The sequence below is a fragment of the Pholis gunnellus genome, assembly GCF_910591455.1.
Source record: "Pholis gunnellus genome assembly, chromosome: 3".
NCBI classification, from domain to species: Eukaryota; Metazoa; Chordata; class Actinopteri; order Perciformes; family Pholidae; genus Pholis; species Pholis gunnellus.
Window position 1 is genome coordinate 27,368,954 of NC_136529.1, and position 117,815 is coordinate 27,486,768.

Below are 117,815 nucleotides of genomic sequence, written 5' to 3' on the forward strand. Positions count from 1 at the left end.
ACTTCATCCTGCATCAAACACTCAAACCCATTTCTTTTCTATCAACATCCCAGTGTTCATTTTCTGGCAGCTGTGACAGCGACGCTGGTATTTCTTTTCACCTTGTGATGAGTCTTAAATGTGGTCCTGGAGACTCCGACTGGAGCAGCAACTTGATTTGAGTGATTTTTATCACCGCGACACACACACATGCTCCTCGGCTCCTTGTGTGTCCAGTGGGTTCGTTTTTTGGTGCTCTCGCCTGCCGCAGCTTCGATTTCCCTTCAGGGAAAGTGCTTTTTGCACCGTGAAGCTCTGGTGGAATCCCCAGAGTGTTTCTCTCACAGCGTGACTCGATACCGGACCATCATCCACCCCAGTGACCTCGAAAAGGAATGACTGCAGTAAAATGGAGGAAAGTTCTCCTAATAAAGGAAACACAAGCGAGCCACGTAAAGTTCCTGTGGAGTGGCCCAGATTAAACACTTTCTACACACGTCTTTTAATTTTCTCCAAAGTCTTGAAATATTTTACTGCAACTGATTATCAAATACCTTCATATTTTTATGGAGACTTTGCAAACACTTCCAAACCATGCATTGAATGGCCGGGAATGTTCTCAGTTATGCTGTCTCTCTAAGTGACACACACACACATAATGACGTCAGTGTGTCAGTCTCGCTGTGTCTCTGGGGTTCATCCAGGATGAGACAGAAGGCTGCGCAGCCAGAGGTAAAGACCTCCACTGAGCTCTCACAGCGAGTGTGTGTTTGCAGTGTGTGTCACCGACAACGAATGTGTGTGAGAGACCGACCCGATCTCATGGGAAGGCGTGATAGAAATAGCACGACGTTTCTGATATTTCCGTGTGTCGTTAGTACACATTTTAGGCTTTACGCGTCATTTAATGCCACGCCGTTGGTTATGTAACAAAAGTACCTAAACAAAGTCATACAAAAAAAAATACATACGGAAACAACATGACACGTCACTACAGAAGAAAACCCAACAACAATTTAGGACACCGGTGTTGAACGACGGTCCAAAGGCTGGAAGTCCTGTGTCTGTTTCACTCTCACATGTCATACTGCATCACTTGTTGAGTGCAGCGTATTCACAAGGATGCGTTTACACTGCAGTCAGTAAAGACTACACGGTGAACAAATGACACGCAAAACGAGAGAAAGGCGTTCTTACTGCACGCAAATTACTTGTAAACTGTTGTTTTGTTCATACTCCATTTGGTAAGAGCGGGCTGGTGAGACAAAATCATTGATTTATGCTCCTCTCTCTCTGTGACATCATGCTTTTCTGTGTGTGTGTGTGTGTGTGTGTGTGTGTGTGTGTGTGTGTGTGTGTGTGTGTGTGTTTGTGTGTGTGTGTGTGCAGATTTATGGAGGGGACAGATTCAGGTGTTATGTAACCACGTCATGATGGATCACCAGGTAGGCCTGTACTGTGTGTGTGTGTGTGTATTTACCTGTCATGTTAAGCTCAGTCAGGGCAGATCTTCTTACACACACACACACACGTGTGCACACATTTCTCCTCCATTGCATCCTAAAGCCCAGTGATTTTCATTAAAAAAATCTCAGAATTCTTCAACATTGACTTCTGATGTTTAGAACAAAGAAGAATTGAGATTTTAAAGGAGATATAGATTGTGAAAATTACCATATGCAGCATGGACTGTATATAAAGAGTGGACGTAGCCGCGTCGTGACGTCACCCATCAAATGACATTTTAAAAGAACTAACAATTGTTAGTAACATCATTGCATTCACGTAGAGGGAAATGCATCTCCCCTTTGTCATAGTGTCTTGAAATGTAACTCAGAACTATTTCTAATAACCTAAAACCAGAAGCACCAGATGAAACGTCCTCCCTCTCAAGGCCTACAACTCAAACTGGTCCTCACAAAGTGACTACTTCACATTAAACATAGTGATGTGTATCATTGATGGTATTTTAAAACATCGTTGACCGTACTCCTGAAGCATGAACTTCTCCGTTATATAATCATGATCACAACCTTTAACACACACAGAAATGAGAGCAAACAAACCAGAAAGAGAAAAGAGAGAATGTGACTGAGCTGTGGAGAAACTGTAAATTGTGTTATCAGTGTGTGTGCGCGTGTGTGTGTGTGTGTGTGTAATGGTGGGAGGTGAGCGGCTTTGCACCAGCATGTGATGTGTGCAGCTGTTTGTCTGTGTGTGTGTGTGTGTGTGTGTGTGTGTGTGTGTCCCGGTGGTCGTGCAAATATGGAGGTGACATTGATTTGTCTTTGAGGATGAGGCGGCGCTTCATTCCTCAAACGTCGTCCTCCTCTTTTCACACCTTCCTCACCTCCTCCTCCTCTCCTCCCTTCATCTCACATTATTGTTGATCTCCAACCAAACTCCTCTTCTTCTTCCTCGGGCCTTCCATCTTCCTCCTTCCCTCTCCATTGGTCTCCTCTCTCCTCCTCATCCGTCTCCTGTCAGTCTCTCTCTCTCTCTCTCCATCTTTATGTCTTCTCATCTCTGATTGCGATGAAGAGGAACGTGTTTAATCTCCCTAAAACACCAGGTGAGTAATTCGTCCTAACAAAGCAGCTCTTCCTCAGTGTGACGTGTTTCCTGCTGGAGCAGCAGATGGAGGCGGGACGTCTCAGCAGCAGGAGTGTAAATCACTTGTTTCAGTTGAACGGAGGAAGGCGTTTTTATTTCAGACAAAGAGCTGAGATTGTTGCGTAATTGTTGCATTTAAGAAATGGGTCTGTTATAGGTGGTGATGATGCTCATGTAGTTTTCGATAATTAAACCGTATGTTAAGCCTCTTTAATACTCGCCTGCAAATATTCTGCATCACATGGTTTCATACCGGCAGCGATGCAAATTTGCAAAACTTTTTTCAATAAAGGCCTTTTCTGAACATGTTGTGCAGGTAGAAGACCAACTAGCTGCATCCTGTGACCCAGAGCTTCGTCTGCCAGGCTGTCTGAGGATTAATTAAAATAATAATGCCAGATTAAAACAAAAAAAAAAGGTAATGCAAAGAAGCCAAATGGCAGAAGCGGTTCCTGTTGTTTCCCTTTTCTGTATTTTGACGTGATAAACGACATGTTGGAGCATCGACCCGTCAAACAGCAGAGAATGAAGTCAACGTGGGATTCACTGATGACGATGTGGCGTGGGGTCGTTTTACGTTAATAGGAATAAGCATGGCTGCATGTACACGGGAATATTAGTGGAATATTCATTTTGATTCATCAGGCATGGAGATTATTAGGAATATTGTCTTTTTCTGAGTAAGGGCAGAAACTGGAATACGTGGTGCATTTAAACATAGTCACTGATACTGAAGTCTTCGTCCTGCAGCAGAAAGCCAGTCAGAGCCTTTTGACCAAGAAATCTGTGTCCTCCACTAGAGATCTACCTCAAGTCTCACTAATCTCCAACCCTGGATTAACTAAACCAGGATTTTGGTTTACATGACGTTTAAGAAATCAGAATAAAAAAACGACCGTAACTTGAACTGCATGTACTGACTGAAAGACTAAACTCACTGAAACTAAACTGGAACGTAGGTTATTTAGACCAATAACACACAAATAAATCAAGAATCCGTCACATATATTTGTGTCACTTGCATGTCAACAGTTGAAGAACGCACCTTTAAATACCGACAGCATTTCTCTGTCTCTTTGTTTGGCCCTTCCTCTCTCTGACCCAGAAACTGGACGTATGAATCGGCCTCTCAGCGTTTCTAATGTGTTTTGCAAACGCTGGACCAACACACACACACACACACCGTATATGTCATAGCATGTGTGTGTGTGTGTGTGTGTGTGTATAGTTAATGGACCTGGTCTCTCTCTGTGCTGCAGACTGAATCCCAATCACATGTTGGGAAAGTCCCAAGAGAGCACAGGTTCAATTCCTCATTCCAGCATTTCATCTGCTGCATCACTCACTCTGAGAGTGTGTGTGTGTGTGTGTGTGTGTGTGTGTGTGTGTGTGTGTGTGTGTGTGTGTGTGTGTGTGTGTGTGTGTGTGTGTGAGTGTGTGTGTGTGAGTGTGTGTGAGTGTGTGTGTGTGTGTGTGTGTGTGTGTGTGTGTGTGAGTGTGTGTGTGTGTGTGTGTGTGTGTGTGTGTGTGTGTGTGTGAGTGTGTGTGTGTGTTACAAAGTAAATAATGATTTTGTGGCCATGTGACTGAGTATGTGTTTGGGGGGGGGGGGGGGGGGGGGTGAAGAGCAAACAGGAAGAAAACAGTGAAGAGCGAAATGAGTGAAGAACAGAAATCGACTGAATTTAAAGCTGCAACGTTTTCTGTCCGATAGAGAAAAGACAATAACAGAAACAATGGACTGACTCGCCCCTAAAGAGCATCAGTCTGTGTTCAATAGCAGCTGGTGAAAAAAAAGGAAATACAAATTTAGACCAATAAAATCAGCTTTTTCCTTCCGTAAATCTAATAATCTGGAAAGCACTTTGTGTTGAAGCTTGAAAAGTGTTCACAAATAAACCTGAACCTGACTAAGTGGTTTTGTTGGCTAAACCTACCAGAGACGTACAGCGCGTCTCTCCGTCACTCCTCCACAGTCCAGATATGGTCACGTCTGTTCATCGGTGGCAAATAAACAACAACGCGGCCACTGACGTAATCCAAGATGGCGACGGCAAAATCGCCGAACTCGAGGCTTCATAACATCAGTCCACAAACCGATGAGTGACGTCACGATGACCTTTATACCCAGTCTGTGGTTAGAAACTCACTCAGCTGAATGTTTCATCTGTGTTTTCAAATGTTTCCCTCTGCACTTTACAGTTACTATTTATCTTCAATGTATTTACTTTTGTCGCGTTATATTAACCCTGTTCATAATACAAATAGTATTTTTTAAGTTCTTATTAAGTTTTAAATGTTGTCTGCGTGGGATCAATACAGTTCGTCTCATCGTGAATGTGTAAACATGTTTGTTGTGGAAAGTGAAATTGCTTCATCACCTCTTTCAAAATGAAACGTGTGTTTCAATGTTAAACGTCTGTGTTGTGTTTTGCAGGTACATGTTGTACAAACACAAATAAAAGTTTGTTCATCTGTTTTCCCAAAATGTCAACGAACGACATTAGCCGAGAGCGGCTGGTTCCCTCTGAATGACTGATGCCGTCACCAGTCGTTGCCACTGGGTGCTGCTCAGCCGGGCTCCCACACAAAACACACAAAACACACAAACACACAAAACACACAAAACACACACGCACAGGAGCTGGACAAAATACTTCATCCGTAACATCGTTCCAGTACTGAGTTCTCAAACTCTTAAGAGACGTAAATGTTGGATTCGCTTTGTTCTTTATGTGACAAACACCAGACTGCAAACATGTGAAGCGGTTATAACAATATTGAGCTGAATACTTTCATTCTCCAGGTCATAATAACATGAGTCGGGCTGTTCTCATCCAGCGTTTGTGGTATTTCGAGATCTTTTCCTAAACCTGACTAAGTAGTTTCCTGTGCAGATGGAACTTTATTTTGAAAGGACTGTACGTTCTTAAGATGCTGTATAAACATGGTATGAGGATACATTGCATGAGTTGGTAGACTTTTGCTGTACTGTGGAAACACACACACACATAGCATCAACCCAATCGTCATAATAACCTAAAACACGTACGGATTTCATTAGATATCAGCATTACGTAACAGCAAAACTACTTGAAAACCTGATCAATTCAAAAGGTGGATGTATTTAGAGGTTTGGACCCAGGCGTACCGAGACGACATCAAACTGAAGACATAACCACGTCACAGTTATAATGAGAGAGACTCGTGCAAAATCTGTTTTTCTACAACTTCTCCGTGCTCTTATATATTAAAAGGGAGTGAATCAAGGTCTTCTTTGAAATTGTTTCTTTATTGAAAATGTGTTATTTACTCCGTATTGTGTGAAGTTTTTGTCTTTTCCTTTTTATTGAACTCTGTCCAGATGATACTGCGTCCTCTTAACTGGGACAGTCGAGCCTAATTTAGCCTCCAATAAAATGTCCTCAATGGACCGTTAAACTCGTGCTTTCAGTCTGAGGTCATCTGCTCCTCAAAATGGACCAACATGACGCCCGGGTTGCCTCAGCACACACGTCGTATACACGTGTCGTCACCGTGCTGTACGGCTGTTTGTGTGTGAGAGAAATATTCAAAGAGACAAAAAAAAATAGTGTGAGGTCTCTCTTTTCAGCCTGCAGGGAGAAGGAAGAGACGCATGCACACAGATGGAGAGTGTTTGTTTGCGTGAGCTGCCAGAAGCCTTTTTTTTGTGTTGGCAGACATGACACACCAACAGAGCTCAGTGCTACAAATTCAACCTGGTGTACAACAGCCAGCGTGACGGTGATGGAGAGACTCTGCAGCTGACGGTACCTGAGGCCGCAGGTCGTCGTGGTCACGTGAAGGAAGTGCGGCTTCACGGTACTCACAGGTTCGGTTATGACAAATGCTAACATGCTAATGCGAAGCAGGTACAATGTTTACTATGTCCGTGAGCTTAGTTTAGCGTGTTGGCGGGCCAACATTTGCTAATCAGTAGAGGAGCAACGGATCGTAAAACTCACGGTTCGGACCGGATCAAAAGAAAAAATGGAGCAAATATAACTTTTAGAGATCCATGATCGTGTTTATTTTGCCTCCGATACTAATTAGCGATCATTGATGATCCATATTAACAGATACAGATCCCTTTGTTGTCTGTTTACAGCAGCTGGTCTACAAGGATCCAGACTAGTATTTTTGCCACCGGTCCCAAAAGACATCTCAACCTCTCTGAAGTCAGTAAACCTTCAAAAATGATATATGTTTACTTTCACTTTGTTGTAGTCATCACAGTTTTTTTTCATAAAAAACACAATTTAAATGATAAGGAAATAATAGATTGTATTGTTACGGATTAAAACAAATCGTGTCATTAGTAGTTTTAATCTAGTGTAAACAGCTCATAATTCATCTCTAATGTCTATTTATGTTGTTCTGAAAACATCTCCTTCAAGCAACTTGATTTATTCAAATGTGTCACCAAAACAACATTTTACGAGATTACATGTGAACCTCGTCGAGAGGAAAAGTCACCAATTAGGATTCATCTTCTGGGGAACATGAGTGTTTGTTCCAGATTTCACAGCAATCTATCCAAACTTTGGAGACATATTTTAGTCTGGAACCTGGAGAGTTTCAATTAAACACATGTACTCATTCACGCGATGTATTCTTGTATCATTCTGACCCGTTTATAGAAACACAGAGCATGTAGTCGAGTCTTCGGGAGCCTAATAGTGCGTCAAGCAGCCACGCTGGTGCTCTGGTACATTGTCTCGTTCTGATCCCTCAGCTGGCAAAGGATCAGAACAGATTTACACTCCTGAACACAGCAAACACCGACTGGATCCACAACACTGACAAAGAGTCACTTATAATAAATATACTTATAATACAAAGAGACGGCTCTCACCGGGAATACCGACAGACTGCAGCGCTGACGTTCATTCAAAGCAAACTACAAACACATTTCAAGAAGCATTTCAATATATGAACCCTCCGTGGTACTCTGTAACAGAGTACAGGTACAGGCAGGTGTGTGTGTGTGTGTGTGTGTGTGTGTGTATGTGTGTGTGTGTGTGTGTCTGTCCTCTTGTTCACTTAATGAGTGTACTGTACTGCAGGTACCAAGGGACAGCAGGTCCTGTACGGGGCAGAGGGAACATACCATCCTGTCAAGGACACAGATGCTGCCAAACTGTTCCAGTTACTGTGTCACACACACACACACACACACACACACATATCCTCATCCGTTTTTGTACGATATCTTGAAAAGTTATTTTTTATATTTTTCATGTGTTTTCCTACGAAGCCCCCTTATTCAGGCAACACAAATACTTGGTTTGGGTTCAAATACGTACATACAGAAGTGACGTAACTGAAGTTAACTGAAGTTAACTGAAGTTAACGCTTGTCAACGTTGACTCCTTGTTGGTGAAAGGTCTGGTGATCTTGGACCCACCCATCCACCCCCTCTTCCTCCTTAAGCAGGATTTTGGCGAGTGATCGCACCACTAAATCGACGTCACACACGTCCAACATTTTCTCACCACACGGACATGGACGGGCAGAGCTAACGGAGAGATATGACGAGCGTTGAGAATGCCGGTTTGCCGCGAGGAGTCCAATAACATCCACGCATTCTCTCGTCACCACTTCACGTCAGCTAATGTCCGCTGAAAGTGTAACCGTGGCTTGATGCAGACATTGTACCTTTTTACACTACACACACACACACATATGCACACACACTTTCTGAATGAGAGGGCGCAGAGCTAAAGTTGGTCTGAACATGGCACAAAGATAATTTAAAGTGTGGTAATTGGTTGGTGTATTATGTGTAGAATATGTATTGAATATTTGTTTTCACAGCGATAGCCATTCACAGCATGTGAACCCTGTAATTACCCTTCTATGTGGTCTTTTTTCATTGTTAGTGGCGGACTCCGCCATTTCCCATGCAGGATTCAAATGACTTAAAATAGCACGAGGGATTCACAGAAAAACGTCTCAGCGTGTAATCCAGCGTTACAGTTTTTATCAGCCTCAGTGTTTACTCTCTGGATCACCAGAGAACATGAGCAGCTCTCTCTCTCTCTCTCTCTCATCAGATATGGAAATGACACGGGATCAGAGTGATGATGAAAAGACGGCAGAAATGTAAAGCAGGAGCCGATAACAAGATCACACACAGGCAAGATCAAAGATTTGAGAGGTAATGAGAGCGAGAGAGAGCGAGAGGGACGGGTTATTGGAGGAGGAAGGGGAGATTGATGGAGTGGAGGTAAATAAGAGACCTGGGACACTAGGGGGGGGGGGGGGGTTGTCTGCAGGCTGCCCCAAAGCTTGTTTTGTTTTTTTGCTGCATTGTAAAGTGAGTCAAATCCACCAAATCCACTGCAGGTCCTCCAAAGTAAGCCCTCTAGAACGCCCCATAATATTAGGTTAGAGGACCTTTGTTGTCAAGGTAACAACAATAACCACATGGTCCCAGTGAACCAGGAGACGGAGCGTCGTTACTTTCTTTATTGTAATGTGTTTTTCAGTGAAACCGATATATTGAGCGTTGTATAGTTTACAAGAGGGATTTAAATACAATTCTTTCCATTTGATTGGCGCACACACACACACACACACACACACACCTCCCTCACCAGATTAAAAGGAGGAAGAAGGAGATATGAAAGGCCGAGAGCCTCCAGACTTGATTTTAAAGTCCTTTCTCTTGCGTACAGAGCTCTGAACGGCTCAGGACCGGCCTCCATCACAGTCTCCCTGTTGCTCTATGTTCCTCCAAGAACCCTGAGATCCTCCACTGCTGAGTTTCTACTTCCTCAAAAGCCCTCGAAAAAAGGAATATTGGAGATGCAGCTTTCTTCACTTATATGCTCCCAAACTGTGCAGCAGCCTAAACCCCAAAACATTAGAGAAGCAGCCACTGTTGACATGTTTAAGCATCACTTAAAAACACATCTATTTCACCACTTTATGTGCGTTCCACTGTCTCACATCTGTCTTTCAAACGTTTTTTTATGTATTTAAACAATTTTATGTCAAAATATTTATTTATTTTTTGTCTTTTTAAATGTGAAATGTTATTCATCTGTTTACATTTTTTAATGTGTCTGTATAAAACGTGTTCACTGACATCTAACCGAGCGTCTCTTCCCTCTCTCTCCATATTGCTGCTGGCCGCTTCGATCCACACGGTGAAGTGTGTTTTTATATGACCGGTGCAGCGAGTCGCCTCAAATTCTCATTTGATTGGATGATTTTTTTTTTTAAACGACGCGGACTGCAGGATGAGTCATCAAACATTGAAACCGTTTCACGGAAGACAAAAGACAGGGATTTGATGTAAAGTGATGCAGATATTTTGACAAATATTTCATACATATTTTATTTTCTCTGACTTTTCTTTTTGTTTAAGTCGTTTCAGGCCTTTTAAATGTTATTGAAATTGGAGATTCTGAGAAGATCCCTCTCCTCTACCGTACAGACAGAATAACACACTCTTCTGTGCACGTTTGATTTCTGTGCGATGATTTCTTTTTATTGTAGTCGATTTTACTCTTATCACAATTGACACTCGGGGGTGAAGTGAGGAAAGGTTGAGAGGACGAATAAGAAATAATAAACAGAGGAGAGAAAGCGGAGAAAGACCCGGAACGACGTGTGTTTGTGTCTGATTGTGAGCAACATTACTGTGATCTAGTGTCCCTAACACTACATAAATCTGCTGTATTGGATTCAGCTAAATGTATTTCCCTCCACACACACACACACACACACACACACACACACACACACACACACACACACAGAAGGGCTGCAGGCTCGGTCTGTATGAAGCATGAAGTGTGCCGGTTGGGCAGCAGATGACTGATGATCCCTGGGAGCTTACGGAGGCTCAGACTCTCACTGTGTTGTGATGTGAATTTCAGGTAATGAATGAGAGCTGACGGAGGAGCTCTGAGGACATCGCGTCGTCATAACCACACGTTGTCATTCTGCTGGTTCTTTATGGCTGTTTCCATCATTTCCCCTCCAATAGACAGACGTATGCAAGTGGATTAAGCACAACTGGCTTTATGTGTTTCAAAGTTCATTGTGTTTGGATCCCGGCCACAGCCGTGTATATAAGAAGTGGACGTAGTCATCGTGACGTCATCCGTTGGTTTGTGGGCGGCCGTTTTGAAGCCTCGAGTTCGCAGATTTTGCCGTCGCCATCTTGGATTACTGCCATCGTCATGTTGTTGTTTTTTGCAACCAATGAACGCAAGTGACCATATTTGGACTGACGTAGAGACGCCGTATACGTCTCTGTCAATCACAGTAAGCCCCGCCCTAAATCATCCCCTGCTTTATGGTCTGTTTGACTCTAAATGGACCATCATTTACTAAATGAACATCATGCTGTATTGAAGAAGACTTGAAACTAGAGATTGAGACCATAAACTCATGTTTACAATGTTTACTGAGGTAATAAATCAAGAGAGAAGTAGAGTCATTTTCTCATAGACTTCTATGCAACCAGTCTTCTTTTTTTAAGACACTTCCGCTTTGGCTTCACCGTTCTGGGCTACTTTAGGAACATGGTGGTGCAACGTGGCGGACTATGTGAAGAGGACCGGGCCCCTATTGTGGTGGTAAATAAAGCCCAAAGTCAGCGTTTGTCTTTCTGTCGGTTAAATTCAAGCTTCTGCAGCGGGACTCACGGCCCAGTCAAATGAATGAGATGCACCAATGAGTAAATATGAAGGACTCATTCTAAGACGACCAAAACGCAACGATTCCTAGTTTCAGGGGATTTTTCACTTATTAGTCTTAAATATTGTATTCCATTTCTGTACAGTACATTGTGAGTACAGTACAATGGCATAACACAAAATCAATAATGAGAAGTTGGATTTACATTCACTGGTTCAACATTGCAATGGGGGGGAAAAAAACAAATGCCTTTTACGTTCCTTTCTTTTCCTCTAAAACACTCAAAGACAGAGACATAACCCTGCAGAGATAAAACACACAGTCATGAAACATTACCCACAATCTAGCAGGCAATCCAAAAAGACGTTTGCATCACCGATGCAGCCGTGAAGCTGAACGCAGCTCTTACGGAACATGTGTTTGATTTTCGGTACAGTATATCATCGCTGCACATTTTCCTTTGTTTGAGCTTTACCTGCACTACGGCCGTCTTCTCCAATGTGCTCTTTATGGCAGATGTAAATGTCACACACACACGCTGCTCCGTGACAGAATTGATAAACATTGGTATTCTGCTGTTATGCAATGCCTGACCGCTCCACAGTTATATTTATGACACTGTGCAAACAGTGGAAAGAGACACACAAGCAGCAAGTCCTGCAAAACATGCCACAAACCCAGCTTCACACCCAAAATTAACTGAACATGAAGTACAATTGAATAAGTGTATCTGCTGTGGTCGTATTAAAGGTTCATACATACAGTACATATATCTCTAGTGGTTTCTAGTGATGCAGATATTTTAGCAGGTTTTGGGAAGTTAATTGAGGAGATTTCTGCCTCCATCCCATTACAGTGGAGGTAAGCGGAATCATGTTTGTCCTCACAGGATAGAAAATGTACATTAAATGTTTCAACAGCAACAACTGTCCCTGTTTGTCTGGATAATCCACAGAATGTGATCGCAGCTGTTTTCATGTTCTGCCACAAACAAAAAATCCCATTAACCTCCATTCTGTAGGTAGAACTAAAAAGAGTTTGATTGAATCAGAAAAACAGACATGAATGAACCTCAGTAGAGCATTTATTGTGAAAACTGAGCTGTGAACTGAACCCAGGATGAAGATGAATCCCTTCTGCCCCTGAATCAGCAAACTTTACTTTCAATGTCAAACTACTGTCACATAATCCTTCTTATAGTTGGGAAAAGAGATTTTACATTTTTTTTTTAGCACTGAGCTTATTGCTTGCATTGAAGACCGCGTCATTGTTGCATTGTTGTATTTCTAGGCTTGGGTCCATGTTTACTTCCTGCCAGCATTCACATACACTGCAACAGGAGACAAACTGGGACCCACATTGGAAGGTTCATGTATGTTTAAGTTTACGACGCATTCAATTTAGAATATTTTCACTGCTTTACATTGACAGACAAACTAACCAAGAGAGGCAGCGGTAGACCAGCAACTCTTGTGTTCTGCGAGGGAAAATTACTGCTTTTTTCAAAAGAGTCTGGTTTTTGAAGAGACTGTGGATAAAACGGCTTCAGTTCCCCGTCAGAAAAGGCTGTTTGACAGCAAGATAAAGCTGTGAAATTATTCAAAATAATGTACACTTAAACTGAGAATGATTGTTTAAGGTGCAGTACATTGTACCTGTACCTCATACACCCCCACTGAAAATAAATCCCCCAAAAAAAAAAGGGCTTTAAATGTCAGCGTTTCTTATATACATTTTTAAATATCTGCTCCACAGATGAAGATCCTCCCCGGGGGGGTGAAACAATGCAGGTGGCTCCGGCTGCACACCATAAATAGCTCGCAGGCCGTCGTCATTTGTTGGTGTGACATTTTCATCGTAAAGGTTAGATGTTCGCAGGATGCATTCCTCTCATAGCTGAGGCCTGTCGCGCGCCGCTGTTCTGTGTCATCGCCCGCAGTCACGCTTGTTATTTCAACGTGATTTGTGAGATCTGATTCTTACGGTCAGACTTTGTGAAATCACACCTCAAGTCTGTCCACACTTGGCCTGGAAATAGAGCTCATGTGGCTGCTGTGGTGTTATGGCTGGGAGTCCTCAAGACAATGCACAGTTTGGATCGGACCATTTTTGGCTTTGCAGCCCTGTTCTGTCGGAGTGTGAGTTGATGAGAAACGTGTCAGAAGAAAATGTTTTTCTCTCTGTGGCCTTGATTTTCACTGCAACATATAATATACCCCGCTTTATGGTCCGAAAGCGGGGCATGGTCAATGTTTACTGAGGTAATAAATCAATAGAGATGTAGAGTCACTTCGGCGCTGGCTTCACATTTCAGACCGCCTGGAGATCACCAAACTCAGTAGGATTCATCCTCCTTCTGTATAAAATCGAAATCTATAAATATTAGAGTCTTTGTCGGACAGACAGACCAGCAGAACAACCGCATCTGCTACTATCATCACAAAAAAAAAATAACACAGAGCGAATCAACACCTGTCTAACACAAGGACCGCAATATACTTACTATATTCAACCATGCAATAAAATCAAGAAAGGGCTGCAGTCTGGGGAAGTGCTGTGTAGATATTCTGATCATGAGGTATTTCTAATTTTGGACAACCAGCTCTGTCCCATAAAAACTCTTTCTGCCTGCAGGCAGCTCCTTTTCAGAGATGGCCTGCTAACGGTGAGTGTCTCAAAAAGGAGTTTGCGTGTCCTAACAAAGACTTGAAGATTTGGGATTTAAGTTGAAAACTGGTTTCTGATTATGATCTTATCTTGTTTGAGAAGTGAAGGAGGACATGAAAAGAAGCACTGATCAAAATCAGTCCATCTGCATGTAGGCTACTACAAAATAAACCGTGTTGGTGTTTGCAAAAGTAAGATAATGGTTCAATTTAGGCACAGAAAATAACTTCAGGTTTGGTTAATTTGAGGCAAATAAAGCTCTGTATCATATTAAATGTTGGGCGTTGGACATATTACGTTATTATGTTCAAACAGCTGTGGACAGGACGCCGACGCAAACCAATCATTGTACAATTGACACTCAATTACAGTTGGTGTTGATGTGTTGTTCGCCAGGAGTTCCACGCCATTGGGCTGTCCTTGTATTTCTTTAAACACTAATTAGATTACAGCGGGTAACAGCGGAGGACCTCGATCAACCTGCTCTCAAAACATGAATCCATATCATCTTCTTTTTGTTGGCAAACCAGCTAGAGGTGCATACGACTGGATTGTGGAACGAAACTGGAGCAATTGGTGCATGTTATGCCTACAGCGTAATCAAAATGTTCCCATGTGCTTTGATTGGCTAGTTTCTGGCTCGTACTTCTGTGCTGTAGTTGGATTATCTGGCAACGGCAATGTGCTTTCCTATGCAGTGACAAGGGTGTAGACTGGTAAAATGAGTCTTTGATGTGAATGAAAGTTGTTTGGAAACACTCATTTAGTGGCTGGCTGTTTAGCGAGCTAGCTTAATTCCACCATGCTTTGATGCTAAACTAGTTACAGAAAATTAGCCGAACAAAGATGTCCCTCATCTGGTATTAGCGATGTGCTTTCCTACGCTGTGACAAGTGTGGATGAATCATTAAGTTGTAAAATGTTACTTATTTAGCGGCTTGCTAGCTATGTAGCTAGCTTAATTCCACCATGCTTTAATGCTACACTGGTTACACAAAATGAGCCTAACACTAAGTTGTCACTCATTTTGCAATAGCAATGTGCTTTCTTCTGCTGTGACAATTAAGTGTGGATGAATAATTAAGTTGTAAAATTGTACTTATTAAGCGGCTGGCTAGTTAGCTAGCTAGCTTGCTAATTCCCCTTTCATGCTACACTGCTTACAGAAATTGAGCGCACATGGGAGAGGTTTAGGAAAAGATCATGGTGTGAGTTCAAATGAACACATTTCCCATAAAATGAGCCGCAGAGCACAGTAAACCGGGAAAATTCTTGAGAAAATAAATAATGCATGTGCACAGTCTGCACGGTCGCAAATATTTGGCTGCTGGCGGACGTCCATTTGGGGTCTGCACGGATCACGTGAGCAAAGGGAGGAGGCGACTTTTACGTCACGAGGACCAATGCGGACCCTCGCGGACACTCAGATAAGGAAAGTATGAATTGGCCTTTTGGCATGTAGACTTTTGAATGCAGCATGTCAGTGAGGGTCCTCAGAAGTATAGAAGTGTTAATGTTTGTGCGTCCCAGACTGACAAACCTCAAGCCGTTGGCTCTTCCGTCTGATGTGCAGCAGTTAATTTCTTTTAAGGACATTTCAGCCTAGTTTAGAGAGAAAGTGGAGCACGGCCTCAGACAGACAGTTAATATAGAAACTAGAGCTCAGACTCACTATTATCACCTCTTCTCTCTCTTTCTGTGTCTCTTCATCCCACCAGGCCGATCAATTCTTAACCAACTCCTCCCTCTGTCCACACATGTGTCTTTAGAAACAACTAAAACCAACTACATTATATGTAACAAACATACTGAGAGGAAAAAAAGTATTGTGAAACCACTTGATATTCTACGATAAAATGTCCTTTACCGCCTTTTTCCATTCGTTGAAGAAGACAGCGGGTTACAATCCAAACGCCTGGAACCTCATAGGAACATGTTAGACATGCGACAAGGGGCCAGAGACAGATTACTAAGGGTTAAGCCACTGGTTTAATCTTTAACAAAGAGTGTATTTTAGAAACTCATCATATGTTCGTTTTTAATGCGATATCTAAAAGAAGCATAAAGTCGGAAAAAAATGGAAATACAAAAGTAAATGTACCGAAAAACAATAGAGCGCAGGCCTTGAATAAAAACAAAAGGGTTCCCTTGTTTCTTTTTCTCCTTAGATGCTTGTGTATGTTTTTTTCAGTAACTGTAATAAACTGTATTGAGCAAGAGATTCAAGTTAAGGTGAAAATGAAGGAACGAAGGAGACGGTCTCGCCACATCTTGCTTCCTGCACCTATAATGAAAATGAAAGATGTGTGATAGAAGAAGGCTTGTACGGCAATAAAATGAATAACAAAAATATTTCTGCTTTCAACAGGAACTTTTTGATGCAAAGCATTCGTGCATTTCATTTCATGAACATGAATTTTACATGGCCGGTACTTTTAGAGCTGTTTTAGCTCCATCTCTCTGTTATTACTGATTATTGATATCAGGCCAGGTTGCACACACACACACACACACACACACACACACACACACACACACACACACACACAGTCCCGCTCCTCCATCTGCTCCTCTCCAGGAGTTCATTGTGTTTTCCGCTGAGTCGACAGCTCTGTGTGCGGCCATGGGCTCGTCCCCGCAGATTTCCCAGAAGGCCGCTGGCACCGTCCTGAGATTAAGAAGCTCTACGCTGGGACCCGGCTGTCTCGAGGGACACGAGGACGACTCGCGCACAACCAGAACGATTATTGCTTTTCTTTCTTCTTCGCTCAGAGATGCACTGCACTCCTAACAAGAAGGATTACACGTCCGAACCATTAATAATAAATGAATAAATCTTTAGAACTCTTATCTCACGTTGTCTCTCCCCCAGTGTTTTGTGTGTCTTTATCTCAACGAGTTAATTACTTAAATTCTTCTTCATGCATTGATTATTCATAGCGTTTAGTTGTTCCGTCTGGAAACATTTTAAATGTCCACCATTGTTCTCCCAGGAGCACATCTTTATTTTTTTGACATTTCAGTATTTCCTGTTTCATTTTGTGTTACTTATCTCTCCTCTCGTTTCAGATCGCTCCACTTCCTGCCTTTGTGTGTTTTTCCCGCCACTGTGATGGTCTGCCCCGCCCCTAATTGAATCCACCTGTGTCTAATCGCCTTCACCTGCCCGTGTATTTAATCCCTGTGTTCCCCTCTCTCTGTGCCTCTGTATGCAATTTATATGTACAACACAGACCAGACAAAGTCCTTTTATTTGCAGTGATTCAATGTCTGCGCTTTGTAGCCTAAAGTCAGGTCGTCTCCAATACTCTTATTCAAGATAATGTCAATTCCCTCAACAGCAACAAGGCACTGAGGTTAAATATGTATGGATTCCGGCTCATATCGGTATCGGAGGAAAAAGAAAAAACGGTAATAATGTAAAAAACAATAATATAGACATCTGTATCAAGTTAACCAAACCATAAGGGAAAATATCAAGAGTATGGCAGCAACATTGGGACCAGGAGACAAATGGGGGAGACACCTCCATTCAAAACAAAGTGGGCAGTGTAAGATATAAGGGGAGGAAACGGGAGAGGAGAGGTATCCAAACAGTCTCTGTGAGCACTGCAATGGACATATTTCAGAAAGGTGGAAGAAAATGCAAAGACTAGGGAGGTGAGGAAGAGAGCTAAAGAATATACTGAGGTGGGGCTCAAGTAATCTTGGTAGAAAGTGATCTACCAACTTCCAGCAAATAACGGGACTGATGGGGAAAGATGACAAAAAATGCAACAAATAGGATGCAAGCTGCCGTTAAACATTACAGAGGAAGAAGAAGAAGAAGAAGTATCTGAGCCGGTTCGTCTTCGTCCTCTGTGTCAAGCGTTCCAGCGATGTCCTTGTGTTCCTGTTCCTGGTTTTTGTGATCTCTGCCTGATTTGTTTGCCCGATATTCTGACGGACCTCCTGCGTACTAAACCAGATTTGATAAGTAAAAGACTGGTTTCCAACACCTTATCAAAGGCAGCACAGACCAAATCCACTCCTTCTTCTTCTTACCTTTCACAATAAAAGCCCTAGACATATACACTGCCTAACTGTTTACCAGAGGGAACTCAAATTCACTCATTTTTCTAAAAGGAAACTCAATAAAATATATTACAGTCGCTCAGAATATACAACAGTTTACTTCAGACAGAAGCTGCTCTGGGTCAATAGGATCCTGATCATTTCTCTTCTGTCCTCCGCCTGCGGGAATCTATTCAAACCTCTTTATTGAAAAAGTGCTCTAACTGTCACAAGTATGTTTCCACATACAGGGAATTTGATGTGTTTGCATTGCTCTCAACGTACACAGAGAGACAGACATAACAGCTGGGAACAAGGACTAAAAGTAACAAATAGACGGGACAATTATGTACACACGTATGGAAATAGGTATAGAAAGTATTAAAACATTATATAGATATATATCAAAAAACAGCAATGAACAACAATAAAACATCAAATAAAAATAAAACACAACATCTATATACAAGTCAAATGTTCTGCAAGTTGTAAAATATACAAATATAACTACCAGTACACACACTGAGTGCACCTTTCTAGTCGTCGCCAGTTTTTTTTAAACTTGTCGGCAGATAAGAAAAGTGTTTTTCTGCATGTGGATAATTGACCACTTATGTCCGTCTGTTGACGGAAAACAGGAGCTCAGGCTGGACCAGTTAATGGAGTCTAAACCACTGTTCAAACACTTAGTCTATTCTATTATTTTGCTGCTATTGGAGTCCCAAAAAATATTCAAAGAAATCACTCGAAGCGGTCAGAGTTCGACGCAATAGTGTTTATTCTTTCAGTCCAACTGATTGCCCTGCTCTGAACCAGGCGGCAACCTTCGGTTCTGCTGAGTGAAGCCGGTGAGGAAGTGTCTTAAAACCTGCATTCTCTCTAATGTCCACCAGGGGGCGACTCCTCTGGTTGTATAGAAGTCTATGAGGAAATGACTCTACTTCTCTCTTGATTTATTACCTCAGTAAACATTGTAAACATGAGTTTATGGTCTCAATCTCTAGTTTCAAGTCTTCTTCAATACAGCATGATGTTCATTTAGTAAATGATGGTCCATTTAGAGTCAAACAGACCATAAAGCAGGGGATGCTCTAGGGCGGAGCTACACAGTGATTGACAGGTCTCTACCAGAGACGTATACGGTTTATATGTTAAATCCCTTAAATCATACTATATTTACATTAGCTTTGATGCTGATTTCATAAATGTCTGCTTACAACATTACTGTGACGAATTATACTCCAACACTGTCTCATTACATCTCTGTTATTTTGAGAAGAAACACGTCGCCACACGTTAATACACGCCGCCACCACAATCCCCTCCTGTGGGTTCCTTTAATATCCTGTCCTGTTTCTGTAGCCAGTCCCGAAATAAACAGGAACCTGCTGCTTTCTGGACTCAACCACCGTAGAAAAAAAGAAAGAAAGGAAGGAAAAACTGCACTTTTCTATTTGTTTTTGAACACACATACATATAATTCACACCTATAAATGCTATAGATTCTACGCACAAACAGAGGGTTTCATTATGCACATGGACCTACAGCATGCGCACAAGTACACACCTTGAGTCATCAAAGAAGCATCCAAAACACAACAGGAATAGCACTAATCCCCATTCTCCGAGCTCTATAAATAACTGTTCTGTTCTTGTTAATCTGAGGAAGCAAGCGGGAGCCATAAAAAAAATTAAAACACAAAAACAGGCCGCTCAAAGGACAGTTCCTGCCTCACTGGAGATCCTGCTCATTTCCTGCATCCCTTAAATGTTTTACGTCCGGACCAGGAGCACTCGGATAGAAGTACGCTGTGGCGTGCAAACACCTGAACAGGGTTTCTGATCCCTGAGACACATCCTCAACTCCAGCTCTGCAGCACATCAGTCAACACAACACACATGATGAAACATGACACGCTGATGATCCGCACACTTAAAATGAAAGTGAAGCGAACAGCGCTGCTGTGACGGCACGTTTGTATCTGGATTCACTTATTACAGTAATATCACTCCAAATACATACACACAGCAAAAGCAGCTGATTTAGGCTCTTTACTGTAAATGATGTGAGTACGATGGTAACCGTCTGGGAATAACGCGTGAACAAGAAGTTTTCCTGTTCTTCCAATTCTGCCAACGATGCATGAACGCAGCATTATTTAACGTATCCTAATGCAACTGTTCGCATGATATCTAGTTACTCCTCATTTATTGGTGCGTTTTCCTACGAAAGCCTGCAACACGTGTACATTTTCCACTTGTTACATGCATACGAAACTCAGTTTAGGCAACAAAACTACTCAGTTAGGTTTAGGAAACAAAAGAAGTAAGTTACGTTTAGGAAAAAGGTCATAGTTTGGGTGAAAATAACCACGGAAGTGCCGTTACTGCAGTTGGTAAGGTAAATGACAAAGACATCAACGTTGACTTCTCGTTTCACACGGAGAACGAAGATCGCTGTTTGTCGGACACATCCGCCACCTGTGTGCGCTTCAGCAGCCTTTATAGTTCCTCGTACATGATTACATGGATAACCTACGGAAAGAAATATTTGTGGAATGTCTACGAATTATAGCGCATCATTTCTTGTAATCTTTGCTACCAATGCTGGATGAGTCCAGCCTGCATGATTATAGCTTTATTGCACCATCTTCTTTTATTGTAACTTCCTCTGTTGGATGGGTCAAACAAACATGAGACTCTCACCCAGGAGACCGTTGTTCGTGTAGCTTTGTGACGTAACTTCTGTGCTTATTTCAACCCCAATCCTGATCTTTTCCTAATCTAACAATGTACTTTTGATGCGTAAGTAAACCTAAGAACTAAGTAAACCTACTTTGGAAGTTTATTTTGAAAAGAGACGAGTGGAGACTCTACATTTCCCGTGAACACAAAAGTTTATTTATTTTTTTAACTACACGTGTAATGTGCGGAAACCCAGAACTGCCGTTAGAGGGGGAACCTAGATTGTCAGAGTTTGAAGCTCAGAGCCGCTGACCAAGCTGCAGTATTTGAGGAGGAGGAGGAAGCATTTGAAGGAATGAGGAGTCAGCTGTTTTTTCTTCTCTCCAACACACACAGACACTGAACACACACACACACACACTTACATGGTGAAACACAGGCCTCTCATCTCTTCATCTCCCCGTGTCAGAGTGACTGATGGTGCGGACAAAAGAACGGGATGAGGAAGTGAAGCTGCTCTCTCCTGGGATTCTCCCCACATGCATTCATCCCGCAGCACAGAGACGGGGAACCGTTAACGAACACGTTCCCGCTCACACACCCGTCTACTGAAGTTAAACCTTATTAAACATCTGGATACTTTAACAAACTCGATGCAACGCGGCGTCACGCTGGATCTCATTCGTTTAAATTCCACAAACATTCAGGTTCCAGAAGAAGATACGTCGTGGAATCTTATATTTGCATGTAATATTGTTTGTGCATGTAATGGAGTAATAATATGAAAAATATAAGTTGTATATATGCAAATTAGATTTAATCTAATTAAGCTAATTTGCATACATTTCGAAAATAATATCTGAACATTGCATGAAGCCAGATTCTAAATTCTTTAATTGTGTTGACACATTAGAGTCAACATTTTACAGGTATTGGATGTTGAGGATCTGTTTGTATCGCTACATGAATCAGAAAATACTGTCAGCCATTCAAAAGAGAAAATCAATTCTTTGCTATTTCTTTGGAATAGAAATATCATAACTCGGGCTATGGTTGGTCTATGAACAAACCGCTCAGTAGAAACCTTCAGGATACAGAGAGGAGTGAACGTGTGGAGTTTGGTGTATGTACGAGCTGCTGAAGTGGAGATTTCTGGATCAGAGTCTGAGAAACAACTCATTTAGAGAAAACGTCCTTTAAAGAGACGTTTAGTTACATTACAGACACGTTGAAGCCACTACAGGAGAATAGGGTCAAAGAAATAACTGATAGATATCACCATGAAACTAAAGCAAATGAGGCATTATGTAATGCTGACTTTTGGTGAAGAACTCTACAGACACAAATAGAAAAAGTGGTAAAACACACTTAAATGTGTGTTTTGGATGCTTTGGGTTCCACTGCCTGGGATGTCTTCCCTTAATGAGTTGCAGTCTTGCTCTCTGTTGTCTTAATGTCTCATCTCTCTTCTTTCTCCTCCACTCGTCTCCCTGGTCCTGGTCCTGGTTCCTGATATTTTCCAAAGCTGTCTCCTTCGGACTATGTTGGGAAACTGTGACTCCATTGATTTTCAGTCGATCTTTTTTTTTCTCTGCTTGGAGCCGGACAGCAGGACCTGAGTTATAGGACTTCATAGCATATTGATTAAAAGTCCTTCAGATTGATTGAGGACTGCAGACAATGGACTCGGCTACTTCACCTGAAGAGTCGACCAATCCAGAGGCAGCCTGCAGCCTGCAGCTGTGCAGCGGTAAACCTCAGGATGATCACGTGTGTTTGTGCGATCTGTGTAAACTCTTTAACGCTGGAATATCGTTGATTACATAGAGTCTCATTATAAGATTAAATGAGTGCAGATAAACCACATGTGTCAGGGCTGAATTACAGAAAGAAGCATGTAAGTCTTGGCAATGTGGAGGAAAGTAATAACACAAAAGTACAAATATTGTTCCGATGTCGACATATATAGTGTATATAAAATATATGCAAAACTATATATTTTATCTGATTTAAATTGACATTCAATGTAATTAACTGTGACGAAAGTCATCAGACAAACAACACATTCTATTAGTTTTGAATTTTAACATACTTCCTGGATTAACATTAACTTCTGTCTGTGATATTAATTGAGACATTTTCATAGATAAAAGCAAGAAGGTGATTCGATAATCTCATTAATCTTAATGTTTGACTGAAAAGGGTTTGGGGGGGTTTAGAGGAGAAGATGATGATGTGTTGTAAACACAAATGTCATGTGTGTGTGTGTGTGTGTGTGTGTGTGTGTGTGTGTGTGTGTGTGTGTGTGTGTGTGTGTGTGTGTGTGCGCTTACATGGGTCAGCTCGTATATGTAACGATAAGATCTTCTATCCTAGTTGACTCTTGGCCAATCATAGAGGAGCATCGGCCAGCTCCAACCAGGGTCAGACAAATCTCCGTCTCTGCTCCGTAGACTCATCTCTGGTTTCTAGAAAAGTATTTATTAATTCTTTCCTGTGCCCGAGCTCCAGATGTGGCCCAGAGTCCTTGGCTTCCTCGTTGACCAGGCGGATGGAGCAGTTGTTGCTCAAACTGTTGATCAGTGATGGAGTCAGCTGTGGGTGATAGAATACAGGTCACACGTTTTACAGTCCTGCTGTTTCCTTTCTTTTCATATTCGGTGATGTCCTGCTGTTATCATGTCACTCCATGATTGAAGTATTGTGTGACGTGAAAAGAAAGAAAGTCAACCATAGCCGCCTTTATTTCAGGTATTTTAAGTAAAACAACACTAAACCTGGCAGCTCTTCATATTAAATGGTTGCTGACATAAAACTCTGCTTTAGAGTCGTAGATTACTGTAATTTCATGGTTCATTAAAAAGACATCAGACATGGAAATCCTATATTTCTTTAGCATATTTTCCTTCTGAAGCGCTGCACCACTCCGTGATTGTTTATAATTCAGTTTGACTTGTAGACAGAGATGTTAATGAGAGCAACAAAAAAGAGTCAAGTTATATTATGTGAACTCATACCTGCTAATAAAGCTGATTCTGACATGAATATTATCTGTTTTATAAAGTTTCAGAACGAAACTCTCTCATAGGCCGCTGGCTTGTCTCTCCAGAAGTTGAAATTAAAATGACGCACTTGGTACGAAGAAACGAAGAAGTTCTTTTTAAAAATAGACTATCGATTAAAACATTTCAGTCGGACCATCTTTTCCAAAATGGATGTGGAACATTTTAAGATGAAACAGGTCCTGCCGTCATGACGGTCTAAATTTATTCCACTTGTAGGTCACAGCAGACGGGCGAAGCTGTCGGAGAGATGACGACCGGAACACGTGTTCAGCGTCTGCAGGTTGTTTGACTAAAGCGTCAAACTAATGGAATGTGTTCTGATTCGTCATAATGTGAACAAACAGAGAGAGAAGCATGTAAACTTATAAAGTTATAAGTTTGCATGCGTTCACAGAGACGTAGGGAGGAATCAGTGCACAGTCGCTGCAGCAGATGTTAAATAATACATTAGTAAAGGAAAAGAAATAGAACACGAGCAATACAAAATAAATAATAATAATATTTGCAATCATCATTATTGTTCTCCTGTTAGAGGTCCTTTCTTTAAATTGAGAGTCTAGACGGGTTGTATCAATAAAAGTGTCCGGACTTGACTTGAGTTTTTCCTGTGACAGTTTTCCTTTATATAGTATTTATGTATTGAGTTGCAGCATGTCTTATTTGTTGTCTTATTTGTTGTCTTATTGTATCTTATTTTGATGAATTGTGCTTTTGTTGTAACTGCCTGATTGGACTCGTCTCATTGATACATTTGTAGTTTTAAAATGTCTAAAGGTTGACTTACCGCGCAAAGACATGTGGTCCTTGAAAACTAAGTTACTAAGGTGTTGCATAAATAAAGTAGTAGAAGAAGAAGAGTTTAAGATTACATGCATATATTTTTTTAGATTGAATGCTTAAGAGAATAGTTTTTTCTTACATTTATTTATAAGTTTCTCCTTTTTCTCTTTGTCTTTCCTTTTTGTTGTATTTGTTTTAATGTTGTGTTTTTTCCCCTTTAATGCTCCTTAACGGGCAAAAACAAAACTGTTGTATATTAATATTAGTCGTACGTGTATCTATAATTATAACTAGTCCTCATTCTGCCCTGTATCTGATAGACAGTTAAAATAACACAAAACTCTGAATAATATCAATGAACCAGTATTATTCAAGAGATAAATTGTATAATCTAAAATTAGTTACTGGAGCTGCACAGAGCAGTGAATCTACCAGCAGACTTCACCGCCATCTAGTGGCTGCTACAGGGAAGTACAGCACAATGCTGCTCTGATGACTTGTGAGCGTAAATACAAAATAAGTATAAATAAATAAAGTATTACACATGTAACTGTTTATCCCACATCATTATTTTTTACTTGCTTCTGTTTTGTTTTGTTCTTCGTGTCGTTCTCTGACTCAGATTTTAACGGTCTTTTTCCCCAATGATGTTCAGGAGTAAAGGCAGACGACTTTCCCAGCATGCACTGGGCAAGAGGCCGCAGCAGGAGCAGGTCACCAGAATGTACCATGACTTCAGTGTTTATATTTCACTCAAAGTTTACAAGCAATAATCCATGACGCAGTCGTCCCCATTTCAAGAATAGGAGCAGAGAGGAGAATAACATATTTTACTACCTGCTACCTTCTTAAATTCACACATGGGATTAATAGAAGAGTAATATTATTACAGCAGTTATTACAATTGTTTATACTGTTGCACTACATTCAGTAGAGTTAAAACAAATGTGCAAACTTTCAGGAAAACTGTTCTGCTGTGCGTCAAAGACAAGTTACTACGCCACATCAATGGTGGTTAATTACAATATTACACAATATGTATGTATACTTTTAAGGACTGCAAGTCTTTTAATCATTTTGTAATTATTTTATGTCTAATTGTAGTCGTTTTGCAACTTTTTTAAAGTGTTTTGGTTCTTTTTGATGTCTTTTTGTGTCTCTTTGTAGTCTTTTTGTGTATTTTTGTAGTTCCTCTGGTTGTCTTTGTAGTTGTTTGGCATATTTGTGTTGTCATTTTGCATCTCTTAGTCGCTTTGCGTCTCTTTATGTCATTTGGGGTCTCTGTAGTCGCTTTACATCTTTTTGTAGTAGTTTTGAATGGCTTTGTCGTTGTTCTACATGTCTTTGTAGTTGCTTTGCTTGTCATTGTAGTCACTTTGAATCGCTTTGTAGTTGTGTTGCATTTCTTTGTAGTCATTTTGAGTCTGTGTCTGGTCTTTTTGGCATCTCCTTGATGTCATTTTGGTTTTCTTAATGCCTTTGTCTCTTTTTAGTCACTTGAAGTCTTTTTTTTTTGTCTTTTCGCTACTCTTTATCGTTGTTTTGGGTCTCCTTCTGGTCTCTTTGCATCTCTTTGTAGTCTTATTGCATGTCTTTTGTAGTCTTATTGCATGTCTTTTGTAGTCATTTTACATGCCGCTGTAGACGTTTTTAATCTTTAGTTGTCGTCCTCAGCAAACAGGCTCAGTGGCCAGTTCAGTAATCCCTCCATGCACATCCAAACACAAATGTACAAATGTGAGTACAAACACTCACTGGCCTATACAGTGTTTACAGATCTATACTCACACACACACACACACACACACACACACACACACACTGAGCACAGCAAGAGCAAAAGGTTTTAAGCAATCAATCAGTTACAGTTACACTTCAACATTCTGCTATCAGTCAATAACCTCTGACGTCACTGGCTGATTTGATTCATTGATTGATTGACTGATTGTTCATTTCCTGGTCGCCTGCTGATGAACTAGCTGTCTAGCATTCATAACTTCATTCATTCTGCCGACAATATTCTTACAGTTTTGTATCTTTCTGTGTTGATTAATTATCTAACTGACCGAATGATTGCTGACAGATTGTCTGATTAGTTTGATGAATAAATGAACTTGGCTGCTCGTGTCAATGGGTTGATGGACTGAAGGAGCGTTTAACTGGCCAACTTTATTCCACTTCTGTTGAGTTTCATTAGAAGTTACTGAACTGCAGAAGACAGAGGAACTAAAAAGATAAGAACCTCCTGTACGCACTACTACCCGTTTAAATGACTAGCGTCACTGAGAGAGATGATGCTGCTGCTTAGACTCCAGTTTGCAGCAATCATTCATTTTGTTGTGCCTGAAAGGGTTGAGGAATTATGTCAGAAGCACTTTTATTATCTACTCCTTCGGTTTAACCTACTTTTTTATTATTATGATCTTTCTACAGACATCTGTCTTGGTGCAGACATTAACAGTTTCCAGACAATGAATCCCATAATGACTTGTCTCCCGACTTTACAGCAGGTGCACAATTTTATTCTCAAAGTGAAATACCCGGACAAATGTGGTAAAATGGGTACAAACAATGTTCGACAAAGAATTCTTTGACATCTTAGGCTGTGTCCTTATTGCCCAGATAACATGTCCCCCACGGAGCGACAAAGGAAGTAAACAACCCCCAAAATGCATCAGCTCCATGCAAAGATTACGGTTATGTGACTGTTGTTTTCAGTGACGATGCAAAGATTTGACGATTCACAATTGTCTGAACTCTCGATTCACCGCTCACTAAGAGCAACGGTTTTAAACTGAAATGACGAGGGGGGGGGGGGGGGGGATCGCTGGTCAGGTTTGGGGCAGAGAATCGAATTAAGTGACTTTGAACTCAGCATGCTTGTTGGTAACAGACGGGCTAGTTTGAGCATTTCAGAAGCGGCTGATCTACTGGGACTCTTCACACACAAGCCACCTTTCGTTGTGATCAAAGATAAAGATAAAATATCTAGTGAGTGGCGGGTTTCAAAGGTAAAATTGCCTCGTTGGTGGAGGTCAGAGGAGAATGGCCGGAGTGATAGAAAGGCAACAGAAACAAAAACAAATAAACATGAAAACAGAGGTTTGCAAAAGATCATTTCTATCGCACAAACCGAATTGGCACCAGCTCCCCCAAATTAGACAACAGAAGATTGGAAAAACATCGCCTGGTCTGATGAGTCTCGATTTCTGCAACATTCAGATGGAAGGGTCAGAATGTAAACAGTAAACAACATGAACGCATGGACCCATCCTGACTGGTATCAACAGTGTCGCTTTTCTGTTTTATTTCTTTTTTTTTGTTGATTTTACTAATTTATTTTACTAAATATATATATATAGATATATATGTCTATATATATATATTATTTGATTTATTTCTTAGTTTATTTTTATTGCATCAACTGTCAACTGTTCTGTTATTGTTATTATTGTCTTGCTTTTCTTTGTCTGTCAAAGCACTTTGTAAACTCTGTTTTTAAAGGTGCTGAATAAATAAAGTTATTATTATTTTTATTATAACAGTTCAGGCTGCTGTCTCATTGCACCACCAGGACGCAGCGCTACCGTATATCATCAAAGGGCGCCAGTAAAAGGAAAACAAATCGCTGTTCAAGAGTAAAACTAAAACGTTGTTGATGCTGTTGTAATATATTTCATGCCTCTGGCCAGCGTCGAACAATGAAAAATATATTGTGATAATTTTTTTTTTATTATTTAGCTTTTGTATCTGTTTAAATCTATTTTTTTAAATATGTTTTTATGATACAATTCACCAATAAATCGGAAAAATATGTGAAATATATATATATATATATATATATATATATATTTTAATTACGATTGTTAATGATGGGCTGCGTGTTTGAGGGTTTGACTAGAAAATAATAATTATAATAATAAAAATTTAAAAAACCCACACAACGCTGTGTCAGCTGACACGATGGTGAACTCGTGGAGACAGTTGCCACGGAGACCGGCGCACGTCATCCCGTAGCGGTTGGTTGCCATGGTCCTCTGTCTCTGACGTCAAAGCCCCTCGCAAGATGCTCAGGAAACCCCCTGGCTCGGTCGCCATGGATACCGGCGGGGGGAGGGGTGGGGTTTTAGAGGAAGCGGAAGTGTCAGAGCAAAGGCGGAAGTGGTACTGCCCTGAATACCCTGAGCAGCGAGCGGAGGACGGCTTGATAAACTCCCATCGTTTCAGAGAATAAAATCGGGATTTCCTTGTTCGCTTTAAAATGTGAGTTCACCTTAAATAATACTCGATTATTGTCTTGTATCACAGCATGAGGACACACTTTCTTTTGGGGGGGGTGTAACGGTAAAAAGCCCCAGTGGTTGGCCCCCCCATTCCTTTCCTTTCCTCTGCGGCGGAAGGTGCCTATTGTGGGTTTGGGCTGGGTTGCTAGATTTTTTTTTAGGCCGAGACTTTGTGGCTCAAAAGTAGCGAGAAATAACCCTTAAAAAACACCTGCCGAGAGGTCTCGCGTGCTCTTTGTGTTGTATAACGTGCTTTTAGATCGTTGATTTTTTTTTTTGAAGGCCCGCGACCACGCGACCGTGTAGGGAGGGAGAAGCAAGCGGCAAGTTTGGCCATTTTGACAGCTTAGCCGTCGAGAAGGCAGCGTTTCTTTTTTTTTTTTAGCAGCCAATGCTAAAGTATAGCCAGTACATTGCACGGTGGATAATGTAAAGCTATAGTACTGAGCTACTGACAACACCCAGAACAACCCGACGTATATCTTGGCCTCATTCTTCGCAGAAACAGAGTAATTTAATAACGTAATGTCTTTAGCTTAGCTCCGTTATGGCGTAGTGAGACGACATGGAAGCTAACACACCCTCCGTATTTCACCGGGAGTTTCCTCTCAAAATACTATTTAAATTAAAATGATCTTTTATATCACACAACCGACAGAGGACAGCGGGGAAATGGAAACACATGCCGTATTTAAATCATACAGCTATTTCAGCTCATAGCTCGGCACATTTAATGTATCGCTGTTCCGATTTGAACTGGGTCAGCTCCCGTTATCGAGCTAAGCTAACAGGTTAGCTAAAAAGCCAACGGCCGTGCTATATGACGTCCTGTTAGCATGCTAATGCTAGCGGTAATCTATCTCTCCATCTTAAAAATTCCGCAGGGGAATGCGACAAGGAGGGCGTAGTTTGATGGCAGGCCGACTATAACCGACACGACCGGAACATCTCACGGCCTGGTGGGCTTGTTTCTAAACGTGCTTGGGGGGGGCGGGGAACGTTCACCGTCTTATTTTATTTTTTTCGTGCTGACTGTTGAAGATGGTGTACCCCATTTTTGTTTCTCTCTCGGTGCGCATACGCCTGTTAACCTTTAGTAGTCAGCTAGCTATAACGTAAGATGGTAACGGTTGTAACGTTGGGTATATTGGTACCATGCCAGACGATGGTGGTGTGATGAAATGGCCACAATTGGATCAATTTTAACCGACGTGCGGTGGTTAATTACGCTTCTCTTAACCGTTACTTGTTAATAACCGCAATGAGTGGCGTTTTAGCTGAATGCTAACTCGGATTAGTTTCGGAGGCATAACACGGTTGTCGTAATGACAGCACTGTGCGAATGCCACAGACAGCCTCTGAAGATTCACTTCCTTTTCATCGATGCTGAAAAGAGCTTTCACCATTTGCACACTGGGCCCGCGTTCCTGTTGGCGCTTATTTAATTACCTGTCAACTTCATCTGTTCTTTTTCAGTAAAACCTCAGTGATTAACTCATTGGCCTCAATAAAAACCATGTCAATAAGACTAAAAGAATTTAGAGAATTAACCCTAAGAGATAAGAAAACCTGAAGAGGTATTTTAATTAAAACACGTATGTTTGTCAAGAGGAGTGAAATCCATTAAACCGTAGCCACCCTCACAATCATTCATCATAAAGGCTTTTTTCACGAGTGTGGGGTTGTTTATCTGGTTGTAAAGTTTTTAGCATGCAGCAACCTTTTTATAGTAAAAGTTAAACTCTGGCGGACTCACCTGAATCTTCCACGCTCCGAAGGTGTAATTGTCTAATTTAAATGTCCTGCTGACGGATAAAATCTGTTCTGTCAATAACAGAAACTGTCCACAATGTCGTTTATTTTCATTACTGACTAATCGCCTGATTATTGTCTTGATTTAATAGTCAGAGCCGTAAATGGCCTACAATTTCCCAGAACCCATGTTGATGTAGCAAAGGCTAAATATCCAGATATTATCATTTAAATCGTGTAAATGATGAAGTGGGGGGTCTTTTTTTCTTTTTCTGTGTGAAAAGTGACTTAAATGAGAAATCTGTTTTCAAAAAGTTGCTGAAATTTCTGCCAATTGTTTGACTGTTTAAAATGACATGAAGAGGTTCAACAAGGTAATTCTGAGCTCAGTTTATTTTAATATGTTTGTTAGACATAAAGTAAACGCCACCTTTCCCATAATACTTATTATAATTGGTTCGGGTATTTCAATTCAAAATCAAATGGTGTCTTGACTATTGATTTACATTATGATCATAATGACGTGGGTGTGTTTCTTTTCTTCTTAAAGCTGATGTGATGTGATGAAACCCCTCTCACTTTCAGATCAATGAAACTGACCAGTACAGAACTGTGTAGTTTAGCTGTTGACTTAATGAAAATCTGAAGGATTTCAGGGTTTCTTCCTAATCAGTGTCCTGGAAATGGGTATCTGAATGTATAATGATGCTATACGCTAATGCTACAACGCATTTTGTTTTTAGGTGAAAGAATGGAACCGCACTCAATATCCACAAATAATTGATTTCTTGAATCGGCACTGGAACTGATTACCCTGCAGACCACAGGAAGTGTATGAGAGAGGCAGCAGGATCTAACTTTATGAATAACTAAAAGATTTTAGTTTTGTTTGTCCGCTTCCATCTTTTCAGTCGGGTGTAAGGTCTGCGGTCATAAATGTCGATACTCTTCTAATCCGGCAATTTAAATAGCAGATGAATCAAGTTGCTTCATTATGTTGATCCCAAATTCATACAAAAAGCTTGTTCAGCGGTCCTGCTCATTGGTTGATCACAACACTGCCTCTGTTGCTACAACCAGAGATATCAAAGGGATACTATAGTATCACATTGACATAATATAGAGTAATGTTAAATATGAAGTGATTTTAGTTGGATTGATTTATTGATAATCATCAGTTGCTCAATGGCAAAAATAATTAAATTATATTTTCACCAATTGAAGAAAAGAAAAAACGCTTATCTGATGCCATGAATTAAATGTAATATAACATCAGAGCCACAGTTGAACCAGCTCTATTGAATGTCATGGTGAGAACACGGCTGCCATCTAGTGGTGCTGAGCTCGACTTCATGATGTGGATACAACCAGTTTGATCAATTTGTCATTATGTGATAATTTTTTCTTATAACATTATATACTCCCCCTAAATAACGTTTGGAGTGCAGAAGATCACATACGAAAAATATTTTTATAAAAAAAATAAATAAATAAAGCCTCGTTTATACCGAACATCTGCAAGAAGACTGTAAACGCAGAAACGAGTCAGAAGAAGGAACCGTGAAACTGAATGAAAAGTGGATCTTTTTGACAGTCGGACTGAAGCCGGGCGGTGGCATGTCATGCTGTGGGGGTAAAGACGTGAATGCAATAAAAAACATATCTCCAAGAGTAAAAGCTGCCGCAATGTTTTTTTAGAGAACTGCCTTGAAGAGGTTGAATACAGTATTTTCTCTTGAATTTTATATTTACTATCGCCAAAGCCAATGCACCTTCTGTTAACATTAGCTCATAGCCCACGGGTTGCTAAACGCTAACGTTAATTATTTCCCTCTGCCGATTTCAACACAGACTTGTCGTTCACTATGTAGCATCATATGAAAGAAAGGAATAATAAATCAAGCTTATAGATGACCTCTTTTGCCCTCCGTAGGGAAACCCTGTCCTCATTCCCTTCGAAAGGGAGGTCAGAAGTCAGGTAAGCTCCAACAAGGTGGTGTTTGAATAAATGTCCCTCTGGTGGAAGAAGGGTGGTCGCTGCTCTCAACTGGAAATATATCCAACTTGCTGTCATGCAGATGTGAGGGTACAGCTGTATTCTGGGGTTGGTGTATTAACATATTTACCTTCTTGTGTATCGGTTCATTCTTAAGCGGTTTTAAACGATGTGATGGGATGTACAGGTTAATCAACGCAGCCGGTTAAAGCCCACAGTGGAGAGTTTCTGGGTAGATGTCAGATGGAGGCTGTGGCCTACTTAGACCTACAGATTCATCCTGCGAGTAGAAAAAGCCCTCAGGGACGTGATAACTCGGGGAGCTTTTATTGAAAGGGTTTTTGACATTTAACGAGGCGCTCGAAGGTCTTTGCTTGCACATAGGGATGTCAGTTTTGGTTTAATTTTGCTTCCCGTTAATGGGTAACTAACTTGTGAATGTTTAAAATGGCATGAAATGCGTAGTTTTGGAGCATTTCAAAGTGCTACGTCTGATTGTAGTGTTTTTAAACTGTTTGCATCCCTACTGGATGGGTCCTAATATTCACATACATCTATATGGATGTTTGAGCTTCTAGCCCAATACTCCGGTTATTCCACACTAGTGGCCTCCATTTTCTCTTAATATATTCTCCATCTTCGGCATGCTCTACTTATAATCCTGGTCTCTCTGGTCTTGTCTTTGTATCGTTCTCGTCGCTTCTCTACTCTCTTGTCTCGTTCCAGCTGGTAACTGGTAGATCCTAAGTCCAAACACTGACTCTGGTCTTTCCTTCCCCCTCTTGTTCTTCTCCCCCTGCAGCCTAAAAAATGGATAAGAACGACCTGGTGCAGAAAGCCAAGCTGGCCGAGCAGGCCGAGCGCTACGACGACATGGCGGCTGCCATGAAGGCCGTGACGGAGCAGGGCCTGGAGCTCAGCAACGAGGAGCGCAACCTGCTGTCTGTCGCCTACAAGAACGTGGTACGACATCCATCCGATGGCTCACACCTTCTTTTTATTATTAATTCACACCAAATGTGTAGATGCTCACGGTGCAAGTGTGCAGTCGGCTAATGATTTGGTTCAATACAGAGCTCACGGTTCATGCTTTCTTAAGTTGATTAATTAATGTTTCACAGGTGTGTTTTCTCCATAGAACTGAGCTGAAGATTAAAACTGTCCTCGTCATAATAAAGACTGAATGTATAGACTTGAATGAATTAAGATAAAAGACGAGATGATCCTTTATTAGTCCCGCAGCAGCAGAGTGGATAATGCATTAGTATTTTTAGTAATGTTTGATAACGGTGTAGCGTTACCAGGGACCGGCGACTGGGAAGCATTAATGCAGATCTCCCGATCGTATATATTTTAACTGAATATCGGCCAACTTCATGAGCTGCTCCACTTGTGCCTGTAAGGAGGTGTTTCATTGAGCCCTGTCGCCAATAAGAAACACCTTATTGTGCATTTTAATGACTGTCAGCTGGGAGCATCTCCTGGCTCATCAATGGCCAGAGTCGTACTCTTTAGTATGTTCGGTTACAGGAGCCTTTTTTTAGTTTTTCATGAAGATTTTATCGTCTATTTATAAAAGCACAAATTATATAAGAGCAGCCTCAGGTTTTTGTCAGCACCGCTGCTCTATTTATCATCGAGGTTTGATTGAATACTGTGTCGATGCAGTCGTTCTCAGTACGTTTTATCTGTTGAGTTTGGAGAATAGCATACTATCGTACTAAATATGTATTCTTTCAGCTGTTTATGCCGTCGTGTGTGTGTGTGAGATTGTAAAGTTATTTTGTTGACGTTGTTTCCATCAGGTGGGGGCCCGCCGCTCATCCTGGCGCGTCATCTCCAGCATCGAGCAGAAGACGGAGGGGAACGAGAAGAAACAGCAGATGGCCCGAGAGTACCGTATGAAGATCGAGACTGAACTCCAAGAAATCTGCCAGGACGTGCTGGTACGAAGGGGGGGAGAAAGAGAGAGGGGGGGGGGCATCACACGTTTTAATTATGTCGCTTATAGCAGCTGTTAAGAGCTGTCAAACTGCTTTTTGTCTCACATTTCATTTCATTTTTAAAATCAAAACTTGCAAATGATGAAGGTAGCACAAAATATAAACCAGACTTTGGTGTTTCATTTTCACATTAAAGTGCTGTGAAAACAACATGGAATCCGATCCAGAACGTTTTAGGTGAAACATTCATGAGTTTGGAGGCTCGTCGGCACGAGACCGGATTTTACAGAAAGTTTTTTTTTTTATTTTCCGGTGCATTAGCTCTGATGTAAACGCTCTGATGTAAATGTTGTCGGGTGATGTCATAATGCATTGAAATGAATGAGGCTGCGGTTCACACCTTAATATTCATGGTGGAAAGACGAACCTAACTACTCTCTCATCAGGTATGACCCACTAGAAGTGTATGTTTGTGTTTTCTTTGTTCTTCTTCTTCTGCTGTGGTCGGGACGTTTCCGGGCGTCGGGGAAAGAGCCAATAGTGACCACGTGGAGGGTGTGAACCTCAGCCAGTGAGGATGTTCAGGTTGTCTGATACCGCTGCGTTACAAGCGTTACATCAACAGGCAAAAGGCCCACTTTAGTTCTGTCGGACAACGCGGCCGTATGTGACGAATGAGAGCTGGTTGTTACATCGCTGTGTCTTTACGGGCTTCGTTGCTCTGCTGTGTGCACAGTGCTGCTATCAGTGTGTTTTTATTTTGGTTCTTTGGAACGTAACGACTGTCAAACAATCAGAAAATAAGGTTTTATTTCTTTGTTCTCAGTCCCTCTCTTCTTGATGGACACACAAAGCCTCGAAATCTTCTTTTTTATAACGCAGTGCTGTTTTCGGTCCCAATGCCCAGTACCTCCAACTCTGGATTAGACGTTAGGGTTATTACATATTTATAAAAAAACGTTGTGTGTATATATAGTTTCTTAGTTTCTCATCGATCTGTCAGAGCAAAACCATGTTTTTCACCAGTGCAGTCCACCTTCACCACCGCCCCCTGAAACACTATTTGAATACTTGGATCTGAACAGAAACACAGAAGCAGGAAATAGTTTGTCTTCTCCTGGAGAAAAGGTTGTAAATTTAATCTCAGGAACCCAAATAGAGATTTAGGTAAATTGTCGTTTAAACACACTTCTTTCATGTGGTCACGCTTTCCTTAAAGTTTTAGTTCTTTTTAGGATTTGGTGACATCTAGTGTTGTTGTAGATTCACTCCTTTTTCCAAGACTGAGAACATCTCCTCTGTCCTTGGTAAGTTTGACTCTTTGATTCGATTGAAGCCTCTCTGACGACCCTCACACTGCCAGGTCCATACAAGGTCAGATCAGACTCAAATCTTCTTCTTGTCCTGCGTCTGAGCAGACGTCTAATAATATCCTCCACGGTCAGACTGGAAGCCTCTGCAGTGATGAGGCGCTGGAGGAATGAAGGGACGAGACACGGCGTCCTTACAGCAGCAGGATGCTCAGGAGGACCCAAATATAAATGTGTTCACCTTCATCTAGAAGATGTTACAAAGTGATGAGACAGGAAGCAGACGTGTTAGTTTCTCCAGAGAGAGAGAGAGGAAACGTAGGTCTGTTTTTATCAAGTTAACTGAGTGGCCACTGTAACAAGCTGGAGAAGAGATGGGAGTGGATCAGTTTGGCACGCGGGATGTCGTGATATTATTCAGGTTTTCGGGAGAATTCTCTGGAAGCGTCGCACGAAGGAGATGTTTTCACAACAACATAGATATTGAGAGATGATTTATGACCTGTTTACACTAACTCTAAGCTGCTTATAATGCATCATTAAAACTACCGGTGACGAGATTTCTTTCCACTGCCTCACACAAACAATTGGTTTTAGGCTGCAGTGCAAAGACGTGTGTTAGCGAAACCAGGTTTCTTTGTGCGTCTGTATAAGATAGTCTGCTGACCTGTTGCGTTTTTAATAAATACTTCTGTGTATAAACCCGTCCGGTGGTCTTTGTGTGTGTTTCAGAATCTGCTCGACAAATTCCTCATTGCCAATGCGTCTCAGGCGGAGAGCAAGGTGTTCTACCTCAAAATGAAAGGAGACTACTTCAGATACCTGTCGGAGGTGGCCTCTGGGGACTCAAAGAAGGGTGAGTGTGTTTTCATCACCCGGAGGTGGTCACGGTGTTGGTTCAGTGTCTTTCTGTTGGACAGCTTGTGCAGGGCGATGCTTGTTGACTCAGGGCTGGGGCACCTGGGGCATTTCTTTTAATTGCTCAAACAAAAGTCCGTTGCTGTTTGCGATGTAGCTCCGGGGTTAATATTCCTTCTTAATGAGACCATTAGACTGAAATATCTCAACCAACAACTTGACTGATGCGTGTGACATTTTGTACAGATGTTCATATCGTCTTCAGGATGAATTGTAGTAACTTTGGTGACTTTCCATCTCGCAGCATCGTCAGCCTCAGCTGTACTTTGTATTTAATGCTGAATTGGCAAACGTTACCACACTAATACAATAAATTAAGACACTGAACGTGGTAAACACACCTGCTAAACATGCTAGCTCATCATCAGCTGGCATTTAGCTCGAGTGCTGCTTACGTGACTCTGGACTTTTAGCCTCGTTTGCTGCCATCAAGAGGACGTTCACTGCAGGTTTATGTAACATGTGTCATAATAATGTTCATGGGTCACAGTGTGACTGAGCGGTGTGTTTTTGTGTTAAAGACACGGTGGAGAACTCTCAGCAGGCCTACCAGAACGCCTTCGACATCAGCAAGAAGGACATGCAGCCGACACACCCCATCCGGCTGGGCCTGGCCCTCAACTTCTCCGTCTTCTTCTACGAAATCCTCAACTCGCCCGAGCAGGCCTGCACTCTGGCCAAGCAGGTGGGTGCACAACGCTTTGTGTTCGTTCACGTTAGGAGCGCTAAATTTGAATCTTGTTGTTTTATGGTGTTACAATCAGACACGGCGCCGTTTCTTTTTGGCAGCTTGGGGCGACTTTTTTAAAATTGCTTTTTGAGTTTGTCTGCAACTCAAGAGCGAAAGCACCCAAAGGTTACCAGCATTTGTTATTGTGGTGACTTCTGCTGGATACCTGGAGCTTTATGGAGCTGGGTAGAAGACCGGTACCCTGAAAGTTACCCTTAAAGTGATATTGATACCAAAAGAGTACTTCATTTGATACCATGTGTTCGGCGATTTCGCCATCTTGGATTACGGCCGTCGCCGTGTTTTATTTCGCAACTAATGAACAGAAGTTCAAATATTTGGATCATTGGAAGACTGACGTAGTGGCGCCGTATAGTCTCTGGTAGCGGTAGAGACCTGTCAATCACAGTAAGCCCCGCCCTAAAGCATCCCCTGCTTTATGGTCTGTTTGACTCTAAATGGACCATCATTTACTAAATGTACATCATGCTGTATTGAAGAAGACTTGAAACTAGAGATTGAGACCATAAACTCATGTTTACAATGTTTACTGAGGTAATAAATCAAGAGAGTAGTCATTTTCTCATAGGCTTCTATACAACCAGAGGAGTCGCCCCCTGCTGGTCATTAGCGAGAATGCAGGTTTTAGACACTTCAGCATTGGCTTCACTCAACTGAACCGGAGGTTGTTTTCTGGTTACTTTACATGTTGAGAACACTGAGCAAACAAAGTGATTGAACTTATTAAACAAGACGAACCTAACCTTCATGTAAATGTGTCTTTAATAATCACTGACATCATTCTTTCTCCCCCGCCCGCCTGCAGGCTTTCGACGAGGCGATCGCCGAGCTCGACACCTTGAACGAGGACTCGTACAAAGACAGCACGCTGATCATGCAGCTATTAAGGGACAACCTCACTGTGAGTAACCACTGCTAACGCTGATCATCTCCTACAGTAGCAGAGAATATGAAGGATGTATTGATACGTGTAAATATACAGCCACGGTATATTTACACGTTAGGTTTCTTCTGTGCAGATGTGCTAGATGATAATAATAGAAAAACATGAAACGGTCCATAACAGTTAGCGGTAAAGTTCAACAGTCTTATTTCTACAACTATACAGAAACTGGAAAATGTTTTAAGCTACTGGAATGAAATAATAGTGAAGATGAGGTGTTAATAAGAGAAAGTAGCCGCAACAAAACCATCAGACAGCATCCGTTAGAGAGAAGAGTCTTTAGATACAGTGACGGTTCAACTCTTTTTGTGTTGAACCGTCTGAAACCAGGCACACCTGTCATTCAAACAGAACTATATACAGTTTAATGTTACATAAACTACAACATGATGAACTTTATATATTTAACAGCTGAACACGGTGGTGTGTAGCAAACAGGAGAGAAGTTGTGCATTTTCAGTGGCGGATTAATCCAAATTTGGTGTTTCGGTGCAGTGCTCTTTTACAGTGTAACCCCCCCCCCCCCCCCTTGAAATATTTTTCAGCCAAACAAACAACAACAACAACAACCTTGTAATTCAAAAAAAACTTTAATGCAACAAGTCAGACGAGCTTCTTTTTCACCTGTTTTAGACGCGATTTCTTTCTGCGTCAGTCGATAGTTTAAAGCCGTTAACGATTACATTTAAAATAGGTTTATTAAATGTAAAATGTGTTTTATCAAACTAACAATTTTATTAATTATTGAACTTGTTTTGTTATGGTAGAACTTTTTTAGGAACTTTGCATAACTTATGTTTTTTAAATGAACATTTATAAACTAATCTCAAGTACTCCCTGCAGTACTGCAAAGTACCACTAGGGGTAATGAATGAGATGCACTTGTCCGTAGGATGTATTCGTTGTTGGTTTGGGTCTTTTCAGAGGATTTGTTAATAACACAGATAATACTGAATCCTGCCTCAGTGAAGAGGAGTGATTTATTGTTGCTGTATTTAATATTTCTCTTTTTGTTCCTCAGCTGTGGACATCAGAAAACCAGGGCGACGAGGGCGAAACCGGCGACGGAGAGAACTAGAGCGCTTCACTGTTGACCTACGACCCCTCTCTTCCTCCTCCTCTCTCTCACTCTCTCTCTCTCTCTCCTCTTCTTCCTTCTCTTCGTACACATTACATCCCCCCCGTTCATCCCCCTTTTTCAAGCCCGACTCCCCTTCTGTATAACCAACAGCATGAATAGTACCCGACCTTCACAGACGGATCATAAAAGAAATGGAGAGGGGGGGGTGGGAGAAACTGCTCCATCACCCTAAAATCCCCCCCCCTGGTCATGGCACTCCAGGACTGACCAAACCCACGGGCCAGTCTAGACTTCTAGCACGCAGGGAGGGTTTTTATCCAAAATTATACAAATTAATTCATGTTTTTAATCTCCTCCATTCTTCCCTCTGTCCTCTTCCCTCTCTCCTAACTTCTCTCCTTAATGCCCCCCCCTCCTCCCTCGCTCTATTGAGTTAACGCACTTATATAGTTGTCTCCTCCTTCCCTCCCTTCCTCCCCTCCTTGCTCTAGTGAGTTAACGCTTAGTTGTCCATCCCTTCTCTTTTGGCTTTTTTCTTAGTGTTACTGGCAAATGGCTGGTTTTATTCCACTTTAAACGAAACAACAACAACAATTACATAAAAAAGGTTATTAAACTGTCCGTTTATTTTCAACAAACACTGTGATGCTTAGTTTTTCCTCCACCTTGCTCCTCGTTTTGATGGTAAAAGCACCCTGTACTCAGATGTGAGGGGGTGTGTTTCGAGCTGAGGTTTATACAGAAGGTCCTCCCACAAGGCCGTATTGTGACACTGACGGAGCGTTCGACCTGCTGTAGTCAAACACTCGCCTGTTGTTTGTGTTTTACTTTCTGAGGCCCAGAGTTTCATTCAACGCCAACTGATTTGAAAACGTAATAAAACAACAAAAATTCATACATTCCATCTAAATGTTTGAGAAGACGTCTCAAGACATCTACTGATCAACATCAGTGCTGCTGTCCCGAAACTCCTACGTGTTAATTTCCGCTTTTTTTCTTTTTTGTGTGTAACAAATCAAACTCTTCTTTCCGGTTTTTGAGAACTGTAAAATTCTAAAACATTTTTAGAGCTTAACTGTAAATCTGTCTTTTGGAAAAACAAAATGTTTTTTTGTCGATGTCGTCGTTAGTTAACACCTGTGCTTGCAATGAAAACCTTGAAGCCGTTGCAGTCAGCTGCTGTCCTCAACATTTATTCTTTTGGTACCCCCCCCCCCCCCCTCTTCTTCACCTCCCTAAAGTTTCCACTTATTGCTGAATGATCAACAACAACAAGTCACGCCGTCATTTATCACCTTGTAAATCTACACGTGAGCGTTGTTCACTCTGTGGATCGACACTTCCTGCTTCCTCATTTCCAAAATATAGTTAGACCAGTTTGTCTTCCTGTGATCTGACACAGTTCAGCTAACTGCCCTTCAAAATAAAAGGTGAGTTGGAAACGGAATCTATTTATTAAAGGAGTTAAAAGCCTTTACTTTATCTTTGTAACCAAATCCAACGAGGGCTTTTCTTTAGGTTTAACCAAGTTTACTTATTTAAATTGGTTAAACTGTAAAATAAGATTTTTTTTAAATGAGGAAGCGGTGTTCTTAAGTGTCTCCGGTACTTCGGGTCCACAACGTTTTCGTGCATGAAAGGAGCCGAATCTCCCCGGCAGCCGATCAACCAATCATCTGTTAGCGGAAGTGAGAATGTGTCGTTTGGATCTGAAGTTCATAAAACACGCGTTCGTGTCGAGGACTCATTTCTTTTTCCTTTTTTTTTGGGCTGCATTCACAAAAAGGAAAAAAAACAAAACAATCCGTCAGTTAAAGGTCCGTTTAAAAGCCCAAACGTTGGTCCCAGACGGTGAGAATCAGAGGGCCGGTCCACTCAGTGTCACAATAACCTTGTCACTCACCATCTCCACATTCCACTCTTTAGGTGTAGAGAAGTCATGTGTCTCAATGTTTTGTTTTGTTTCTTTTGCTGAGGACAAATGTTTTCATGCACTGAAGTTCAAAAGGTTAAAAAAAAAAAAAAAAAGACCCCCCCCCCCCCCCCGCTCTTTTTCTCGTTAGCTGAACAATAAAAGTTAGTTATTCTACGCTTTATAAGGAAACAAACTGATCCCATGCAGTAGTGAATGTGGCACCGAGCCTGTCTGTATATCTGGTATCTCAAATACTTTTGTTTTTACTGACCAGTATTATGCTTAAAATAAAAAAGGAAAAAAAAAAATAACTCCAAAAAACAACAAAAAATAAAGTTTGCTTCTGTGACGGTTTTATTGCTTAGCGCGCACGTGGTTGTGAACATTTAGATTTAGCATAAGAACACCAAAAAAATATATGACAAAATGACAAAAAAAAATAAAAAACCCTTCAACACCTCCCCCCACCCCCCCACCCCACCCTGGTTATTGAAGTAATACTAGATTTGTGTTTGTCTTTTAAAAAAAAAAATCCAACTCTAGTTTCACCTTTCATGTTATAAACAGGACAAAATGTAAAAGACAATTTAAAGTGAAATAAAGGTTTTATCAGTTCCGAATCAACCCTGTTCTGTTTATTATCACAACTAGTGACGCATGTTTTATACTTTTATCTCAAGTTTCATGTTTGAAGATGCAAAGCAAGTCGAAAGTCGTACACAAGGAATGTTTTGCTTTTAGGGTTTGTATGAGATGAGGAGCTGTGGGCGTACGTTGGACACCTACAATGTTAACTGAAGTCTTTGTCTTCAAAGTCACCGGACTCCATTGACAAAAACACACTCAGAACACGGGTGTTGCTGGTCGACCGCTGCCTCCATCAGTGTAGTTTGTGCAACTGTGCGACTTTGGTGTTTTTGGAACTAACCCTTTAAAACACCAAACTCAGGGACTGAGGCAGCGATCGACCAGCAACTCCCGTCTTCTGAGAGATTAAAATGAGTGTTTTTGTGACTTTTAAAAAAAATATGGAAGCGCTGGAATAGCATGACATTCAGTGGCTCCACGGACGTGTGTTGAGTTCAGGTTTCTCCTCAGAAATGCAAATATCCAGCAGATTAACAGCAGGCTGATCTTCTGGATGACAGCTGGTTTTTAAACTTATCTTGCAGCATTTGCATAAGACAGTTTTTTGTATGCAAATGCTGTAAGATGCTAACTTTTGTTCTCGTTTGGTTTCGCGCAGAAAGACAAAATGTCAGAATGGAAAGTGATTTAATCAACTCTCAAAGTAGAAAGCTCCAGAGAGAGAACATGACAGAAGATGGGATGGATGTAATGCAGCTGGAGACACAAACACAGTGATTAACTGTAGATTAACATGCGTCTGTGCGTGTCCTCTCCTTCAGGGTTTAGTTTAGTTTGACCTCCTTTTGTGTGAATCTGATCACAGTTCACTGCAACACAAAGGTGCATTAAATAAGTCATAGTATGTCATTAAGATAAGTGATGTCACTGTATACTTCAACCTTTTATGACGTACTATACTGTGACTTTATAATATACAACTTTTACGTTTTTATGACGATATACTATTACAATGTTACGGTAAGACTTTTAGACTATCAATGAGGTATTTTTTATATTTTAACGGTGTACTATGCTACAGTATGACTTCTTTCACATACACTAGTTTTACTGTGACTTTTTATGGCATGATATTCTGATTTCTTTTGATATACTGACAGTTTTAATGATGTACTATATCGACATCTTTAAGGCATTCAATTTTAGGATATACTGTACTTTGACTTTAACGTGTTGACACACTACACTCTTTCATTACACATAATGTGACATTTGACTGTTTTTAAGGCATACAATCCTGTGACTTCCTTCTGACGTACTCCATTATGACACTATCGACGACTTTTGACAACATCAGCGAGCCGGCTGCTCTTCCTCTGGCAGGATGAGGAGGCTCGTCCTGGACTCAGAGACTCTGCACCGTCCTCAGCGTCCTGAGCAGCTGCTGCTCCGCCTTAGATTGCGGTTATAACAAACACTAAACTGACATTTTTTATGGCATAATATACTCAACCTTTTTTTGTGAATTTATAATGATATAGTATAATTTAACTTTTTAATGAGATTTTGTCTAACATACTATTCCATGACTCTTTTTTACTAGGCATAAGATACTAAACTATGATCAGTTGATGCTATATTTAATGACATACTATACTATAACCTTTTTCATTCAATTTAAATGACATCTTATAATTGTACTTTTTTGTTTTTAATTAAGAGGAATTTAAAAATGTTTGCCTCTTAAAGCTTTTTTTCTTGTCTTTTTTTCTTGTCTTTTTTTCTGATAAAAACAAGAGAAAAAGTTATTTGACAATTCCTTCTCGTTCCTGAGGCTTCGGGGCTTCAGGCCGTAGGGGGGACATTAGGTCTGGACCAGTGGCTGGAGATGATTAGGGTTTCAGGTCTCAGACTGCGAGAGGTGCAGGTCTGAGGACATCTGGTGGATAGGTAGAGAAATGGCATTGAATTGGTAAATATTTGAGTATAAAATTGTTAAAAATATATTTTTCATACAATAATATTGGGCGTAGGCCGTACCTTTTATTATTGTCTAATATGAGTCTCCCTTCACTCTAAATCCGTTAGTCCAGTGATGTCATTAAAGAAACTAAAGAGAATCTTTTAATGTTACAATTACCATTTGTGGCCACAGGGGTCGCTGTTCATCAAAGGTTAAAGGCTTTAATCATTCACAAAGGGGTGCGTGTGTCGTGTTTCCTTGTGTTACACAATGTTATCTGATCCGCATCTCATTTCCATGGTGAGAAGCTGACCATCACAGCTCTGCTTCAGGCACAACAAAAGGTAAATGAAGATATTTCACTATTATCTTATCGTATCATTTCATTAAGAGGCTTCAGCAACGCAGCGTCTCTGCCGTCTGAACAAGGCACGAGTCAAAAACCTTTCCTCTTTTTGTTAGTGAAAGATCAGTTTGTTTCTGGTGGATTCTTTATTAAAACATCAAATGAACCATACTGAGGATCATTAGCAAACAAATTAGCGCAACTCTTTATTTTCATGTCCAAGGTTTCACTTTTGTTAAAAAATAACGACCTGCATTCGTGTCCAAGTGAGAGTTCAGGTCTTTACATGTGGGTTTAAATATGTCTTAAAGGAACAGTGTGTAACACTGAGTGGGATTTATTGGCAGAAATGTAATATAATATACATAACTATGTTTCATGAAGAATAGTTATGTTATATTTAGCTTAGAATGAGCCTCTAATATCTACATAGGGAGCGGGTCCTCCTCATGGAGTCCGCTATGTTTCTACAGGAGCCCAGAACGGTCAAACCAAACAGCCGTAAATGTTTTTATCAGGCGGCAACCTCCGGTTCTGACGAGTGAAGCCGATGCGGAAGTGTCGTAAACGTGTATTCTCTCTACCGACCAGCAGGGGGCGACTCCAGTAGCAAAAAGAAGTCTGTTTGTATAGAAGTCTATGAGAAAATGACTACTTCTCTCTTGATTTATTACCTCAGTAAAAAATTGTAAACATGAGTTTATGGTCTCAATCTCTAGTTTCATGTCTTCTTCAATACAGCATGATGTTCATTTAGTAAATGATGGTCCATTTAGAGTCAAACAGACCATAAAGCAGGGTAGAGGAACAAAATCCACCGAGCAAAAATATTTCAGCTGTGGCTCTTAGTCTCAAAAAGATGGAAATCAATGTAAAAGTTGGTAAATTAGGCTTTTTTTCTGGCAGGCGATGCTGACGACCCAGAGCCAGAACTGCTACCGGGAGCAGATCCAGAAGGAGATGTTGACCCGTTTGGCCTGGAAGAGCCGCTATGCTAACCTGTACCCGTCCTGCTGCAACCCCCCAAACAACAACGACAGCACAGAGCCGACACAGCTGCCCCGTCTGCCCGCTGACGGCCGGTGAGCTGCTTCATTAAACCGTCAGAAAGAGCTTTCATGTAAAACTGCAGCTCTGTTATCAATCAAAAAGCATTTCCAAGCTCTGTTTAAAACTCTGTTAAAGCATTCAAATGTAAATTGTAAATTGCATGGACTGCTGATGATCTCGTGTTTATGCTCCGCCCACCAGGGCAGTCCTGCCTCCCGTCAGCAGGACAACCGAGAAGCAGAGCGCCCTTCCTCCTGCTCCTGCTGCTCCTCCTCCTGTGGTCCCTCTGGAAGGAGACGGCCCTCTCAATGTGGCCCCTCTGATGAGGCCAGTTTCTCCTCAGACCAGACGTGCTCTCTACCAGGACTCCTCGCACCAGGTACGAATCCCTGTGACACTAAAACGGACATTATGTGTGATTTAAAATGTCTCTGTTGTTTTCATGAGAATAACAGGTTCCCAGCTGTCTTTACTGTTTAGGTTTTAATTACTTGCTCCATTGAATTGAAACTTTTTAAGTCCTAAATCTGTAACTATTATCGTTCTCTTGCAGGGTAAAGGGCGGAAGCTCTACCTGCAGAAACGTGGCCACGTGAGACCGGAGGAGAAGTTTGACTTTCCTCTGCTCTCGTCCTGGGAGTACGGCTGGAGGCTGGGTGAGTTAGAGCCGCCGTCTGCTTCACACCTGTCTGCTAGACCCCAAACCTGCAGCAATGGAGAACGGGCTGAAGGGTAACTTCGGCATTTTTAAACCTGGACCCTAACTTTTTGCTATCCTCCTTTCTTTTTTGTGTCTAAGTGCCTACTGGGGACAACAATGTTTCAACTAGGTCCAGTATTGCGCAACAACGATGCTAAACAATGTCCATTAAAAGTGCTTGTTTTTTGTCACTGCTCAGATTGTTGTTATAAGTGTCTGACAACATTATGGAAAACCCAACTGAGGAAAATTATGTTTGAAAAAAAAAAAAAGTTACCTTTCACTTTCTTTGTTGGAAATGTGAAATTCTGGATAAAATAATATGTCCAACTTTAAGTTTGTAAAAAAAAAAGTTCTGTTTTCATATTTCTCCACATTGTCACTTTGTTGTAAGGTTATTTTCTATACCTGGATCTACAGGTGACTACACGCTGGATTACAGGACTCCGTCCCGCGCCAAGTCGTCGGTGGTGAAGAACACCTTCTACGCCAGGAACGGCGTGTTCAGCAGCCCGTCAGCCACCGACAAGCGTGGCTGAAGTTCGGCCTCCAGGCACCAGGGGGCGCTCTTTAGTGAGAGTGTAGCTCAAGCAAACAGACGATTATGTTTGTTTTAAGACCCTGATTTTAATCCCAAATGTGCCACCAAAGTCATTTGGGGGGGTGTTATAAACTATATTTTAATCTTGGTAATCTGTAGTTATTTAACAGAATTCGTATTTAAACTCACGTTCTTTTATTTGTTTTTGCCAAGTCTTCTTTGTTTTTTTTGTATTTGGGAGATTTGATATTTACACAATAGTTTCTGACAACTCAAAGAGCAATGATTGGTTAGATGTTACACATTTTAAAGATATTATACTGTAATCTGTATGACTGGGTTAGAGGGTCTTTGTGTGAATGATGATCCTCTACTTCCTGTTTACATCCACACGGCTGTGAGGTTAAGTGTCCAACCCGATACTGTGTGATGGATAATTAATGAACACCTGGCCAGGTATCAGTCAGAAAGATGTCCACTTGATACCTCGGTGTTTTTCACCAGCGAGCCACTGGAGGAAGTGTTTACACACCAATATAAATATTTAGTACGTTAATTATTAAATATTTTGAAACAATCAGTAACTACATTATTCTTCAGCCAAGCAGTGTAGTTGTGTTCCTGTTGTAAGGATGTATTACTAAATAAAGTGTAAACTTATTTATTGAAATAAGCTCATATTTTCTGTTTTCTTTCTTTCTTTTGGTCCCAGATGTGTTTACACATAAGAGTGTTTTGACTTAAAGCTATAGAGCCAGGATTCATCACCGAATCTCATAAAAAAACCAAAATCCAACAACGTGTTCTCATTAGTCCGTCACTCAATACGTCCTGATTTATCAGAAACTGCTTACAAATATATAGTTCAATTTAAAAAAATAAAACTGAAAACCTCAGGAATTTCCTTAAACCGCTGATCACTGTCGTTTTTTTGTTGGGGACTATTTTCAGCAGCGGATTAATCCACATTACGTGCTCTAGTAAGTGTTTAATGCATAGACAGATCTAAAAATGTCTTTAAAAATGAAGCTAATAACTGTCTTTAACTTGCATTATCTCTGCTGACCAGCAGGGGGCGACTCAGTCCTCTTCAATACAGCATGATATTAATTTAGTAAACTGAAAAAAATGTTTTTTTCATTATTCAGTTGTGCTGAGAGCTCCACCCTATTGTGACACTTCTGGTTGCAAAACAACACAAAATGGCGACGGACGAAATGCCGGACTTAAGACTTCAAAATGTCCGTTCACAAACCAATAAATGACGTCACAGTGACTACGTTTACTTCTCATACACGGTCTATGGATGAGTCACCTAATTTCCTAAATTCACAAGGAAATTGTAATAAAAAAAAAAAACAGGGATTATAAAACACAAGGCATTCATATTTGGATTACAGATTGTACCTTAAAAATGCTCTAAAATCACAGAATAAAGCTGTTAAATTTATTCTACGGAAAAAACAAATAAAGAAACACCACTGACTGTCGGAAAGGTTGCTAAAATGGTATGTTTTGGAAAATCAGTAATGTAAAATACACACTTAGTAGTTCATGCATAAACGCTGATATAGTCCTTAAAGGCAGCACTATTGAGCCAATCTTTATTAATTCTGCTGAAGTGTGCACTGTTACAGAAAAGACATGTTTCATTTAGTTGCAGTCAATATCCCCCCCCCCCCCCCCCCCCCCCCCCCCCCCCGCCCCCCCATTAAAAGTCTGTGATGTCACCAACAATGATTGACTGGACCAGAAGGACGGGTGGATTTTATTGGATCTCTAGGTGGTCGGGAAGATCAGGAAGCCGGTGAAGGTGTGGCTGGTGCTGCCCTGGCTCGTCACGAGGTGGTTGTACCGGGTCGCCTGCAGCGAGACCGTGTCCCCGGCCTGCAGCTCCAGGACCTCCGAACCGGAGGTGACAAGGAAGCCCTCGGATGTGTCGCACAGCGTCAGGTCGCTGTCGCTGCCCTTCACCAGCTTCAGACACACCTGTGACGGTACAAATACACGGAGGAAGTACTCAGATCTGGACAAAAAAGTAAAAGTACATTTTCGCTTTAGCTTTCTAAATGTTACATCATTATTGTTAATATTCATGCTTTAAGGTGTGAGCAGTATTCTAATATTATAGCTGGTTGAAGTCGAGTTCATGTCAACTTTAAATGACTAAATCCGTCTCTTAAAGATAAAATGAAGCAAATCAAAAAATCTGAAAAGAAGAAGGAGACAGACAAACTAGAAAGACACCAACAGATGACTCACTCTGCTCTTTGCTGAAACGTGGTAACTGAAGAAATAGATCCCTCTGACGACGCACGTGAACGTCCCGTTCGTCAGCGATTGTCCTTTAAACTGTTCGTCCAGGTCCAAAATCTCACTGAGGGAAGATCAAAAGAATGTATACTATATCTGAATCTAAATGTTGTGACAGTTTTGTTTCATCACATTCTGATAAAACACACACAGTCCTGATGAAGCAGATTTGTTTTTGACTGTTATTCTTTTTTTTTAAATCCCAGAAATGTATTTTTTTCTTTGAAAAGTTGTTTATTTAGTGATGAACATTTTATACGTTAGAACAGAGTTCAGCAAAACTTTTTGATACAATGTGTCTGTTTTTAATTTTCTTGTTAATAATTGTGCCATATCAACATTATGGTAAACAAGTTTAATTATGACACCACACCAAAATTTGAAAATAAAGATAATTTAAATTTAAGCTGCCATCCTGATGAAAACATCCACATATTGAAATAATTAACCCAACCAACATTCCACCAATCCTGTTCATGAGAAATAAACGAGTAGTAGCCAATCAGAGGGGGAAACTAAACAATCAAACTACCGTAAATAACAAGTCAAGCAGCTGCCGATTGGCACCTTTGAAAGAGATAATTTGGCAGGCAGGAAAACCAGAACCAGGACTGAGCAGAGCAGACTGTCAGACCCTGCTGCAGTAAAATTAGTGGTTTTCTAAAGGGACTCTGGTGCTCAGAAACACTTCCACTTTAGTCCACACGATCCTTCGCCTGCTGCAGAGAAATACGTTTTAATGTTTTCCCTATTTTAGGGGCTTTAATGATGACTACAGGCTGCAAATAAAACCTGCCAAATCGTCTTGTTGCAACAGGAAATACATCACATCAAATACCTCTCATGCTCTGTGTCGTTAACCCTCCGCAGCACTGACCTGTTGAAGTTGATGGCGGTGTCCAAATCTGGTGCTTGTGGTATCTCCCGTTTGTAGGAGAAGAAGGATTTCTGCTGGTTGGACGGGTTGAAGGGTCTTCCCTTCTCCCCCAGACGGCCTGGAGAACCGAGAGGCCCAGGGAGACCCACGTCCCCCTTCAGCCCAGGCCGTCCTGGGGGGCCCTGCAGACCTGGCAACCCCTTCTTGCCCCCGACAGGCTGACCTGCCTCACCTGCTCATACAGACACACTTGTTACTGTGAACTGACACTAAGATGAAAGATGGGCGATTTCTTTTGAGTTGAATAAGAAAAGAAGGATTAGAAAAAATAAAATATAGAAAATACAACAAAATAATTGTATCACAACAACACAACAATGTTACCAACAAAGGCAGGAAAGAAGAAGACTGCTTGATGTAAACAATGCAGGTTTAAACATTTTAGGAAAGAAATCTGCTCTGCAAATGTTTTATGCGGCGCTAAATGCATCCAACATGTTTATTAGAGGTCAAGGATACACACAATGCATTTGGGTGAGTAAAACTTGTAAATATAACTTTGGCTTGTTTACAAGAAAACTTTGAGCTTCATATCTGTATATCCAGTCATGGCATATATGTGCCAGATTATTTAAGTTCATTTAAGCATCAGAAAACAGTACAAAATTAAAAGATCCTGTAAAAAAGTCATGTTTAAAAAGCTAATTACTGATTCCTTTGTCAATTTGGCAAAAATCATCATCAAATCATCTCCCAACAGATTCAAACTCAAAAGGCCAGTTTGTAGCATTTTTGGGGATCTATTAGCAGAAATGGATGAGTGTGAAAAGGAGTTCACTGAACCTGAGAAAACATGTTAAATAAACTTAACATACTAAGTTTCATCAACAACTGCTCAGTAACACTGACACATTAGTGAGATTCACATTAAAACGATGTAAAGAAAATCGTGAAAAGACCATTTAAAAAGTAACTGATATGTCCTTGTGTTCGGTGTGAGCTCACCAGGGTCCCCCTTCTCTCCCTTGGCACCGTTGTTGCCGTTGGGCCCATGGGTGCCGGGTATCCCAGGGATCCCTGGATTTCCCCCGTAGCAGGACTGTGTGACGGCTGGAGTGATGTGAACCAAGAGCAGAAACACTGCAGTACTGCAGCTCAGCCACCGGGGGGCCTGAGTCAACACACAGATACACACAAAATCCTGTTTTTGTTCCCAAAGAGGACCATAAACTTTAAACTCAAACCCCGAAGATGACATTACCTAAACACACAAGTCTTACACACCAACACTTGAAGAAACAGTCTGAATTATACACATTATATGTTGCTGTTGTTCCTCGTTGTATTGTTTTATATATATATATATATATATATATATATACACACACACGATACAATATACAATGTTGAAATCAAGATACAACATTAAGTTTCAGACAAATTAACGGCTGAAGAAAATAAATGTGTGCCTTTAAATTGAAGACATTTTGAAGCTTAGACAGACAAAAATCTAACAACAACTTAAACTTTATTATGTTTAAAGGTTAAACATGATGACCGTCCACTTCTTGTACCACCAATGCTGAATAAGAGATTTTCCTCTCTCGGTCTATATCCACATATTTCTTTCTTTGCCTGTTCTTTGGTTCTGTAGAACATTAAAAGTCTCACCATTTGCAGTCTTTCGTGTTGTGGTGGAGAGACACGCTGATGGAGAGCCGAGATGAAGAGCTGTTCAGCGACGGCAGCGGCTCAGTCTGGAAAGAAAACCACACAAAAACAAACAGGAAGTGAAACAGTTCAAGAGAGCATGCTGGTGTTCATAATAATGGTTTTAGGATACTGATCTACTGACTTGATACTCACTGAAACAAGTTACCTCCAGTTAGTGGTGGAATATATGAAAGCACAGATACTCACGTACTGCTTTTTTTAGATAAATATTTCACTTTTCACTGCAACACATTTATCTGACAGCTGGAGTTTGTAGTTATGTTTTGGCTTAATTTTTTACATACAAGGAATATGTTTTAAAACATTCCCAAAGACTGGGTCGGGTAGAATAAAAATAGTTTGGGTAACACTGTTACAAAATATGCATTGACTTAAATTAACAGTGTGATAAATGTGTTCAGATTTGCTCCACCATGACCAGTTATAACATTAAAATATAATCACACATTGATTTGTCTGTAAAAACAAACTTGTAATTGTATAATATATTACAGTATAGCATTCACAGGGGCCATTTCTTCTCTGCATTATGAGTACTTGTATTCATTCCCAAGTACATGTTGCTGATAATATTTACATACTTTTACTTAGTTACAGTTTGAAGCTTGGATCTAAGGAGTATTTCTCAGGAGTGGACTCACTCGGGTCACGTTACTTGGACTGCAGTCATAAATTTGATGACTTTGGACTTGACAAAATCAAAAAAGACATCACGTCACAGAGCGTCAGTTGGAAAAAAGTTGAAATTTAATTGAAATTGTACTTTAGTACAGTACTTGAGTTAATGTACTTAATTTCTTTCTTCATCTTTCTGTTCTAGTTTAGATGTTTTCTTTCTTTGTGTTTTTATTTTTATTAAGTTTCTCTTATGAGTTTCCTCTCTGTTGGTTTGGTGTCCTTTCCTTTAAATCTGTGATTATTTTATTGCATTCATCTGACTAAACAAATATCTCATCAGAGGAAGTGAAACATGGTAACAAGAAGTCAGGAAAAACTCCACCTGATAAAGAACTGATGATGAAGCATCTTTGAATGCTTCGGATTAAATTCCAAATTAACATTTTGTTCTGTTTTTCTCTGAACTTCCTCTTTGTTCTTGCTGTTTTCCTGGCAGTTTGTTCTCGTGGATGTCAGTATCTGTTCCACAAAATATTTAATTTCATCAACAGTATCTATAAACAAAGAGCTGATGTATATTTTTAATAATTCCATCCTGTGAAATTTGCCAGGTTGTCATTTTCGGTCTTCTCGGATCCTCTTTCCATTTTGACCAGGTTTTGTTTTTTTATTTCTGCAAGTTTGGAACGCAAAGCTTTTTTCTTGACGTTCTAGTTTTTGGGGAAATCCTGCAAATGTCTTACCATGATGACTTGTGCTTTGGGTTTATTCGCGCTGTTTGTATGAATCAATGTTGAAATACCTAATGAATCAACTATATTCAGGGTTAATCCTTCCGATTGGGCTAGATTTTTGATTCTATTGATGATTAATATTTGTTTCTGCCATTTGATTTACGATTGTAGTGAAACCAGTCCCGGTTTGAAAGTCTGAAGGCCTCTAATGGACAGGTAGAGACTAGAAAAGGATAGAATAACACAACTGAAGCAGACATTGTGACACAACTGTCTTCAAACTCATGAAGATGCAAAGTAGATCACAGTGTTACGATCAGACTGAAAAATTACATCACACATACAAAGTATTCTGGTGTTTATTTGTCTTTAATTGGTTCAAATTATCTGTTTACTGGCAGACAGAGAAAATAAAACCATTGCATCGTATATATTTTTAAGGGTGATAAATTAAGTAAATCATCTTATAATAATGCTCACATTAATGTAAGCTCTGCATTATGCCTATTAATGAACTTTAAAACCTGATCGTTTAAGGATCACATAAGAGTTTCTATTCACTTGCGAATGTGAAGCAAAAAATATTTCTTGAGGCTTAACTGGCAACATAAAACAGCAGTAATGTTGCTATTCTTGTACCAAAATGTACAGAAGTATAGTTATTAATCACTGGTAATTCTGGCTTTGTTGTAACAATGATTTTATTCAGCCTTGTTGAAAAGAGGTTTCAATCGCAATGAAGCTTTACCTGGATAGATAAGGGAAAATAAAATGTGAAATATGTATCTATTTTAAAAAAAAGATGACACACTTAGTGTGAAGGAAGGGAAGACTTTATTTAGCTTTTAGTTTCAGACTTGTTGCTGTAAAACAGTTTATTAAAAAGTGAGTAAAGAGGCTGTTTCGTGTCAGTGAGGTTGCACCAGGAAGCCAGAAAAGATGCTGTAACCTTCCGGTTTTCCTCTCATCCCTCTGTAGTCTTTGGTCTCCAGCCAAACCTCCTGATCCCTCGACAGGTAGACCGCCAGGCTGCCAGAAGTCACCTGGAATATGTTGAAATTCGTTTTAGGGAACATCTTTTTGCAGAGCACTGCCACTTTGAATTCACTTATTTGGTGGCACAATAATGTAACGTTTTTTATAATCGTACCTGTCTCCTGGTGCGGCGATGATCGCAGAACGCTGTCAGCTGCACTCCGTCCAGCTTCATCAGCACACACAGACGGTCATCTAACGAGGCGTGGTACACAAAGTAGTACGTTCCCGGGACCCGACACCTACAACACACAAATTTAATCAATTCACTAAAAGTGGATTCTTTTTTTTTCTTTCTTCGTAGCTGGTTGTGGAGCTTGATCACAGCTTTAAATCTGTTCAAGCAGAAATGTTTTATTATCTTTAGCTTGTTATGACTTTATGATGCTGCCCCTTAGGCAATCCTAAAAATAGGATTAGACAGAAGAAAATGTTGAAGGAATGCTACTTGGCTATTCGTATTTTCAAAGTAAACTTTGGTCTTCACAGCGAGTTTAGGTTTAGGCAGCTAGCATGGCTGTAGACTTGATTTCTTCTTGTTCTTGTACATTACAGTGACCTCATCCAAAATAACAAATACTCTGCCTTCAAAGTTAGTTTGATGAACATACAAATTCTGTAACGTATGATGAGAAAACTGGTGCTTTTTCTCACCTGAAGTGTCCTGTCTCGGTGTTGTAGTCATCGTTGATGTTGGTGATGACTTTGGTGAACCGAATGACGCTGGCTCTGTCCGGGTAGTTGTCGGTTCCTCTGGCCACGCTGAAGGCCGCCTGCTGCTGGACTCCAACAGTCCTGCAGCCACAGAAACAACAACACAGACTGATGCTCAGAGCTGGATTAAGCTGCTGGTGGATCCCCATTGAACCACTGTTGCCCCAACCTCCAGTTCTGATCAGTGAAGCCGATGCAGACGTGTTATAAATTTGCATTCTCCCTACTGTCCACCAGGGGGCGACTCCTCTGGTTATATAGAAGTCTATGAGAAAATGACTCTACTTCTCTCTTGATTTATTACCTCAGTAAACATTGTAAACATGAGTTTATGGTCTCAATCTCTAGTTTCAAGTCTTCTTCAATACAACATGAAGTTAATTTAGTAAATGACGTTGTGATTGACATGTCACAATCAGAGCCGTATACGGCGTCACTACGTCACTATTCCACAGTCCAAATATGGTAACTTCCATTCACTGGTTGCAAAAAGCCAAGATGGAGACGGCCAAAATGCCGAACTCGAGGCTTCAAAACATCAGTCCACAAACCAATGACTGAAGTCACGACGACTACGTCCACTTCTTATATACAGTCTGTGATTGCCTCACAACCTCATTAATTAAATGTTAAAAGTTACCGTAGATATGAAGGAGTCTTCTCTGTTTACATACCCTGGTTCTCCTGGTTCCCCTGGAGAACCACCAAACCCTGGCACCCCCGGTTCTCCCGATTCCCCGCTCTGTCCTCGTTTGCCATGAAACCCCATCGGCCCCGGCTCCCCCTTCTCCCCCTTCTGAGGGCCGAGGCCGCCGTGCCACACTGCTCCTGTTCACAGCAACAACATGCCAATCATTGAACATAACAACAAACCACTTCTAGGCATCCATGTTTGTTTGTTTTCCTCCACTGTATTCTGTAGTATGTGTAGAAACTTTAGAAAAATGGTCAGAAGACGTGTGCGTCGGTTACCTGTCTGTCCGTTGTCTCCTCTCTGTCCGTCACGACCGTCTCTGCCAGGTAACCCGGGAATACCTGAGGACGGAGAGACAGGTAAACAAACGAAAGAAAACAACAAGGTACAAATACACAATCATGGCATGTACCCACCCGGCATCCCGTGCATCCCTGTTGTCTGGCAGGTCTCTATGGCTAACAGCAGAGGTGTGGCCAACGAGAGCAAGGCACCGATCACGAGAAAACAATGACGGAGCATGATGACGAACCTGACCGGGAGACGAGGAGACGAGGTCAGGAAACAAGGAGATGGGAAGGAATTACGGGAAAAAAGAAGAGAGGGGATTAAAACCAGAGAAGAGCAGGGGTGGAGAATTCCGGACAGGAGAGAAGGAAAAGACTTGAGGAGACAAGGAGAACAAAAGGGAGGAAAGATGAAATGAGATGAGAAGGAGATTAAACAAGAGAAGGAGAGGTGACAGGGGGAGGAAAGAGGAGGGGAGAAGGAAAGTAAAGGTTAAAAGGAGAGAAAGGGGGAGAAAGGAAAAAGGAGAGTACAAGAGGAGAAATGACAGAAGATGGGGGAAGTGGGGAGACAAGATAGATAGAAAAAAAATAAAGGAGAGAAAAAAGGGTGGAGGGAGGATAGGATGATTGGACAGGAGGCAAAAGGAGAAGAAAAAGGAAATAGGATAAGGGGAGCGAAAACAAGGAGATGAGCCAAGGAAAAAACAGATAAGAAGACAAGAAAGGAAAGGAGAAGAGAGGAGGCGAGGAGATTAAGAGAAAGGTAAAGAATGAGATGAGAAGACAAGGACAGAAAACAGGGAGAATAAAGAGAGAAAATGAAAGAAGGAAGGAAGGAAAGAAGAGAATCAAAATTGTTTTCCAGGTTTTGTAAAGATAAATTATCAAAGAAATTCAACTTGCGTTTCATTTGATTTGTTTATGATTTCATGACTTATGGCATAATAACTGCACAGAAGACATATTGGGCTGTTTCCAAAGAGGTTCAGGACCTATTTATTGCAAAAGCATTGCCCCATAACTGCTTGAACAAACAGATTATGATGTTATTATTATTCTCTATTAAAATAGAAATATATGTAAAAGTATATTCACAACAATGATGTTAAAAAAAGAAGAATCATCAGATCCTCTTCTACAAATAAATGTCATTGACTTCAAACTGTAATCAACACAAAGTTGTGGATATATACTGTATATATATATATATATATATATATATATATATATATATAACTCACCTGACAGAAGATTTAAACTCACCTCAGTGATTTCAAAGCTAACCAACGTGAAGCATCGAGTCCTGCAGCAGCCGGAGCAGAAAGCCAACGACAAAACGTTCAGATTCAGCAGCTTCTACGCCGGAAATTCTCCTCAGAGCCTGTTTCATGTAGTTCTGCAATTTTTGGGAAGTTGTTGAGAGCCGGAGGGACGACCAAAAGAGAGAGAGAGAGAGCGATTGAAATGATGTTTCTGCATCACCATGAACACACACACTATCGTTTAATTTGACTAAATCACACACACACACACACACCGTCTTGTTTCCACAAATACTCACTAGAGCACCAAGTGTGGTTTAATCCTGTTAGAAAGACGTTTGATAAAAACTACAGTGACCAGCTGTTTTACGAAGTCACAGAGTCTTTTTTTATTTTTAAATGACCTTATATATTTGTGAGGTGTTTATAAAGACGTACGTTGTCTTCGGTAGAACCAGTACACTTGGGACTTAGAGCCACAGTATCGAAGTCAGAAAGACAAAACATTGTTGGTTTTGATGTGTTCCCAAAAATGTAGAATATGACTCATGAGCTGGTGAGCATGAGAACAAGAGGAAGTTCAACTGAGGGAGAGCCAAAGGGGCAAAAGTTTCCCAAAAAAGAAGAAGTGTGCGAAAAACAGAAATGTTTCACTTCATTAATCTTCAGAGGGGTCGTGTGAAACTTTTCTATGAGACGGGGTCAAACATAGAAGTACTGTATAGATCAAAGGAAAGCTTTCTACGGTCAGCTGTAATGTTTATGATGGAAAAGCATTTACATTGAGGATGTAACACACGTCAGTCCTTTTGATCTGGGTCCAGGATGTGGTTAGCCTAGCTTAGCACAAAGAATGGAAGCAGGGGGAAACTGCTAGCCTAGCTTTGTTAATCATCTGACCTGACTCTCGGTAGTCCATTTATCAGTGAGATTTCTAGAGCCAACATTTAAAACAGCTCTACGTTTTATGTGCTTAGACATTTGTTTAGAGACGTCACTGTATCTGTTGGCTGAGAGAGAAATTAATTATTTTACTAATTGAGTTTTGTCCATTTTGTCTATTTGTCTGGCATATATTTGTCTATTTTTGAATAATTTTGAACTACTTCAATCTCATCCAGCATTCATAGCAATAGCAACGAAAAATAATGCGCTGTAATTTGTAGATAACCCACGAAATGATTTCATATGTTTTCCACGTAATCATAAAGCCCACACAGGTAGGGCGGGAGCGGAGCGGGAATCATTCAGTCGAGTCAGTTGAAATATTTTTCACGTAACTTGCGTACTTCAGTAACTTGCAACCCAAATGAAAATCTGGAATGTGATATTAAGTCAATATGTGTATTTTGATTTTCTCATTTATGACAGTAAAAGAAAAACAAAATTAAGAAAAGGTTTTGGGAAACACTACCGATTTTGTCACGAACATTTTGAATGCAGGACTAATACTTGTAACAGACTATTTTCACTGCAGTATTGGTACTTTTACTTGAGTAAAATAGAGTCATTCTTGAGTCACTGGTTTTGAAACTATGATGACATTAAAACAACAGTGGGAAGACATTTAGGGTTTGGGGAACTTCAACAAAATCGATGGCTGTCGATGAAATCTGTGTGTAATGAAATGATAACTATCATACCTTTAATATAACCACACATAACCCACACTCAATAATACACTTTAATTTTGTTTTAGTTGCTCTTACAGTCAAGATTCAGAGGCGGTTTACATGAGTCAATATGAAGGAAACAGATGAACAAATCTAAAGTTACTAAAGATTCACAAACACTGATGTACATTATACGGTGTTATAGTGAATTTCTCCCTTTAAAAACAGCTTTTGAAAAATGTCAACTTCAATTTTTTGATGCTAAATTCTTAAAGGCAGTCTCAGGTTTTTTAGAAGAGCAGGAAGCCGCTGAAGATGATCCGTTTCTCGTTGCTGTCTTGTGCTTCAGCGTCTTTCTGCTGTTCCTTAAAGGACTCCAGCCAAACCTTCTGTCCGACCGTCAGCTGTAAGACCACGCCGCCCGACATCACCTGAAAAAAACAACACAGACAATTACATGACAAAACGCAGCAGTGGTGGAAGAAGTTCAATACAAAACGTTTTTAACTGGTTATGAAACTGTCTCAGTCTAAAACCTACCAGCGAGTTCAATTCCCGCTAAAATCCGACACATTCTCACAGTGGGTTTAAGCTTCAAACTTTGACGCTCTATGTATCACTTTTGCGTCAGTTTTGCACGTGTCAATATCTGGATGAAGCAGAGGGAGATTTTTTAGTATTAAAAAGAGTATTATTTGTTTTAAGTTATATTTTCGGGTTATATGTCTGATACTGGAGCAGGATCAGCAAAGAGAAAAGGAAAGAAGACGTGGTTTTACATCAATATATGAATTTACATTGGTGGCTAAAACAAAGCTAGCTAACGATTTAGCTAAGTTGAATGTAGCTAACGTTAGTTAAAAAGGTTTTCTGTGATTACGAGCGTGATGACCAACATGCACCAGGCTATCAACAGTAGTTTCTATAAATTTGAAAAGAAAAAACACTTTAGTAAATAAACCTATTTATGACCAAGTTGCTTTTTTTCAAAACAAAAGCATTTGATCAAGCCAGATCAAGATCTTTACGACACGACCGCTTTTGTCCACAGGGGGCGACAAAATCAACACAAAATGAAAGTTCCTTGTAGCTTCTTTAAGTTAAAGTAGAAATACTATAGTCTCAAAACTACAGCCGGTAGAGGGATATTTCTTGCTGTAATAATTCTGTCAAAATTACCTGATCGTTGTTCCTGTTGTAATCACAGAATCCCAGCTTGTCTGTCAGAACGTCACTCTTGATAGCCAGACACACACTGACCTGAAAAACACACAACACACAGAACAACTGAAATGCAGTTTGATAACGGAGCTTTCTGTAGGTGCAGATTATCAGCGGTGGAAAAAGAATTTAGATCCTTTAATTACTTAAAAAGCACTAATACCACACTGTGAAAGTACTCCATGCAAGTAAAAGCCCTGCATTCAGAACCCAACTTAAGTAAAAGTATGAAAAGTACTGAATGTTCCCTGTGTACGTTGCATTTTCTGCTGTAGATGTGTTTAATTTACTGTTGGCTAGTTTTGTCTACAATTAATCTAAAAAATGCATTCTCCAACTGATCCAAGAGGCTTTTTAAAGAGTTTATTTAGCGTAAGAAGTAGGAAAGAAGGCTTTTTACTCTCTATCTCTAACCCTCTATCATTCAGTTTATCAGAAAAATAATTTAATTTCAACTTTTCTTTTGTTGTCACTGGACAGGAAGGGTAAGAAACATTGTAATCTGAACGCAACTAAAGCTGTCAGACAAATGTAGTGGAGCAAAACAGTAAAATTTTCCCTGCTGAGATTTAGTGGAGTAGAAGTATAAAGATGCATAAAAGTAAGTACCTCGACTTTGTACCACATTCCTTGTGCAAAGGTATTGATTACATAAAAATAGCGTTTCTGATCTGTTACGTAGTTTAAAGCTTCAAAATGTGTTACCTTCGCCACAGAGTGGAAGGTGAAGTAATAAACGCCAGCTACTCTGCAGGTGAAGTGACCTGTGGCTGCGTTAAAGTCGTCTGGTGTGTTGACCACGGTTTTCTGGAAGGTTATTATCTGATACACACACACACACACACACACACACATAAAGAACAGTCAAAGATAAATAATGAGCTGATACAATCATAAAAATGTAAAGGAAATAAAGGTAAGATAGTATGATATGAGCAGTGAACAGTTACAAAGGAACTATTTCTTTGATGGTTCCCATGAAAACAGTTGACAATGAGCTCTGTGGATTATCCAGACTAACCGGGACACAATAACTAGAAAGACATCCTACTGTCAGCGGAAGAAGTACTTAGAGTTGTACTTGAGTAAAAGTGTAAAAATACTCTGTTACAAGTAAAAGTTATGCCTTCAACATCTTACTTAAGTAAAAGTCCAAAATGGAGAAGTACTCATCATGCAGATGATCTATCTCAGAATAATATATGTTCTAATATTGTATTATAATTATTGGTGCAATAATGCTTATTTTAAATTACATTATTTTATAGAGGTTATGATTTTACCAGAGGGATTGATAAAGCCTTATCTGTATCCTATAACAATACATCATAGTATATTTATTGATTATATTTTATATTACTAATCTGAATACAAAGGTATCAAATAAATGTAGTGGAGTCAAAAGTACAGTCCCTCTGAGATATAGTGGAGTAAAAGTATAAAGGAGCAGAAAATGGAAATACTTAATGTAAAATTGCTTAAATACTACACAGTTCTTGAGTAAATGTACTTAGTTACTTCCCAGCACTGCTTCTCTCTGCACAGACAAAAAACATTTCAACTGACAGTTTAGCCAATCTGAAAAATTAAACTGCAATGTTTTTTTCTTTTACTCTAGCAGACATCAAATAAAAAATTATTTGTAGACATTTTGCAGATTTTAAAACGTTCCGAAAGAGAGACAGACAGGTGTGATGGACGACGGACTGAACCTGGCCATAGCGAGGATAACTGTTATCAGTTCTGATCACTGAGAAGGCTGAACGACCCTGTTGAGGGGAGAGCTGTCCTCCTAAACCACACCCACACACACACACACACACACACACACACACACAGTCATATTTACGTGACTTTTGGGGACATTGCATTGACTTACATTCATTTCTTGGAGACTTACCCTTGCTGTATAACCCTTACCCTAACTTTAATCCAAGACTTCACCCTAAAAAGTAATGTATAAGCTACGGTAAGTCCCCGCAATGTTTTTGTTTTTTTATCATTGCAGTACCACAAGTGTCCACTGGGACAAATCGGCAGCATGACTGGAATTCTGCTTCAGTTTTTTTCTGCTATGATCCCCTCTAGAAATGAAGTTTTCCCATTTTGTGCAATTCTGGAGAGCTGGTTGTAATTGTTCTTGTTCAGTTGTCACCAAAATAATTTGTTGTGTACATTTTTATTCTGCCCAATATCTCAATGTCTTTCCTCACCCGTCAATACAGAGATTTCATTCTATTGACTTTTAAAATGTATTCTTAATCCTTAAATGCTACTATCTTAAAGTTCCAGCAAACTGAGATAACTCCCATTATGCCTTTTAATTTATTTAATCTGTGTATGATCTGTTTTATTCTTTGTCCTGTCAGATGTTTTTTTTTATTATACATGAGTTAGCATTTTGTATACTGTAAGCTGTCGGGTCAGGTCAGAAGTCGTGTCATTACCTTGGCCGATGCTCTTCCCCGCGGGGCCGGGGCGACCGGGCTCTCCAGGGTCACCTGCTGGTCCCAGATGTCCACGGTACCCTTTAGGACCCATGACCCCTTGAGGGCCTCGACTCCCCCCCTCCCCCCTCAGCCTCAGCAGGACGCCGACATCCACCGGACCGTTGTCCATCACAGCTGGAGACAAACAGGTGAAGGAATCTCTTTTAAATAATTTCTTAAAAATTATTTACACAGGCTTTAATGTGACGTCGTCTTTTTATTGCTTTTATTTTATTTTTGTTATTAATATTTTTATGGTATTGATTGGTAGTTTTATTAATTTGATAATTTATAATTTATGAATACTTGGTTAGATGTAGGAAAAGATCGTGAAATACTTAGTTAGGTTTAGGAAAAGATTGTGAAATACTGCTGTCTTTAACTGTCTAAAATGTAGATTGTATTTCAGTTTTCAGAATGATTAATTCCCCTGTTCTTTGCCTCAGTATAATTAAATGGGAAGATAAAGTTGCATAAAGCTGTCGGTTTGTTACCTGGCGCTCCTTTCTCTCCCTTCACTCCAGGAAATCCATCTCTACCCGGAGCTCCTGCCTCTCCAGCCCGGCCGTCCGTCCCTTTGCAGCTCACATCACATTGGCCGGTCGTCAGAAGCAAAGCCACGCCCACCAGAACCGCCATCCCATAATAACTCTCCATGGTCCAAAACCCAGGATTTAACAATGATGCTTAGAAGACGAAGAAGAAGAAGAAGGTGGTGGCAATGATGGACGACAAAACACAAGAGACGGATGATGAGAAGACACTTCACAAGAAGTTGAATTATTATCAGGGTTGTAGAAACATGTTTTTGATACAAAATATATTTCCAATATAATTAAATTGAATAGTGTAGAGAACTAAATAGACTCAATAGATAGTGTTCCCACGTTGATATTAGCTGAATATAATAACACTTAATAGATATAATATAAAAAACAATGGACACTTTCTGTTCTTTGTGCTGTCAGAGTGGGTCATTTCGTTATCTTTTGATAATAAAGTATTTTTTTTTTTTTTACATTTTTAGAAAGATTGTAGGGTCAGTTAAGTCAATTAATTGATAATGCATTTCTGGATATGTATTCATTATTAAAATGTGTAATTCTTTAATTTAATTGTCCCACAAGGGGAAATCGGAGGGAAGTGGTTTACAAAAAAAGACACAAAAAAGATCAGGATACAGAATTAATTCACACACATAATAAAAAGATAAAGGCGCAATATAAATAGGCAACACAATAGGCAACTACATTTTTACGAATTGAAATAATCCCATTAGTTTTCACATTATAGATGTTTTAATTTAGCTGCAAAGAGATAATCTGTCACAGTGATCGTTCAGTTAACTTTATCTTTACATTATGTCATGTTTACGTTGTGTTGTGTTGTTTTGCTGCTGTAAAGTTGTTGATACTGTCTTAATGTTGACAGAAAAGCATAAACACGTATTGAATGTTGGAAGACATTATTTTTACTCACCAGTCGACTTCTCTGTCTCACCAGCGGAGACGAGGAGCTGCGAGGAAAAGACGGGATTTCCTCTTTTGGTGAACAGATCAAGACTTCTTATTAGACTCGACACACACACACACACACACACGAATACATAAAACATCAGAAAGGAAATGAAACTTGCGAACTAACAGAAAGAAAGATTGATTGTTGAAAGTGGCTGGTTCATGATCTTGGGCCAATTTAACAAAGATATTTTAGACCCGTCTGTTGTGTAAAAGCAGGTTAAATTTGTTTAATGCAATTTAAAGTAATAATCTCAAAACTTTTTTTGTTAAATAAATGTCTGATGAGAGCCTTTACATTTGTGTAACAAGGAAAAATCTCAAGCGGCGACAGTGTTTGGATCTCTGGTCAGTGAGATCAATTAGCATTTATCTTACTTATTTAAACGTATGTGACGCAGACAGAGACGGCAGTAATCTGTTTAGATTACATTTGACTCGACTTTATTGTCCTTGCAGTTGAGTCGAGACAACAAAATGCAGTTAGGCTTCAACCAAAAGTGCTAAAAGCATCTGATGTTGCAACGTAAATTATAAATTGTGAGCGCCCTCATGTGGTTATATGATGCAATAATAGCAGACTGTTATTGTCCCCCATAGTGGATCAGCTTCTTTGACTTTATGACTTCATGGCTCAGTAACTGTTATCTGACTCGTGGTGAGACACCACAGGATCTCACTATCAGGAACTCAGTAACGAACACAAGAGAGATTGGATTTTCTTCAGTTCATGCAGATTTATTTGCATCACAAAGTATAGAAGTAAACCGAGCTGTCCGGAGCGAACTCACTTCACAATAGCATTGTTCATTACTTTATACCTCCATTCTACCCTCCCCCGTCCCCCTTCGGAGATGTCCTCTGAACTTTCACCTATCAAGTTACACTGTGTACCTTGGACAAGTCATAACAGAGGGTTTTTTGATTAGCCACAGTCTCCTTCCAGACTCGTCGTCTCCCTATTCCGCCTCTGGCCGCCCGTCACAGCGACCGGCTCCTTTTCTTCCCCTGCGTTAGAAATCTTGCCCTACTTGTTTATCTACGTCATCCCCCCTCTATCTCTCTTCACCCGGGCTCCAAGTCCGCTATACTAGACTCCCTGTCTCAGTGGCGTGAATAACATATGACAATGATACCGACCAATATCACAGGATGAATGTGAATATACATGGATACATTTCAAATTATGGATATGATTGATTTTACACAAATACATTTTTCTCCCACAAAATCAATATTTATCTACACGCAGCAATTCTGAGATACAATAAAAAAGTGTCTTCTGAATTTATGTTTTTCCAGTATTTCCATTTTCTGATTCTTTATACTTCTACTCAACTAAATTTCAGAGTGAAATATTATGCTTTTACACCACATTTATATGAGTGAAAACATATAAGTTATATAAAATAGACACATTGTTAAACCTTTTTGTAAAAAAAAACAGTATCTAGTTGGATTTACATTCATCAGCTTGATACAACTTCACTGGGAATTTTTGTGGCAAAACTGCTTTTAATCATGAGACTGCATCTCTGTGCATCATTTATAATCATCTCTAGAGCTTTTATTTTCTTAGATCTCGCCCTGTAATATCTTCAGTGGGAGTTTATTCCAAGTGTTAAAGTATGGAAACATCCTCTCAGTGAATCTGTGTGTGAAGGTGTGTATGTGTGTGTTAGTATCAGGATCAGTGAACGACAGCTTTTCTTTGTCCCAGTCCAGATGAACTCTGATCCTCTGGAGCTTCTTCTTCACTGAGAGAGCAGTTTGTGGATGTGACGGGGAGACTGCTGTGTATTTACCTTCATAAAACCCTATTCTACACAATCCAGACTTTATGCCTCCTTTCCTTTGGACAGATTCTGCTGCCACACCCACAAACCAGTCTGTGTTGTCCTGAACATCAACGTCCCAGCTGTGAGTCCCTGACTTAAACCCCTCAGAGCCCAGAACAATACAAAAACAGTCAAACCTCTCTGTGTTTTCAGGAAGCTTCTGTCTCTGTCCTGCTCTCACACTAGTCAGATCTTCAGACAGGATGAGTTCTGGATGAGCTGTGTTTGGATCCAGAATCACAGGAGTGTAGGAGACCATGTCCTTCATCTTGTTCCAGATGTTGAAGGCCAGGTTGCCCAGGTGTTTGGCCTCGTCTATCAGAGCTCCTGAGGGCAGCTGTGGATCCTCCAGCAGGGGGCGCTGCTGGACTCTTTCCACTGCAGCCTTGTAGTTGTTCAGGAATGAGACGTCTTCAGCTCTCAGCTCGTCCTCTGTGGCTCTGACTGTGTCTGAAAGAGCTGCTATCTCTCTGCTCAGAGCCTCCATCTTCTCCTTCATCATCTGACTCTTCTGCTCCTCTTCCTCCCTCAGTGCAGCCATCCTGGCCTCCTCTTCCTCCTCTAGAAACTGGTGAAGCTTCTTAAACTGCTCCTTAATCTGCCTCTCTGTGTGTCGGGCCTGGACCTTCATGTGTTCTGCTGTTTGATCACAGTTTCCTTTAACTTGTTCAAAGAGCTTCAGTTTCTCCTTTAAGAGCTTCAGGGAGTTCTGGATCTCCTCTTTGTGATCCTCTGCAGCTTCATCGATGGGTCTGAATGTGTGGTTTATGTGTGTTTTTGAATCTCTGCAGACGAGACACACCGGCTGCTGATGGTACAGACAGAAGAGTCTGAGTTTCTCAGAGTGCAGACTGCAGAGAGTCTCTGAAGCTCTCTGATCTCTCTCCAGTGAAAAAGACTCACAAAGATTCTTTAAAACCAGGTTACAAGGTGGATCAGTCCTCGATGATCGTCTCTTACATACCGGACATTCCTGTAGTAGTTTCTCTGCCCACCAGTTCTTCAGACAGTCTCTACAGAAGCTGTGGCTACACGACAGAACAACAGGATCTTTAAAGACGTCACTGCAGACAGAACAGCAGAGATCCTCCTCTGATCCGAGAGACATTTTTTCTCTGAGTGACGCTGGAAACACAGCAGGCAGAAAGCTAAACAGGAAGTCAGACAACCGGGGCTCCTTTGCCCTCTGCAAAAGCTCCTTGAAAGGTTACATTCAATCTGAGTTGTTTGTTAAAATTCACAGAACGTGAATGCAGTCAGCAGCAGGTTAAAGCTGCACTACTCACAAAAAAGTCCTGCTGCAGAGCTTTTTTTCTCGCTCAGGGGGAGTTGTGGGTCTGAAAGAGGAGAGGTTGTTATTGTCCGTGTCAGAGCGTGTCAGATCCTGGTCTGTCTGTTTCCTGGTTCATTTCAGTCGAGTTGGAGGTGGAGCTCTGTGTCTGACCGCTGGACCGTTATGTAATAAATATTTTAGTTATTTATTAATCAAGGACAGCAACACAACATAATCTCTTACTCCTTCTTATATTGTGCATCCAGTAAGCAATGAAAGAGTATTTATTTATCATCGCTTACCAAGTATTGTAGGTAAAACACCAACATTTAAAGCATGTCCATATCTAATTACATTAAATCACAGAAGCTGTGTCTGCGTGACAGCATCTTTTTAAACATGTCAATGCCATTTTCTCCTTCGATGAATCCAAACTGTCACACTGCATCATTGTCCACATACCTTTCGTGGGAAGAGCGCTAAGATAATACGACGAGTTGCGTCTTGCTGGCAGTCCGTGTCTCTGGTGTAAATGTAAAAACACACATGAAACCAAATACGTTTTTTTTTTGTTTTCCACTATCACAGGTCACGACAAGAAATTTGGTGTAAAACGATATCAAGTGTTCTGTACGGAAGTCTTCAGCCCGCACGGCATGGTTTCAAAACACAGAAAAACACATTAAATACAAAACAATACGGTACACAAAGGTGAGTCACTGAGGGGGAGTGAAGAAGAAATCAGTACTAATAGAAACCATGAATTGTGTAAATAGAGCATAAACCGGTCCTACTGTACTAACTCAGTAGAGCGCAGACCTCAGTATCATGGCAGCTCGTGAAATAGTCACAAAAATCCATCTGTTGGTTTCATACATGGACACAAGGCGTCTGATTTCCTGGTGTTGCTCAGGACTTTGAACCACAACACCAGTTTACCTAAACGTAGCTTTTCAAGTCCAATCCATGATGTTTGTTGGTTTTTTAAACCTAACTAAAGTGGTTTCGTTGCCTGAACCTAACTTTCTTTTTGTTGTATTGTGTGACAAAAAAAAAACAGACAATTTGTGTCGCTTGTATTATATTGGATTTCGTGATCGTAGGTTTCTCGTGGTGTACATAATGAGTCGATACGGAACAATTAGTTCTGTCACAACTCAGTCCGTCATGCCTGGTTTTGTTTTGTCTCTCCTGTCAGTTCACATCCAGTCCCTCCGGCCTCTGATTGATTCCCTTCACCTGCAGCCCTTTACCTCGTTAGTCCTTCTGTGTATTTACACCGGTGCAGCTGCTCTCGTTTTCTACTAGATTGTCTAGTGTTTTGGGGTTTTTTTGCCTTTAGCTTTAGAGCATTTACTTCTGTTATTCTTTCCTGACCTTTTGGAGGTTGGATTCCCTTCGCCTGCCCTCTTCTGATTTGTTTGCTGATTACCTGGTTTGACACTTTGCTCGTCTTTGGATTTGCAAACTTTGAGGTAAACCACTTCTACCTGAACCTGCGTTTGTGTGTTGTCTGCCTCTAGTTGTAACAAATTCATCTTTGGTATCTTTGAATCGACACAGTGACCACGTTCGTTAGTTGTTCCTGATGAATATTAATCAGTCAGCTCATTGTTCAGCGGTCTGACTTTACTATTTTATTTCACTCTCACTGCTTTCATATCAACAAAGCAGCATCTTGACTTTTTTTTTTTTTTTAGCAAACAAGCTAAAAAAAACAACACTTAGTCTGTTCTAATCCTTAGGAATAAAGTGGCATATTCAAAAGATACAGGAGTTAAAAAAAACTTTTTAATAGAAAGTACTTTTCAGTTTATTTAGTCAGAAAATAACTTAATTGGGTCAATTTTAAATCTGCCATACAAATACAGAATGTTGGCACTGGAGACGGATATTTCAAAAGAGAGCTGAAAGAGTGATATTTGATTTAAATTCATCTGGTGACACCAACGCAATCAATTATATTCTATTACGTGTTATTATTGGTTTAGGGGAGACACCTCTGGCAAAAATATAGTTTTTCATCCACTGATCTGACTAGTGGAAAGAAAATACACATTCAGGTGTTTATTTTACTACTTTTGTTTATTTGCGTCTGTAGATTTTCCTAAATTCACCAAATGTTACCATTAGATAACTCCTCATCTGCACATTTGTCATGTTTAAACATTTTAGAAAACCTTAATGTACGTAATTAACTTGACATGAGATCTATTTGATTTTTTTAAAAATGTTATCACGTTCCCCTGCAGTGTCTCCGCTTGAGAATAAACTTTATTGATCCCCGGGAGGAACTTAACCGTCTGTCAATCACCACCATGAAGTCATTTAAATTAGCCCCACCTTTTACCAGCTGTCACCAAAAGTCATGAACACATGAATCTAATATAAATACACAGCAAACCGGACAAGTAACCCTCTCACACGCACAGTGTATCATGCTGCAATTATGGTGATTATTTTGGTAAATATTAACCAAACGTGTGTTTTCTTTTGCTCTATATGGAGACGGCATACATTAAAATGAATGATGACAATGTGGTGCCGAGCCGCAGCTCATGAGCCAGACTCCTGGAGCTCAGTGGCTCGGTGACGGCATGCTCAGGCGTCTCCGTGTGTCGTTTATTTTTTATGTCTCGTCGTCTGAGAAATAGAACATAAAAACAATCGTAAAGCAAAGCACGTGTTTTTAATAACTGTGAGAACTCCCCAACTTAATCCCAGAGAGAAATCTGTCGCACAACTCTGTTTTGATTCAGTATTTTTCTTATTAAATGTGCGCTTTGACGACCTAAAACACCATTCAAGCATTTATTATATCACATTAGGTTTATGTGAATGTAGGGCCGCTACACAAACAGTAATATCGCACGTATCTCTGCTGAGCCACAAAGATGAGGCAAACGTCGTCTCACACACATTTTAGTGCATTTTACTTCTGGTTTCTTTTGTTTTTTTATAGATAATGAAGACCAGATGAAATCTTCTCTCTCTCACTCACTCACTCACACACGCACACATTTTTTTTTTTTTTTTTTTTTTTTACACACAACATGAAAACATCTGAAGGGCGGGACACTTGTTTTGTTTTCTCTCTTTCTCATTCCAGCTTCTGCTATTGGTTGGCTTTCAACCAATCACGTTGCCTGTGTTCACCTTATATGAAATGCTTTACCTCCTCTGCAGTGGCTTTAGATCGAAGAGCTTTTCACTGTGAAGTCCATGAGGTTTCCTTTCCTCTTGCTTCACTTTATTTAATCCTTATTATTATAAACAAATCGGATCTAAAAGGGTCACAGCAGAGTCTCCTCGTCCTGCAGGTGAGAAACAACTTGTTTTTGTTTTTTCTCTCACGCTCAGCTGAATACTTGAGAGGCTTTACACGTCATTTAGACAATGAAACATCTGTAGGCCGTAAATCAACAGGTAGCGCAGACGTGAGGAACCAGGAGTTCACTTTGTTTCATGTTTTCATTACTCAAACCCTTCAGTTAAACATGCTGAAACTACAATAGAACAACCGACTACGTAAAAGTAAAGTGACTGTAAACACAGACAAGCATAAGCAGTAAGCACACATTTACTAGAGTACTACTTGTGTACACATTTGAGGTACTTCTGCTTTACTTGAGCATTTGTCTAACCGCTTTAGTTACTTTTCAGATTACATTATTTCCTTCCTGTCCAGTAAAAAGTGAATGTTTGTGATAAACTGAAGGATGAAGTGTTTCCTTTTGTGTTGAGAAAATCCTCCGACTCCTTAAACTAAATAAACTCTTTAAAAAGCCTCTTGGATCAGCTGGAAGATGCGTCGTCTCAAAGCTGAAAACAGGCTGTTTCTCTTTTTAGAGATGCGTGGTTCTCACAGGAACATGTGACTATGATAAAGAATATGACGCATTACTGTAGAACGAATAGCCAACAGGATACAAAGGAGTTAACATGCAACATACACATTAATGCTGCAGTTATATTAAAACACTGACATGGGAACATTTTCCTGCACAATGAGTACGTATTCTTTTCATACTTAAAACTTCGTACTTTTACTTAAGGTTTTGAATTCAGGACTTGTAGTGGAGTATTTCTCACAGTGTGGTTTTAGTACTTTTACTGCAGTAAAGGAACTTGTGGGTTTTATAGTGAGAGCAGACAGGATGTCACCAGCAGGTAGAAACTTCAATTGCAACACCGATGTCTGATCGCAGTGTTTTCAAAGACGTCATCATGTGTTCTGAAGAAACCAAAGTGTGTGTGTGTGTGTGTGTGTGTGTGTGTGTGTGTGTGTGTGTGTGTGTGTGTGTGTGTGTGTGTGTGTGTGTGTGTGTGTGTGTGTGTGTGTGTGTGTGTGTGTGTGTGTGTGTGTGTTTGTGTTCCGCTCCACTGAGCGCCTGGCTGAATAACATGACAAGTTGTACAACCTCCACAACACTTTACAAAGGATTTAGAGGTTAAGCACCTGTCGAACCACAACGACCAGTTAAACTCTATTCTCATGTTCCTCTGCGGGAACAGTTGAATACGTACGATAACATGTCAGAGAATCATGTAAAATGCTTGTTTCCCGGAGCCTAAAGTGAAAAAACTGCAAATATTACCAGATACCTTTTTGGCTTAAATTATTAAATAGAATTTCCTTCTAATCGTTTTTAGCGTTTCTATATTAATGTTTCTCTTAATTTATCCATCTTCTGTTTGTTATTCTTAGTAGATCTGAAGAATAATCTTAAAGCTAATCCATTTATTACAGGACTTCCTTATAATGTAATCATGATAAAGAATAATTGAAACACAGCTGGTGATTTACAGTCATTTAATTGTATGAATCAGGTACCAATAAGATATTTACCAGTTCATAAAAGTACTTAAGCGTAGTTGCAGTTAATGAATTAATTAAGTGTATAAATCTTGGTAAAGTACTGTAAACCTCCTCTGAGCTCAGCTACAGTCGGTGTCTCCAGCTCCACATTCAGCCACGATGACTCGAACACAGTCGATGTCACAGCTGTTTAAAAACTAACCGGACAGCTGATAGTTTACTGCGTGCTGCCGGCTGTGTGTGTGATCTACTAAAAGAGCTTTGTCCTCTTTGACTGACAGCACTGATTACAAGTCAAAACCCTTAATTACATTACATTTATATCCCAATAACTTCCTGTGGTGAGACATTGTCCCCCGGCTGTTGTTGCGTAATGCTGTATGTGGACGTGCTGCTGCCTGGCTGGTGATGTTGTAAAACAAAGTCATTTTAATGAGTTTATTCTATTAAATGATTTATGTTGAAGGATTGATCTCTTCTATGAGGCAGCTATTTCATTCACTAACGCTGTTAACGTGGACTTTTTAGCAAAAAACTGATAACGTGAGATTTAAAAAGCTCCGCTACTACTAATGTATACATACAGTATGTTTATGTGGATGTTTTCTTTTATATCTATTGTTTTCATTCTATATGAATCTGTCATGTTCATGTTACAATTGCTTGTTTTGTCCAAAAGGAAACGCTCCTAAACTCAAATAAATATTCCACTTTAAGAGGCTGGAACTTAAAATAGTTTTGTCAGTGTTGCTTAAAAAATGATTTGAATAATCAAAATACATTTTCTGTCATCGTTCCAGCTCTACAGATGTTTCTCTTCTGTTTATTATTCTTTTCCTGGTAGAACAAATTTAAACCTAATCGGTTGTAGCCATAATAATAGTTGATAGTTGATAACCGTGTATTTTCATTGTATCTGACGTGTGTTTCAGTTAATACTTTACAATTTATGGATGTAATTAAATCAACATCATGTTTTTTTGTTTTCATGTTTTTTTTGTTACTTCCCTGAAGAAATAGATTAAAAACACACTGCTGTATGAAGTCAGACTTGTGAAACTTGGTCCCAACAGTATTTAATCTTTATAGCTTGTACTTATACTAAAAACAAGCCTTTTTTCTGTCTCTACAATGTGTATTTTGTTACCTGAACCTCAGCGAGTTGAATGAGTGAGACGCCAGTGACGCAGCTGCTATTAAAGCGCGTACACGCGCGCGCGCACACATGCAGAGTAATTCCACACATGCCTGTGCATGTTCAGAAACAAAGAGACAGAAGTGCCGATAACATCTCCCTTCTCTGTCTGTCTCGCTTTTTTTATGTTTTCTGTGCAGCAATCATGAAGATAGCATCGTTTAACATCCAGAAGTTTGGAAGGAACAAAGTGTCAGACCCAGATGTCCTCAATATCCTGATTAAGGTAACTATGACCAGTGTAAATACACACACAGAAACATTTTACAAACACAAGAAAGGACTTTCCACACGGTCACCTGTTACCTTCCCCCCCCCCCCCCCCCCCCCCCCCCCCAGGTCGTGTCTCGATACGACATCATTGTGATCCTGGAGGTGGTGGACATCAGTGGAGATTCTGTAAAAACCTTCCTGGATGCACTCAACAAGTGAGCACCAGCTTTCTTTCTGTATTTTTATTATTATTATATCAGACGGCAACAGTGCCTTAAACCTGCATTCTCTCCAATGACCAGCAGGGGGCGACTCCTCTGGTTGTATAGAAGTCTATGAGAAAATGACTCTACTTCTCTCTTGATTTATTACCTCAGTAAACATTGTAAACATGAGTTTATGGTCTCAATCTCTAGTTTCAAGTCTTCTTCAACACAGCATGATGTTCATTTAGTAAATGATGGTCCATTTAGAGTCACACAGACCATAAAGCAGGGGATGCTTTAGGGCGGGGCTACACGGTGATTGACTAATATGGTAACTTCCGTTTACTGGTTGCAAAAAGCCAAGATGGCGACGGCCAAAATGACGAACTCGAGGCTTCAAAACTGCAGTCCACAAACCAACAGGTGACGTCACAACAAGTACGTCCACTTCTTACAGTGTATATACAGGCTATGTATTAGATCTGGAAGTCATTTTCCTGTAACTTCTAGCAAACACGAATAAGAGTCGAGATCAACAGAGTCAAGTGGCTCAATGAGGCGGATGATTGGCAAAATGGCCAAAAAACTAATGTTAGGATGCTAACATTTTCACAATGACGATGCAGAACCAGTTTAGTGTGAAGCATTAAACACCAAGTACAGAGGCTGATGGGAATCTCATTATTTTTGGTCAAAAACCAAAGTATTGGTCAAATAAAAATGTTGATAAAAAAATAAAGTGATCACCAAAGTTTGGAACCAGATTTTCCAGCTGTGCGTGTTTGTGTGTTAGAAATGCTAGATTTGAATTAGATGTGGAATGGGGCCAAGCAGATACAGAAAAGTAAAGATGTTTGATCTAACTTTGAAGCTATGTGTCAGGGGACATTATATGAACGTCTGTATGTCTGTCTAGAGTCAACAGGAAGCATCACTACACCCTGAAGATCAGCAGTCGCCTGGGCCGAACACGCTACAAGGAGCAGTTCATGTTCCTGTACAGGTGAGCGTTCACCTGCAGCGGATTCCTGAGCTGAGCTATAAACAGAGTTGGGAACCTATACAGCGGTTCAAAGACATTCCTGATCTTCATACGTGGTTAACGCTGGGTTAGCTTTACATTAAGCCTCTGAACAGTAGCGGATGAATACTGATCATTTGAGCTGCCACACTTTTCTTTATCCTGGTCTTTTTAATTCATTCCCAAAAGAGAAGCATACCTCTGATTGCAGGGACATAAACCTACTCAGCTGATCATTCGGAAGCTGCATAACCAAAATACAATGTATTCATTAACGTGTGTGTGTGTAGGGATGACTTGGTTGATTTGGTGGGCTCCTACCAGTTTGATGACCAGGTCGAGGGAGGAGACGTTTTCGCTAGAGATCCCTACATCCTGCGATTCAGATGCCTCAATACAGGTAAAAAAGAGTTGGTCTACATCCTGGTTGTTCAGGGGCACAGGTACAATTATATAAAAGTCCTCTAAATTTAAAATAACTTAAAGCAAGATATTAAAAGGATACTGGTTAGGCCCCTCATCAGTGTGTTACTCGTATGAGACAGACTTAACCCTGTTTAGGATTTGGAATTGGGTTTAGGGTTAAGCTTTGGTGTAACTCTAATCAATGTGTGTGTGTGCCCACTACAGTGCTGAAGGACCTGGTCATGATCCCAGTTCACACCAAACCAGATGACTCGGAGAAGGAGTTGGACGAGCTCTACGATGTCTTCGAGCACGTCAAGAAGAAGTGGAGGACCGACGTGAGGACACGACGGGATTAATACGCTGACTGCTGCGATGCACTGACCGATTTCCCAATAAAAACATATTCTAATTCAGTGATTCACAAACAGGGCTTCCAGTAGCACAGATGGAGGAGCTGGACTTATTTGGCAGAAATACATAAATTAAAATTCTCGCTCTCGCTCTCTATGAAAGTCATGGCCAAACAGTTGAAATAGTCAATGTTGTCTAAAAACAGTTGAAATAGGTTGGTATACAAGTCATTGAAATAGTTAAAATAATGGAAAGATAGCAGTAGCATTGGGTGAAATATTTTAAAGTAACGGATAAATGGCTGAAACGTCCAGCGTCTGCAACTGAATGCAAGCTCAACCAAACTGACCTAAATTGACAGTATAATACACTTTTCTATAAATAATAGCGTCAGTCGTCAAATTTCTGACAGCAAAGACGTGAAAATAATGTTAAAATGCTTTACCTGTCAGAAACTGTACAACTCTTTAATAATTCATCCAAAGAACAACGTATTGAACTCGACATCGGGCCTCTGTTCTCCAGAACGTGATGATCCTGGGCGACTTCAACGCGGACGGCTTGTACGTCTCCAGGAGTGAGATGAAGGGCATCCGCATCCGTATGGACAAGAACTTCCACTGGCTGATCGGAGACGACGTCGACACCACGGCGAGCAACCGAAACGACCACACATACGACAGGTACGCACACAAACGCACAGGTCAAAAGTGGTGTTTATTTGAATGTTATATTTACTATTTACTGTCCAAAGTACAGTAATTAGAATTAGCTCCACAGGGTACCACTTAAAACAAATAATACTGTTCTTAGTTATTATGAGCAGTTAACTTAGCTTAGCACAAAGAGTAGAAACGGTTTAACATAGCCAGGTCCTCTTTAGTTAGCTTTATGCTAAGCTAAGCCAACTGGCTGACCGGTGTAGCTTTAAATATAATTGGCATTTGTATCTTTTCATTTAAGTTTCAGCGAAAGAGTGTTTCCCAAAACTGTCAAGCTATTTCTTTAAATTGGCTGAAATAAATAAAAAGTAACTGTTTTTAAAAATTATTTACTTTTCAATGTTGTGTTTTAAATCTTTTCTTCTAAGTTTTGTTTGTTTGCTTAAATGTTGCTGTTTTGTGGGTCTAGATTAATTAATGAACAAAGAACAACCTAAAGTATAACTTGGGTAATATGAGTAAAATACACACTGTATGTCTCTCTGCAGGATAGTGGTTTACGGAGATGACATGGTCCAGGCTATCGTTCCGAACTCTGCCAAAACCTTCAACTTCCAGAAGGCATATCGACTCAGCGAAGAACAGGCAGGCCTGAAATGAATTATTGTGCTGTTGTTACGAGCCTTAAGGTTTTTATCACACCTGCAGTTTGTTTTCTCCTTTATTATGGAGCAGCATCTACTTCTTATTATTTTAATTGTGTTTATGTGGTTAATATACCAGTGCTCATAAAAAACATTACTCTTCACATGGTGGCGTGATCATCTGGGGAGCATGAAAATGTTTTAGCTTATCAAACAATTATGTTTTTCAGGCTCTGAAGGTGAGCGACCATTACCCTGTGGAGGTGGAGCTGAAGTCCACGACTACCAGAGCACACGAAGACGATGGTAACCAGCACAATTATACTCTTACTTATGATGTACTACTATTAACACTAAGTACACAATCAATATTTAGTTCAAGTAAAAAGATGCTAAACCTCCACTCAACTATTTGTATTTTAGAGACAAACTAAACAGCATTTACATTTTTTTTTCTCGACAACTGACAAATTCATTGGACATCACATGGTTGTTTGGCCATGTTGAGAACCATGTTTCATATTTATTAGATACCTTGCAGAGATACTAAATGTATGAGATCTACCCCTTTGTTCAAATGTTGAGTTTCTGGTTCCAGTACTATCTTATAGAATCCTTTTTTCAGTTACTGATATCTGTGTTAAGATATAAAAATGACAATTTGCTGTCTAACTGGGTTTCTTGTGTTGGGATTAAACAAAATAAATGTAATAAATTAGCTTTGGAGCAGCCAGAGCCAGGCTTCCCTGTGTCTAAGCTTTATGCTATGCTACGCTAACCGGCTGCTCGCTGTTGTTTTACAAATTTAAAGCGTGCAATTAATCTCTGCAAGAAAGTAAATCATTTACCCAGAATATATTCCTAGCCCGTGCTTGTATGGCTGCAGGACTCAGTGGATTATGCGGGTTTTTTTCATGCAGATCTTGAACTGCCGCACAAGCCGAAGCTGCCGCGGCTCGTTGACGAGGACGAGGATCTGCTGGAGCTGAAGAGAGGAAACCTGCTGCTGAAGAAGGAGAAGCTCGGCCTGGAGATCCAGATGCTCCGGCTGAAGATAGCCAGCATGAACCGCAGAGATGAACTTTAAAACTCTAACCCCGTCACCACCTACAGAACCACTAGAGTGCACTGTACCTCCTTACCTCACCTATAGAACTCTTCTCAGTTCGTGTTTTGACTGAATCAAGCTATCAGGTTGTCTGTCTTGTTGAAATAAATTAAAACTGGCTATTTTGTTACTTAAATTCTTTGACTGATTCTTCTACATATTTGATTCTTGACACAAACTAAGTGTGACCCGACAGGTTTGGGCGCTATGAAGCCGGTGCCTTCACTTGACTAACTACTCATTTGGTCCAAAATCCAGCAGACGAGGCCGCAGCGTCTTCAGTGAAACTCTTCAAACGCCGGCGACGACTGAAACGTTTTATTTGATGTTATCCCGACCTGTGAGAGGCAGTCTACTGTAATTCCAAGACATATCCTCCCGTTCGTCACAGACTGGCTGTGAGTTTTAATACCTACTACGTTAAGTACGGCAGAAAAAGATTTAGCGTGTCCTAATAGTACGTCAAACACCAGGATGTTTACTGCATCAGGTCGCAGGATGTGAACCCACAATTCCACAAAAAGTGACTGTTTTATCATCATCTGCTAACGTGTTCTGTTAAATGTCCCGTTTTTAAAAAAATATCCTGTTTTGGTAATTTTCTGAACTATTGTTTCACAAAATGTTTGAAAAGGAACACTTACCAAAAACCAAAGGCCTCCAGGAAGCCTGAATTGTGAAATGATATTTCTGCTGGAGTCTGGCTGGTGGTAAAAGGGATCCGGGTAGAAGGTTTGGCCGAGGAGTAGAACTGGCTGCAGCAGGTTCTAGTTGGTTCTGGCAGGCTGGAGTTTTAGAACTCTTATTGTACCTGAAACTACTCTGCATGTGTCAGTGAGCTGAGTTCACTTCCATCTTATTCATGGTTTTTGTTCCTGCTCATAAAAGTGTCCTTTTCAGCTTTCTGCTCTTACATTTGTTCATATCTGAGCTCAATATGCCAGCTAGATATGAATATGGACTCGAGGGAAGTCTCAATGTTCTTTGCAGAAGTGTCATCAGGAAAGACGTGTTTGGCCTCAAGGATAAACATTGAATGTATAACTACCTTTGAAACAAACTGACGGTTCACAAAAAATACATTTCTCTAAATTAAGTGTCTAGAAATGCTCATTTATATCTTTAGCCACTGAAAAACCTAAAAATACGTTTGACCAAAGCGAACTATCGATGTCTAAACAGTTGATAACTTGAGGTTTAAAATAAAAACATCACTTGTTATTGTAAACATTGATTTAGATTCTTTTCCAATTACAGAAATAAAACAATAAGCAGTAAATACAAAAAACTTTATTAGTATCTCTCTCCCCTTACAATACAACAAAAAATGGGGAACAAGAACTGATTTGTGTTAAAGTTTCACATGATTCTTTTCCTGTTTCTTAAACTGCAGACCTTCATTTCTAACGTGGGCTTGAAGATGTTTGTTCAGTGCGTGAACTTCAAATATCACAGCGTGAAACCTCTAATTATTGGTGTGTGAACAGATGTATTCCTGGTCCTTTTAATTCATTTTCTCTGGCTAGAGGAGCTCAACACCAGGGCGGGTTTTTAGTTTGAACGGAGTTCAGGTGTAACAGAGAGAAACGCACACCGGAGTCTTCTCAGCCAGAAACAAACATGTCAGACTCAGGAAGAGAAGCCGGGCAGCAGAGAAACATCGTCGGCACATTCTGCTCTTCTTACTTCTTGCCCGATTTCTTGATGCCACTGCTCCCTGGAGAGAAAAACAAACAGTTTTATTATTGTGTGCGTAAGAAAACCTCTAATATGAAGAATGAATGTTGCAGGTTCGGTTCTTAGTTTGTAGATTCCAGAGAGTCGTTTATAACTGAAACAGACTATAAATTAATATGAATAATTACATAATAGAGGTTTAATTGGTCACACAAGTAGCAACACCGTGACGTGTCCTCGTGTCTCACCTAGAGGTCCTTTCCCTGAAGCTTTGGCCTTCAGTGCTTCCATCGCCTTCTGGTCGTCCTTTTGCTTCTGCTTGAAGGCAACGTCATCCTGCAGACACACAGTCGGTCACAATCCTTTGACTGAACTCTCTCCACGACAACACTTCCTGTTTATGTTGCTCTTTAGTTTGGGACGCAACTAACATTTAGTTATGAAAGGATTAAAAAAAATAACAAAAAAACTCCAAAGAAGAATCCCACGTTTCCAGAGTCGAAACAACAAAAAGCAACATTGCTGCATTTTTTTTTTAAAGATACTCAGCTAACATTTGAAGACCTGTCTGGCTGTCTCTGTGCGTCTCTTCCCTCTCATTGAGTCTGTCTCTCTCTCTCTCTCTCCTCTCCCCCTCTCATTGAGTCTGTGTCTCTCTGCATGTCTGTCTCTCTCCTCCCTATCATTGCGCATGCCTGTCTCTCCCCTCTCATTGCACCTGTCTCTCTCTCTCTCCCCCCCCCCCCCTTCTCATTGCATCTGTCTCTCTCCTCTGCATGCATGTCTGTCTCTCGCAATGCGTCTGTCTCTCTGCATGCATGTCTCTCTCCCCTCTCATTGCACCTGTCTGTCTGTACCCGTCTCCCCCCCCCCCTCTCTCTCATTGCGTCTGTTTCTCCTCTGCATGCATGTCTGTCTGTCTCTCATGTCCCTCTCTCCCCCTCCCCTCTGAAATCACTAAATAATCATAAACGGATTTATCTTTTACAAGAAATTTGCCTTGACGTTGTGGTGCATAATGGTCAATCAATATATATATATATATATATATTGATATATATATTGATATATATATATATATATATATACACACATACATACATACATACATACATACACAGATATAATTTGTAATACACATATGAAACTGTGCAGACTCTGAAATGAAGATTAATGAATGCAAACACTGACTCTGGGACATGCAGATGGTCATTGTTTAAAGACTACATACAATGTGTAAAGTAAACACAATAAACAGTGTTTTAATTAGCTGATAATTAAAATAATGGTACAGTCTGCGAGCACACTTACGTCATCCATTTCCTTGGACTGTTTCTTGGGCGCCTTCAGCGGTTTCTTTTTGCCTCCTTTGGACAAAAAGAGAATAAATTGTTCATTCGCTCAAATAGAAATAGACATGAATGAGTCTTTGTTTGCTCCTTTGATACATCTGACAACAGCGTACTTATACTTAGAGAAGATCTACGTTAATTAAAATAAAACCGGTGCACACAGAAGCCTATTATACCGCATTAGAACAAACGTCACCTAAATTAATGTTATTATTATTATTAAGCCGAACGTCGCAGACGATCGCAATGACTCATGTGATCTAGAAACAGTGTCTTCTTTATGCGTGTATTTCACAAAAACAACAAAATGTGTCATATTTTGAGTGTAGTTTGGTGAAAGATCGTCACGTTTTAGCATGTTTTAGCTCGCGATAGCTAAACCACCCGTTAACACACGCTGCGGCGCGTTTAGTGACGTTTAGTCATACATATTTAAAGATGATAACTCAGATAAAAAACGACGTCTCACCTTCTCTGCCCGACATCTTTCTAACTGGTCTCAGTGGTTTGAAGGAAAGAGATAAACTGGTTGTTTTTCTTGCTGTTTTTCTAATCCGCGCTGTCAGGACCCCAATGAACTCTCAACCGGAAGTAGTGTGACCGTTATGTGCCTGAACGAAAACTTAGCTGTTTCATTTGACAGGATGCTAACTAGTTAGCCCGAGTTAGCCTAAAGAAAAACTGCGTCCATGTGACATGTGTGCCCCGACAACATTGAGGAAATCAGGTATATTTATTTCTCTAACTTACGTGAATTAAACTGTCACAGAGTTATTTTTGTATAACTAAAAACATCTGTTTATCTGTAAATGTTAGCATCGTCTTAGTGCTGAAGAACAGTCAGATAACCTTGAAGTAAAATGTAATGTATGTTAAGTTATACTTATTATTATTATTATGTTGATATTAAGCCCTGTAAACGTCTTCCTCCTCCAGTCTGTCTGAGTATTACTTTATCAGTAGTAGAAGTGTTGTTTGTTAACTACAGAGGAGGAGGAAGTAGTCAGACCCACATTGTGAATAGATTCTGTAAGTGAAAGTAATAAAAATGTTACATAAGTAAAAGTGTAATCAGCAGTATTTTGCTTTTATAATTGACGTGCAGCTCATTTGGAAATTCTAATGAACTCTAATGATTATTTTCATTTGGGATTCATCTGCTGATTGATTTCCATCACAATTACCCAGAATGCTCCACAATGTTTGTTTTGTCCAACCAACACTCCAAAAAAATACATTAAAATGAGTTCAGTTAAAGGAAAAACAAGGAATTCTTCTCATTTGACAAGCTGGAAATATTTTTCTTAAAAAATGACTACACGATTGCTAAAATAGATAGCTGTACTTGTATACTTTTAGATGTATAAAGTACAATATTTGCCTCTGACATCTAGTGGAGTAGCTGTAGAAAGTGTACTTTAGTACAGTACTTGAGTAGATCTATGGAGTCACTTTCCACTAAAGAGTGATTGTAATGGATCGGTGTCATTGCATTAGCCTGAATATCTAAATCAAATTCAAACCAGCTGGATTTCTGAGATTGTATCTGAAATAAGAGAAGCTGGATCCGGATCAGGAGTCGGACCCCTTCGTCACACAAACACCACACATCTGGCTGATGTGAACATTCACACATGAAGGTTCATCAGTCGTCTCATTTAAATGTTTGAACCGTGTTTTCCTCACAGACGTCCGTTCCAGCGTTGAATGTGCTGCTGCAGTGAAAGTGAAGCTTTGACACTTCAAGCTGCTCTTCTGACTGCTTCCCTCCTCAATGAGGTATTTATGCTCAACGACGCTCGAGAGAAAAGACCGGAACTTTTAGCTGCATTCACTTTGAAATGAAAAGTCGGGATTTCAGAGTTCCCAGTCAGAAATTTTCAACGCGGCCCGAAGTCAAGACAAACCCCACCAACCCTTATGTGTCTCATTAAATCAGCCACACATACAGTACCGTTTATCTCCCCTCTGTGGGCATGTTGTTAACGGTGTTCGTAACGACGTAACTTGTTGTTATCAGCTGCTATTACTTAATAACAGCTGACCTGACTGGAGCAAACCCCATTCAGTTTTCCAGCTTGTTGTACTGGAACGTTAATTCCGACGTTAATGGAATGCAGCATTTGACCGACTGGTTTTAAATTAAAAGACAGAACTGAAGCTGATGATCGACAGTCGGAAGAAGTTCTTAGTCGTTGATGCTCTACTCGCTGCTTAAGTTTTGTGTTTACCAGAAATGTGTTCACAAGTTTATTGGAAATAAGAAAATAAAACGACTAATTGACAACATCTTGTTAAGGAGGCGGACCTAATCACCGTGTCGTTACAGGTACAGAGGAGCTCAGATTGTCGCCCGGGCTCGTGACTCCTGCCGTCTGTCCCGCCTCCCTCTTCATGGACCTCAGCCCGGCAGAGTCGCTCTGGTCCGAACCTACAGCGCTCATCCTCCACCCGGGGCCCCCCCACCCACCGACCCCACCCCTCCTGATGGGAAGGGCGGAGTCGAGGTGGTGAAGGAGCGCGCCCTGGCTGCCTTACAGGTACAGGAAACAACCGCCGACTCATTAGAGCTGCAAAGGATTTCGTAATAAACACATTTATCATCTGATGCTGCCAAGCTGAAATTAAAAACACGGCCCTGTTTCTCTCCCTCCTCCAGCATGCGGGTGAGTTTGGGCGGCAGTGGGGTCAGAGGTCGGCTCAGGCGGCCACCAGCTCAGCCAACTACTGGTGGGGGAGGTACGAGGCGTTTGTCGGCCTCATCGAGGTCCGCGTGGCCCAGACCAAAGTCAACGAGGTCAGTGAGAAGCAGGAAACCTTGTGTGTATTTGTGTGTGTGTGTGTGTGTGTGTTTTTGTGTTTATGTATTTGTGTGTTTGTTCCAGGCCGAGGCGGCGTTCATGGTGGCCAGAGGGATGGTGCGCGAGGCTCACGGCAGCCTGGAGGCCCTGCAGGTCCGGCTGAAGGAGGTCAGAGACCGGCTGGACCGGGTCTCCAGGGAGGAGGCCCACTACCTGGAGCTGGCCACGCAGGAGCACAAACTGCTGCAGGTAAGCTCAGTTAAAAATGGAAAATAAGGAAAGTAAACCACTGAGGGCGCTCTCACACCTGCAGTCTGATTCTTAATATTACAGTGATGGTATTGGTGATTAGTCAGAGAGATCTGTTCAATAACGTACGTGTTTATGTACTAAAGGATCAGTTGAACTTATAATGAACCTCCTGTTCGTCCTTCCCTTCTATCTACAGGAGGAGCGTCGTCTCCGGACAGCGTACGAGAACTCCGAGGGTTCGGAGAGGGAGAAGTTCGCCCTTTTCTCGGCGGGCGTCCGGGAGAGCCACGAGAAGGAGAGGACGAGGGCCGAGCGCACCAAGAACTGGTCCGTCATCGGCTCGGTGCTCGGGGCCCTGATCGGGGTCATGGGCTCCACGTACATCAACCGCGTCCGCCTGCAGGTGAGGAACACCACTGACTGTAACGTCTTTATCTACAACACCGAGACGAAACGTCTTGTTTGATACACTGATACATTTTTACACTTTTTATAATGTTTTCTGGTCGTCTGTCCGTCCGTACGCACGTCCCATCCTCGTTATTGCGATATCTCGGCTACATCTGGAGGGAATATTTTCACATTTGGCACAAACATCCACTTGGACTCGATGATGAACTGATAAATACTTGGTGGTCACTCACAAAGCACTTTTTTGGACCATAACCAGGCGGCAACCTCCGGTTCTGCCGAGTGAAGCCGATGCTGAAGTTTCTTAAAACTTGCATTCTCTCTACTGACCAGCAGGGGGCGACGCCTGCTGGTTGTATAGAAGTCTTATTGTATGTAAGTCTATGAGAAAATGACTCTACTTCTTCTTTTGGGTGTAAACTGCAACTTGACTGGATTGTGGAGGTACACAACTGCTTTCTCTTAGTCGTTTACAGATAGTTTATCTGAATCAGCGCGTCACCAGGACACCGCTGAGCACCAATCTGTGTTTCAGCTGATACATCCTCGTCTCTCTCATCTGTAGGAGCTGAAGAGTCTCCTGCTGGAGGCCCAGAAGGGTCCAGAGAGCCTGCAGGAAGCCCTGAGAGTCCAGGCCGGAAACCATCACTCCCAGCAGGACGAGCTCCGGACGCTCATCGACAGCCTCCGGGTCGCGCTGAACGACACCTTCGCGCAGAGGAACGACGTCGTCCTTCGGGACAAGAGGGCTCCCGCGCCGGACTCGCCCGCGGTGCCTCTCTCGGCCCTGAGAGACCTCCAGATCGGCAGCCAAAAGACGGAGTCCATTCTGGAGTCCCTCCGGCCGCAACTGGGACAGCTGGAGCAAGGACTCGGCAGAGTTGAGGGGGAGTTGACGGCGGTGAGGAGGCTGCTGGAGACCAGAGAGCAGGCCGACACGCAGGCTGCTCAGCTGCTGTTAGCGGCACCGGTGAGTCCACAACCACCGGTGAGTCCACAACCACCAGTGAGGCCAGAACCACCAGTCAGACCAGAGAGAGAGGACCAGTGGGAGTCGGAGGCAGCGGTGAGGCGTCTGGAGGAGACTCAGAGGACTCTGGGAGAACGAATCAGGACAAACACTCTTTACAACGCCGTGTTCACCTACACCGCCACCGCCATCACCATCTCTGCCGTCTACCTGCTGACCAAAGGAACCGGTTAGACTCTAACATACGTTCTCATGCACTGGGGGGAGCTCATCTAAATGAAATACGTCAGAATACAACATTCACTTGTTAGGAAGTAACTCATCTTCTATAATAAACTTCTGCCGCTGCTGTTCACTGCTGATATTTTTAATTCTGTGATCTCGAGATAAAACATGAACTCGAATGCGTTGTGTTGCTGTCACGTAGCAAGTCTTTAAACACCCGTTTTAAACACTGAAGGGCAGAATAGAAACACGGTGTTATGTAACTGTAGGCGGAACCTATTAAATCATTTACTTTATTAAACGTCATCACGGTTTGCCAGAGATTAAGATCACCTCTTTAAACTTCTTGTTTTAACCGTCAAACATCGTCGGGTTAACCACCAAAAAACGACCCCTGGTGACCCCTGTTGACTCTCATGTTTGTGGTGATTTGGTACGAGACTTCCTTTATTTAGGAAGTTACAGCTTGTGAATTATGACGCAGGACCAAGATCATTGTGACTCAGTGGTTTTTATTCTTTCAAAGAGAACAAAAATAATTCAATTCATGATACAAAACAGGAGAAAACCAGCAAATCGTCACAGTTGACCAGCTGGAACCAGACGTGTCTTTTCTTTCATCGCTGAAAATATTTTTTTATTTCTCACGCTGCTGATTCTGGAGCATTACGTCTCATCACTGAATAAGAATATCAGATCAATAGCTAAAGGTACAGAGCGCTCATTTCTAGAAGAATGAATAAATATCTCAATTATCATGACGACATAAAGGTGAAGTTTATTCCAGCGAGTTTTTAACCTGATGCAGCCTCTTCATCATCATCTTCATCAGTAGTTGACCAGCTGATGATGACGAGGGACCACATCTGTTCACGGTCTCACATCTGGAGATAGAAACAGGTGTTCGTACTGTTTAAACACTTATGGGAGCAAATGAACTGTGACTGAAAGAAACCATTGTCATGTGAAAAATGACCAATTTAAAAAGTCCATTCACAATAAATAAATATGTAAAATTCCATAACTACATGTGAACATGTGAATGCCAGTTTGTAACCTGCAATACTTGAATGTGTTGTTTGTCATGTTGTTGACTGAGTTGGATGATGATCACGATTAAACAGTTTGTTCTGCTCATGAAAAGATTTGCTAAATTATGAATAGATTCTTCAAACCATCGAACCGTTGTGTTGCGGCATAAACTATTATTATTATTATTTAATCAGTGATGACGTTGAGAAATAGTGTGTGTTACACCAGCAGCCAGCAGAGAGCAGCAGCACAACATGTGACAACTCTGTGTATCTCGAACATTAAACAATATAGAATAATAAAAGCCGTTATTGATCCTTAAAGGAGAAATTAAAAACGCTAAAAATAAGTACAGATAAATATAAATAAACTATCAGGAATATATAAAATAAGAATAGACATGATTATAGAAACTATACAAAAGCAATTAAAGAAACAATTACAAAGCAAGCGATGCAATACTTATTAACAATAGTGCAGGTGAAGTGAGTTATTGGTGTGTTTAGTATAGAGTACTACTATACTGTACACCAGAATAGTATATTATGATGAAGTAATGATACTTTGTATTACTATATAAATATAATGTAGTGTATAATGTAAATACAACAGTAAAAGACAGTATTTAAATGATTTTAAGTCTGTTTTAATTAAATCATGAAAACATCTCGTGTCTTGATGGATTGATGACTTTTAAAGACTTTAAAGTTATTAGAAACCTGTGGAATCTAATTCTAAACATGTTATAATACTAATACTGGTCTTTATCTGACACGCTGCACAAATACCAGGTTTAACACAGAACGTGGACTCAATGTTTGACTGAGGACGAATAAAATATATCTTAATCATATATATATATATACATCTTTATCTTCTGACTTTTCTATAAATCATCCAGTAAGTGTGTTATTATTAGTTTGACAATAATTAGAATTAAATTGGACTACTTCAGAGGAATCCCAGCGAACCCTCTGTGAACTTTGGCGGACCCCTGAGAGGACCCGGACCTCAGGTTGGGAACCGCTGACCTGATTCTCTTTGGTGTTTCTCTCTGAGTGTGAATTCACTGCAGCAGCTGGTGGGTCTTTACTTAGCACTATGATGAAGTGATGGCCGTGTAACCACGCTCACACACACACACACACACACACACACACACACACTGTGTAGGGGAAGAGATAAAGAAATAGTTGGATGATGAATAGACTTGTATTAATAGAGACCTTTAGTCTCAAAGCGACACAACTTCAGGAAGTCATGAGGGGATCGAACTGTTGATCTTCTGACGAGAGGACAACCAAGTCGACCTGTGAGGCTGAAAGACAGACAGACAGACAGACAGACAGAGAGAGAGACACAGGACAGACAAGAAGGAAGACAGACAGAGAGACAGGATGGAATAAAAGAAGGAGGAAAGACAGAAAGAAAGTAACAACGACACGTAACGCTGAACAGAACACATACGACTCAATTAAAGATGAGGTCGAGCTCAAAGGGAAACTGCACACATGACACTTCAGAGACTGTTCACAGGTCTGTAGTGCTTCATGTTCATGTTAATAAAAGTAATAAATTGTTCCAACATTCATGCAAGAAAATAACGTTTAAAACAAAGATCTGTACACTGTTTTCTTTAGTGGAGCCTCCAGAAGTTCATGGTGAGGAAATAGAGGGACAAAACAAACACTAAGAGATTACACATAGTATATATGGATATTTATATTCCTGTAGCCTTTATGATGGAAGTTCAACTGACTGATTTCTGATCTGTTGTGGACGCGTGGAGCTTATAAAACAGGTTTGAACACGGTGGAAGGAGATGCTTCGTTTCACCTTTACCATAAAGAACGCTCACCGTCATCTCATCCTAAAGTCCTCTTTGTCATCTGTGACCTAACACACACACACACACACACACACACACACACACACACACACATGACCTGGTTACCTTTGAACCTGAAGATATTTATTCTCCCCTCCGGCGAGGGTCAGTTTATTTTTCCTAGTTTTTTAGGTCATGTGATCCGGTACATTAAGGTACAAACACCTGGAGGACGACTGTTTTTAAAACAGAGAAAATCTGATTTCATCTACAACTAAAATGTCTTTAAAACGTCCTGAATGATGACGACAACTGTCTGTAAGATTCAAAATAATGAGATCGCAAACAGCTCAGAATTTTGACTTTTGACACAGTCGTGTTTTCATGAGTCCTAAATCCCAGACATGAGTCAGCACTTCCTGTTCCCTCGTCCTAAGGTCAATGAGTATTTAAATGTTTGTTTGTTTATCGGTAAGAATAATACATTTAAGCAACCGGTCTTGTCAGCATTAATTTAACATTTTGACTTTCTTTGACTTGTGTAAGTAATATTTTGATCCTTGTATTTTGTTTTATGTTTATTCCTGTGAAGCGTGTGTGTGTGTGTGTGTGTGTGTGTGTGTGTGTGTGTGTGTGTGTGTGTGTGTGTGTGTGTGTGTGTGTGTGTGTGTGTGTGTGTGTGTGTGTGTGTGTGGGGAAATGTATAGTTTCGTTTCAGCCGCCCTGGACCTGCAGATGGAAGTTAGCTAGCAGCTAAATCGGGTACAAAGCATCTCTTCTCTTTTTTTGAGATGAATGTATTTTTGAACACGGTTGATGTAAATATATTAAACAAACTAAACTAAAAGTCATGACTAGAAGTCTAGTTCATCACCTTTATCTTCGTGGTGGTGACTTGAAGTCATGTGACCGTGGGGTAGTAACTTTAACGTTAGCTTTTTATCTCTGCTGTTGCATTCACGCTTCAAAAATCATAAAAGCGGCGTTCGTCTGTGAAGATTATCTTCCTGAACAAGACGTGAAAGTATCATAAACTCATCATCATGAATGTGTGTGAAGACTTGAGGCCTTCGCTTTCATGACTCAGATAAGGCCGGAGCTCACTGAAGTTACTTTTTAAAAATGACGTTTTCATTATTGTTTGGTTGTTCTGTCATTGAAATCCCCAAAAGTCCCCTTTCTGACCTCTAAACTACTACAAAAGAAGTCTCAGCTTGTTGAAGGTTTGAAGAAGTTTTATTGAGTTTTGTGTGAAACAATCGCCTCCGCAAAGTACTTTAAGTATTGTGTTACGTGTAGTTCTATGTCCTGCTGTGAATGTTTGTGCGTGTGTGTGCATGTTTGTGTATTCTGTCTTTGAGTTCTAGGTGCAGCTCCCTGATCAGTGATGATGTCACCTGGATGAAGGTGTGGGTTTCACCGATATAAGCGCCTCCTTGTGCCGCCCTCGCTCTCTCTCATCAGCCTGCCACCGGACCCTGGTCTCCAGTCAGTTAGCACATTACACTGGTCCTGTGTTCTGTAATAAACCTTTGGGTTTTGCATCTACTTTGGTGTTGCGGCTCCCGAGCCGGTCGTAACGATTGTGATGCTAATGTGTTTGTATAATTTTGGATGCAGGACTACAGAGTATTTCTACACTGTGGTATTGTTACTTTAACTCAAGTAAAGGATCTGAGTACTTCTTCCATCGCTCCTTGTTGATAAGTGAAAGTTCTGTTCGACCAAATCAACATTTGGAAATCACTGATCGTTCAGGAGATCATAGTACTGAACTACTGAATTTAGTTTTTATATTGACCATCTCAGCTTAAGGTCTTCATCAGCATAATAGAGTTTAATCATCTTTTAATAAGATCGTAGATGTTTAAATTTGGTGATTCTGAGCACTTTTGGGACTTCTTGATTAGTTCGGCTTAAAAGCACAAACAGACAAAACACCATGTGTACTTGTTAGTGAAAGGTGTGGCAACATAATCCTGTTTATTTTTTCCATTATGCCGTTTAGGCGTCAGTGCAATGCATTGTGGGCTATTCCCTTTAGCACATTCAGCAGAAAGGGGAACAAGAGAGCCCTCAAAGACTTGCTGATTTCAGGCCTGAGATCACGCGGACTTAGTAAGAGAAAGCATCAAAAGTCTGAGTGTTTAAGGAAGTACATTGAAATGAGGTCATTGTGATTTCTTTTCAGATTCGATTCAGTTACTTCATATGTGCAAAACACTCACACTCTAGGTGACGGAGACTTTATCCCACTTCTGCTTCCTGTTGGATGAGGATACGAGGCTATGAAGGACCTGACAAACATCCATGTTATGCAAACACAATATTTACACACTTTTTTTATGAGATGAGGCTCATAAATCCACAGGTATCAGCTTATTTTGTTATCAGCTGGTACATTTCCAACTTACTTTTCATTCACCGTTTGAAAGCTTCTGAACTCATATTGAACTTTACAAAAAAAAATGTTTTCCCAAGGCACTAAATTCTTAGTCTTATTTAGCTAAAGAAATGTGCTGTTGTGTCTGCTGGTCCAGACTGATCCCTTAATTCCTCCTGAATCACAACAAGAGCTCTAATTCTGCAAGAAGTTTCCTCGTTTATCGCTGTAAATATGTTAACGCTACAAAGCAGCTTAAACCGAGTAAAAACACCAACGAAAAACAAATAGCGATAACCTGCAGAACAAGTTTCAGCGTTCATGGGGGGGAAGTAAAGTGGAGTTCTGCCTTTCACATCTTAAGTTTACAGCTTGTAATAAAAGTTTGCATAAAAAAAAAAGAATCCACTAAAAGGAAGAAGCAGATTCAGGGAACATGATTTAAAAAAGACGAGCAAATTCTATCCTCTGTACTCTATTCAAGTTACGTTGAATACAAACCCTGATGGAGTTCTGGGGTTAGCAAGTTCAGCAGACTGAGGGATTAGAGAAGTAGCCTGTTTGTGTGTGTGTGTGTGTGTGTGTGTGTGTGTTTGACCTCCGCTCCGTTTGAGGTCCGCTCATTGACGCAGGGTCACAGGGTCAAACACCGCTGGTGAGTGTCTGGACATATGTCCATATGTGCTGGCATGCTCTGCGCGCGTGTGTGTGTGTGTGCGTGTGTGTGTGTGTGTGTGTGTGTGTGTGTGTGTGTGTGTGTGTGTGTGTGTGTACTTATGTCTTTGTGAGGACCAGTGACGGTTGTGAATAAACAAGGACATCTTTTTTTTTATGTCCTTAGACTTCTTTAAAGAGGTTGTTGAGGGTTTAAGCTGCGTTCAGACCGATTTAAGCTCTGCATGTAGAAAACAGCAGCTCTCGTTTTAAATGCAAGTACACATTCCTTGTGTATCAGTATCATGAGTTGTGCATTTATACGGTTTATCTCTTTAACGTTGAAGCGTGAGATAAAATAGTTGCTGTCGTGATAACTTTCCAGAGTTGTTAATCCTGTCTGTGAGTGTTGTGCAATGTGTCGGCATCTGATATAAACACATAAATCTGTTAATCAATCTGAACTTCCTGGATTGAATTTCACCTTCTCACCAACGGAGCATTAATGCAAGACTGTTTTCTGGCTGAATCCCTGCTTGGACCTGGTTTTAATGTAACTTTTTAGGCTTATGATATATTTAGTGGAGAGATATGATGGTAAATGTCTGTAAGAAAGTAAATGTTGAACTTTTACTTATAGGTACACATTTGTTCTGTCAAAGGTGTAAAGGAACAGTGTGTAGCATTTAGAGGGATCTACTTGCAGAAATTGAATATGAAATTAAAAAGTTTGTTTTCTTTAGTGTGTAGTCGTTCCTTTAGAATGAGCTGTTTGTATCTACATATGGAGAGGGTCCTCTTCACGGAGTTGGCCGCCATGTTTCTACAGTACAAACACTGGCTCTAGATACGGCCATTCATATTTTAACATATTTTAACATATTTTCAAATGTTTTGGTTAACGGGAGAAGTTTCAGTTGGTTGCAATCTGCAACCTCAGCACTTGATACCACCAAATCCTACACACTCCACCTTTAATCAAATAAAATAAAAGTTTAAAGGTCCTTAATCCGAGATTGGACGCATTGTGTTTGCCTCTCAAGGGCTCTCTACATGTCGACGGCGAGCCCATGGTTCATAGCTAACTGTGCTAATTGCGCTAACAGTGTTTACCTGAAGGGGAACCGGGGGATGGGAAATATGCACATATATTACCGCACGATAGCTTTAGCTATTTGTTATTTGCTGCTGTATTAATGTTCTGAATTGTAAAATAAAGCCCTGGAGCCCCACCAGCCTTGGCAACAGAGGTGCTTGTAAACATTTCCCTGAGCAACACTGTTGGCTTTTCGTCTGGATTTGGAGCAAACAAAGGTCCCGACAAGGCGATACAAAAGAGCCGGAGGGCAGGTTTACCAGGTGGGGCTGAAACATACATGCAAAACAACGGATTTACACAAAGCAAATTCAAGCACCAATCATTCATCTGTCACCCTTCAAAGGAAAACAGCAAAGTCATTTGGAGTTTCAGTCCACGTGATGACATTTCTCATCCTTACATAATGTGACCTGAGTGACATTTAGACAACATCCAGTTGATTAGATAAGAGAGAGAAAATGTAACTCAATATAAAAAAATGTATAACAAGTTTTATGTTCATAGTTTTTGGTTGACTACGTTACATTTCCGTGTGTTTTGTAGCGTAAAGTCCACTTCCACTAACTGTAAATGAGATGAAATTTTTTAACCCCTCACTTTTTAAATATTGTTCTACAAATAATAAACACAAGGCAAATGTTTGCTTATGTAAATGTTTGTTTCCTGCACTGAACACACATGCTGCTGGTGTTACTGTCTATTTCACGAGGGCAGTTTGTAGATTGGCCGCAGGTCTCTTTGGAAAAGGTGAGATAGCGCTTACGTTTTCTTGACTTTTCAAGCTGGAGTTCTGCAAATATACATTCAAACATCAGCGTAAACCAACAAAACAAATTTAAAGTGACATTAATCCAAATGTAGGATTTCAGGAAAAGAATGTTGAGCAGTTTGTTACACAAAAGTGTCCTTGAATGGAAGAATACCGGACCAAAGAAATGCCTCTTAAATGACTAACTTCACACTATCAGAGGAAAATAAACGGAGTGAAAAGAGTACTTTAGACTCTAGAATTTTAATGACAAGAGTGGAGAGATAGACAGTTGAATGAAGAAGGGAATTTACAGCAGAGATAAGAGGGAACTGGGAGAGGGGAAATGTTTGTTAAAGACAAGATGAAACTAACAGAAACAATAAGAAAATATGAATCGTCAGATGGACAGAAACACATCACGGTTTAAAAACGAAAAACACAGAAAGTGTCTCTTTTCTACAATTCAGCAGAAATAATTAAATGTGTAAGAGGAGAAAAAAATAGTGCCATTTCCTTTTACAACATATCGTTGTTTGTTTGATATTTTTTCACTATTTAACCTCGTCATTTGACACTTAACTATGTAAACCTGCTTTTGTGACAGTTTGCATAATAACTGACTTTAACTGAAGACGGAGGATTGAGTGACACAAACCCACTCTGGATTGTTGAAGAGCCGGTCAGTCGTAGCTAAGAGACAGGTAAACGTTGACAGCCCTCCTTTGTGAGTCATGTACAGACCTGTTGAGCACTACACTCATCGGTCATATGTACAACATGATGCTACTGGACACAGTGCATGTTTTATAATGTCTATGACTTAGCTTTCAAGTCCTTGTGGTAGTATAATCTTTACTGTATGAAGGTTCAAATTTTGACTAGATATCGTTGGTGTTGAGTGAATAAAATATTTCTAGTGATTTAGGAGACCGTGTTTACCAGCTTCTCCCTAAATGAGACTAAAACTGGTGCGTTCAGGTGCTCCTCACCCTGTAAAGTTACTCATGGGTTTATCACCAGAAAGTTGCCCTCAAATAAATACCCACTATAAACAAGAACGTTTCATGATCCCTAGCCATGCTAGCTGTTTCCCTCTGCTTCCTGAATCACACACGAGTAAAGACGCCTGGCATTGGGCCATTTCACGTGATGAAGAAATTGCTAATTCATTGTTACACAACACACACAAATGCACTCTGCAAAAAGGCTACAGTCGTTCACCCTTTTACGCAGAGACCCATACACATCTATTTGATCTAAAATATGAATCTAAAAATGACTCTGTGACATCCACAAGTGGGTGTCACAGAATGTCCTTCGAACAAATAGAGATAAGATGGAGACACAAAAAGGTCCAGTCAGTGAAAATGTTTTATTCTCAAATTCTCCTCGTGGCTTACATGGTTTCATTCTGTAACTGCATTGTGGACATTGTTGATGAATGAATGACGCAATAATGAGAATTACTCGCCTGCAAATTATATCTAGGGGTTTTATTGTGAAAGGTGAGAGAGGAAGGATTTGATCTGCTCTGTGACAGCTTTTGTCGATGTTGAAAGGAGTAATAAAGTGTTGCAGTCTTGGCTTGGATTATTGTTTTAACTGATGTGTTGTCCTGTTGTTTATATTTGAGTTATTGTATAACATTTTATAGATGTGTCTTTGAAAAGTTTTCTTATTATTCAGTGTGGCTTTGTAGTACAAAGGCAGTTTTCCTGTGCCAAAGCACACTATGATCCATCGGGCTTAATAATCATTTATCCAGAAAGTTTGGCACGCTTCTCCTCACACAGCGTTGCCAACACCTGCGCAAAAAATACAACAAAACGCGCGGCCTCATCGAGAATCGTGTGCAATTACTTTTCTCAGAAATTCGACCAGCGGTTTTACCCGAAAATCCCCAAAAACGGAGCAAACAGAAGGCTTCTCAAACAAAGATGTATATCTCCAGCATAGAAATGACGGGACACATTTGTGGACTGTAGGGAAAACCTTGTTCTATATAATTTAATAACCAGCTTCACATAGAAACATAAGAACAGAAATATACCTGCTGAGAGATTTGAAAGGTATAAACAAATACACCAAATCCTGGATGTCTCAGTGAAATCAAATTCGGCAGCCTGAGTGCCGGTGAGCAAGGCACTACGACACTGTGTCTGATAATCCCAGCGATCAACATAATGCCGTTTCAGCCCCGACAGCAAAGTGTTACGTCAGTCAGCCTCTCTGCACAAAGTGTTACATAATCTTATTTATGTAATATTTTAATCCAATTTGCAACAAACTCCCCCGACCGCTCATGTTCACAGTGTGAGCAGAGAAACAGGATGACTCGTATCTTAAAAAGGAACAGTTATGAAGGTATTATATATTTGCGTGTTAAGTGTAAAGTTTACGTCAGACGTGGTTAGCATAGCTTAGCATAAAGACCGTTAGCAAGAGTTGTCACATGCTGGAACTATTTCTTCAAATAACAATGCATCCAGTATAACCCAGTGAAATCCCAGTATGTCTGAGCAGCGTCACCGGCTGTAGGGCTGCCAGATACAGTCGGAGGTGCGCTAGCTACTGAATGAAAGACCCACCCGGCTCTCCACGTGATGTGGTGGTTCACTTTAACTCTGTGATCTGTAGCTTTAACTTCTATATTTATCTATTTTACATGTTTTCACTGCTGAATCAGTTTGACATCCTGGATATATCCATTAAACATATATTGTAGACCCTTCTGTCTGCTTCTCTGTGAAATCACATTTCAGTTTTTGCCATTAATTTAATATTAATGCAGGGAGTGCAGTTAGTGACAGTGTGGGCTCCACGGTAATGTAGCTCTGACAGCTTGATGGAGTCGCAGAGGGAGGCGGGGCTTGTTGAAGAGTTAAATCGAGTGCTACAGTGTATATCACAGAATTAATAATTCAAACATCACGTTCAATGCTGTCTCTTAAACTGCACGTGGCCTCTTACAGCGTGTCCCCCGTCATGAACAGCTATAGAGAGCCACATTCAGGTGAAATGTCTTACGCGGCACATCTCGCCCGTCGCTGTTTTCTTTGGGGCCGTGTGAAGTCCGAGGCCCCCGAGCTCAGCGTCTGACCAGCACTGTACCTCACTGTGTCTCTCTGTCTTGTTCAAATGTTCCCTCTGTTCCTGGAAAAAAAAACGACAGATGAGGAATGCTTTGTGTACTTTTAACCCCTCGCAGGCCCTTTTGTCTGGCTCTGATCTGTTCATCCTCTGCCTGTGATCTCCGCTGTTGAAAGCAGATCCCTGTGACGTCGGCACACACGGACAAAAGGGAAGCTTCCTGGACGGGATTATGCGGTGACTCACAGGCCGGTGTTGGGTTTCCCAACGGCATCTTTAGACTCGCGCCTCTCGGCTTTCACACCAAAAGCTGTCAGAGCCCTTTATTTCACACCCGAAGCATTTTTTCCTTTAGGTATATGAAGTCACATTAAGTGCTGTTTCAGATAAAAGAAAATCCCAAATATTCCCAAAAATAGTGAAAGCATTTCCAATTCATCCACCGCAAAGAATCAAAAGTCTGCAGGTTTCCTTAGCATAACTTGTTTAACTGTGTTGATACTACAAACGAAAAAAGAAAGAAAAAGTAAATGTTGAACATCAAACATCTTCAAAGTAGTGTGGGACATAAAGCAACAATGATCTCCCACCATTGTTCCCCAATCCTTGGCAACATGTTGAGCTTCCTCGGGTCTATTTTGGTCTTCCAGGTTTTCTCTGTTCCTTGAGTACACGTCAGTGAAAGCTTTGGTATATACAGTAATCGTCCTCCATTTGAAGTACATTTTTTTTTTTTTTTATGATCTTGTTAGGCCAGAAGACTGAACCAACTTCGAGCGTTCATAACGGCCCATTACCATGGACTTATAATTGTCTTTTTACAGATGGACTTTTGTTTTTAGCTTACAGATTCCAGAGGTTTTTCTTTCTGCTGTCCTTTCTGATAAGACCGTCTAAATAATCAACATACTTTGACTTTTAATTTTTTAGATATTAAACTAGAAATACACATTTTCTCCCACTTTAAAGTGCTTCAGTTGCCAAAACCTAACAACATGTCCTCCACTTAGTACGGCCTTAAAACAACATTATCAAATGAGAAGACAACCTGGAGTGGTTGGATGGTCTGTTACAGAAGCTTCCTGGTGATTGATTTACGATTTTCTAATGACAAAACCGGTTTAGTGTCTCAGTCACGCACATACCGGGCAACACGTTTGCATTCCACAACAATTCTTAGTTTTAGACGATTTTACACTACTGAAAACATTATGAATGTTGTATTAGATTGCTGCTAATAGATCCACGAAATATTACACAATTGTAGTACAAATCAAAGTATCAAAAGTAATGCTAATCCATGAAATAGTCATGGATTGTAAACCGTCTGCACATTTAATGCTAAAGGGAAGACCTAGTTTACAATAACATCAAATGTCCGTATGAAGTTCAATAAATAAATAAATGATGACCTGACTGATTTCTATACTCTTGTCAGTTAAAAGGTTCTGTGTTAACAGCCAGATCAGCCACACGTTTACTAAAGATAATAGAACACAGATTCATAATAATTTCCGAGGTGATAAGTGGACCCGTACAAAAGGGTTTGAACATCTTGTCCTCCTCCAACAAAAAGTAACCAAAAGTAATTTAAAACTCTGCGTGAGAGAAGCTTGTTGCTCTGCCTCACTAAACATACAAACATTTTTCTGTGAGATTTCTGGAACAAGATAAAAGGTGTGACTGCTGGAGATGGGCCATCAATACATTCTGTAATATTTAACTGCATCAGCTGCTTGTTTTACAAGTGAGCAGCTTGTCACAACACATCTGCTAGTCTTATGCCAGCAGCTGTATATTTATTTATTTCATTTCATTCTCCCAGAGGCCTCCCTATGACTGCCTCTCTGATATAGACTGCTTGTGTTTCTCATAATGGCTCCATTGTTTCATGCTGCGTCGACATTTATATTTTCTGAAATATTTGAACAATTCATTGATTTTACACTGACATTCATGGTTCCCAGACAATGACTCTGACTTTTCCTCCTGCTCCAACATGAGGTTCACTTCTTTCTTGAAACCTCAGCTTCATAGTGACGTCGCCCGTTGGTTTGTGGACTGTGGTTTTGAAGCCTTGAGTTCGACATTTTGACCGTTACCAACTGGGCTTGTTTGCAACCAGTGAACGGAAGTGACCAAATTTGGACAGCGGAGGAGTGACGTAGAGACGCTTTATGCAGCTCTGGGTAGACACCTGTCAATCACTGTGTAGCCCCGCCCTAAAGCATACCCTGCTTTATGGTCTGTTTGACTCTAAATGGACCATCATTCACGAAATCAACATCATGCTGTATTGAAGAAGACTTGAAACTAGAGACTGAGACCATAAACTCATGTTTACGATGTTTACTGAGGTAATAAATCAAGAGAGAAGTAGAGTCATTTTCTCATAGACTTCTATACAACCAGAGGAGTCAGGAGGTTGTCGTCTGTTATGTACCAAGTGATGACTTTATGGTTGAACTTTAGGGTGAACAGTACAGCTGCCTGAGCTTCATGCGTGTTCGCATTGACATTATGATCATTTTAGCATGCTAATGTTAGCATTAGCATGGTCCTTAAAGAATAATAAATAAGAGTAAACTCTTGAGACTTTCACTGTATGTGAATACAAGCAAGTGCCAATCGACCATTAGTAATGCGTTCTTTGAATCAGATAGTTTTTGAGTTAATATATAAAGAAACAACATAACCTCGCAGTGTTCTTCACCAGAGTCAGGTGTATTAAAGTGTATCTCATATATATATATATATATATATATATATATATATATATATATATTTATACAGCCTCTTATCTCTTATGTGTTCTCATCACGGATTGGCTGTCTTGGTTTTGCTGCGGTGTCTTCACCCAACGAACAACGTGAGCGATGAGCAAAGCAACAGCGGCAGTGAGCGGCCGGCCTGTTGCACCATGATGGAAAGAGCCAGAAACCAGAGCCATGAAGACGAAAAGAGTTGTGACAGTCGGTCACAGGAGGGCCAGTCATAAGTCTACTTCAGATTCAGCTTCATTTATTCCAAGAAGGGCAATTCATTTGTAACTTTACCAGTGTTGAATGTATGAATGACGTTGTACGTCATTCTGTGTGCAATAAAAACGATTTTCTTGCTTTTTGCGTGTCATTTTTGTGTCATGATTTGCAGGTTTTTGGTCATAAATGTAAGTATTGGACACAATTTGACCTAATGATGAAACATGAAGGGATGACCAAAGTTCATCCTGCGGGGAACACAAATATGTTCACCAAATAGGTTTAATAAGCAACCCATCCGATAGTTGTTGAGATTTTCCACTCAAAAACTAACCTAAAACAAAAATAAAAATATATACCTGCTGCTAGCACAAGATGAAGAGTCATCAAGGTATTTGGGATACATCATCTGGGAACCATGAATGTCTGTCCTAAATGTCTCCGACATGGAGACATTTCTTTGGATAGTTGAACACTTTGACCAGCTGGTGGCGCTAGAGCAAAAATCAGGGAAACACCAAAGTTAGTGAGATCCATCCTCTGGAGACCATGAATGTGTGTACCAAATTCCATGTCGATCCATCAAAACGGTTGTTGAGATATTTATATCAGGGCCAAAGTGGCTGGTAGAAAATTTGACCCAACTCTTATTATACAAGCTCAGCCTCAAGGAGAGTCTGACCATCCGAGAGAAGGGGGGGACGGAGCGCCCACTCTGTTTACATTTCCGGAAACCACCACCGCTACAAAAAATATATAATTTAAATTAAATATATAATAATATAATATTATAATTAATAATATTATAATATATAATAATAAAAAAACTGTAAATTAATATTGTGTTCATTTCGAATTAGTATTGTGCTGGAAAGTTAAGATGGCCTAAACAACACAAACGTTGAATTTACCTAAAAACAATTTTACATTTTTGTAGTATTTGTACATTAAAGTAAGTAAAATATCTGAGTACTTCTTCCACCTCGAGATATCTGTTACCGAAAAGGAGCCCTTCGGCTACTTCCGTCGGTTATGTCATCCTCGTACTGTCCTCGTGCCCGCTCCTCGCACACATAGACGATCTTTCTTCTTCGTCTGACGACATCGCGCGTGAGGTAGCAGAACCAGCAGCGGAAGGTCGCTTCTGATTGGTCTGCTGGCTGCCGGCCTCGGCGGTGACCGTATATATGTAATCTGTGAATGTGCAGCTCCGAGTCGGCAGCAGGACGGTTTGGTGTCGCACATGTAACGGAAGAAACCGAATAAAGAGCGTGGAAGGAATGAGAGACTAAGGAAGAAGAAGAAGGTTGCAGAGTCATTTCTTCTTCTTGAGAGCTGAAGGAGAGCCGGCATCAGCGGGGAGGAAGAAAATATCTGTGAGTTAGATTTCATCTTTGATTAACGGCGCGTGGAAGGCGGATGTTACAAATGAGCCGTTAGCCGGTGGAATCAAAGAGTTGTTCGTTCAAAAAAGAAATCGTACTTAATGGAGCTTTATGTCACATTGTGACCATTAATATAGCGGCAAACTAACTATTAGCTTTGAGAGGATGCGTGTGTGTTGTCATGGGAGCTTCGCCTTTCTTTGTTTACATAGCCGGCATAACCTCGCTTGCGTGTTGGTGCACGTGAGAGTGTGCCTCACTTGCTAGCTTAAGTGCCCGCTGCGCTCATATGGAGGTTACAGTTGATGACGTCGCGGAAGACATATTGAGAGCCGTCAAGAGTCAATCCAATGCTCCCAGATCTCGATGCTAACACGCATGATGCTAAGCAGGTGTACCATTCACCCCCTGTCACGATTTTAGTCTAGTTTATTAGCATGCTAGCATTAATGCTTAGTAGCTTTTAACTCAAAGTCACTGCAAGGTGGAAGAAGTACTCGGATACTTAACCAAAATGGCAATATTACAAAAATTGTTTTAATAATAAAATTTTTTTTTTTTCTTGAGTCAAAGTACATTAAGTATTCAATATGCAGAATGGTCCATTTCATAATAATGTATGTTTATGTAATTACATTATAATGATTTATTTACTGATGCGATCATCACTGCTGGTAGGTGTGGGGCTAATTTCACGGATATTTAAATCCATAAAAATGTATTTGTTTATTACATATCGCAATAATAATCTCAATCTGCATATTACAGTTAAAAGTACAATACTTAGAAGTATAACGTAGCAGAAAAATGAACCTCTTCTGTTACATACAAGACCTTTTTGTTTTGAAAGAGACTTTTCAAACTCATTCACGACATCATTATGTAATGAGCGTGTCGTCTGCAGCATCCATCATTATAAAGGTGTCTGTTGTCAGATGAGTCTGAATCAACACAAACACTTCAGTATGTTTACTACTGGACTCGTTTGTCTCGTTCGGTGGGCAGATAATTAAAATCTCATTAGCAGTCTGGCCGGTGGCAGATGGTTGACTGCAGGAGGCGGTCAGTGCAGGTGAAAGATGGCCTCCATGTATTCAAATGACACCAGCAGCTGGATACGACTTTGGGCTTTGCTATATTTGCTGCAGAGGAATATGACTCCTGTGACAGCGAGGGGGCCGGATCTTTCTTTATTTAATGTTTTGCAAAAGCACCGGTTCATTTAATGGATTAAAAAGTATTTGTCGCACAGGTTCAAACCTCAAACGTGAACCAAAATATGTTACGTCACGGATTGTCTTCTTCTTTTTGCAATTTTTAGTGAACCCTCCGTTTTGGTTTTTCCCAACAGAAAAAACCCATAAAATAAAAGACGACTTGGTGTTTGAAATTTAGTTTTGTGCCAATAAATAAACAGTTGTTGTTTTTATAGCTTTTTTTTTCTTTAACATTTCTTTAAAAAAAAAATCCTAAATATTTATTTCTTCGTTAAAAAGAAGATACAAATTCAAAAACCTTTTTTTTTTTAATCTCTAAAAAAACTGAAAGTCTTTTTTATTATAAATTCTTAATCTGCTGACTTGAAGTGTCGGTTTGGTTTCTTTTGTAATGTGCAGATTGTGCAGTAGCGATGTGATGTTGCGTCATCAGAGGAAGTTAATGTGTGTTTCTTTTGTAATGATTGACGACGACATCGTGTGCCGACTGACTGATGCAGGAAAGAAACCAGAAAACATTCACATTATTGTGTATTATTATTGTGTTAAACAATTGTTAGGCCCCCTATTGATTATAAAATCGTATCGTATGAGCGCGCATACATGACTGAAGTGCTGCGTCATTGTTGTGGAGGGATACACTTTCACCAACGGTAACTTAACGTCGTTACGGCCAACGTTCGGCTCATTTTACAACGGATTAAAACAGACTTTTAGCTCCTTGTGTCTGAGCTTGCCACTGAGAAGATAAAACCTGTGTGGTGTGCAGGTGTGGTCTGCTTCAAGATAAACATTTTTAAGATGAACAAACTCATAAAACAATGACTGTGGTTCTGACTCTGAGAATCAGGCGTTGGTCAACTCTTTTTCTTGGCGGACATTCTTTTCGTGTTTTTGCTGCCAAACAAATGAAGGAAAACCAAATTATTATCCAGTGAAATCAGTTCAACAAGGAAACTGGGCCAGTAGTGCTGCTCATAGTACAGTGTGTGTGTGCGTAGTACAGTGTGTGTGTGTGTGTGTGTGTGTGTGTGTGTGTGTGTGTGTCCAGTAAACCCTTTGGCTATGAAACACCCTCTGGTCTGGGCTGGCTTCCAGCCTCTGCACTGCTCTTATATAACCTTCTTTATCTCTTCCTCAACGTCTCTCTCTGTCTGTCTCTCTGTCTGTCTCTCTGTCTGTCTCTCTGTCTGTCTCTCTGTCTGTCTGTCTGTCTCTCTCTGTCTGTCTCTGTCTGTCTCTCTATCTCTATCTCTCTGTCTGTCTCTCTGTCTGTCTCTGTCTCTTTGTGTCTCTCTCTCTTTCCTCCTTATTAATTCCTTCTTTCATTCGTCTCACTCCTGTTTTCTGTGTCAGCATGACTCTGCAGATTGCCCCCCCCCCCCCCCCCCCCCCCCCCCCCCCCCGTGAGCTCACGGTTGTCATGGTGCTCCTTGTTTTAACTCTTTGACCTCGTTGGCTTCTTTTTAACCCCTTCCTGCCTCCACAAACACTCGTATGTCTGCTCAGTTTAACACGATCAGACGGAGAGTTAGTTTCTGTGCAGTAAGAGAGAAAAGTGAACAATGAGCTTCAAGAGTGCGCAATGTTTGTGCAGAAGAAAATTAGAAATGTTATGATTTTGTCGCTGGAGCTCGAATGTTTCCATTTTTTAAAATGAATCCAATATTTTCTGCACACTTAATTAAAATATTTTGAGTGATCTTTATTTCTATTATACGTAAAGATTCCAGCTATAAAGTCTCCAAAGATTCTCAGAATATTTTGTGTTTCTGCAGAACGATAAATAGTTTAATTGTTTGCTCCTCGTTTATCTCTCCCTGAGGTCACGCTGCTTCTTAAGTGTTTGTGTTCATCTGAGGTCGTGCTGCTTTCTTATACTTATGAGGTGTGTGTGTGTGTGTGTGTGTGTGTGTGTGTGTGTGTGTGTGTGTGTGTGTGTGTGTGTGTGTGTGTGTGTGTGTGTGTGTGTGTGTGTGTGTGTGTGTGTGTGTGTGTGTGTGTGTGTGTGTGTGTGTGTGTGTGTCAGAGGTCAGTGGAAATGTACTGACTGACCATTGTAACTCATTGTATCTTATTGTAACTCATTGTATCTTATTGTAACTCATTGTAACTGGCCTTAGCAATGATTAACTACTTCACCCTTTACTCTGCTTTCTCTCAGATAATAGTGGTGATAATGGAAGTTATCTTGACGTTGCATTGATAAAGATATATTAATAATGTCTTCTCTCCTCAGATAAATATGGATCGTCACGATAAAGAAATTATCCCCGGAGACATTTTGCCCGTAGTGATCATCGGTAAGAAAACACACTCACGGTCGATTTTATGACCTTTTTAAAGGAGAAAGCCGGTAGATGTGTAGAAAACTATGACACAGCACAACTCCCCTTTTTCCTACCTTCTCCAAAGCACCCGAACGCACCAAAAAAAACAACCGTTCGTTCTCTCAGCAGCATTACAAGGTAACTATGAAGTAAAACCATCTCCAGTGCAACTGGATGGAAACAAAAATATATATATATATATATATATCTTACAAATAAGAGCAAATTTTGCCAAATGTCGTATTGATCTGCCAAAAATATTAAAAAGAAGAAGAAGAAGAAGAAGTGGCAGAGTAGTGAGCGAGGAGAGTTTCAGTGAAAGTTATTTCAACTTAAGAAACAGGTTGCCGAACACACACTGGTTGCTAAATACAACAATATCCTTAGAAAGTGTTGACATCAGCCGCATGCGGCGTTGTGCAAAAGTTTCCCAGCAGAGAGATGATGAATGTTTTAGTTTTGACAGATTTAAAAATCCTCAAATATTCCGTTTTTTGTGCGATTGAGGTCAGAATTGATTCACTGACTGTGAAATCCATTAGTCATCATGAGCAGGCGAGTTAAGAGTTTTGACCGCTTTGCATTTTGGATTCTGCTGAGTCACCGGCTGGTCGTACAGGTTACTGTGTGGCATTCAAAACTTGCTGAGTCATGCTGCAGTCCCAGACAGTTTTTATGACATTTGTATTTTAGCCGTTTTGTCTTTTCTAAAGTAGCTGTTTTATTTAGACTTTTAAAATAATGCAGAAGACAGATCATAAACAACCCCCCTCCCTCCCTCCGTCCCTCCGTCCCTCCCCCCCCATTGCACACACTAACACAGCTAGCAGTTGCCAGTGCAACTGGAAACCAGTCACATTGCTTCCACTGCAGCGACCTGACCGTCTCAGTGACGCTCACCTGTCTCTCTCTCTCTGTTTCCTAAGGTAATGGCCCGTCGGGGATCTGTCTGTCATACCTGCTGTCGGGTTACACACCGTACCTGTCGCCCGAGGCGTCGCACCCCAACCCGCTGCTGAACAGCAAGCTGAGGGAGCAGCCTCACCTGTCGCTGCTGGAGCAGGTACACGCACAAACACACGTGACGTTTGTCAATAAAGTTGTATCTTGAACTTGTGTAAAAGGGGGAGGAGCCTCACACTCACGGTTGTCTCTCTTGACCCTACCTGTCCCAGGATCTGGAGTACCTGTGCGAGGGTCTGGAGGGCCGCTCGTCCAATCCCGTGGCCGTGCTCTTCGACTCGCTGCTGCTCCCCGACAGCGACTTCGGGCTGGACCACACGTCTCCGCTGGTGTGGCGGTACGAGCCGGAGCGGGCCGTCCCGCACCTGGTGCTGGGGAAGGGTCCGCCTGGAGGGGCGTGGCATGTACGTATAGCTGCAATACGGGTTATTTAGATAAATAATAATAATTTAGATAAATAATAATATTTTATTATTATAATTATACTTCTTTATATAAATAATAATTTCTAATTTATTTAAAAAAATATATATTATAATAATAATTTTGATAATATAATAATATTTTATTATATTATCAAAATCATTATAAATCAAAACAGAAGAACAGCAACTGAAACTTTTTAAAATGTTACCAGAATACATTGAAAACAACACAGCAGATCAACACAGCTGAGTGATTGTAATTGTGTTGTTGTTGTTGTTGTTCCCAGGCTATGGAGGGCTCCATGCTAACGCTCAGTCTGGCTAACTGGATGGAGCTTCCTGGACTCAAACTGAAGGACTGGATGAGAGAGAAACGCAGGTTTGTCCTCAGCAAACAGTACAGTTGACTCACATTACCGCTCATGTCTTTAAATACACAACAGGGTAAATAAAACACTCAGGACTTACAGTCGTCGCACGTTTCCTGGTGTTCTTTTAGTCCAGAGATTTAAAACTTTAAATCCACTACGTTGGTTTTCACAGGTGAACAGAGTTTAGTTTCTCTTTTTAAAATCATTAAAGTTCTCTTTTACTAAACCACCAGGAAGTACAACACAAAGAAACAAAGAGTGTGTTCATGCATGACTCTCTTCCTTTGTTTTTAGGCTGATATAAATCAAATGTTGTCATAACAAATGATTTGAAGAACCTTTAAACTTCCTGTTCAGCTCTTTATTTATATATATATATATATCTCGCTAACGTTATTATTGGGTAATGTAACAGTGGTTTCCCGTCACTTCCACTGGATTCTGTTGGTGCTTTTTACAGTTAAAGACAAAAGTTTTAATGCTGTAAAATAAGTAAATCTCACAATGTAACTCACATAGAACGTTGGCTGTAAAAAGTACAAATAACATAAGGATGTAAGACTGACAGATGTAACTCCTTTACTCTGTCACTATGTCATAGCACCCCCAAACCCCAAAATGTTGCTTTAGTTTACATCAAATTTGATAACGGTTATAATTTCCAGGGAGGTTTTTCTTTTCATCCCAAATAATGTGGGAGTGTCTCTTTAAATAGCCAAAATATGAGAACACTTAGCATATTATAATGTTGTATAATATATTGTGTGTGCGTGTTTTCCAGAAACGTCCGTAATGACCGCGCCACACCAGCAGAGATAGCCTCGTACTACCAACACTACGTTTCCCAGATGTCCCTCGAGGAGAACTTTGCCTGCGGCACCACCGTCACCTCGGTCACCAGACAGCCCGGCGGTGACCAGGAGGGGGCGCCGCCCTGCTGGAGAGTGACGGGACTGCAGCGCAGAGAGGGGGAGGAGCTAGGAGGTACAGCGAATAAAGAAAAATAGTTACAATCACCACTCCTGATTATAGCGTGTTTTAATAAATGAATGAGTGCCACATGTTAACCTTCGCTTCCTGTTTCCTCTCCTTCATCCTCCTCGCTAGATGGCTCCGATGTGTCGGAGGAGGTGCCTTTCTCCATGTTGGCCCAGAACGTGGTTCTGGCGACGGGCACCCATGACATCCCGGCCCGGCTCGGCGTGGAGGGCGAGTCGCTGCCGTACGTCTGTCATTCCTTCTGGGAGCTGGAGGCGGCCATCTCCCGTGGCGAGCTCGACCAATTGTCGGACCCCGTGCTGGTGGTGGGGGCGGGGCTTACGGCAGCCGACGCGGTGCTGGCCGCCCACCACCTGAACACGCCAGTGTACCACGCCTTCAGACGCTCGGTCAACGACCCCGGACTCATCTTCAACCAGCTGCCCAAGCTGCTCTACCCAGAGTACCACAAGGTGAGGAAACCGACATTTAATGTCAAGTATTCAACATGAACCAGTCATTCGTTATTCAGATTATTGGAGATTAATTTCAATCTTAAAACAAAAACTCGACTTTTTAAATATTTTAAAACTTTTTCAGCCACTACATGTTATCTTTTTACTTTGTTAATGTTATTTATTGTAGCTAACTTTTACTAGATGACATTTGAACACCTTCGCCCGATGTACATTTTCTACTATTTGGAGCTTGAACGCACCACAATGTAAGTCAATGGAACCTCCGTTGACGTTAATTGTCGACTCCCGAGAGACGCCGTCGTCTGCAGAAGAGCTAGTGAATGATTTAATGATATAATATTTCTACGAGTCTGATTTAAATTAGTTGTTTCCAAATGTTGCTGTGCTGTTAGCTCCGTTATTTAGCTTTCGTCTTGCCGATTTCAACGGATTTTTTGTTCCCAATGTGGCTTTATGAAGGGACGGCGGCTTGAGAGCATAAACGGCGAATCTCCAAATCACATATTTTTACCGGCCCCTTAATAAAGATCACATTTCATCTTTATTTGAGTTAACTAATGAGGCATTCCACTTGACTGAATGCAGAGTTTACTTACACACTTACTTACTTACTTACTTACACACCCACTCTTCTTTATCTTCGGTGTCCAGGTTCACCAGATGATGACTCAGCAGCAGTATCAGCCGGACCCTCCGCCACAGGACCACGCCCAGAACCTCCACGACCCCTCTAGCTCTTCCTCCCTCCCTCCTCTCTCCTCTTCCACCACCTCTTCGTCTCCTTCCTCCTACCCGGGTTACCTGAGCTTCCCCCGCTACAGGGTCGCCGCGTTCCGACCCGACCGGAAGTGCGTCCTGGAGTCTGACTCCGGCCAGCGGACCGTGGTCCAGATCTCCAAGGCGCTGGTTCTGATCGGCGCCCACCCGAACCTCTCCTTCCTGGGCGACGACAACGGACGCACGCTCGGCGTCTACCCCGAGGAGCCGATCACGTGCCGGAGGAACCCGATCGAGGCGGACCCGTTCACCAACAAGGTGGTGGCGGCGGACGGGCCGGGCATGTACGCCATGGGGCCGCTGGTCGGCGAGAACTTCGTCAGGTTCCTGAAAGGCGGAGCGCTGGCGATCGCGAGCGACCTCGCCAAGACTCTGAGGGTGGGGGGCGGGGGGGATCTGACCTTGGACGAGTTGGTGGACAGAAAGGAGGTCTGCGGTCTGGATTCGTAGCAGGAAGAGACGCTAAAGACTCTGAGCACAAAGTAGGGAAACACGAAAAACGCTGCTACGTTGTGAGACGGTTGTGAGAAAGTGACGGTGCGTTTGGGGTCCTCCCCGTTAAAAGGATAAAGCTTGAAGAAAAAAGAAGATGTTCACCACCTGGACGTCGCTCTTGAAGGCCTCAACTCAACAATACTGGAGTTTTAGAGGCTTGTACCAATAACTGCATTTGAATAATCACAACTCTGTACTGTCTATATCTATATCAATCTTTACATAACGTTTTTGGATGATGATGATTCCTTAAATCTGGTTATGAAAGAATCATATGTGCTTTTATTTTAAAGGGACAAAACTACTTTCAGTGCCATCCGGTGGTCAAACGCTGTACTGCAGACTCTCACAATGACCTCAGATTTGCTGCAACATTTGGCGTCCATGTGCCAATGTGTCTTTTTAACATTTATTTATATCCATATTGTGTCACACAATAACTGCTCAACATGTCCGGCTCATACCACCAAACCTGTAAATGTGTACATTTCTTTTTAAACTTCACGAGGTGATGATGAGGACGGACAGGCGGGAGGAGATGTTGGAATGAAAAGAGGAAGAAAGTGACTAGAAAAGAGAGAATATTCAAAGAAGAAATCCTTTTTCAGTGATGCTGGTCTGTTTGCTTCCTGGTTAACCAATCGGCATCAAACAGCCTCTTTTTATTCTTTATTTTATGAATAATATCCCATGAGGAGGATTTCACATGTTTCTGTAAACGTCAGATTCTTGCGACACTACTGTGACAGTTTTCCACAAAACCAACTCCGGCTCGTTTCTGTTGCATCATTCTCAGTGTGTGTCTTTGTATATTATGGGCTTTATGAATATGTATATATATATATATATATCTATATCTGGTGCTTTATTTTTCTATGTTATGAGTTTTAAGCCGCTGTACCGACCGGAGGTCTTTGTGGATCTGAAGATTATGAAAAGCTTTTATACTTCGTAGAAACTGAAGAGAAGCATCTATTTTTACCTGATTCCTCGTGAGTGGAACGTCGTGAGTGGAACGTGTTAGTAGAACGATGAACGACGGGTTCCAGCTAAATGACTGTAACGGGTTCCAGCGGCGGTTCTTTCCCTTGAATCTTCCACACGTGTACCTTTTATTCGAACAGAGGAGATTCTCTTCTGTGCTTCTGGTTTCAATCAAATCATGTTGATTTCAACGAGATAAAAACATTTTCTCAGTTTACACTTTTTTTTTTGTTCTGCTACTTTCATGATGCACTTTTTAAAGTATTTTCACCACAAACTTTAAAGTTCTGTTTTTGTTTAACCGCGATGAGACGAGTTCATGCGTTCAGGAACAACAGTTTGACGTAATTCATCAGTTAATTCGGTTAAATTTGAGTCACAATTTAAATAATGTTTAATGTAATTCATCTTTAGATTGTAAACAACAATAGTTCACTTCTTTCATCTGCTTTATCTTTGATCTTCAATCTGAAATAATTTTATTATTATTATGCTTTAAAATAATATGAATATTTAGCGCAGCTGTTTATGAATGTTAAAGTTTGACGACTAAACGTCACATTGCAGATTGTTTTACCCCAAAATATTTTATTATTTATGAGAAGTGAACTGCAGACTTGACCAAGAGACTTTCAAAATAAGACTCTTTCTTTTAATTAATGATGATATTTTAATTTTCAAGGTTAATTAACAGAAAGATGAAAGTTCTACAAACTGTATCACAACTAGACTCTAAGCGATGAGTCGCTCGTTCTGTTAACACATATCTGTCCGTGGCACTTTACTGAACACATCTTTAAAAACAAATATTCATTTTGTTAAACAGCTGGTCGCTGTAGTTTCTATCAAGCGTCACTCAAACAGGAGGAAATGGTGGATGTGTCGGGGACTATTTTCAGTGGCGGATTAATCCACGAAAAGGACGGTGTGTGTGTGGGATTGAGTCTAAATAAACTACAGTGTGTTCATAGTAACGAAGGAACATTAATGTTTTGTTAATTTAATAAGATATATCAGACTTCATTCACTGAATGTGTTTTTTTATAGATTCATTATGCGTTCAGTTCTCAACTTATCGGCTACTTTAAAGATGCACTTCTACTTAGATTTGTTTACTCGCTTTTCTTTTTCTTTTTTTAAACTAGTGTAAACTCTTGCTAGTTCCTCAATATTACCGACATTTATAATATGCTAACATTTAAAATAAATACAACTATAACTTTCTCACAAATACCAAACTATAAATTAAAAGTTCCAAAAACAAGTGAGACATTCTGTGTTATTGTATTATTGTTTATGAGAAGCAGGACTGCAACTACAATTATCAATTAATGAAATGTTCAGTAAAATAAAACGAGTCATCACGAGTCCATCTTCAGATGCTTTTCATACCAAAACTACTGAACTTAAAGATCATCAGACGACACTTAAATTAACAATCGATTAATATCAAATGAGGTGCTTATGAATCTATTGTCAATCGATTATTAAATGAATTGTCTTGTTGTGTCAGACACAGACAGGGTTGGTGTGTTTTCATACTTGTGCGTATTTAAGGGTTTATGCATTGATTGTGTCAACACTGTGTCATCGTTCAGTGCCTTTTAACATATTTATGGTTTCACTGCAGGTAAAAATCATGTCCAGTCTTTTTTATCAACACTTGTTACTTGTTTTGTTTTGTGATTTATAAATCATGTACGATAAGTTTCCATCTGTATCGACACTCAAATCTCCGTTTTACATTTTCATTTCTCTGGGTTTCTATTAAACGGTGTTTTTCAGCTATTGTGTTGTGCTTCCGTCTCTTTATGGACTATTTGGTTCATATTGTTCTTATTAAATTGGGAAAATGTGTATTGTTTTGAGTTACTGGGTTCTTATGTTTTAACATTCCAAAGAAAAAAAGTCCAAATCTACAAGCATGTTTACACAATAATTGTCAATGTAGAAACACTTTTTCTGTGATACGGGGGGGAAACCAGTCAAAGCATCTACTTACTGTCAAACTATTTATGAATATTCAATTTCTCCTTCAGTTAAAACTACCACCACTATTGCTTTTAATGCCAGATTTGACAACAGATTGTTTAAATGATGTGAAAATGTCTGAAAAGTGGATTTGATGCTGAAGTGTCTTAATCTTGAATTCTCTCCACTGACCAGCAGGGGGCGACTCCTCACCACCACTGACTTCAGAACATACGGTAACAGATACAACAAGGTGAATCCCGTTCATGGTGAAAGAAGTACTTTTAGTGAAAGTAGAAATACTCTGTTACAAGTAAGAGTCCTGCATTTAAAAAAGTAAAGGTGCAAAATAATTAGTTTTACAAATATTTAGAGGCCCCTTTATTACATATAATACTCCATATAATACATGATTAAATAACTGTATTTTGTATTATTAATTTGAATCTGCACAATAACTAGTAACTATACGGCTGTTAAATAAATGTCGTAAAGGAGTAAAAAGGCTACAAAAATCACAAAGTCACAGAACAGTACTTGAGTAAATTAGTTACTTTCCACCACAGAGGGATGAATGACATTAATTCATTAATATGATTTTTACTGGTTTCACTGGTTTTGAGCGTTTTCTCGGTGACATAAAACACTTTGATCTGCAAGTCTTGCGTGTGTTTTTAAATATGAAATTATATAATAATTATATAATATTACAGCAGCATGTCGTCAAACCACTGAGTGAACCAGGCCGCTGTTTAAAAATAGAACAAATAGGATTTATTCTATTTATTACATTTTACTGCTGTTATCGTTTGCTGCCTAGAAACCAGTCTGGTGTTTGGTGGGTAGATACGGCAGTCGTGTGATTCAGCAAAACACACACAGACACACTCTCTCACACACACACACACTCTCTCTCTCTCTCACACACACACACTCCACTGTGGCATGCTTGTTGCCATGGTATTCAGAAAGGAAGGCTGCCGGTGCTGTGACTCAGCTTGTTGCCGGGTGAATCAGCTCGACACACCGTGACTCTGTGTTTATTATCAGCCGGTTGCTACAAAATAGAGTCATAAATATGAGGTGATGTGTTTGATAAAGTAGAAGTCAGTTACAACTGTACATTTAAATATCATGGCCTTCTTACATATATATATATATATATATATTAGTATATAACATTATTATTGGGTAATGTAACAGTGGTTTCCTGTCACTTCCACTGTATTCTGTTGGTGCTTTTTACAGTTGAAGACAAAAGTTTTAATGCTGTAAAATAAATAAATCGCACAATGTAACTCACATAGAGTGTAAGATGTAAAAACTCCAAATATCATAAGGATGTAAGAGTACGTCATAGCACCCACTAACCCCAAAATGTTGCTTTAGTTTACGTAAAATTTGTGTAAACTGTGATCATTTCCAGGAAGGTTTTTTTTTCAGCCTAAATAATGTGCGAGGACCTCTACAACAAATCTCAAGTCTCTTTGACAGTTACAACAATTACACATTTTCAGTTAGGAGCCCATGTTGGCTGAGGGGCCCCCAAAGGAGCCTCTTAGTTCCCTCGTGTGTTCGTCCGACTAAAGTCCGACTAAAGTCCGACTACAGTCCGACTACAGTCCGACTAAAGTCCGACTACAGTCCGACTACAGTCTGGGGTTTGCTTAAAAACAAACTAGTTTACACAAGGTATTGTCCAACAATGTCTGAAGGAACGAATGTTTGAACCTGTTTCTGATGACGGTGAAATACTGTCAAACAGAACGAGGAAAACCGTGCAGACTTTTCACCGGCTCTCCTCCAAAAAGTGACTCATAGTTGTGTGAATAATGAAAACGAGACCTTGAGAGGAAGTTTAAACATCACCTACTTCCTCACCTTCACACATGGCTAACTGTCTGTTTAAGAAAGGTATAAATACATGTCCTGAAAACAAGTCATCCAGACCTGAACACCAACCAAGGCTGCAAAGTTAAATAAATATTCTTCTTCTTTTTTTCTTCTTTGTGAGATTAGATATATACAGTATATATATATATGTTTGGGGCTTTATAGCAAATGTTCAGTGGGCCTGTAATGGTCCACAGGCCAGATGTTGGGATCCAACATGTATATATATATATATATATGTGTATTGTATATATACATTATACATTATACATTATGTATACATATACAGTATGTGTGTGTGTCACCTCTAGCTAAAAGTGTAAACTGTAAAGTTTGTTCAAACTTAACTCCGCCCCGCCGGACCACCGCGTCCTCGTTTCACAACGAACCTCCTTCATCCAGAGACGCGCAGCAGCGTCAAGCGAAGCGAGCTCAGCGCCAACCGGAAACTAGTAAGCCTTCAAAATAAAGCCATTGATATTTCAGTTTATGAAAAGCAAGATTTGTTACTTTTGCAGTTAAAAACAGTTAGAGAAACACAAAATATAAATATGTTATTAGTTTAGTTATCATTTAGTTTGATTTAATAATCGAACAATTATAGCAGCAATACTGCAAAAATCTGAAAAAACGATCCAGGTATGTTAAGTTAATGATTAATAGTTTTTTTTAATTTCTTAAACAGAACATAAAATAATAAACATCACAAAATATAAACACAACTCCTCCAACCTAAATTCCACAACTTGTCATCACCACATACACAATATAAATGTCAACCTAAAAATTGGACTCAGTTTTTTCCGTTGCTCTCGACGAACATATACACAAATACACAAATACACAAAAAACAAGGACAACAAAGTAACAAAGGTAAGCATATACATCTAACTTCTACGTACAGATATACATATATATATACAAAAGTATATAAAACACAACAACAATGACAATGAAATGGAGATAATAGTTTCAAATAAATAAATATGCTCCATCATATGCAGGACACACATGTTTGAAACTCAACAAACAAACCATCTCAAAAGTGCAATAAATGACATATTTTTGTGCATGCATATAGATTAAGACCCTAAACACGAAACATGCGGCTCCCCGCAGAGTTTGGCTCATGTCATGAAAAACAAACGTAAAATTCACAAAAAATAGAACGAAGTCCTTGTTTTTATCTGCATTTGACGGCAATCAGACAATAAATATCAACATAGAAACGCACAATTTGTTTGATTATCTCTGTTGTTATTACTGTAGATATTTGAACGTGAATATAGACATACAGTATATATAAAGTTTGTTTTATTTTTTTAGTCATTACTTGTTCCTGCAGATGTCAGAGAATTTAGACAAATTGAAGCCACAATGAATCTGATCCAAGGTCTGCATACTTAAGAAAATCAACATTATCTTCCTTTACTAGCTGCAATATTAAAAAGTCTTAAATATAGAAATTCACAATATCTACAATGAAATAGAATAATATTTAAATTAACTAACAATAGTGCAAAGATTTAACCAAACAAACAACCAACACTACGTAAAATGTGATATACACGGTTGTATTGCTAACTTTATTTAAGTAAACATCTGAGACATACTTCTTCCATCGCTGTTCAACCTGTATGAAAGGAGCCACATATTTTTTTATCAAATGGAATACAAGGTTTTATTGTGAAACTCCGGTTCCGGATGTGTGTTAGCACCACTGAGGCTAACTGTGCTAACAGCGATACGCTCTCATTCACTCCACGGTCAGGACTCCCATGGGAGTAACTGGAGGCAAACGGCTGCTCCTCTCGTCGTTAAAAGAAGAAGAAGAAGAAAACTACGCAAGAAAAACAACGTGAATTATCTCGGATACGCGTCAGGAAACAACGACTTTTTGGGGTGGATTTAAATCAGACACGAGCCGTATCGATTTCTATTTTTGTGGGCCAACTGATTGATCGCGCGGACTAATACGTGTTTTGGAATCACACACACACACACACACACGCGCGCGTGCACACACAGGTTGCTAGCGGAGTTGACGCTAACCTAGCTAGCCAAGTTAGCTAGCTGCGGTTAGCTGTGTTTTTCCTTTTAGTTTTTCCTTTTTTTTAGCCGGGGCTGAAACTTAAAATACAAACAAACGGGCGGACACTTTTCCAGACAGGGTGCTGTATGCTTCGGGCATGATGTGGTGTTTTTTCGGACGTTGTTTGTTTAGTTGTCCGGCTGTGGTAGCTGGCTGAAGCCTGACGTTAAGTTAAGGGTTCTCTCGACCTGGATTTAACTCCTGGAGGTTTTTCCATGTTGTTTTTGTAAAGGTGGACTTTACCCTCAGGGTGTTGTAACCCCCCCTCCTCCCTTAGTTAAATAAAAGAAAGGCTCTATTGATTCTTACTTTTTGGAGTATTTAAAAACTTTGGCTGGAAGTTTTTTTTTCTTTTTTTTCTTTTGGAGGTAAAAAAAGTTTTTGGGAAGTTTTTTCCGAGCTCGTGGAAAAAATGGATGCGGGTATAGAGAAGGAATGCAGCGCCTTGGGAGGGCTCTTCCAACTCATCATGAACGACATGAAGGTAAAGACAATATAATTCAATTCACGTTTTACATTTGTAACATCTTTCCTTTGCATTTTATACTTAGGAGTTGGTTTGTCTGCTGAGAATTTGTGTATTTTTTTTTCTCTCTTAATATTTATCTTTTTATTTTCTTCTGTGCTCTTTCATCATCTTTCTTTTTCACAATGTAACTTTTTATGTCTCCCTTTGTTCTCTGGTAAAATACTTACTTTACTTCCACCCATGAAGGCAACACCCAGCAGTTTTTAAATTACACACATAGTTTACTTGAGTTTAATGAGTAGGGTTATGGCTGCTCCATTCATTCTTAATGGAGAGATTTATTTTTCCTGCATTGCTTCACTTTTAACATTTTCACTTCCTTAAAAAATATAAAAGCCATGTTTGCATTTCTTCTTTTTTTTTATGATGGCTGTCACAACCTTCTCACGCAGGGTTGAGTCACAAAGCGCTCAAGAACACAATGGCATTATAATGATAAAACTGTGTGTAATTTTAGAAATAAAGAGTCCCAGAAATGAATGAGTGAGCTTGAGATACTCATAAAGAATACAGGTTATTATTGTCTGTATTTAGAATGAGTGGATGTGACTGCTGCTGATGTTGATTGGGTAATGAATGAGCAGAGGTTAGAGCTGGAAGTGGGCCATCTGAGAGGGATTCTACCAGCTGTGTGCGCTTTGATGTTTGTGAAGCAGGCTGCCCTTTGCTGCCTGTCTGCCTGCCTGCCTGTCTGTCTGTCTCACTGCTCTCAGATGTTCATCGTTAGCAGCCTCTTACTTTTCCAGTCGGCCCTGAACACATCTTTTTTGTGGTACCAAAGATGGGCAGGAAGAGGCTCTGGTGTTCGTGGAGTTGTTGGATTTAATCGACAGATCTGTGACGTTTCCCCTCAAAGAATCGCACAAAAGCACCACTTTAAATGTTTACCAGAGATGTGTTCATGAGTTATTCAGCGACTACACACGACTAAGTTTACTGTCTTTTCACAAACGTTTGGCATCCGTGCATTTATTTGAGGATAAGCAACAATGAACTGCAGTCCAGTTGAGTCATGCCAGAAGAACGCTGGTAAACAACAGATAATTAAATACATGAAGATGAATTAGTCACTTGTGATGAGCCAGTTGTCAGCTCGTAGTATACTTCTGCCCACAAAGTACTTCATTTAAAGTCTGTCACGGTTCCGTGAGATGTATTTCTAGATGTTTTTGTAGTAGTTTTTAATACATTTGCTGTTGTACTTGCTGTTAGTGGTATCGTTTCAGCTCGCAGTTCTTCAATAGACACATTTAGAGGGTCCTTATGTTTCTGAGTTGTTGTTAATCAATAAGTCTGTTCAGATGAATGTTTTCCAGCTTCGCAGACGTGATAGAAACTGAATATCTTTGGCTGAACACACGCAGCAGTTTTAAGGTTCCGGGAAACTCTGATGTTCATTTTTCACTCTTTGATGTTTTACAGACCGAACATTGAGGAAAACAGTGATACATTGTTTGTTGGTTTACTCGGATGTCTATTATTGGACAGCTTGTCTGAAGTACTGCACAGTACACACCGCGGTACTCTCAAAATACCACAGAAACACGCGCGCCAATACTCGTGAAACTACTTCTGTGGTAGTACTCCTTTCCCACGTGGAGTCAGATTTACTGTGTAAACCATTTTTATAATACAGTTAAAGTCTCCAAACCGTCACCGATGTTCCTCAGTTATGTTCTTTTATTGTGTAACGCATTGGGCCTCATGCAGTAACGTATTCATGTTGTTATCCTGAACTTCTCTTTTCCGTCAGACTACCTGGACTAACTCGTGCCCGTTCATAAGCTTTGATCATTAGCATGCTTCAGGCTAACGGCCTGCTGTTGGCAGTCAGCAGACAAGAAGATAATCACGTTTAGCAGAGTCAGCAGTCATGTTGCTTTTTTCATACGTCAGCGGGCGACTTTGGTTAATCTCCTCGTGTCTTCAGCGCCTCTGTGGAAACACAGACAACAGACTGAAGTAACCGTTTA

At 40.4% G+C, this 117,815-nt stretch overlaps 11 protein-coding genes across 12 annotated transcripts in view; 6 read left to right on the forward strand and 5 right to left on the reverse strand.

The window, feature by feature from the left end:
- Positions 1-28,671: 28,671 nt before the first annotated feature.
- On the forward strand, positions 28,672-41,745 carry LOC306714940 (14-3-3 protein beta/alpha-1). 2 transcript variants are annotated; one of them, XM_079185134.1, is made up of 8 exons: positions 28,672-28,781; positions 32,487-32,531; positions 33,352-33,512; positions 34,355-34,495; positions 36,535-36,658; positions 37,242-37,405; positions 38,277-38,372; positions 39,436-41,745. In XM_079185134.1, the coding sequence occupies exons 3-8, from the start codon at positions 33,360-33,362 to the stop codon at positions 39,490-39,492; spliced, it is 735 nt and encodes a 244-aa protein (XP_079041260.1). In that variant the 5' UTR covers positions 28,672-28,781; positions 32,487-32,531; positions 33,352-33,359; the 3' UTR covers positions 39,493-41,745. The 2 variants fall into 2 exon arrangements, with proteins under 2 accessions (XP_079041260.1, XP_079041259.1); XM_079185133.1 differs by lacking the exon at positions 32,487-32,531 and having other exon boundaries at positions 28,674-28,781.
- Positions 41,746-45,177: 3,432 nt separating this feature from the next.
- On the forward strand, positions 45,178-47,208 carry LOC306693996 (protein SPMIP1). The gene is made up of 4 exons (XM_079156688.1): positions 45,178-45,389; positions 45,559-45,736; positions 45,911-46,013; positions 46,478-47,208. Exons 1-4 carry the CDS (start codon positions 45,217-45,219, stop codon positions 46,594-46,596), a joined length of 573 nt encoding a protein of 190 aa, XP_079012814.1. The 5' UTR covers positions 45,178-45,216; the 3' UTR covers positions 46,597-47,208.
- A 1,098-nt stretch (positions 47,209-48,306) lies between these two features.
- Positions 48,307-51,589, reverse strand: c1qb (complement component 1, q subcomponent, B chain). The gene is made up of 5 exons (XM_079186109.1): positions 51,460-51,589; positions 50,794-50,959; positions 49,789-50,020; positions 48,861-48,975; positions 48,307-48,587 (listed from the first exon to the last, which is right to left on the reverse strand). Exons 1-5 carry the CDS (start codon positions 51,460-51,462, stop codon positions 48,378-48,380), a joined length of 726 nt encoding a protein of 241 aa, XP_079042235.1. The 5' UTR covers positions 51,463-51,589; the 3' UTR covers positions 48,307-48,377.
- A 2,100-nt stretch (positions 51,590-53,689) lies between these two features.
- c1qc (complement component 1, q subcomponent, C chain) lies at positions 53,690-57,021 on the reverse strand. The gene is made up of 7 exons (XM_079156800.1): positions 56,871-57,021; positions 55,734-55,849; positions 55,596-55,658; positions 55,298-55,451; positions 54,564-54,704; positions 54,025-54,151; positions 53,690-53,917 (listed from the first exon to the last, which is right to left on the reverse strand). Exons 2-7 carry the CDS (start codon positions 55,837-55,839, stop codon positions 53,783-53,785), a joined length of 726 nt encoding a protein of 241 aa, XP_079012926.1. The 5' UTR covers positions 55,840-55,849; positions 56,871-57,021; the 3' UTR covers positions 53,690-53,782.
- A 1,514-nt stretch (positions 57,022-58,535) lies between these two features.
- c1qa (complement component 1, q subcomponent, A chain) lies at positions 58,536-63,752 on the reverse strand. The gene is made up of 7 exons (XM_079184060.1): positions 63,672-63,752; positions 62,687-62,878; positions 62,151-62,327; positions 61,416-61,495; positions 60,409-60,525; positions 59,662-59,742; positions 58,536-58,913 (listed from the first exon to the last, which is right to left on the reverse strand). Exons 2-7 carry the CDS (start codon positions 62,847-62,849, stop codon positions 58,773-58,775), a joined length of 759 nt encoding a protein of 252 aa, XP_079040186.1. The 5' UTR covers positions 62,850-62,878; positions 63,672-63,752; the 3' UTR covers positions 58,536-58,772.
- A 711-nt stretch (positions 63,753-64,463) lies between these two features.
- LOC306694160 (nuclear factor 7, ovary-like) lies at positions 64,464-66,897 on the reverse strand. The gene has a single exon (XM_079156892.1). It carries the CDS (start codon positions 66,653-66,655, stop codon positions 65,285-65,287), a length of 1,371 nt encoding a protein of 456 aa, XP_079013018.1. The 5' UTR covers positions 66,656-66,897; the 3' UTR covers positions 64,464-65,284.
- A 3,118-nt stretch (positions 66,898-70,015) lies between these two features.
- dnase1l4.1 (deoxyribonuclease 1 like 4, tandem duplicate 1) lies at positions 70,016-77,571 on the forward strand. The gene is made up of 10 exons (XM_079184664.1): positions 70,016-70,140; positions 72,975-73,060; positions 73,174-73,262; positions 74,170-74,256; positions 74,565-74,674; positions 74,905-75,017; positions 75,559-75,716; positions 76,244-76,340; positions 76,570-76,645; positions 77,260-77,571. Exons 2-10 carry the CDS (start codon positions 72,980-72,982, stop codon positions 77,424-77,426), a joined length of 978 nt encoding a protein of 325 aa, XP_079040790.1. The 5' UTR covers positions 70,016-70,140; positions 72,975-72,979; the 3' UTR covers positions 77,427-77,571.
- Positions 77,572-78,721: 1,150 nt separating this feature from the next.
- On the reverse strand, positions 78,722-81,077 carry tma7 (translation machinery associated 7 homolog). Its single transcript, XM_079184896.1, has 4 exons — positions 80,946-81,077; positions 80,436-80,491; positions 79,373-79,460; positions 78,722-79,164 (listed from the first exon to the last, which is right to left on the reverse strand). The coding sequence occupies exons 1-4, from the start codon at positions 80,959-80,961 to the stop codon at positions 79,130-79,132; spliced, it is 195 nt and encodes a 64-aa protein (XP_079041022.1). The 5' UTR covers positions 80,962-81,077; the 3' UTR covers positions 78,722-79,129.
- Positions 81,078-81,098: 21 nt separating this feature from the next.
- ccdc51 (coiled-coil domain containing 51) lies at positions 81,099-86,266 on the forward strand. Its single transcript, XM_079156861.1, has 7 exons — positions 81,099-81,203; positions 82,165-82,255; positions 82,806-83,016; positions 83,136-83,273; positions 83,362-83,526; positions 83,726-83,932; positions 84,506-86,266. Exons 2-7 carry the CDS (start codon positions 82,251-82,253, stop codon positions 85,142-85,144), a joined length of 1,365 nt encoding a protein of 454 aa, XP_079012987.1. The 5' UTR covers positions 81,099-81,203; positions 82,165-82,250; the 3' UTR covers positions 85,145-86,266.
- A 13,941-nt stretch (positions 86,267-100,207) lies between these two features.
- osgn1 (oxidative stress induced growth inhibitor 1) lies at positions 100,208-108,328 on the forward strand (the record flags this gene model as incomplete). The annotated part of the gene is made up of 8 exons (XM_079186370.1): positions 100,208-100,329; positions 103,795-103,858; positions 104,812-104,948; positions 105,061-105,252; positions 105,561-105,652; positions 106,426-106,628; positions 106,752-107,095; positions 107,753-108,328. The coding sequence occupies exons 2-8, from the start codon at positions 103,801-103,803 to the stop codon at positions 108,326-108,328; spliced, it is 1,602 nt and encodes a 533-aa protein (XP_079042496.1). The 5' UTR covers positions 100,208-100,329; positions 103,795-103,800.
- A 6,665-nt stretch (positions 108,329-114,993) lies between these two features.
- The window catches only part of mtss1 (MTSS I-BAR domain containing 1), a 45,653-nt gene continuing 42,831 nt past the window's right edge, over positions 114,994-117,815 (forward strand). Inside the window, exon 1 of the mRNA XM_079186266.1 lies at positions 114,994-115,797. Coding sequence (XP_079042392.1) covers positions 115,726-115,797 — 72 coding nt within the window. The 5' untranslated portion in view covers positions 114,994-115,725. The remainder of the gene's footprint in view (positions 115,798-117,815) is intronic.

Bases quoted from the DNA above. Each gene is read 5' to 3' on its own strand.
- LOC306714940 (XM_079185134.1), top strand. From the start codon at position 33,360: ATGGATAAGAACGACCTGGTGCAGAAAGCCAAGCTGGCCGAGCAGGCC. The intron at 33,513-34,354 runs GTACGACATCCA...TGTTTCCATCAG, and splicing joins CTGTCGCCTACAAGAACGTG to GTGGGGGCCCGCCGCTCATC. The intron at 34,496-36,534 runs GTACGAAGGGGG...TGTGTGTTTCAG, and splicing joins AAATCTGCCAGGACGTGCTG to AATCTGCTCGACAAATTCCT.
- LOC306693996 (XM_079156688.1), top strand. From the start codon at position 45,217: ATGCTGACGACCCAGAGCCAGAACTGCTACCGGGAGCAGATCCAGAAG. The intron at 45,737-45,910 runs GTACGAATCCCT...GTTCTCTTGCAG, and splicing joins ACCAGGACTCCTCGCACCAG to GGTAAAGGGCGGAAGCTCTA. The intron at 46,014-46,477 runs GTGAGTTAGAGC...CTGGATCTACAG, and splicing joins GGAGTACGGCTGGAGGCTGG to GTGACTACACGCTGGATTAC.
- c1qb (XM_079186109.1), bottom strand. The intron at 50,021-50,793 runs GTGAGCTCACAC...CTGTATGAGCAG, and splicing joins GGGAGAGAAGGGGGACCCTG to GTGAGGCAGGTCAGCCTGTC. The intron at 48,588-48,860 runs GTGAGTCATCTG...GTACCGTCACAG, and splicing joins ACGTTTCAGCAAAGAGCAGA to GTGTGTCTGAAGCTGGTGAA.
- c1qc (XM_079156800.1), bottom strand. From the start codon at position 55,839: ATGCTCCGTCATTGTTTTCTCGTGATCGGTGCCTTGCTCTCGTTGGCC. The intron at 54,705-55,297 runs GTATGTAAACAG...CTGTGGCTGCAG, and splicing joins GGGGAACCAGGAGAACCAGG to GACTGTTGGAGTCCAGCAGC. The intron at 54,152-54,563 runs GTGAGAAAAAGC...TGTGTGTTGTAG, and splicing joins ACCGAGACAGGACACTTCAG to GTGTCGGGTCCCGGGAACGT.
- c1qa (XM_079184060.1), bottom strand. From the start codon at position 62,849: ATGGAGAGTTATTATGGGATGGCGGTTCTGGTGGGCGTGGCTTTGCTT. The intron at 59,743-60,408 runs GTAACACATTTT...TGTGTTTTTCAG, and splicing joins CCTTCCACTCTGTGGCGAAG to GTCAGTGTGTGTCTGGCTAT. The intron at 58,914-59,661 runs GTAATTTTGACA...TGTTTTTTTCAG, and splicing joins ACAACAGGAACAACGATCAG to GTGATGTCGGGCGGCGTGGT.
- LOC306694160 (XM_079156892.1), bottom strand. From the start codon at position 66,655: ATGTCTCTCGGATCAGAGGAGGATCTCTGCTGTTCTGTCTGCAGTGAC.
- dnase1l4.1 (XM_079184664.1), top strand. From the start codon at position 72,980: ATGAAGATAGCATCGTTTAACATCCAGAAGTTTGGAAGGAACAAAGTG. The intron at 74,257-74,564 runs GTGAGCGTTCAC...GTGTGTGTGTAG, and splicing joins CAGTTCATGTTCCTGTACAG to GGATGACTTGGTTGATTTGG. The intron at 76,341-76,569 runs GCAGGCCTGAAA...TATGTTTTTCAG, and splicing joins ATCGACTCAGCGAAGAACAG to GCTCTGAAGGTGAGCGACCA.
- tma7 (XM_079184896.1), bottom strand. The intron at 79,461-80,435 runs GTAAGTGTGCTC...GTGTGTCTGCAG, and splicing joins AGTCCAAGGAAATGGATGAC to GATGACGTTGCCTTCAAGCA. The intron at 79,165-79,372 runs GTGAGACACGAG...TTTTCTCTCCAG, and splicing joins TTCAGGGAAAGGACCTCTAG to GGAGCAGTGGCATCAAGAAA.
- ccdc51 (XM_079156861.1), top strand. The intron at 83,274-83,361 runs GTCAGTGAGAAG...TGTTTGTTCCAG, and splicing joins CCCAGACCAAAGTCAACGAG to GCCGAGGCGGCGTTCATGGT. The intron at 83,527-83,725 runs GTAAGCTCAGTT...TTCTATCTACAG, and splicing joins AGGAGCACAAACTGCTGCAG to GAGGAGCGTCGTCTCCGGAC.